Here is a 144179-nt window from a genome sequence, read left to right as displayed (position 1 = left end):
TTACAGCCTAGAGATTTTCCATTTACATAAATTGACATATTTTCGACATTATCCGCAATGACCATTAAAATTGAAATTCTTCTTTACTTCATTGCTACATCTGGCTCCTCCTAGACCCTGTAGTAGCAGGAGCCTCGTGCACTGGGATGCTCATTTTTTTTTTCTTTACTTCATTGCTACTTCTGCTTGGACTTGAGCTCCTTTACCCTCTCTTCAGTGGCTCTCAGCGCCTCTCCGTAGATGCTTATTAACTGAAAAGAACAGTTTCAATCCTTAAGTTAGTAATTGGCTAAGTATTACATGTGCAGAAGTGAGAATAAACTACGCTCCACCTTCCCCATATGACTACTATTAGAAAAGTACTTTGAGTTTAGCATTCCCATGCTGAATGTTTTGAAGTAAAAAAATCTTAGCCAACTAGTCTACAGGTGTTTCAAATTCTCAATTCTTGTAGTGTTCCTTGCACTCGTTCCCCTTTTTGGCAAATATGGTACAGACAGCAACTTCCCATAACCCACGGCAGTGTTGGTAGCTATCACTTTTCAATCAAGAACTAAAACAAAACCCTAATGTTTTATAGTTCTCATAGCATTCCAAAAAATCCTCTAAATTAGCTCTTTCTGGATAATAAATGACAGCATTTCTTGGTTTTGACAGTCAGGAATGAATTCAATCAGTTATCAGATGGTTAGGGACATCATGCAGAAAGGGATTCTTTATCGAGGCAAGGTTCATTTCGCTTTTTCTGACTACCCAAATGGAGTCAATTCACTATCACACACCCATACACATATAAGCCAACAAACCAATCAGAGTCATCCACCATTAAGATGATCTAATAGACGTCATACCTGATCAACTTCTTCAGGGGAGATTATAAACGGAGGGGCCATCAGTATGTTATCCCCAACAACTCTTACTAGCATTCCTCTCTTCTCGCACTCGGCTCCAAAATATGCACCTATGCCTGTCATGGCACATCAAAACACTCACTTTGTAAGAAGAGAAGATAACCATCACTGAGAAATTGGAAGGATGTTGAATATACAAAATAAATTGGCTTCTCAAATCAACGCACAGGTGTGTGAACACAGATTATGGAAAGGGCAAAAACCATGAGGTCCATATGCAGCCTTTATGACTGAGTAGTAGATGTATACCATACAAGTTCCATTAGGATTGTTTAAATTTTTTTGAAAGTGATTCAGACTATGTACTTGGGTGAAAGGTCGCATTCATGTAATTTTGAAATTTTATAGTGCTCCATTGTTTGGGGCTGGCAGAAGTTTGTAACCTTCTTACACTATTTATAGGGATGAGTTGTCATCACTGGGGGTGGGGATGGGAGCTTTTTATCTTGGGAATATGGACTTCTCATGTGTAAAGTATGAACAAATGGGATACAATGGGTTTTAACGTGCACTCTTTTCTTCTTCTTCTCACCCTTTCTTGTAACCCTCATTTTAATGACGACATGCTAGATAATTTCTATCTGTTTTCTCTAGCTAAGTAATGGGCCTGCCATGGGTTGGACTTTGGAGCTTCAATCCATGGCCAGAAAACAGGCAACATACCTCTACTCCTCACTGAACTTTTTCATCACAAATTAACTGGCAACGGTGGGCCACCTATCTCACAATTTCTTTCCACAAGAACCACTATCTCAGTCAGAGTTGTAGTTAGAAAGTCAATATGGAGCTTACCCCATTCAGGAGGGAATGGATCATTAGGTGATTTATTGTCAGCAAACTCAGTCCCAAGAACCAAGCCCGTTCCACGTATCTGCATAAGAATGTTCATTAAACAAAGGAAATATGAAGGAACCCAACTAATGTTTAGGTATTTAAATGAACCATAAACAACCCGATAGCATCAAGTACCTCCCCGATAATTGGACTATCAGAATAGGCTTTGACTCCATCTTGAAACCTTGGGGAAATGCTCTGGACTTTCCCAACAATATTTCTTTCTCTGAAAACAAGAAAGAGGAGTGTCTTGGCTCACCATTGTATTTATTGTTTGAAGTTCAAGAAAATTAAGCAGTGCAGACATACTTGTATATTTTGATTGCTTCCAGTGCTACAGCACAGGAAACCGGATGCCCAGAATAAGTAAATCCATGGGAAAAGTTACCTGAAAACAACACAATTAAGAACACCACTCTACAGAGTAAAAATAGAGTATCTCCTATCAGATTTAAGCACTAAAAGTATACCAAGTTTGTTGCTTTGCGAGTGTATGACTGCTGATATTTCAGGGCTCACAAGAACTGCACCAATGGGCACATATGCAGATGAAAGAGCCTGACAAACACATTTTGAGATGGGGGTGAATAACAATAAGAAATTGCTTCTGTTGATATGGGCAGGTAAGTTACTTTCTCAGATCTTATTACCTTTGCTATGGAGACAAGGTCTGGTTTAATATTGTATTTGTCACAACCAAACATTGTTCCTAGCCTTCCAAAGGCACATATCACCTATGCAGGAGAAATAGATATTAGGAGAAAATACAGCCATAAGGAAGAAACAAGTAAAGTTCCTCAGAAAGTAATACAAACAGGATAAAAAGAGTTAAATACCTCATCTGCAATGAAGAGAATGTCATATTTTTTCAAGACAGCTTGAACCTGCAATGAGTAAGAGTAAAATGATTAGCATATAGGTATTCATTCACTATACAGTTCATCATAGTTGTGTAATCAGTAAAACGTTACTCTAGAAATTAATGAAGAGGGTGACAGAAAACCTGTATATGCAATTAAGTAGCCCTTAAAGATGGACGGACTGTTCAAAGCAATGGGTATTAATGACAAACATATATGAGCCCACCTAAGTCGATGTATTCTAATTGAAGGGTCAGAGTTACACACGGATTCAGGAATATAAAGGTCACTATATTTATTTATTTATTTATGAATGATGATTTGGGGGACACCATTTGTCTGTCAAATGAATGAGTTTGTCTATATGTCTGCATTCGCATGTAATCAGATGCAAAATGATGAATATATAATGACATCAAGCACATGCATGGATGTATTTACTGTTTATACATGTCAATGTAATCATCCCTAATGCATCCTCTTCTACTACATGTCAATGTATTCATCTCTAATGCATCCTCTGTAACGAGATATTTGACTTAGGCATGTGTGACCAGTGTTTCACCAAGATTTTCAAATCATTTTACACTATTTATGATAAATATGCCATCTATCATACAAAAATAAATGGGAATAAAAATCAAAATGGGTTGGTTCTCAATTGGTGAACTCCAATCACTGATTGAGTCACCAACAGACCAAGCATTCACAAACAGAGGTCTCCCCCGGGGAGTGGGGGACAACTTCCACTATATTGAGGAATCACCTTCTCGAAATATGTTGCAGGTGGTAGGATTACACCTCCAGCACCCATTACAGGCTCGGCAATGAATGCAGCAATCTGGCATTTACAAACATGAATGATCAGCAACAGAACATCCCTTGCAAATAGAATAATTCCTATAGACGTTGGGTATTATTTGAAGCAACTACCGTCTCTGGTCCCTCTTTAAGTATAAGATTCTCCAAATTATTAGCTAATCTGGTAGAAAACTCCTCCTCCGTCTCTCCTGGCACACATATGAACATGTCTCTTAGTAACAAAAGGAACAAGTTGAGGAATCAATGCTAACATGAGTAAGATAAAAACCTGGCAAATGAAACCTCCAATAATGTGGGCAGTCAGTATGCAACACAAATGGTGCAGGCAGATCAAATTTTTGATGAAGAGCTGGAAGGCTGTAAGAGAATTTTATCAGAAGTGCACTTAACAGATTCCGACAATAACTCCAAAAAAACACAAAATAACTTAAGGTTTAAAATATCATAGGCCACTATTGCCAGCAAAAGAGTTCCAATATTATGATGTACTACTAAAATTATGCTTGTAATAGTGCTTTCAGACATACATACCCAGAAAGGCTAGCTGTTATCAAAGTTGACCCATGGTATCTGTCAAAAAATGCAGAAGACAACAAAATTATACCCTAAGAAATAGACTAGGACTTCCAGTTAACCGATCAAGAACATACGATTTTTGCCGTGCAATAAATTTCTTCTTATTTGGCCTTCCCAGTGCATTGTTATAGTACCAAACCAACTTCACCTACAAGAATAGAAAGATAACCAAAAGAAATCATAAATTAGAAGTTGAATCAAAGATAATGACTTTCAAAGCATTCCCACCTCATTTCATTATCTTTGATGAAATTGGTAATTATTTTTAATCATGTTCCAATTAACTTGTTTGTCATGTATTGTCTGTATAAAAATTTCTATACTATGAGAATTAGTAAAAAAAGAAAATGACATGCACAGCTAGATGGACCATGCTTTCTCCACAACATATTGATGTGAAGCCTAATGAAGCTTAAGCTTCTTCAGCCCTTATTCATCCTCCCGCATTCAGTTTCTCCTCCTGATGATTCAATTCTATAAAAAAATTGTCATGTGATACAGTTTTACTCACTTGTATGAAATGATCATAAAATTCAACACAAGAAAAACAAGAGGGAAAAATGATGCCTATTTATGAAGAGCAACCTGAGAATCATTAGCTTCTGATCCACTATTTGTAAAAAAGGCCTTCCCCATTTTGCTTGCCGTAAAGAGCTCAAGAAGCTCTTTTGCGAGTTCCTGACCAAGATAAGGAAGGGAAACCAAAAAAAAAGGTCAAGAAATAATTCACATTCACTGGGAAACTTCCTCAACTATCTATCTGATAACAAATAATACATTTGGAAGAATGTAGTATCAGTTAAAGAGAAGAGAAAAGTACATAATATTTGATGGAAAGAAACATCAACGAAGCAGTAAACAGTGCAGCTGTAAAAATTGTCAAACTATTAAGCGAAACAGAAGTTAGTGGAAATAAGAGAAAGGAAGATTAGAAAAGATGGTAGCAGTTGGAGAATTTGTTTGTTCAGGAACAAATGTATAGCAGAAACGCATTACTGATTCAACAAGTATTAAGATGCAAACCTGAGATTCATAAGAGGAATAGCATTCTAGTGCTTTCATAGATAACGCTCACGAGTTTTTTTTCAGAAAAATAATGGAATTGTTTGTTTAAGGACACATGTATGGCAGATAAGCATCAATGAATCAAAAAATACAGAGATGCCAACATAGCATTTAAAAGAAAGCGATATAAGCCAAAGGTAACTCGAGTACCAAGGAGGGTTTTGTGGTACGATTCCAGAAGGAGTGATAAAATGGCAAGGTGTTCAATTGTGCAGTTGCAGCTGCAACAAGTCGGGGTTCATTTCCACCTGCAAAATTCAAAAGCAGTACATAGATGAATTGGTTTTAAGCAATCATTCAGACATGACGTACATCTTATATGTATCCCACAAATTAGTATAGCAGTTTTTTTTTAACCCACTCTATGAGAAAAAGTACTTAAAAAATGGGAGCAAAAGTTACATGGGCCACAATTGACATAGTTACAGACTTATTGTTTCTTCTACTGTCCAATTGATAATGAGAAAAATGCAAATGCAACATAGCTAATTCAGTGTCCTGTCTCACTAATTGGGATGAAATGCTAAGCTATGCCCAAGATGAGGGTGGAACCCAGTTGTTTGCCATTGAATCCTGTAGGGTTGTATATATATATGGGCTGATGTTCTCTGTGGGGGAGCGTGGCTTCTGCATGCACGGGGGGCCAATGTAAGCACATGCATTGGCATCACTGGTGACGGGATTTCCACCTTTCATGGGGGCAGGGTGGTCATTTCCCTTATATATATATATAAGGGCGTACCTAGTCCACGAGGCTACTGCCACTGCGGGATCTGGGGAGGGTAATAATGTATGCAGCCTACCCCTGCTTTCGCAGAGAGGCTGTTTCCAGACTCGAACCCGTGACCACTTAGTCACAATAGAGCAATATACATATATATATTTATCCAAGTGTGAAAATCTGGACTGCAGCATGGTACATTGCACAAACTTCTTCTTTTTTCACCATTTATAGAGGATGTTCGAACATCATGATTTTCATCACAGAGCAACTGTTCTGAAACTGGAAGGGCTAAATCATTTTTCATAGTGGAAGGGGAGCATCCAATATAAGTAGAATGTTAAGATGGAATTTAATTTATAAAATACTTTACGTTGACAAAAAATAAAAGTGAGAGAAATACATGCATACACAGATAGGTGTTTGCAATTTTATTGAAATTTACGAATACCTAAAGCTGTGCACCATAGACCAGCCAGGGAATCAAGATACTTCTTCCCGTTGACATCATACACATAAGAACCCTGCAGCCATTGATCAAAAAGTGGGCCAATATGGTCAAGGAACAAAACAGCTATCTAATAGAAGAAAATGATGCTGTTACAAAATGAAATAAGATTATCAACCTCAATCCAGTTCTATTGTAGTTATAGGGTCAACAAGAGAAAGCAACACATAGAACGTATCTGAAAAAGGGGGAAAGCCATATAGACATGACTACATGTTCATCAAAGACAGGTATTTGATTCTTTTTTTAACCTTATATGTGACAAGGATAAGGCTAATTTGAAGAACATGTCAGAGAGAGTATTAGTACCTCGGACTTTTCAATAACCAGAGGATTTAAATCACTCTGCCACCCAGCAGTGAATGGTGCCAACATATCATGTCCTTTAAAGCTGAGACAGTGAAGGCATTTTAGCAAACAAGAAACAAAATAAATTACTCTACATGTGTCTAAACTATTTATGTGAGTGCTTACACTTGGATAGAAGACAAAAAAAAAATCTAGTGTCATGCATGTCTATGTACGTGGATGTGCAAATAAATAAAAATGCTAACAGAAATTATGACAAAATTAGTAAGAGCATCAATGACTAGGGATAGCAATCATGCAGGAAGAAGCACAGCATACTCTTTTCGGTCCTTGAACTCAACTGCTGAATCTTCTTTCTGCAGAGATGCTTCTGCACTGTAAAATCGGGCAAGTACAGGGATCCGGTGCTGATTCCCCTGCAACCTTCCAGAAGCTGCAACATGTCTTACAAATTCACCAGCCTGTCAAAGGAGGAGGGGGGGATGAAACAAAAGCCAACAGGGATGCATGATATCAGAAAATAACTTACATGAGGGTAGTATTCCAGTACTCAAGAAAAGACAAATCTTAATTGTGTCAGTTTTCTTTTCTTTTTTTCCAAAGTCATGGCATACCAATCCTATAGTTCTAGGATATATACATATTGATCTCTGGACATACTTTGAAATAATTGTCTCAACGATTTCTGTGCCGGTGACTACTGAGACCGTGTGCCAAGGTAACAAAAACATATCAAAGGCACAGGGTATTTTCTGTGTGACTGATAATTAATAAACTACCAGAATCAGACAAAATTGCCCAGGATTAAATTATACTACAAATTAGTGTCCAAAAATAACATCAAGAATCAAGTAGGGAAGAAAGAAAATAAATTAAAATATATGGTTATAGGAGCAATCCATGGAACATATGATATAAACTACAATCACGACTCGTGCTCTTACGATCACACGAGAATAACCAATAGTCACCTAAAAAGACCCAACAGATGGTCTCCTTCACCAATTTAAGGAAACAAAAACGGAAGCTAAGAGATATTAAAGGCAAAAATAATAGAACTTCATGCAATCAATGGCTTAGTATGATCTATAAAGTTGTACTGCCAAACTGGATTAATTTCCATCAAGGGTCCATCCTCAGCTAAACAGTGTCAATCACACTGAGCCGATAGAGCGACCTTACTGAACAGCACATGTGAATTGACCGCTAATACTTCTCGGAAATACCAAAATTCGGAATATCAAGAATAATACTTGATCAGAATTTTAATCTGACCACAGTTGCCAAAATACCTAGATTAAGATCAAATGAATTTTAAGAAGAAAAAAGTATGATCTAAGCGTGATAGATTGAACAAAAATTCACTATATTTCAACCAATCGTGATGAAAGCACACACAATTCTAAACAACCACAAATCAAAACTATCGAAAAGATAACACTAAAAATAAAGCAGCGTGATCGATGAGAAATTAAAACAGAAATGAAGCAGAGAACAGAGTTACAAACTTGATAACAATGGAACAAAATAAAAAGAAAGGTGAAGAATCTGCATGAAGGCTCTCTGAGTTTTCAAGGATTGAAACCTGGGAAGTGAGATTAGATCGAAGGAGATGTTTCAGGACCATCTTGGACTATCTCTCGCTCTCTCTCCCGGAATGCAAAGCTTAGCAGAGAAAATTAAATAACTTTTCTTGCTTAATATAGTGATTTGCTAGTGATACGTGCGGTTCTTATCTGTCAGAATCAGTGAGAGCATCTGGACGAAAATACCCTTATCTTGTCACAAACGGCTCTGCATGGTAGAGTGAACCAGCACGAGCCATAGTGCGGAGGTTTAGCTTGAACCGCGAGCTAAGAACAAAACGTCTGACAAAGAGCTCTAGCTTTTGAGTCTGATCTTACGTGGAGTGATAAATTCTAGCCTGAATAAAGGGCTGAAAAAGTGGGGTACTATAATCCAAATAATTAACTTTGGAGTTTGGATTCCATAAAAATTTTTATAAAAAAAAAAGAAAAAAAAACCTTGGACATTGAGGTATATAGATCAAAGTAGTTGAAAGCATGGTTCTTAATATCGGATCAAATCGGCCGATATCATTTAGATCGGATTGGATTGGATCGATTTGGTATTGGTCATGACCGATTCCAAGAGTAGACTGATCTGGCAGTGTATTCCTAGATTGTTCCTTGGATTGATCTTGACTGGCTCAGTCGATCCGATTCGATACTTATCATTATTTTGGTGTTTTTTAACCGATATTTCGGGGTTTTGATTGATTTTTCAATTCTTGACCGATCCATATCCATTTTTAATATTTTATTATATTTTTTATCTATCCTAGCCAATTTTAACTTGTTCAAATCAATAACGGTCTTGACTAATCCTGAGTCCCATACCTAGATACTAAACATTAGACATTATTTACAATTCTTATTCTTCTAATGGGAAAGCGCGTGGATTGCACATGCAAATCATGTTTTACTCTTAATCTATTGGTTAAGGGTAAAAGTTTAGGAAGTATAATAACTAAGTTCAAAAGTGAAAAGAGTAGATTTTGGCTGTGTTTGGTATGTATTCTCAAAATAAATTTTAGGTCTCAAACGTATTATGAAACCTAAATCTATTAATGAATAATATATACCAAACACAACTTTAAAGTGTCGATACCTTAATTGGACGAAGTACTATCACCACTTGCCAAATTGGCTAAATCTTAGACCGATTTAAATCAGCCACTAATTTCGATCTTAACCAAAACCAGTCTAATCTAACCATCCCAAATATCAATACCTAAAACCTTGAGCAAGGTTGTCTCTTGGTGGATTAGGTGTTTCCTCAGGGCCTTTAAGCTAACCTTAATTATACGGGCACTCTCGGCCACATGATAGTTTAGTTGGACGCTTAAAATTTGTGTGATTTTCAACAATACATTTACTTGTATATGAAAATTTAGATCAAAATAATTTCATTGTGTAAAATTACTTTGAAAAATAATTTTAATGTACTTAATAAAATTAGGAAGGAAATAGTTCAATAGAAGTACACGTTTGGCCAAATGAATATCTGATGGATGTGTCTGTAGCATAGTTCTAAAACTCGTCTCGACTCGGTGAGATCTCGGCGAATTTCTCAATTTTTTGAGAAATCGAGACGAGATGACAAACGATACATAAAAGTGCAATATCTCGTCGAGATCTCGGATTGACCCATGGAAATGACCCTTCTACTATGTATTTATTTACCTAACTCGACATATCTCGACGAGATCTCGGATCTCGGGTCGAGATCTTGAGTTAACCCATGGAAATGACACGTTTACTATGTATTTACTTACCTAACTCGACAGAACTCTTATATGCTTGTTGTGGAGCACTAAATGCAACATTACAGCAATACTATGTCATGACAAGACTATGTGACACTAGCGGGGACTAAATACTTGATTCAAATTCATTTTATGTGATGATAGTTGTAACACTGTGAAACAGTCTGATGTATCACTTTAACATTTCTAATTCTTATTTAAGTTGTTTAGCTATTAATTGAATGTTTTGCTTGTTTTCTATTACTAAATTATGTATAGAGTAGGGTATTTTAGTACATTATCGCCTATCAACCTATGGTCCGAATTGAAACTCATATTTGAACTTTGTTTCTGCAAAATCTGATAATGTCATTGTGTTTAAATGGCTTAAAATAGGATGAATGCCAAGTTTCAGACCCAAACTAAGTCTAAAATCCACCGAGTTGAGGCTTCGAGTCGAAAAAAAAAATGCACCAACTTGGCAAGATCTCGACGAAATCTCGACTCGATTTGATTTTTTCAAGCACCGAGTTGGCACCGAGACCCAAGTTTTAGTACCTTAGCTTGTAGATATTTGAAGCTGAGCATTGAGTGTCTTTTTTATATGTTTTTAAAGGGTTTTTTTTTGGGGGGGGGGTCTGAATATGTTCATCACATGATGGTTTTTTATCATGTGACAAAGTCTATTGATGCCCAAACTTCATAGATATCTTAACTATTTCTTCAAAATTATGAATTGATTTTCAATCTAATATCATCATATAATTTAGCAGATGATGAAACCATAGAGAGTCATAGTCTTCTTCTCAATTGGGATATAAATAAATTCTATTGCACATTTTGGGTATGTTTGGATGCCAAAAAAAAGAGAAGAAAAAATTATGATGATACAATAATTGATTTATGTTTCTAACTCTCTTCAGATTTAATTTTTTTTATAGAAAAAAAATCCTTTTCTTAGCATCCAAAGTCCAAACATAGCCTTAACGAGCAGGACGCAAAGGGCAAAATCAATTTTTTCATAAATATCTTTGGGTCACCTGATTCCATTATTAGAGTCTACCTAATACAATTAATAATTGAGAAAATTACACTACCACCCCCTGAGATTTGTATAAAATATAGCACGACCCCCTGTGTTTCAAAATTATACAGCTAAGCCCCCTTAGTTTTGGTTATTTGTTACAGTCAACCCCATTCCGTTATATCAGTCCCGTTATGTTGAACGGAGATGGTAATTCATGACCTAAAATGACTAATTTACCCCTAATAGTCATTTGAGCTTCCCACACCATTCCCCTGCCCTGTTTACTCGAACTAAGGAGCTTCCCACCCCTTTCTGGTTCTATGCAACTTCAGAAGATGGCGATCTTCTGAGGAAGTGTTCATCGCCATCCCATCCCTGCTACACGAACCGAGAACTGCGACCACCGTAGTGACGATATCTACTGAATCCATCTCTGAGAACTGCGACGTTGGAAAGCCATCATCGAGATCTGCAGGCAGCGACGACAACCTGCGACGATAAGGAGGTAACTTCACATTTCCCTAGACATACATGGATTATGTCCTGATCGTCTCTGAGAAACATCCCTACTGGAATCGAAGCAAGGGAGCTAACCATTTCATGCTTTCTTGCCACGATTGGGTAAAGAAAAACTGAAAAATAAAATCCAACTCATCTTCTTCAACTTCAACTGCAAACAACAAAATGGAACCTTTGATTTTGGTTCTTTTGATTTTTGTTTTCATGCATGTGACGGGTCACAAAAAACATGGTATGTTTGTTGGCTTTACTTCAATTTGATTAAGGCTCTCTATAATGCAAACACCTCGGAATGATTCAACCCTAGAAAGGATGCATTGTTTCCTGAAATCAATCTGAAGACTGGGGAGATTGAAAGTCTTACTGGAAGCAACCATCATATATGCCCTTCCAGTTTGGGCATATTCCTTGCAGGCCATCTCCATGGGTGTATAAGGCTGGCACTGCTACAGCAATGGAAATAAAAAGATAAAGATGTGAGAGTCTTTAGGGTTAATAGCAAATGACTGAGAGAAAGGAAAAAAAATCCGAGAAAACAAGCATAGAGGGAGAATAGATGAGGCGAGAAATAGATGTATACCTGTACGATGGAGTTGCAGTTCAGCGATGGAGGCAACTTCACATTTGGGGAAGAAAATGGTAAAAATGGTTTGGTTTATAATCTTACATGAGGGCAAAGTTGAAATTTCAACTAAGTTTGAACAGGATATTAGAGGAGGGCAAAGTTGGTATTTAAAATGTATAAGTTAACACCATCCACTTACCGTCAACTGAGGGGGTGTAGCTATATAATTTTAAAATACAAAGGATCATGCTGTATTTTATACAAACCTCAGGGGGTGACAGTGTAATTTACCCTTAATAATTTTTGGCAGGCAACTTGGGACAATGAGATCCAACTTTCCCAAATGTGAGGGACGCCTGGCATGGATTCGAAAAAGACATCCCATGTTTTTTGTTTTTTGGGAAAAGGGCATTCCATGTTTTACCACTTAAACTTTATCCTTTTTTTCTCCTTTTAACTTTTTTTTGGTTTAAGGAGCCCATTAGCAATTTGGATCCTCTAATGTCGAGTTGCTCGACAGGATTGTGCTGTCAAAACACGGTGAGGCATGCAATATCCGCCTTACTTCCACTTAGGCAAGTCAACAAGGTGCTCAAGCAGGGGTAAGGCAGACATTGTGCACCTCATCGTGTCTTGGCAACACTGTCCTGCCGAGCAGCTCGACAGTAGAGGATCTGAATCTACCCATTAGGGTATTCAAAGGGATCCAGAAAAGGGGTCTAATGGGGGTCAAGAGGGCCACACACTTCTTAGGAGACTATTTTTCTAGGTCCTACTCTACCCTATTCTATGGGGGGGAGGGGAGATGTGAGCTAGAAGACTGGAACCCTAGACCTCTTAGTAACAATGGGCTTCCACATACCACTTGCTATCAAGTGCGCTAGGCACTGCCATTCCATGGTCTTAAAAGTTGGTTAACATTTTGGGATTGGTGTGTGGTTTGTGTGATTATACTTTCATAAAAAAAAAAAGTGCGCTAGGCACTTGTTCCCATGTTAAGGAGACCTGAACAGCCGATCAATCCGATGCAAACCACCAGGGCAAACTTTGGATCAACTCATTTTATCTTTTCTGGTAGAAGCTTCTTTTCACTAAAATGGAATAGAGATGGATGAATATAATGTCATAGTATCCTTGGACTGGAACAAAATATATGTCTTGGACGAGTACATTTGTGTTGTGTTTGGTATGTATTCTAAAAATAGATTTGAGGTATAAAATGCATTTTGAAACCTAATTAATCTTTATTTTCTATGTTATGAATATATTTTAGACCCATTATCTATTTTAAGAATTCATATAAAATACATTCTTACAATATTAACTAAATAACAGTTTTTCCATTGCCTCAGTGGTGGTGATTACATCCTTTATCATGAGGTCAAAGGTTCAAGTCTTGGTATTGGATCTTTCAAAGAATGTTTACTAAATGAGCGTATCTAGTTTTTAAATATTGGTATCGTTATCGACCGATACCAATATTTAAAACCATGTCCCACACCATAAGGGCCAAAAAAAGTTTGGGTTAACCAATGCATCGGAGAATTTTAGAAGCTCGTTACCAAAATTTTAGGATCATGTGGCAAAAATAGAAATGGAATCAATATGAACAACGGGAATTTACTGTTCCTCCTGGACATCCGCTACGCATACTAGTTTCCTTTTCACTGTAACAGATTGGCCCGGGAACCATAAATATGTGGAACTGTCAACGGAACCAGTCAACCACATGACTTAAAATGGGTGATGAAACTTTTTTATTTTAATGAAATGATATGGGAATCGCCCCGGGTTACAAACCAGGACATCAACTCGCCTTGTGTTGGGATTGAACGAGTCATGGGTAGTTTAGGAATAAAGAAGTGGATTCGATACTTCGAATTAGAAGCTTGACAGCCATTGTTTCGATAGATATTCCATATAAATATTGTTGTGGTGGATCCTTAGTCATCTTATCAACCATAAAGTCCAAATTTTATTAAAGAAATGAAGTGGGTTTGTATAACAAATAATGGTTTGCCTATAATTATTCTTTATATTTTATTGATGTTCATTTCTTTTTCGATATGTTTTTTTATTTTTGATAGAAATTTTTGATAAGTTAAGGGTGCGATTTATATATTATTTTTAAGAAAAAGATTCTTTGAGCCGCCAAAAGATCATGTGGCATCACATCATATGACATTACTGCTAAAGAATGTACAAAAATCATTTCAGTGCATATCAAGTTGCTTCATGACGCTTGGTTGGAGAACCCTTTCAATCTTAATAATGGATTGATAGGTATTGTTTCATTACAAAAAGAAAGTTCATTGTTGTGGTGATGGATCCTTAGTCCTTATTCAATAATAAAATTTGGAATTCATTAAATAAATGAATGTCTTTTTGTTTTTGTTTTTTTTGAACTTATCTAAGATGCCTCTTGTGTAGTAGGTAGTGATAATTGAGTTCAAAAACCAAACCAATCCAACAAAGGTGCACTGGTTTCGTTTCGGATTCGTATTGGTACGATTTTGGTCGGCCATGTAAATATACCTATAAGTATAGATAAAAATCATGTTGTTTTATGGATTTTGGGCTGATATCGGTTTCTTAACAGATTATATCTGTTGGGATAAGAATATCAGCTCGGTCAGAACGAGCTACAGAGATCGTGAAATCCAGGCCCAGCTCGAGAGGGTGATCGAGGGACAAAGGTGTCATTGCACATACCCAACGAAAGAGATATCCTATGAAGCTTACGTAGGACACTCCAAGTCTATCATGGATCGACATGGTCCTAGACTTCCGCCCACGTCACGCCTAATCAGGCGCGTGAGAATCGACGGATAAACATTATCTCCAAATTACACTCTCCAACGGTCTCACTCCACTCCGGGATTTCAGCTTTCTAATTCCGGCACAACTCGGACTCTCCACCACCTTAAATAAGGGAGGTAACACACTTCTAATCCATTTGAATTCTAATTTTTTTGACTATTGCTCAGGGATCTAACTTAAGCATCGGAGTGAGATCACCGGCCTGGCCCGGTACTCTCTACTAATCCTTACCTTGCAGGAAGGATCCGCTCCGAGAGGATTTCTGACTCAACAGTTTGGCGCCGTCTGTGGGAATGATACAATTCTCAAAGCCTTAGACTCTCCGTTTAACTGAACTTGAGATCATGGCCGAAGAACCCAATATCGTTCCATCCAATGCTCAAGCCCCACCAGCCATGGACAACCCGGTGACTCGTCAGACGACGAAGAACACCCGGGGCGGTGGGAATGCGGGAAAGAAGACCCAGCAACGACGGACGACAACTACTTCCGTCTACCCTTAGTTACCCACGGCAGGGGAAGGGGCAAGAACTCAACCTTCGACTACATTAGAGGCTGACCCAACGACGACTCAGAATCAGGGCAAGACCAGCCGCGACGTTCAGGCTTTACCACCTCTGCCACCGGTGCCCCAGGGATTTGTCCCTGAAAAAGATCCCAGAGCGCCTGCCAATATCGGCCAGATCCAGGACCTATAACTGCAAGTTCTGAACCAGAGTGGGATTCTGAGGGAGATAGCTCGTGAGGTGCAGGCATTAAGGATAGCCACCGTGGCTGCAGGTCTGCCACCAGCACCGATACCACCACCGGCACCATTGCAACCTCTGGAACTCCCAAGAACTGCCCGAGAGAATCCGAGGATAGCAAGAGACAACGTACGAGCATAAGGAAGTAGAGCAGGGTCATCGTACCCATCCAGGCGAGAGCTACCTCCTCTGGGAACAGTGCGTACAGGGAACCTGCGTACCCAGAGCAGGCCCCCCCGCATGGAAGATAAATCAATTTCCACCGACCGGAGAACTCATAGCCGGTCTGAAAGGACTCATTCCAGGGCCTCAGACATATGCACTGCTCGAATAGACCCACCAAGGCTACCCCATCCAAATCTCAAGGATGAGTTGAATGCACGTCTCACACGCACGAACGCCATCAACAACCAGGTCGAAGAAAGCGAGCTTGATCGTAAGCTCAGGGAGATGAACACAAAAATTGTGGCCCTGGAGAGGGGAACAGCCCCAGACGAAAGCTTCAGGCAGGGCCAACATCCCTTTACGAGGGAGCTCATGAGAGCAGAGCTTCCCAAGGGTTTTAAACCCCCAACGTTAGAGGCTTATGATGGGAAGGGCGACCCCAACGACCACATCAGCTACTTCAATGCCATGATGACAGTCTATGGTGGGTCCGATGTGGTGTCCTGCCGATCTTTCCCCACCTCTCTCAAGGGGCCTGCGGCGTTGTGGTTTACCAAATTGAAGCATAACTCGATCTGAAGCTTCACAGAGTTGGCCAAGGCCTTTGTCAGCCGCTTCTAGAGCAGTGAAAAATAAAAGAAGACTGCATCCAACTTGTTGGCTGTCAAATAGCGCTCTGATGAGTCCATCAGAGATTATATCGCCTGCTTTAACGCGGAGGGTCTGGAGATCAAGGACCTGGACGATGCGATGGCTTTCAATGCCCTGCACAACAGAGTCACCAACCACGATCTAGTAAAGTCTCTAGCGCTAGATCCGGTGATGACTATGCCATAGCTACTAGATCGTTGTTACCAATACGCCAACATGTTCGATATCATGAAGGCGAGAAGAGCAGTGGATGGAAGAGCTCCCGAGAAGAAAAGGACAAGTGAAAAAGAAGACAAGAAGGGGGACGACAAGAGAGCGAGGTCAGAGAGGGATTCAAGTCCCGAGTATACCCCGCTCAATGCCACCAGGACTAAAATCCTGATGGAAGTATCGGATCGAGGGCTACTGCAACGACCCTGACCAATGTTTTCAAAATCGGAGGATCGGAATCCAAACAAATTTTATGAGTTCAACCGAGAGATAGGCCATGACATGGAGGACTGCAGACAGCTGAAGAGGGAAATAGAAGACGTGATCCAGAAAGGCCACCTGAGGCGTTACGTCAAGGAGGCGAGAGATAACCCTCAAAGCCAAGAAACCCCAAGGAATAACTGGCGAAGAGATGATAAAGCCCGAAGAGGGGGAGATAGGGATCGCCAAAACAATCAGAGAAACAATCATCGGGAAGTCAGGAGAAATCAAGACGAGACCAACACATCCACGGCCCCACCTATCGACACCATCCTGGGAGGACCAGGGCAAGAGTCAACTCGCAAAGCTAAGGCGAAAGCGAGATTTGTGGCAGTAGCGGAGATCTCCGAAAAGAAAGCGCGTATGGAGCCTGAGATCACTTTCTCAGACAGAGACATGGAGGGGCTGAACTGGCCGCACGATGATGCTATCGTGGTCCAGGCAATTATAGCCAATCGACTCGTCCACAGGGTCTTAGTAGATATAGGGGCATCCAAAGATATGCTATCTTATGATGCATATTTGCAATTCGGGTTCGAGGACGGTACCAGGGCCAATTGAAGGGTCAGTAGAGCTCCTGATGACAGTGGGAACCACCCCGTGCCAAAAAACCGTGAAGGTCAACTTCATGGTCATTCGGGAAGCCACAGCCTACAACGCCATATTAGGTAGACCTAGTCTAAACAAGTTGGGAGCGGTAGTTTCTACCAAGCACCTGAAGGTTAAGTTTTCCACCCCTAATGGCATAGGGGAGTGCCAGACAGAGCAGAAAAAAGCCAGGGAGTGCCACGCAGCTTTCCTAAAGGGCATCAAGGGCAACTGTAGAGGAATAGCCTATCAGGTAGAGGTCGTTAACAACCGCTTAGGAGATAAACGCTATCAGAGGGGTGAACCAGTTGAGGAGCTCGTGGAAGTCCCAGTAGATGAGCAGAATCCAACCAGGATAGTTAAGATCGGATCCTCGCAAAGCCAGGAAGAAGCCAGGGAGCTCACCCTATTCCTACAAAGGAACAAGGACGTGTTCGCCTGGTCATCGACAGATATGCCGGGCATACCCCGACACATCGTGGAGCACGACCTGCACGTGGACCCCAATAGGAAACCGGTGCAGCAAAAGAGAAGGACGTTCATGCCAGAGAAGCAGGCCGCGATGAAAGAAGAAATAGAGAAGCTAAAGGCGTCCAGCTTTATTAGAGAAGAGCAATTTCCTACCTGGCTCGCAAACGTAGTAATGGTACCCTAGCCGAACGAGAAATGGAGAATGTGCGTTGACTACACCGACCTTATTAAAGCTTATCCCAAAGATTAATATCCATTACCCCGGATCGATCTGCTGATAGACGCAATAGCCGAGCACGAAAGGCTAAGTTTCATGGACGTGTACTCTGGATACAACCAGATCCTCATGAAGGAGGGAGATGAGCTGTACACAGCATTCTGGTCAGACCAGGAGAACTTTTGCTACCTGGTGATGCCCTTTGGTCTGAAGAATGTGGGCGCGAGTTACCAAAGAATGGTAAGCAAGATTTTCAAGGCTCAGATAGGCAGGAATACGGAGGTGTACGTAGACGACATGCTGGTAAAAAGCATTAAGGCCCAGGATCCCTTGGCCGACCTAGACGAGGCATTCCAGGTGTTATGGGCCCACCAAATGAGGCTGAACCCTGCCAAGTGTACCTTTGGGGTTAGCTAAGGCAAGTTTATCGGCTATATGGTATCCTAGAGAGGAATTGAGGCCAACCTAGCAAAAATCAAAGCCATACAGGAGATGAGCTCGCTAAGACTGTTCGTGAGGTACAGAGGCTGAATGGGAGAATAGCAGCACTCGCACGCTTTATGTCTCATTCGAAAGATAAGTGCTTGCCATTCTTTAAAACTTTAAAGAACTTGAGAGAAGTGAAGAGTTTTCAGTGGATGGAGGAATGCCAAAAGGCCTTTGAAGACCTCAAAGCATACCTCGCTAATCTTCCACTATTGACGAGACCAGCGCCAGAAAGGGAGTTGCTCCTATACTTGGCAACGTCACTAGTGGCTGTGAGTGCCACCTTGATAAGAGAAGAAGACGGAGTCCAAAGGCCGATGTACTACGTCAGTCACATCCTGTTGGACGCAGAAACTCGATATCCCCAGATCGAGAAGCTTGCGTTTGCACTGGTGAAAGCAGCCCGGAAGCTTAGGCCGTACTTCCAAGCCTACCCGATTGTGGTCATGACAGACCAACCTCTAAAGAAGGTACTTCATAAGCCAGACATATCCAAAAGATTTACAGCCTGGGCGATTGAGCTGAGCGAGTATTAGATCGAGTACAGGCCTAGAACGGCCATAAAAGGCCAAGCTCTAGTCGATTTCATAGCTGAATGCACCCCGGGCGAGAACGAGCAAGAAGATGAGATCGTGTCAGAGGAAAAAATCAGCCCAGAGACATCCTGGACAATGTTCGTGGACGGATCGAGTAACGCGGAGGTCAGAGGAGCAGGCTTCGTCCTAACAAGCTCGGAAGGGTTCAAAATACAGTTCGCACTATGCCTGCACTTTATTGCCTCTAATAATGAGGCTGAGTACGAAGCACTAATTGGGGGGCTACGAACCGCAAAGGCTATACAGGTCAAGAATCTAGCCGTAAGGGCTGACTCGCAGCTGGTCGTAAACCAAGTCAATGGGGATTATGAGGCTAAAGATGATAGCATGGCAGCATATTTGAAAGAAGTGAAATAGTTGTTGAGCTCGTTCGAGAGCTTCGAGATAATCAGGATTCCACGTTGCGAGAACGAGAAGGCAGACACACTTTCACGTTTGTCTAAAGAAGAACTAGCACAGCTTGATAGCTCAGTATATATTGAACAACTTTATGGACCCGCTCATCTAGTTCTAGAGGTCGTGTTGGTCGAGGTCGAGCCTAGCTGGATGGATCCGATCGTCGTGTATCTGAAAGACGACGTCCTACCCCAAGATAAAATAGAGGCACGAAAGGTTCGAGGCCGCACCGCCCGATGTACTTTAATAGAGGGAGAGCTTTACAAAAGGTCGATCACAGGCCCGTTGCTGAGATGTCTAACTCCCACACATGCCCTGAACGCCTTGATAGAGGTCCATCAAGGCATATGTGGTAGTCATATGGGGGGAAACCACCTGGCCTATAAGATACTGAGAGCTAGACTCTATTGGCCCAACATGCAGAAGGACGCCATCCAATACGTGAGGAGGTGCGAGCCATGTCAAAAGTTCGCAGACATACCGCGGCAGCCCACTACGGAGTTGGCTTCTATACTTAGTCCAATCCCCTTCGCTATGTGGGGAATGGACAAAGTAGGTAACTTCACTCCAGCCTCAGGGAATAGAAAATATCTCGTGGTCGTAGTGGACTACTTCACCAAGTGGGTAGAAGCTGAGCCTTTAGCCAAAATCACGCCGCAACAAATGGAGAAAATTTTTAGGGATAAGATTATCTACAGCTTTGGCCTGCCAAAGATCTTGGTGACTGATAACGGGAAACAATTTGACAACCAGCAGTTTGATGCATTCTGCGCCCAATACGGCATTGAACATCGAACGACCTCCGTAGCATATCCATAAGCAAATGGTCAAGCGGAAATCATAAACCGCACCTTGCTCGTAGGAGTAAAGAAAAGGCTAACTGAAGCAAAGGGAAGGTGGGTCGATGAACTACCAAGTGTACTATGGTCGTACAGAACTACAGTTTGAAACACCCACGGGGGAGAGCCCGTTTAGGCTTGCCTATGGAACCGAAGCACTGGCTCCAGTAGAGGTCATGGCAGGGTCACTCCAAAGTTTAGACTTCAATGAAAGAACATACCAGGACGGGTTGAGGGCAAATCTGGATTTTCTAGACGAGGTCAGGGAGGACGAGCTGATGAGAAACATAGTGTACAAATAAAGAACGACCCATTATTATAATTCCAAAGTCAAGGAAAGGACATTCAGGGCACGAGACTTAGTGTTACAAAAAGTTAGCGCCTCCCAGCCACAGCACCAAGGCAAGCTGGACGCAAATTGGGAAGGACCATATGTGATCTCCAAGCAGATCAGGCCAGGGACCTATCGCTTGAAGACCCCGGGGGGCAACAAGATACCTCGACCATGGAATTCAGAGAATCTGAAAATTTTTTATCAGTAAGTGATTGATGTAAAGTTATCCCTGATCAATACAATATCACTTCGCGGTTCAAATATTGTGCAAGCATCTGAGAAAGTCTGACTCCCATAGTCAGCACGAAAGCCTAGCTCGCAAGGGCTAGCACAAAAGTCTGACTCATGTAGTCTGCACGAAAGCCTAGCTCGCAAGGGCTAGCACAAAAGTCTGACTCCCGTAGTCAGCACGAAAGCCTAGCTCACAAGGGCTAGCATGAAAGTTTGACTCTCGTAGTCAGCACGAAAGCCTAGGTCGCAAGGGCTAGCATGAAAGTTTGACTCTCGTAGTCAGCACGAAAGCCTAGCTCGCAAGGGCTAGCATGAAAGTCTGACTTCTGTAGGTAGCATGAAAGCCTAGCTCACCGGGGCTAGCACCCAACTCTGACTCCCGCGGTCGGCACGAAGGCTTGAATCGTAGAATTAGAAGAAAGACATGATCTCCTCAAGAATAGAGCTCAAACATCCAAAAAAGGAAATTCAAGACAAGCAAAAGTAAAAATAAAATAATAAAATAATAAAAAATAATAATAAAAGAATCTTTTATTAACCTCTTCAGAAATACAAGTACAGACAAAGATCGCGATATACAAGAAAGTCACGGAGATCGTTCTCAATGCAAATACAGTAACCTGTAAGGTGAAAACGTGGAAAACTAAAAGTTCCATAGCCTTGCAAGCCTAAGGATGAAGCGTTGGCATTGGGGGTCATCAAGGGTGAGACAAGAATAGCGTTGAGTGACCTAAAAACTGCAGAAGACCGCCATACTAAATGAGATTCACCATACAAATGCTCTGGGCCCCAAGAAGCTCAGTCATCCCCTCCACCTCCTCGGCCAGGAAGAAGAGTTGGGGAGGAGTAAACGTGAGGAGGCTTAGGGCCCTTCAGCAGCTTCGATAACTCCACATCCCAACCTTCTAAGCACATTAGCAGTGGAAAGCAGTAGCGCTGGTCTCCTCAAGATCTTCTACCCCTTTGTAGTAACCTTGCCACCTAAAAGAGATTGGTATGGAAGGAAACACAAAGGGGATGCTCCACGGCCAATCGTCCGAAGGACAGAACATGTCGATCAACGATTGAAGCCGTGAAGTTCAATGTCGATGGAAGATTGAAGCCAAAAATAGAACCAGGCCAAGTCTCCGAAATTTGCAACCCCTGTGTCTAAAGAAATAGCGGAGCCACGCGCAGCGGTAGGAGCACAAGTCCTTAGTGAGAATGAAGAATGGTGAACAAGCAAAGGGAGCCATGACCCTGTAAATGATGAAAGAATTGAAGCATGCAATCCCTATTTATAGAAGAAGATGGTTCGGTAACCTAAACTGCCCAGGAGGCGTATAAAGCCTCAAGCCACGCAGACTAATCCCACTGGCTCACGTTTTTCGTAGACATTGGAAAGGATACGGGTGCAGAAGGATGACGGTTCAAAACCCAGAGCAACATAAATGGCAAGACACATCGTGGGCCAAGTGGCCAGATCCTGGTAAAGTACACGCCTCTCCTAAATGCTAGAAGCGGCATGAATACAGGAATGACGATTCAGTTCCCATATTTCCAGCGGCACGTGGTCATCCCACATTGGCCCAAGGAATAATTTAAAGAGTGTCATTATCGAGAAAGCAATTCAAAGGTAAGTTCCCATAAGTGGCAAAAGAAATCAAAGGTTAATCGAAAAGAAAAGGCAATAAAGGCCTACTAGGAGGATTCACAAAAGATATTTGGGGAAATGCCCAATGTCATAATGACGCTCGTGTCTCGAAGAAGGAGAAACGTCAGAATTTCAAAGGGAAGAAAGAACGATGTAACCCAAGGGTCAGCTAGCCCGAGCGAAAGAATTCTCGATCAAAGGAAGGAAAGTGTTCCAATACTTGAGAAGGGTGTTTTATTAATGACAAATCCAAGTTTCTACATCTTCCAAAAAAAAAAAAAAAAAAGAAAAGAAAAAAAAAGAGAAGAAAAGAAAGAGAAAGAGAAAGCATCAAAGCGTTCAGTTGCAGACGGGGGGGATCGGAGATGGTGGCTGCCTCGGTGGGTGAAGGATTAGTTGGAGAAGGGACCGACGAGAGATCTGCGAAGACCAGGGTTGCATCTTCAGAAGGAGAAGCAGGCAGGACGGGCTCTTTCGAAGGAGCCACGACAACGCTAGGGGAAGACGTCGGAGCAGGGAGATCCTCCTTGTCCATAAGATCTTCTGCGCCCTCGGGCACATCAGGGGTCGCGGGAATGGGCGGAACATAGTAATCAAAGCCAGAGAAGTCATACCCCGGGGTCGCCTCAAGGACATATTTCACAGTGTCATCAACCCCAGTCGTGTAGCCCTTACGACTCACCTCTCCCATACAATCCCTCAGTTCATCTGAGGACTTGAAGGCCTCCAGCGCCGCCTTTACAGTCTCATCGATAACTTGGGGCTGCCTCTGCTGAAAGACAACAAAGTTTGCTGCGATGGAATTAGTCTTCCTTGCCGCTATAGTAGCGTCATTCCTGGCTCTTTCCAGCTCTGTCTCAAGCATCGTAATACTCTCAGTAAAGCACTTGTTCGCATCCTTATGACCCTGAGCTGCCTCACTCATCCTAGAGATTGTGGCCATGGCAAACTCCACTTGCTCCTCAGCGAGCTCCCTCATTTTCTTCTCCTCCTCATAGGAGGTAAACAAGGCCGCTACCCGCCACCCTAGCTCGCTCGGCCCCCGAGTAACCTGAGAAGCAAAGAACACATCAGAGAAGACTTCAAAAGAACTACGAGAAGGATAGCCTAATTCGAGATATACCTTGGCAAAGTGCATTGCGAACGAGTTCAGAAGCTCCTCGTCCAGTCGAGATAAAAAATCCTCGACATCCTCGGAAGGACCATGGTCCATCAACTAGCTAGCCACACGAGGAGAGTGAAGGGGGGACTCACCCTCGTAAACCTCCCACTGAAACTGAAGGTGCTTCTTCCCCTTGGGAGGAGGAAGAACGCCGGCTGAGCCCTTGCTGAATTTCCCCTTAGGAACGTCCTGGGGGACTGACTTGGGGGCCTTCGAAACTTAAATGGCCTCCCCCGAGGATGCAACACCCTGCGTAGCTCTTTTCAAGGTAGGATCAACACTCACTGCTTCATCACACGACCTCTTCTCAGGGATCTTGGGTGGCAGGACCTTGCTGGGCACTCTCTCTTTGCCCTTAGAGGAATCTTCCTACCTCCTGTGGCCGTCGCTTGCAGAAGAGGAATCCCTTATAGAGATGCCTGGGAGCGAAGAACGAGTAGAACGCCGAGACTGCCTCTCTAGCACCTTTCTCCTGGCGGACGCAGCCTGTTCGCGAAGATCGTGGGTGTCCGATTCGTAGTCCACTAGAAAAGATAGACATAAAGTCAGATACGGATCGTGATCATAAAAAAATAAATTCGAGACAAAAGGGACTCACCCCGTGCTGAGCTCAGTTCGTGCTCAATCAATAGACCCTCATTTTCCAGATCGGGCACATAAAAAACTGTGCCTGTCGCCGCCATCTCGAGAGATCGTTGATCATAAGAGCTCAGCATAGGGACCTGATTCCCAGTCTGCAGTCGAACGGGTCCCCAGTCCGCTCTAAAGGGGTTATCCTCAATGCCCGCAAAGAAAAAGAGATCTTTCTATTTCTTTGCCGAGTCAGGGATATGGGAGACGAAGGACTTGGGTCCATATGACCACGAGGGACTACGTCGAGCCACATAGAACCACGCATCACTGGAGGGCTTCAGGTGGTAAAAATATAAGAATAGCGCCCACGAGGCGTTACGACCGATTTGGGCAAAGAACAAGTAAAAGCCTAGAAGATGCTTCTAGCAGTTGGCAACCAGCCGACCAGGGGAAATCCTGAAATGATCCAGCACTTCTCGAACGAACTGGTGAATAGGGAAGCGCAGATCGCACTGAAAGGCAACTTCATATAGACACACAGTATTTGGCCTTGGGGTGTTCGCCCTCTCAGTCCGGGTAGGGACCCAAGTCTCTACCGATGTAGGAAATCCGTATCGGAGGCGGAGGGCGGATAAAGAGCCCTCGGTCATGGTACTTTCAAAGGCTACCACACCGGTGGACCTTGCTGGGGCACCCTCTTCCTCCTCAGCTCTGGAGGCACTGCCGCCATCGGCAATGCGCTGAACAGAAGTTTCAGATGTTGCCCTCTCACCGCTAGGCTAAGCGGTAGGATCTTGGGTCAATTGACGGACCCGGGCAGAGAATCTCTTTGACCCAAAAAGTATAGACCGTTCCTCCTGGGTCTCCTCAGAGCTCGCCTCAGGGTCGAAACCCCCACTCGTGTGGGTAGCATTATCGAAATCCCCGTGGGACTCCGCCTGGGAAGAAGAAGAAGAAGAAATGATCGAAGAGACTTACTGGTAAAAGTCAGGAGGGATCGAGAATGGGATGACACTGCACGATCGACGCAAAGCCACAGAAGAAGAACTTGGTCCTAGGACTCGCAAGTGCCACGGCACCGGAGTAAGATGCTATGACAAAAGACAAGAATCACGAGAGGTGCAAAGCTCAGAAAGGGAAAGAATCAGTAGAAGATTGTCGAAGAAGTGAAATTTCAATTTATGCATGCGAAGTGGAAGGGACGTTTCCAAATCCAACGGCCAAGGGACGTGACCCATCGAATGGCCAGGGGTAGTTAGCGTTTGGCGTCTCCCAGAGAAATTAATGTTCACGCCACCTGACAGAACCGCATTGGAAGACCTAACAAGACTAGGATCAATCAACTATAGGCTTAGCCTAGTGCTCATAATGCCTACGGACACGCGTCCGTACATTGGAGGAACGTCGAACGTCACCTCGAATCGAGATACCTTTAGGGTTTTTTTTTTCCCCAGGCCACGTGGCCTGTGACGGCTGAATCAGCAAATCACACTCAGTCGCCAACTTGTCATATCACACTTGCCGAGGAGATAATCATAGAGCAATCTTAGCTTAACCTCCCCCGGACGAGTGGGGGACTCGTGTTGGGATAAGAATATCGGCTCGGTCAGAACGAGCTACAGAGATCGTGAAATCTAGGCCCAGCTCGAGAGGGCGATCGAGGGACAAAGGCGTCATTGCACATACCCAACGAAAGAGATATCCTAGACTTTCGTCCACGTCACGCCTAATCAGGTGCATGGGAATCGACGGATAAACATTATCTCCAAATTACACTCTCCAACGGTCTCACTCCACTCCGGGATTTCAGCTTTCCAATTTCGGCACAACTCGGACTCTCCACCACCTTAAATAAGGGAGGTATCACACATCTAATCCATCTGAATTCTAATCTTTCTGACTATTGCTCAAGGATCTAACTTAAGCATCAGAGTGAGATCACCGGCCTGGCCCGGTACTCTCTGCTAATCCTTATCTTACAGGAAGGATCCGTTCCGAGAGGATTTCTGACGCAACAATATCGATTTTGGTTTGATATCGATTCAGTTTTTTTAAATCGGTTCAGAGCGGTACAATTCAATTTTGGGGTCATAAAACCCAATCCAATAGGGGTTTCATTATACGGTTCTGTTTCAAGCCGTTTTGTGCTAGGATTTGACACCCCTAATCAAGGAATTTTAACTAGAGCTACTAAAAGGGTGTCAAAATGGAACCGAAACCAATTGTCAGAATCTGAACTGATCGTTTATGATTGAACCGAACCACATCGTATAAAAACTATGTGATTCTGATTTCATAGGTTCTATTATTGGTTCGTTTTGATTCAAAATCGAAAAATCATCAGTGAACCGAATAGAAACCGGGTAGAAAACCGAGATTATGAATATTCTTATTTATTTAAGAATGGGGTTAAGCACTCTAAAATATTAGGAGTTCTTAATGAGATTTTTTTGAATTTCAGTTTGAGTGTTGAATTCACGAAGAGGCGGACAAAAGGTTTTAGTACAAGCATGTCCTAGTGGACTTTTTTAATGAATTGAGTGGGGTATGGATCAGTGATGTCCTCAGGTTGGTTTTCCTTGCGGTACTTTGCTGCCTTGAGTAATCACTTAAAATTATCATTGCAACTAGCATATCTAAATTTTTTTTGGGTAATACTAGTATGTCTAAATGAACTTTGCCTAGAGTTAGATGCGTGTGAAACAATTTCTCCCATATAACTATGATATGGAAAATACAATTAAAGGGCACAAAGGTGAAACCGAGATTACAAACCGCATGCACACTGAATAATGAAAACCGAATAAAAACCGCTAAAACCACACCGCATACAAAACAATTCTGATTTTGGATGATTTTTATCCGACAGTGGTTTTGATTTCTACCTTGCAAAATGTGCACTGAAGCAAAACCGCACCGTTTGACACCCTTAAGAGCTACTAAGGATGAGAAAGTGCCTTAAACACAAAGTGAAAACAAGAGAATCGAACTCTTGACCTCCTAGGAACCTACATTATACGGACAAGGCCACCAACCAATTGTCTTCAAATGTATACCTGTTGGTTTGCACGTGAATAGAGATTCAATAATAAAATGAAAAAATAGTGTAGGTAACCACTATTTATTTCTTGGGGCGCTGTTCTCTGTGCCACAGCCTGCGCCTAGGCACATGGGGTGGGGGGAATGACCACCCTGTCCCTCTGCACAGGCTGCCCATGTACTTGGGCGCAGGCTACGCTGCGGCACAGAGAACATTCTCTCTTATTTCTTTATATTTGATGGGTCCAACCAATTAATTAGATGGAACAATAATTGATCTAGGATATGGCAAAAGTGTCTCTGTGAAGCCATAGTCCTAAAGTTTTTGGATTCATAGAACTATAATTTGATAGGATAAGGATCAAATTGACCAGGGATCTCTTTCACCACCTATCAAATCTGGTGGCTTATTTCAATAACATGGTTCATCATGCACATGTATTAACTTTGGATTTTCTATGGATATTGTTGTTCATTTGAATTCTTTCTTAGATTTTCAAAAAATTTTTTTTGAAATTTGTGAGGATGCATAGTGATGTTAAATTGGTCTAAAACTTTGATAATAATTAGATGATTATATGAACAACGCATCTACACAATTTAGGCCCCAATTGAACTATCATGTGTCAATTATGTGAGAGTGATCCTAACCTTCTAGTGTCACATAACCTCATTTCTTATAATGACAAAAAGTTTTCTTCCACCCATAGAGGATGATCCACCCACTATCCTAGGGTTCACAAATCCCTCCTAGGGTTTTAATATTTTCCCAAATACCCTCCTGCTATCTATTCCCGAATCCCGCCCCTTGGTGACTGGGATCTCATTCACCATGGATGAAGGGAAACTCGATCGGTCCATTTTAGAATAGTGATAAATTAAAGATTTTTTGAGTATTATCATGCATATTTTTTCGAATTTGCATGTGCAATTGCACTATTATCATCATTGAAAAATAACATTTGTATCATATCAAAAGGATAAAAAAAAAAAAAAGTTATAAATTATTTTTTTGATAAGAAGATTACAAATTATTTGACTCCTTAAGAAATGTCAATAAGAAAATTCTTATAATTTTAAAATAATATTATTTTTTTGAAAATTTAAACTATATAACAAAGTTCCTCACGTTTTTCAAAATTGTTCACACCTTCAAGTGCTCGAAATGGTCCCAAAATTGTAAGTTAGAGAGCACCTTTCTTATTAATAGAACCCATATAGAATCAAGCAATTTTGGATCTTCTTCTCCTTTGTCTTCTGTCTTATTCCACTTGTCCTTTGAGCATATTTTCTTTCCCTAGATTCAGTGAATTTATCATTTGATTTCAGTCCACAACCAATTAATATAATAGTTATGATCGAGACCTCAGCTCATCTTATACATCAAGGGTAGTTGACAAAAAGCTACCAGTCATTTTTCCCCCGCCGCAGGAAGACAGTTTGTTGACTAGGAAAATAAAGTATCTTGTTGTAGCATTCCATGCATCCAAGCATTGAGCCTAGCTAGCATACGTTTCAATCAATATTCTCATTTCTCCTGTCTTTTCTTTCCAAATAATTGATTCTCCAAAGCATTCATTGTCAATGTCTAGTCATTGTTAGGAAAAGATGACAACAGAAAATGACATCTCACCAAAACCAGACCTTTTTGCTAATCTTGATATGTGATCCACTCATCCACATAAACCTAAACAGGGACTGGGATATAACTCATCCATAATAAATTTCATGCGATAATCCGGTTAGGGTTGAGTAATCGGTGATGAGTTTTCAAAAATAAAAAGGGAGAAACAAACATTACTTAATCGTGTGGTTCCTGCATCAGCATGGGGATCAATGGGAATGCACGCCCAAGCATCCAATATAGGGGGCAAGTTGCAGTCATTTTGCCACCCATTTTCCCAACAAATAAATTTTTTTAAATATAACGGGATCCCAATTCATGAATTCCGACTTAGGCACGTATGTCATGATTAATATGATTTAATGAGAAGAATAAGATCAAAATCATAATTGAGAGTTGAGACACTATAAATGTATCTTATGATCACATAATAATAAGGTTAGCAAACATATGGGTGCAAGCTTGGCCCTATCGACCCAAACCCGTCCTGAGCTCAAACAGGGCTTGGGCTGAGATATTTGGCCTTAAGGGTGGGCCTGGGTTGAAAATTTCTGGCCCTACATCATGGTCGGGTCGGGTTAGGGTTGAGGCCTTAGGCTGAGCCTGGCCCGACCTGGTCCGTCCTTGTTTTAAGTTATACTATAAAATATATATTGATATAATATATATATATTATAAACTTTAAACTTCATCCACATTTTGTTATAAAATATATTATATATGAACATAATAAGTGATATAATACATTTTATTATAGTGTTAGCTTAGATAAAATTGATAATTTTCTCCCCGGCCAATTTCAGCCCATGCATTTCCTTCCCCTTCCCCATGATTAGGGTCAATCAGGGTCAGCCAGGCCCGACCCTAAGGGCAAATTAGGATTGGATTTTTCAAACCCTGAGTCAGGGTCGGGTTGGGCCTGGGCTCAGTTAAGGGGATTGGGCTAGGTTTTTTTATAAAGCCGGGCCTAACCCGACCCTGTTGCAACCCTAAGCAAATATCACATAAAATTCTACTGCATCCACATGCAGTAAATGTTAAGTAAATAAAATTTATAGTTTCCCTCCAAATAAATAAGTATGCCCTCTACATTTATTACAATTTTTTATTGAGAAAGGGATCAAATGGTTATTCGTCATCGGAACAGGAATTGAAATATTAACAATTGGATCTAGAACCTATATGCCGATGCTCACAATCTTGATAATCATATTAGTAATCTGGAGGAGTTTCTTCTTGAAAAGTGTTTAGTGCCCACTTCGCTCATTACATGCTACTTATTTTTCCAGTTATGAAGCATGGCTAAGCGATGCTGCTCACGTTGGGCCCATATGCTCATGTGGTTTGACCAATAGTGTGTCAAAAATCGTTGAAAGGTGATGTGGCCTCCTATGGTTTTTTGTTTCTGCATCCGATTTGGCATGCTGCAAGCATTTAGAATGACTTGTGAATTGTGATTCTATGGAACAACAATTTATGCATTAGTTTTTGTAACATTAATGTTTTTTGTTGGTTGGTTCCATTATCAAAAAACTGCTTTAAAATTGATTTGGTTTCATGTTGTAGAATCTATGTTGAATCACCACTTAATGTGAATATTAGGAGTAGTCTCTCTTATTCGGGTGGGACAATAAGTTCATGTACTTTATTGATTAGTCGCCAATTCATAGACATTTAGAGTAGATTGTAAAGAAATGTCATGGCCTCATAATTTTTCTTTGGGAGAGAGAATGTTGTTTGCTCATGCGGCCCTGCAGAATGAGAACACGCCTAAAGATCAAACATAGGGTGGGGTAGTCATTTTACAATCTCCTTGTATGGAGCATAGGGGTGCACAACTAAGCAAAGTGTTTTTTCCCTTTTTCTTTAATTAGAATCTTTCGGTTCAACTTTATCCTATTGTCTAGGAGGGAGCAACCCCATCTATTCATTATAAATTGGTCCAAATATATATATATATATATTTTTACTTTTTCTTTAATTAGAATCTTTTTGCTCAATTTTATCCCAATATTTTTAAGGGAGTAACCTACATATAGAATTTATTACTTTTTATAGCTTTATGACGGACGGATGCTGCACATCATCATCGATATCATCATTTTACTACTTCATGATATCTAGTCACATTTATAGGACCAACTATAGCATTGGTCATGGTTTGAAAGATATTTCGAGGATAACAAAAGGCCGATTTATAGGCCAAGGTCATAAAAATGCCTCTATGAATTGTCTCCTAATCTAACTATTTAATTTTAGCATTATATTTTCATAAAAATAAAAAAGATCCCTACAATATCAATTTTCTATGCCCTCTCAGAGTCTCTTCCCTCTCTAACCATGTAGGTCCTTTGTTGATAAAAGTGTTCCTTGTGCCCCCAATGATGTTGTGTGGGAAATGCTCCCCTACATTGCAGCATGAAAATTCTTTTCTTTATCCTTACATTGAATAACTTTTGGAAATAAAACAAGAAACAATCAAAAGAATGTTACAACTTCTCAGTTCACCATTTTGGTGATAAGAAGATGCACCCTTTATTTATATACTTAATCATAGGGTTCTAATTGATTGTAACTACCAAAAATAAAAACTTATGCTATATTTATATAAGAACTCAACTTAAGGTACTATTTGAAGTTTATGTATTAGTTATATTATTTTTTAGGAAAAAAAAGCTGATTGGCCATGTGGTTCCTATACTCAGGCACAGGAGCACGCAAAATGACTGTCCAACTCCAGTGAAATAAAAAAATTCCATCCAAGCAGATGCACCTGTGTGTGCTCTCATTGACCCCCATGCTGGTATAAGATCTACACAACCATACATCAATTTCTTGCCCTAATTTTTATATATCGGTATCCGATAATGAACAGATAACTGAAATCAATAAGGAACCGAAAATTGACTGACCAGTAATTAATTAATCCCAATTTTGATTTTAAGGACTGGATAGATCATTGGTTAGTTTTGGTCTAGCTCATTATGTGCTAAGGACTTAGGACAATTGGAGAGAAAATTGACCGAATCAACAGATATGACATCTCCACAAGTATCTATTTAGGATTGGTCTTAATCAATTCTCAAAGACAACCCTAATCATTTTTGAAAACTTTTTTCAAATTATTCATAGGTTGTATTCCCATTATTATTTGAAAACAATGGAGATTCTTAAGGATGTGTTTGGTTGCGTAATTGTGTAGACTCATAATTCATCTATGGATATGATTTCATTGATTGAGTTTGTTATACCCGTACCCCGGGATATAATTAAATATTATTTCTTCTCGTGACGTGTAGATACCGCTGCCATGTATGCTGGTGACCTGTTCTCCATGATGGTCAAACCTAACTACAAAATCGTTGACCACAGTACGGGTTTGTCTGTGGAGGAAAGATTCCTCAACCGTCAGTGGGGAAAGTTCGTTGACGGCGACTTCGTTGACTATCCTCCAAGTACCAGCCCAGGAAGCGAGGAGTTTAGGAGAGAGCATCCTGGACCGTCACCTCAGTTGGATAATTCGTTCAGTGATGATCTTGGCATTGCCGTGGCGAAGCTATTCGGGGTCATGGGTGATAAACCATGGCAGGGGAAAAGTAAGTTCTAGCCCTCAAGATTTGTTATTTATTCTTTTCTTGGTGACCTCGAAGTGCGGGTCCAGGCCTGAACCGCTCGAGCTAATTCATGAGAGAAGGGAATATTTTAAGTTCGGGTCCCACTTACCTTTGGGAAGTACATTGGGGACTTATACCCATCTCATATGAACCCATCTTAAAGTGGGCTTTTCCCTAATTTAAGTTGTGGACAGACCCATTTAACTTAAGAAGCCATTTAACTAGTATGTCCCATTTCACTAAGGGCCCATTTAACCTATTGACACAATGATGGGTTATTCCATTCACTTACCCATATAGAACTAATGGGTCGACCCATTAAGCCTCATGACCCATTTGACTAAAGGTACCCAAATACCCATTTATTATAAATAAGTCCAAGAGGGAGAGAGAGAACATTTACTTCTCCTTCATCATTCTCATCTACCCTAAACCGTGGAGGAGAGAAAGAGGAGAGAAAGAGGAGGAGGAAGGTGGAGAAGCTTGGTGGAAGGTGGAGACCCCATCTCTTGGAGCCATAAATCGTGGAGCTCTCTCATCTTGGGGGTAGGTAAGCTATTGAAGCTTCTTCCTTCTTCTATTTCGGATTTGAAAAGAGGTTGGGTAATGGGAGAGATTGACCTAGAGCTCTCTTGGAACCTAAGAAGTCGATGGAGCCTTAAAGCCTAAGCTATGGTGGAGTTATTTCACTCCATTATGAGCTCTAATGTAAGGGTTCGCATTTCCAATTGAGAGATTTAAGGTTGGACCCTATTATGCTTTAGGTTAGGTTCTTCTCGGTTCCTTCTCTTGAACCTATTGTGATTGAATGGACCTAGAGAGGTCTTAGGACCCTAATGAGCTTAGGATGGAGTTTCCTAGATGTTCTTATGCTTTAAAACCACTTGAAAATGGAGCCCTTGGAGGGGGATCCTTCGGATTTTGGACCTGCAGATGTGAGGATTTACATATGGTTTCAGACCTGCAAGAAACCACCCTGAAATTACCTCCCTGAGAAGGCCCCTGGGAAGCTCGGATTTATGGGCGGTTTCATTTTTCTGAGAAACCACATCTGCAACCGACCTTGACTGAAACTGTCCTTAACCCCTGGTTTCCTAGGATTTACATGTGGTTGCAGAATTTGGGCATGAAACCACTCCTGCAACCACTCTGTTTCTGAAACCTTATACTTAAGTGATTATGGGAGACCTTTTGGGGATCCTTTCCCTTCGCTCGTTTAACCTTATTTTACTCTTTGTTTAGGTTAATATATCAATCTTGTGGCTTATTGCTTGATCGAGGCGACAACTTATAATCTTGGTGCTTGGCATATACATTGTGAGTGGATTTGGTTGTTTGGGCTTGATATTATTATTGCATTATATATTATGTAATCATTATAATTATTAAGCATGTTTGCGCATATTGCATACTTTTATATATGATTGTTATAATGTGATTGGAGATGTTGTACTTGGATGGGTCTCGGTGCCGGTGGGTACCGGTGCCGGAACCCCGAATACTATATACATTTATGAAAAAATTATGTTGAATGCCATGTTGAACTGTATGCGCCGTGCCGTGCTGGTAATCGGGCACTAAACCAGATGAAAAGTTGATGCGCCCGGATTACCTCTCGGGACGATAGGACTTGCATGTAGTATATTTGTGGCTAGGATTTCACACCCTTATGCTACGACCCTTACCAACAGGGGTTTAGGTGTTGGGTAATCAGACAACGAATTCGTGGAGGTGGGAGAGGCCACATGGTAGTATTGGTTATCGGGGTCCGCCACTGAGTGGTCTTGGAGGCTTCGATCGGCGTAGGTCCCACGTGACAATTGATGTTTCATTGTGGCGATAAGTTAAGTGACCCACAGTGTCTCCCGAGTTGTCACAGTAGCATATGCCATTGACTTAGTTGTTGTTAGGTGGAAAAATGGACTTAACATGTGCATGCATCATTGGACTATGTGAATTGCGTGTTTGTGCATCCCCATCCCCTCACTGGCTCAGTGGAGCTAACCCCCTCGTGCGCACACTTTTTAGATTATGATGCAGGTGACGGATATCTCGCGGGACTTGGAGTTCAGCCCTCGGGATACGATGAGATTGGTGAGGAGGAGCCGGAGGCCGTGTTTGAGGAACATGGCAACGGGTGTCCTTGCGATGATTGTGCCTACGGGCCGTGAGGATATTCGGGACTTGATCCCTTTTTGATTTACTTTTGGGGCTAAGGCCTATGTTGAAATATTTACTGTTATACAATTTTGATAGTTATTAGATGGTCATTGGAAATGTAACTAATTACTGTATTTATCATCTAGCCTTTGAACGTCTTGTAACTATTCGATTTATACGCTTCCGCAATACTACTGATCCTTGGAATGTAATATTCCTTTTTTTTTTCGCATTCTAATATTATATTGTGTGAATATTGGTTATGACTGTGCGTTGGGACACTGTGTCAGTGATCCGGACGATTTAGTAGGATGACACGTGTCGTCCTAGTCACCCTTATATGATATTATATTCCTTGTCTGGAATAGGGGCGTAATAGAGTTCCTTTTGAATTGTATCAATAAATAAATTAATTATTTGGTTACCATGATTCGGTGAACTTAATCATTCAGAATAACTATTTGGTTATCCTTATTTTGTCAAGGGGTTTGAGAGTGAAGATTCTCGGAGTCCCATAATCTTTAGTTCTTTACTCTCACACAGAGTAGTTTTCCATCTTAAATGTTCTCTTTCATGGTTTTTTTTTTGTTTTTGGGATTAGGAGCTTGTATAATAGCGGGGGGAGGGGAGGGGATGGGGGGGGGGGGGGGGAATTAGGGGATGGGGATAGGCCCCAAGGTGGTTTGAACTAATGACCTCTTATTTGAAGAGTTGGTCTTTTGCCAACTAAGCTGACCCCTTGGGGTCTCTTCATGGTTTGTTGTCTCTACTTATGCATATCAGCCATATATCTCAGACTTGTTGCTTTCTTGTAGTTGTTTTCAGATGATAAAAAAATATTAAAAGAAATAAAGAGCTTAATATTCCTCATTGCAAGTATCTTCATTTGGTCCAAAACCATGACCACTAAGCAATACTAAAGCCAAAAACAACCCCACCCTTTCATCTTGCATGCCAAATTAGAGTTTCATAGCCCACCTCCAGCACATTTTAACGAACCCACTCTTGTTTTTTTGGGGGAGGGGGGTAAGAAAATATCTAATTATTGATGCGTGATCATGGCATAATATTTGACTTACAAAGACCAGACAAGTATGGAATGGATAGGGGCCATGAAGTCCTACATATTAACAACGCCCTCGTAGCCAGAGAGTCAATCATGCTATTAATCTCTCCGGAAATGTGGCGGAATGTATAAGATCTGAAAAAACATACTTGGTTCCTACCCAAAAAAAAAAAAAAAAAAAAAAACAACTTGTTGCTTAATTAACCCACTCTACCATGGCTTCCCCATTTCTAAACACCGACATTGATTTTGATTGAAAATTTATATTCCAACCAAATTGGTGTTGCTTTTGCGTCATCTACCTAATTGAAACCTTATGAATAATAGTAGTGGTAATTTGTGGTCGGGGTTCTCAAGTATATATTTGAAATTGGGACCCAATCTGCCTTAGTCGATTTCGATTCAATTAAGCAAGAAATAGTTGGGATTGACGATCATCCCCTTTTCCTATCGATCCACGTTTTTTAGATTGGCTGAGGATCAAATTGAGATAGTATTTAAAAAAAATTAGTAAAGAAAAACAATAATCTTTTTTCTATTTCTCTACCCAACTCCTGCAAACCTGATGGAGACCCCTTGCAACCTCGCCTTCTCTACTTGAATCTCCCTCTGCCTCTCCCTCTCTCACCGGTCATCTTCTAGTGTGACCACCACCACCACCGAAAACCACCGCAATATTCTTGCAACAACTCCACCCATGATCCCAGCTGCTTCATTGCCATCCCTTCCCTTCAAGTCTCCCCCCGCCATCAATACAATTATGGGTTTATAACATTAGTAGAGCTATCTTTCTCTCACTATGTGGATTGTGTGAAGAAAGCAGGGTTTTAAAATGTAGAATCGGTGATGGAATCGATTAGTGATGATTCCGATCTAGATCGGATTGGAATCGGTCCTCAAGAACCCTAGAATCGGTCTTCAGATCCAAAAACAAAAAAATTCTAGAGTTTTTGAGTGTGAATGAGCTGTCTCAAATTGATAGAAATCAGGATCGATCATAGCCGATTCTGAATTTCACCGATTCAATTCCCAATTCTTAAAACCCTGGAAGAAGGATAAACAAGAGTGGTAACAAATTAACAATAGCTCGGATTGGAATTGGTCCTTAAGAACCCTAGAATCGGTCTTCAGATCCAAAAATAAGAAAATTCTAGGGTTTTTGAGTGTGAATGAGCTGTCTCAAATCGATCGAAATCAGGATCGATCATGGCCGATTCTGAATTTCACCGATTTGATTCCCAATTCTTAAAACCCTCGAAGAAGGATAAACAAGAGTGGTAACAAATTAACAATAGCCCCTTCTACCTTGACAACTCTTGTGGATGAGATCTAAGATACTTCAGCCAAGCTTCGCGAATTGTGCTAATCTATACCACTTGTTCAGAGAATCCTCTCCCAAGTTTTAATTAGTCTTCATGGTAAACAATAGTATCATTTCATTTAAAGCTAGAAGTCTGAGTTTACAAAGAAAGGGAAAAAATAGATTAATTAATGGATTAAAATATTAATGCCAGTAAAGGTATAGTAGAACTGGCAAACAGAACCTAAGTAAATGCATGAATGTATGACCAGGATTCAACATATTGGGGTGGGCCGTATTCTCGTTCGTCAGTTGCTACGTGGGCTGTGGCTTGTGGGCCTCCGGCCCTTGGAGTTGTGCTATATCCGGAACGTCACTACGTCTAGTGACGTGTAACCGACTCTTAACCCCTAACCCCTAACGGATAAAAGTGAAAAATTGGAACTCCTCGCCAATTACTCAGAGAAACAGCTGCAGAAGCTTCAGCAGCTGAGAAGAAATCCTTGATAGGTTTCAGATTTCATTCCTTCCCTCTAATCTTCACAGTTGTACTCGAATGGGACTGAAACTCCATTGCAGACCTAATCCTCTAATCTTTCCTGCCACTTTTATCAACCAAAATCCTTCAAATTTCTTGATTTTGAAGCCACTGCCACTACATTCGAGACACCGAACGAGGCATTGCCGCCTAAAACCGCTTTTTCGAGTTTCAGCTTCCAGCAATGGAAATGGGTCGGAGGATTTCTCATGGTTCAGCGTTTCACACGCCATTCGCCGCGGCTCTGAGCGGTTTTTGACAAATTTTGGAGAATTTGTGAAGAAAGAGACAGGGTTTGATTTCGAAGAAACCAATGTTGAGGTGGTTCGCTTTTTGGGTAAGGTTCGGGACACGTCCAAGAAGGGTGAGGCTGTATTTGATCGGTTCAGGTCCGAATGGATCCCCGAGTTCGTTGACTGGAATAAGTGGGAGCGTTGGAAGGTACTCTCTCAATCCTTCATTTCAAGACTTTTTCGGTGTTTCAGTTATTGATCATGGGTGAATATGTGAGAGCAGTTTGTAAGAACGGGTCAGTAAGAGTTCAGTGGGGATTATTATTGTTTGACTGCTGGACTCTCCTGTTACTGATTGTGTTGGATTAGATAATAATAACTTGTGAGATGATCATTTGGCCAGCTTTAACAGACGATACTTTTTAATAAATTTTACTTCTTTTGACGAAAAACATTTTCATTTAATTTTCTCTATGTTTTTGCACAGTGTTTTGTCGAATGTCTTACTCCTTTTCTATCAAAGTGGAGAATTTAATTCAGTTAAGAATCCCAAGGATTAAGGAACATTCCACATTTCTTATTTATAGATGATATCATAAGAGGACTGCAGACAATCCCCTTTTCGACTGCTTCCTTTGGACTTTTGCTGTAGTGATACTCTCAGACGGGTTTATCCTATTGACCTACCACGAAAGAGAGGAAAACTTAGTTTGTCTGGAAGACCAGAATTTCAATTCTTCATGAATTTCACATCCTTGTGCTAGGGCAGGACTTCTGCATTGTTTTCATGAACATTATATTGCTAAAAGTATTCAATTTGCATTGATAACTTATTGACCCAGCTACATTTAAAATGATAAACACATGATGTTGCAACATTAAAAGCTTGAAATGTACAAACTGAAACTACCTATTTGGGACCATGCAAAGAATGCATCAATTTTCAGGTAAATATGATGCGAGAGTGGTGGAAAGATGGTGATGCCGCGCTAATTGACACCAACAATCATGTTTTTGTTGAAGTCATTCAAAGTAAAGGATTACAACATTTTGGTTTAAGAGCAGAAGTGCTCTCTCTTGTGTTGAGGTATCTGTGGTTTCAAAAATCAGATTGGAATAGGCGGAATGCCCGATTCAGGTCAGATTCCATGGAGAATGATTCCAATTTCTGCCAATTCTGTACAACAAAAAATGGATCGGTTTAAAAGGTAAGAAAATATAAATCTCTGGTTGTTATATTCTTTCTTCGAATATCTAAGATCTAAAGAGGTCTACCCTCCTCTGCTATTCCATTTTCCTCCAGTCTGGCCGATTCTGGCTGATTCCAATCTGAATTGAATCGAAATCGATGGAGACCGATCTAATGCCTGCGTCCAAGTTTTAAAACCTTGCGTTGAGCTGATTGTTTCAAGTGTGTACTGGTTATTGGGTTAAATTCTGTGATGTTGGGGCCATGATTGCCTTTCACGCCATTGTTCTGAGGAGAAACCATAGAAGACGTATCATCATCTATATTGGAGTCAAGCATGCTTGTGAATGATAAAAGATTAATGTATGTGGACTGGTCTTTCTAAGATTTCTGAGGTGACAAAATGATGTAAAGAGTTATTGAGCAGTGGGCCCTGGGCAGGGGACAGACAGGCACATCTAACAACCATAATGTACATTGCATCTAGGCAAGATATTGCAGATAAGTAAGAACTGCATGTAATTTACTGATTCTTGGTGTTGTAACAGCTTGTTCTATTTTTTAGGTAGCTTGGCATTATGTTCCATTTGTTCCTGAATGGTTGCTTTCTTAAATGATTATGCCGTGATCAGACTGACAGTATGACTGGTCCGCAACTGGATGAGAAGTTATTTGTAATGACATTTGGCTACTCTAGTGAAAGAGTAAATGATTTATGTTGGTTTATCTCAAACAGAAGTATTAAGTTGCTTTTGGCAGTTTTTATCACACATTTACATTAGCTGGTTATGGCCATGCCACCATAAAATAAACAATAACAATGTTCTGGATTATGTAAGGATTTTGAGGTAAACTTACTGGAATCAATGGGAGGTTTTTAACTTCTTGAACCAAGCCGACAGAACGTATTTGGGACCATAATGATGGAGCTGAAGGAAAAGAGGACAGTTAAGTTTGCAGCTATTTTTTGCATCCCCATCCCCAATCCTTGCACTTGTCAAAGGCTAAGTGAAGTCGAGTGGTGAACAAAGTTCATCGGTGAACTCAGCCTCCTTGGGGATTGCTGGAGTGGTTAGAGCAGAGGATGGACATTCTTTGCTTACAAAGTACAATTAAACTATGTGATCAAGGAAGGATTCTATCACATTCAAGAAGGAGGAGACTCAGCGTCTTTCATTGCTTGACTTGGAATTGAGTGGAAGGAGATTTCCTCACATAATAGGCACATAGACATTTGCTCCCTTGGGGCTCCTCATTCCAATCATCCAATGGTTGCCAATATCAGCAAACAAGTTCGCAGATGATTTAGCAAAACAAGAGGCATGTTTTGGAAGTTTATCCTGGACTCCACAATCCTCGGGGAGAATTAGCTTGGATTACAGTCCTGACCAAGTTGGTATGTTTGGTAGCAATATTAGATACGGATCCTAGGATCTAGGATCCGTATCTGTAAAAAGGCCTTATCTAGATGAGATCCTGGAGAGCTTTGGCTGTGAATTAATCTTACTCAATTTGCGCTGAACTGTTAAACTGTATTTTGCACTATTAGTCATTCAGGAGGGATACTTTGTACTAAGCATTCAGGAGGGATATTTTGGTAGTCTTGCCTCTGAAGTAGAATACTGCGGATAAGATAGATTAACAAGAGAAGAGTACATGGTCACTAAGAAACAAATCCGCATAAACATTACGGGTCGGTTGGGCAATTGATGAATTTTGAATAGGATGCCTGGCCTGATTTAGATCAAATTTAGGCCTGTATATCTCGCTGTCCACTGTCCATCCTGAGTTGCACTTCTTAAAATCCCAACCCAATTACATTTCTTAGTCCTAAGGAATGGGATTCATATCCGCTTCCACCTATATACAGGCCAACTTACTCCAAAGAATGGTCAGGCTGAGGATTTGTTATAATTCTATTATTGCAGTGTGCTATTGTAGCTGAAGTTGTTTCCTTTTCTTGTTTTAGCGAATGTTGCCTTGGGTTGCTGTATGCATTGACTCCGTTACTGGGTTATACACTTATACTATTGCTTCAGTTCTTTATCAATAAATTGGTCATTCAATGAACCGAAAGAAAAGGAGATTTAAAGATGAATTTGCAAACAATCAGATTGTGCAAACTCTGTATTTTAAAGAAAATAAATGCTCTATGAAGTTGCACCAGCTGATTTTCTTAGATTCACTTAGCTTTCTCGAGAACTGCATATTTTTTGTATTTAGTACTTTTTTCAGTTTCATGCTTGCAATTTATGAAGCACCTTAGTTATTCTGAAGGCTTGATATTGACTCATGCATGTAATTCTTATGGTTTTTTTTGTTGGTCTTACATAATTCTTATCTACGGACAATTATATGGCCTTTTGTCATTGTCAGGAATTCAGGGATTGGGAGCCTAAACGAATTGGTGTGTTGATTATCTATGCTTTTATTATGATAATTTCATGTCAAAGGATATATGTTGCTTTAAAAACCAATCGTCTTCTTCGTGAAAGCAAGGTGTTGACTGAGGCATATATGGAAGCTTTGATTCCCGAGCCATCTCCTGGTAACATTAAGAAGTAAGTACACTTTCTCATATGCAAGGAAGACATGATTCAATTCTTTTTCATTCTAAATAGGGAAACCAGGGGTATATTGCTCGGAAAAAAAAGTCTTGGCCTGTGACCTATATCCTGCTTCTGAAGACTACATGTACGCATTATTCAATGCCACCAAATGTCACAAAATGGAATTTCCTTGTTTAAAGCTATGCAACATTAGCTTTTTATTCCTATTACACACACAAAAAGCTTGCTTTTCTATTCTCTTAATAAGCATATGTTGACTATATCAGTATCCATGTTGAGCTTCTGCTGTTTTCGTCAGTTCATAGATTAATGTCAACTTTAGATAGAATGCAAGTTGATAGCAAAAGTTCATAGGGTCTGCCAAGTGTTATTTTCTAATGGGATAACCTTCTGCTTGTTGTAGTCTTGTTACATTGGGATGATATGGTCTAAAATTTTGACTCTTAGCTTTGTTATGTGGCAGGTTTAAGAAGGGTATATGGAGGAAGACAATGCCCAAAGGCCTGAAGATGAAGAAGTTCATTGAAGGACCAGATGGGGTGCTTATTCATGACAGTTCTTATGTTGGGGAAGATGCATGGGATGATGATCCAGAACCTCCTGAAAAAAACGTAAAGCAAATCATTGATGATGACATGAGATTTAATGAAGAGGAAAAGAAGAAGCTGAAAGAAGGCTTAGGTGTTTCAGGTTAGTATGGATCTTGGTTAGTTTATGTCAAAGAAAATGTACAAATGAGGGGGAACAACAAGAACTTGTTTTCCCTAAACAAGATTCTGTCACTTGTCCCCAAGACTAGAAACTGGAATACTAAAAAACTCCTTACAGGAGGGTGCCCACTCCATCAAGGATGTCCCAATCTGCATACATAAAAAATTGGAATTGTGATATTTACTCTCAAATATCCTTAGGTTTTCTTTCCAGGCTTCCAGCCAAATTGCACAAGTAACTGCATGAGGCACCATTTTCCAAAGGATCCTTCCCTTTTCCCAGATCTAATTCCACGTTCAGTGGAAGATAGCAGTCCCATCTCTTGGAGTCACCAAATCAACTCAAAATGAACAGAAGAAATAAGTCCGGATCCTAGCTGCTATAGATAAACTAATACCCCACCCAATTCATCCGGAAATCTTTGTGCAAGCCCTTCACATCTGGGTATAAGATGCCTCCTCCTTTGCATTTATTGCGATTCTTTCTCTACGAGTATCGTAATTATTATACAAAGAGGTGCTTTGAAGATTCCTCCTTACAAAGAACACCTTACAAAGAACACATCTTTTAGCCAGCTTAAACTACTTGACTGAAGATGTTCCAAACAGAAATCACCACTTTCATAGGAGCAGGTAAGCCCCAAAAATGAAAAATAATAATGCACCATTCCAAATTAGCCACAATAATATCAGAATATGAATGGATGGATACAAATCATCATAATCTCAGAATATGAATGGACAGATAAAGGATATTACGAGGAAAATGTCCAAACCTTATAATCAGCATTCAACGGAGACACTTTCATTTTATAAAGCATTTCAAGCAATTGATTCCCTTCATCCAATTCCCTAGAAAGCAGATTCTAGGCAATAATGCCATCTGGAGCTGAAAACCCATCGTGATTTTTGATATCCTTGTCAATAGCCATATTATATAATGTGGGACATGAATCCTTCTTACGTTCTTCCTCCAACTGCTTATCCTCCCAAACATGGATTCTTCTCTCATCCTCTCACCCTGAACCTGACCTGTTTTGGAAAATCAGCCAAGTGGTTCATAATAGCTCTCCGAACCTCCACCGCATAAGGAGACCTTCTTTACCTCTCAGTTCCATCATGAATGTACTCTTTCAGGCCTGTAATTTTGCTTGATTCTTGAGTTCTTGGGTATCTGAATGATGGAACTTGCAATGTCTAATGACCTATAAAAGCAGTTGATGTTGCTGTTTTCATTGGAGAGTACAGTAATCTGCTAATTTTTTGTTGCTCTCAAAATTTAATCCTGGCCAGCAGCAAAAGCAGCTCTGCCATATGATTCTTGCTTTGACTATTGGATGGGTGCATCGATGCCTTCATAGGTGTGTTACTCGTAGCATGGTAGTTGATTGTACTGTTCTCATTTGCATCTTCTGGATGGTGCTCCTTTCTCAAGTTGACAAATTTTCTTAAAACTTCCTGGAATTGTGTGACATGTGAAGATTTGTTTATATGATTCATGACAAATTTCTTGAATTTATGATGTTTGATTTTGTTTACATTATTGTAGTTCTCCACCTAGACAGATTACTGTCATCTAGCTGAACTCAATTTCATTGCTCAAGGAATCATGCTAACTTTAAAATTCTGCTGTCTAATTACTGCCTGTTCTGTTCTGCTTCTTGACAGAGGAAGATCAAGAAAGTAGAGATACATGGCGTGAAAGGCTTAAAAAATGGAAGGAAGTTCTTGGAAAGGAGAAGTTAACTGAGCAATTAGATACTATGAATTCTAAGTATGTAGTTGATTTTGACATGCAAGAGGTTGAGAAGAGCCTTCGGAAAGATGTGGTGGAAAAGATAGCTGATGCTCAAGGTGGTAGGGCACTCTGGATTTCTAAGAGATGGTGGCGCTACCGTCCAAAGCTTCCGTACACTTACTTTCTTCATAAACTTGATTGTTCTGAGGTAAAACCATTTTACAACTCTCTGACCATTGTCAGTTCTTTTGTCTGAACTAGTGTCTATCTATTTGCTCGGCTCCACATAACTTACTTGCCTCTCTCACAACCAGAATGAAACAAAATATGTGGAAATGTTTGGATTAATTTCATTATAATTTATTTGGTCAAGCAATATTTAGTTTAGCCTTTTGTTTATATATTCAAATGCATGAAAGCATCTGTTTTACATGTAGACACAAGTCTATGAATATGATTGCATTCTTTGATATTTTATTCTTACCTGTCCATCGGTGGATCAAAGTAAGAAATTTACATGTACCAGTTATTTCTGAGCAGGTCGCTGCAGTTGTCTTTTCAGAGGACTTGAAGAAACTATATATAACTATGAAAGAAGGATTCCCTTTAGAATATGTTGTAAGCATAACAACTCATTCATCTCAAGTTTAAGCCAAGGTATCTCCTCAATTTCCCTTCTAAACCATGGATAATTGACGCTGAATGTATTTTGCAGGTCGATATTCCTCTTGATCCTTACTTGTTTGAGATCATAACAAGTTCTGGAGTTGAAGTGGATCTCCTTCAGAAGCGGCAAATTCATTACTTCCTCCGTGTTGTGGTGGCATTGGTTCCTGGACTATTGATTCTGTGGTTCATAAGAGAATCTGTGATGCTTCTACACATCACATCAAACCGCTATCTATACAAGAAATATAACCAACTTTTTGATATGGCTTATGCCGAAAACTTTATCTTGGTAAGACCTTGGTTCCCTGTTGGAATAGCTTCGCTTATTGTAAATCTGCTTAAGAAAAAGAAATAGTAGATCTAGTTAGTTTATCTCATTTTGTTATACATGTCCAGCCAGTGGGAGATGCTGTAGAAACAAAATCCATGTATAAAGAAGTAGTGCTAGGAGGTGACGTTTGGGACCTTCTGGATGAGTTGATGATTTACATGCGAAACCCCATGCAGTACTATGAGAAACAAGTGCAGTTTGTTCGGGTAAGTCCTATAGTCTATAGTTGTTGAGGCTTGCTTTGGGCGCCTAGGCGGGTTCCTTGGACGCCTTGGTCGCCTTGATTTTGGACCCTCTCCAATGCCTTGAGTCGCCTAGCCGCCGTGACAACTATGATAGTCTCAAGCTATATAGAATTGGATTCTTGGAGCTGAGGTATAATTTGATCCATGAAATCTAATTAAAACTGTTTTATATTTACATGCTTGACAGGGTGTGCTTCTGTCTGGACCTCCTGGAACAGGGAAGACACTTTTTGCACGGACACTTGCAAAGGAAAGTGGTATGCCTTTTGTTTTTGCTTCTGGTGCAGAATTCACAGATAGTGAAAAAAGTGGTGCAGCGAGGATTAATGAGATCTTCTCTATTGCAAGGAGAAATGTAAGCATTCTCTTATGCTTTGTTTGCAAAAGCAGTCTGTCATCCGAGTAACATGTCCATCACATAGTTCGAAAACTCATGTTTCGTACTTGTTTTGGCCTGAACAAAATGACCGAAATTTTGCTGAAACGTCGTATTTTTTTCTGTGAGTTTCGGTTGGCCATTTCAGGGGGCAAATGGCCAAAATGACTAAATTTTTTGCTGAAACAGTGCATTTTTGCCTACAATGTAGACATGACCAAAATGATTGAAATTTACTGAAATGACCAACATTTTGACTGAAACAGTGCCAATTCATTAATTCACCTGTTATTTCTTCTTGGCCTCGTCAAAATAACCGAAATTTTCGACATTTCAGCGAGTTTTTGAACTATGGTCAGTCATCTGCAAAGGTTCTCCTTATGGTGTTTGTTTCTTGTTTAAGTTTAACAACAAATAATTTTGGAAAGAAAGAGAGGGTTGAGTAAACTGCCTTCGTAATTTTAAAGTATCTCTCTTGAACTTCGTTTTCTTGAGCTAGAGTACCTAGAAGGTTTGATAACTAATTCGTCTTAATTCTTTCCTTAATGAAACATCTATCCAATCATATGATGTTTGGTTAATTTATAAAAGTTAACAAAATGGTTTTTTTTTTTGGTGAAACAAAATGGCCTTAGTGGTAAAAGTTTATGTTCAATCTCTCTCTCTCTCACTCTCTTTTGAATAACTGAAATTTAATTAGAAAGAATGGTGGAGTATGAACCCTAGGGGGACAAGGTGAACAACTACCTACGACAAGAATATGCTATATATTAAAACAATTTGTCACAATGGAAAAGAAGACCTAAGCACAACTTTGTTTGTGTTGAGATGTTGGGAGTTGTAGAGGTATAGTCCCACATCGGTTAAGTTCGGTCCTTGGTGCCTTCATAAACTTGAGGAGCTATCTCCACCTAATTCCTTAAGGTTTTGGGTTGGACCCTCTAGCATGGTATTAGAGCCCAAGTCCATTGTTGTCCTCCCTAAGTTATTTGTCCACGTGTAGAGAGCCATGTATGTCGTAGCTATACGTGAGTCATAGAAAAACATCTCGGTTTCTTGCGAAACCGAGACAAGATGGACTGGTATTTTGTAAATTCACCTGTTTTGATAGGTTTTGACAGGTTTCCACTTGTTTCAACTGAGATGTCTCGGTTTCGGTCGAAACCCGGTTGAACCATTTGAATCGGGCTTTATAAATCACAGGTTTTGATCGAAACTTGGCATTTCTTGTGGGTTTCGGTGCAAGTTTCAACAGTTTCCTTCCGTTTTCGCAAGTTTCAACACAGGGTGTCCCATTTTGGCTCAAATCTTTGGATTTCTTCGCGCTGCTTCGCTGTTTTGTGCATCTACAAGCTGCATCATCCCTGATAAGGCATCTGGGATGGATATATCGAGCTTGTTTGGCACTATGGAAGCCATGAGTTTGGGGAGACTAGAGGATTTGCACATTGGCGCGCGCCATCCTTCATAGCAGAGACCCCTAGTCAAGCACAATATCATGATAGTGGCTTTGAGAGTGTCAGATCAGCATCATATGTTGGGTATGGACCGTATAGTGGTTATGCTGGTGGACCATCCTTTGAGAGAACCGATTCATTTGGATATGGAAGTGGCCATGATACATCTTCTGCTACATATGGATATGGGGATGGGTTAGGTGTTGGGTCATCCTTTGTCGACAGTATCTTTGGGTATCCATCCCAGCCATATGTGTCGGCTACATCTTCTTAAAATCTTGGTGAGCCCTTCCCTAGATTGGGATATCTCAGACAAGGTGATGATGGGGCTTATAGATGGACAGTTATGGACAAGGTTCTAAAACTCAGGTTTCGACCAGTCAGAAACCGAGATATGGTCGAAACCTGTGATTTTTTCCTAGCCAACTCGAGCTGGTGGTTTCGAGGCCCAGAAATGTTTTTTTTAATCTGATTTTTTGTATACAACATATTTTTAACATTCTAAACACAATACATGAACTATTTTCACAAAAGACCACTCAAAATGGTATTTGTGGTTTTTGACCCAGGTTTACTAGTGTACGCACAATGTATTGAAAATCACAGTAGGCAAGACAGACACTTATTTAAGTAAATGTTTTGTATTTCATTAACTTAAGATATTGTTCATAAATAAGCAATTTTCCCTATTTGAATCCAATAAAAATAGTTAAAAAATCAAATTCCAAAAGGATAAAAAGTCAACCCCCCAGTTCAAGAAAAACTGGATTTTCGATGATAGGTGAAATTTTCAACTTTCTAATGCTAGGTATTTTCTCAAATCTATAAATTCTATAAATCTTAATATGCTAAAACATTGCCAAAAACCAAAAGTGTAGTAAAATATTCATTTGTTTTGATGTTTAAAATATTATTTTCAATCAGAGCCATTTTGACAGCATTCACGCACACCAAATCAGATTTAGCTTTCCAACAAATCCAAGATTGCTTAAATTCTGACTTATATTGAATGAGTCAACCATTTATGCCTCCAACTGTGCATCTGATCGCATTGTTTTGTGGACTGACCTCCGTCTTATAGCAAATCAAGTGGATCAAACTCCTTGGGGCATTGGGGGAGACTTCAACGTAGTCCGTTCTAGTCTTGAAAAACAGGGAGGAGATGAGATTGATTCTACCGCTGTTGGTGCCTTCAATGAGTGCTTGGAAGATATCAGCATGGCTGATCTTCGTTGGACTGGGCTGACTTATAATTGGCACAATAGGAGATGTGGTCCCTCTAGGATCACCTGTAAACTGGACAGATTTTTAGTAAATGAAGCTTGGCTATCTGCATTCCCTTCTTCTAATGCCACCTTTCCAACCCAAGGTATCTTTGATCATAGCTCCATCTCTCTGCTCATCCAACCTCATATATCCTTTGGCCCTAAACCTTTTAAATTTTCGACATGTGGACCTCTCACAACTCCTTCCCCCCCCTTGTCCAATCAGCTTGGGACAAGCCAGTTTATTCAGCTTCCTCTCCTCTCCTAGCCTTTGCTAAAAAGCTCAGGAATGTCAGAGGCTCTCAAAGTTTGGAATAGAGATTGTTTTGGCAATGTTTCCTCTCTGGTTTCTAACTGCAGGACAAACCTCTCGGGCATTCAAATCAGGCTCCAATCGGACCCCCTCAATAGGGCCCTTGCTGAAGAAGAAAAGCAAACAGCTCCTCTTCTCTCTTCTCTCATTGCCCAAGAAGAGAGTTTCTTAAGGCAGAAAGCCCGTGAGAAATGGTTAAACTTTGGAGATTCCAACACTGCATACTTCCATAGATCTTTAAAAGCTCGGCACAATGCAAATGCTATTTTGCAGCTCATCTCCCAAGATGGAAGCTCCATTACTTCAGTTCAAGGAATCAAATCTGAGGCAGTTAGTTTTTTTAAGCAGTAGTATCGGCCTAACTCCATAACTCCAGCTGATCCCATCCCTAATGGTCTCCTCAACAAATTTACTGATTCCTCCTACTGTCCTACATTGAGGCTCTTCGAAGGATTCCATTAGAAGATGAAATTTTGGCAGCTGTCCGCTTTCATAAGGATAACAAAGCTCTGGGCCCGGATGGATTTAGTATGGGCTTCTTCACATCCTGCTGGGACATTATCAAAGGGGATCTTGTCAAAGCTGTTCAGAGCTTCTTCTTCAACCCATCTCAAATCAAAGGAATCAATCAGACATTCCGTTGTCTCATCCCCAAAAAAGATGGGGCCTCTAAAATGTCTGATTTCAGACCCATTGCCTTATGCAACCTGCTCTACAAGTTTATCGCCAAGATCCTGGCTAATAGGATAAAGGTGGTAATTGACTCTTTGGTAAGCTCCAACCAATCAGCTTTTGTTGCAGGAAGGAGCACCTCAGATAATATCCTTCTTTGCAATGAACTTGTTCGTGGATTTGACAGAAAGAACCATCCTTCTATTCTTCTTCTGAAGATTGACCTGCACAAAGCCTTGGACTCTATAAAATGGGATTTCATTATCAAGGTCATGAATATGATGGGGTTCCCTCCAATATTTGTTAACTGGGTCTACCACCGCATTTCCACTCCTCAATTCTTGGTTCTGATCAACGGTAGCCCAGCTGGGTTCTTCTCTTCCTCGATTGGAATTAGACAAGGCTGTCCCTTTTCCCCTTTAATGTTTACCCTTGCTTTGGAAGTTCTTTCTAGAGAGATCCAATGCAAAACTGACCAGCGCCTGATTACCCCTATGACTAAATGCAAGCATCTTAGTATCACTCACCTTGCATTTGCCGATGATTTGATGATTTTCTCCAAAGCTGACTTGGGATCGATTGAGACTACTATGGGCTGCTTAGCACTCTTTGAAAAGTTGTTGGGCCTCAAGATCAATCCGCAAAAATCCCTTTTGTTTGTGGCTGGTATCGATGAGCACCTTAAGCTCCTCCTTCCAACAGAAAATTGGGTTCTCTTGAGGGCAGCTTCCTGTGAAGTACTTAGGTCTCCCTCTTATCCCTGCAAGGCTTTCGGCTCATCATTGCATCCCAATCGTTGAGCTCCTCCGCAAGAAGTTACAGCTTTGGAAAGAAAAACTTCTTTCCTATGCTGGCCGCCTTGAGCTGATCCATTCAGTTATGCAATCCTCCTACATCTATTGGTCCGGCACCTTCGCTCTTCCTCATTCCATCATCAAGGCTATCGAAGTTCTCATGGCTGGATTCCTCTGGAAAGGTACAGAAACTTCTCATTTCCTCCATCCTATCAGTTGGTCCTCAGTTTGTTTGCCTAAGAAAGAAGGGGACCTTGGGTTAAAAAGAATCAAAGAAGTCAATTTGGCTAGGATTTTAAAGCTAATTTGGAAAATTGCAGTCAAGAGGAAAAGTATATGGGTTGATTGGATTTATTCAAGGTTCCTTCATAGAGATTCTATTTGGACTGTCTCCAGCAATCCGGATGCTTCTTGGGTCTAGAAGAACATCCTCAAATATAGGAGTTTAGCCATAGAGGCTGTTACTTCTAAGATTGTTGACGGATCCTCCACCAGTCTGTGGCTTGACCATTGGCATCCCCTAGGCATCGTGCTCCCTCTTGTGTCCTCAAGAGACATTTATAGGTCTGGTCTTCATAGATTATCATCAGTTGCAGACATTATCTATTCGGGAACTTGGTCTCCTCCTCCTTCTCAGTAGCTAGCTTTCATATGGAATTCTCTCCCTCCTCTGATCAGAAGGACTTCAAGTACTGGAGACTTGGTTACCTGGAATCCTTCGTCCTCAGGTACCTTCAGCTCCAAATCAGCTTGGAATCTCATAAGAATCAGAGCCCCTAATATTGCTTGGTTTAAGGCTGTTTGGTTCAAAGGTCACATCCCTAGACATAGTTTTTGCGTTTGGCGCACCTTTACAAATAGCCTTCCAACTCAGTCTCTTTCCTCATTTATCAACACCTCAACGTCTCTCCAGCTTGCTGCCTTTGTTGGAATGGAATGGAATCTATTGATCATTTGTGGATGCGCTTTCTCCTCAACTATTTGGTCTAGAATTCTTATCAAATGCTGGCCTAGAAGAAGAAGGGCTCTTCCCTTTCAAAGAGAGTGGAATTGGGTTACTGAATGAATTGGGCTGCTGGCTTTTGAAGCAACTGTTTCACATATTTGGATGGAGCACAACATTAGAAGATGGTCGACCAAATCTAGGTCTTTCAATCAGATTTGGGATTCCATCCATTTGGATGTCATTTCTAAATCCCGTCTCCCTTCCCCCTCCCCCCCCCCCCCCCCATTTGTAAACACCCTAAGGAATAGACACATTGCTGCTTCCTGGGGTCTTCCCTCTTCTCCTCTCCCCTCTTCCCCCTTGGAGGAAGGTTAGCCCTATGTACTGTAGGATGGCCTTTTCTTCTTCTTCCCCCTGAATTTGGGGGGTTCTTATTGTTTTGTTTTCTCTCTTTGGTAAGCCAGAGGATTCACTCGAAAAAGGAAAACAGAGAACATTTGTACAGCAAAAAAGCAAGGGCGTACCCAGTGCACGAGGCTCTTGCCACTGCGAGGTCTGGGGAGGGTCATAATTTACGCAGCCTTACCCCTGCTTTCGCAGAGAGGCTGTTTCCAGATTGTACAGCAAAAAAAGCAAAGAGTATAAATTTACTAAGGGGGCAAGGAAAATAGTAATGCTCCCAAGTATGATTAATTAGGATAATTCTCATCAAAGCTGGAAGCTGGAACACTGAAAAATTCCTTCATAGAAGCTGCCCATTCCTTCCAAAATCCTATGGTCTCCACCATAGTTGTCACGGCGTCATGGCGATCCAAGTTGGTGGAGGGGTGTCTGATCGATATATCGACACGTCACCCGCCATGGCGATCATGTCGACCATGGCAGAATTGTAATTAAATCTAAAGTTGAATGGCAAAGTTGAATGGCAAACTAGTAGATAAATCAAGATTTATTAGAGCAATGGCAGAATTGTAATTAATCTGAAGTTGTAAAGGAGTGGCAGAACTGTAATTTAGTGGAGTTAAAAAGAAAACTGAATGGGTTAAATAGAATAGCAATAGAGAATATAAGGGGTTTTATATAAATAATATAAGTTGTCCTTACTTGCAATTTTAAAGACTTAATGTCTTCTTCAACCTTGCAAAAACACGATAGAAAGGAGGGAGAGAGGCGGTGAACTGGAGTAGTTCCAGCAGAGGAAACTCCTTCTTATGAAGATGATTCTCCCTGCAATTTCTGGAACAAAATCGCAGCACCAAGGTTTGCCGATCCCAATGAGAAATAGCCCCAAAATTCTACTGGCAACCGGATGGTGAGATCTGAAATCAGATCTGGCGGATGTCTTAGTTGCGGGTTACTAAACCAAGGCTAAAATAGGAGATTTTGGGAAGCAGGGAGTGGGTCTAAGGTTGGGGAAGAAACAAAAAATTAAAGAAGAAGAAATCGAAGAGGGAAAGAGAGGTAGGAAGAAGAAATCGAAGAGGGAAAGAGAGACAGGACGCCATGGCGTAGGTCGATATGCATAGACCTCCAGCGCCAGGACGCCATGGCTGCTCCATGGCGACGATATGGCGACGCCATGACAACTATGGTCTCTACACATAGGGAATTGGACACTTTTCTCTTTGCCCTCATCTATTGTTTCCCTGTTGTAACTTCTGAATTTTCAGTAACTTATATTTTTAAAGTGATGTTAAAAATTATTGTTGAAGTGCATAGTAAGGACTTAATGTAGTCCTAGATTGGTATGAGACCAACTAGGAGCCAGTACACCAGGATCTGATATGAACTAGTAATTCGGATAGGTCAAAATAGGGTTTTAGGTCAAATTAGGGTTAGGGTTTGATGTGTTGGTTATGCTAGGCAGGTGTAAGAAGTCTATTAGTGAAGGTCTTGAGATGGTTTGATGAGCGGAAGTGTATAAACTTGAATAGGCAGCACGTTAGGGTTAGTGATGTAGATCGAAGCCTCCTTGAATTGAAGAAGCCACCCTAAGCCTAGGGTTATAGTAGGAGTCTTAGTATAGTTTATACTTTAGCCTATTTCAGTTCTATACTTTGTTTTATTTTTAAGTTGTTAATTGAACAGGTTCAAAATTGGTTGCATCCAATTGGTTCAATTGGTCTAGTTTAAATGATTAATTTTGATTGGCTAGTAGGATCTTTTTTTTTTGGTGAATGGCTTGTATGATCTTATATCCTATTGGTTGATGAAGAATCTTAGTTGTTTTAAGTGTTTTAAAGTGTCTTTAAGTGGGAGGGACAATTAGGTCTTTCCACAATTAGGTTTTTCTATTTTAAGTTGTTTAATTTCATATTATAACCTCCACGGTTCTGAAGGAGGAAGTAGACTTGTATTATGATTTGGCCTAAGCCATATTATTTATAGAATATCGTGGGAGAGGCTCCCCCACCAATTAACTTTAAAAAAAACTCGATCTTTTGCTGCTGGCCATTGCTGCTGCTGTTGCTCTCTTCAGAGACCGTCTTGTGAGTCATATCAAGACTCCCCCTTGTGAGTCATATCAAGGTTGAAGGGCTGGTGGACTCCAGTGACTTCGTGCATCTTGTAGATCGGGAGGTTCTTCTTCAGATTATCTTCAAGCTGCTGCTGTCTTTGAAGGAGTTCTAATCAGTGAGTTAATTTTAATTCTCTACAGAATTCCTTCATCTTCTTCTTCTTCTTCCAACCTCCCATAATCGATTCCCATAAAACCCTAACTCCTTTAAACCCTAAAATCCCTTCACAGCCTTATTCTTCCATTAGATTCAGCCCATATTACAGCCACAACCCCATTAAACACCTCCCTCCACTTGATCTCAGTTACAGCCCATTCCAACAGTTAAAACCCTAATCCCCTTCATTCCCCATTAAGCCCTAAAACTCCAAATATCAGATCACCTACTTCCCACCATCAAAACTGAACCAAACCAAGGTCGAGTCACCCCCTAACTGTCCCCTACATTCGATCCAAAGCCCTGCCCCAAAACCTCACTTTCAACCCTAAATTCCATAGTTCCCCAAAACCCAAAACCCTAACCCTAGAAATTCCAGAATTTCAAAACACATCAGAATTCAACCTAACCTATACCATTAGCCTTCTAATTACCTGCCCTCTTTTATCATCTATCACAACCTCTCATCCCCTTCACCCAAACCCTAATTTTGACTCTAATTAGTCAAATCTGCCCAATTAGCAGACTGCTTCAGAACTCTATTGTTTACCTGGCCTCTAGTAGAGCTTCACCCTATCTAGAGCTACATTAGTTAGGGTTTCGGGTTTTTAGAAAGAGTAAAATAAGGGAATCTAGGGTTTAGAGTGGGAGGATGGGGCTAGGGTTTGGATCGAGTACTATAAGGGCAGGGGTGGAGAGTTTGATCTAAAAAAGGAGGGATTTTGCTGGCTGGTTAGGTCTGGGCAGAATTTAGATTATGGGAATGTTGTCCAGTGATGGAGGGGATGATAGGGTTTGGTGGTTTAGAGGATTAGAAGACGAAGGATGGGGATGGAGATGCTTCCAACTTACTTGTAATGGCAGAAAATTATTGGCAGCAGCTTGTTGATGGAGGAACTTGAATAAAAACTGAATCTTTGAACTTGAACTTGAATAAAAATCAGATCTTGAACTTGAACTTGAATGTAGAGCTTCAAAAGAACCATCCGGGCTTCACACTGCAAGGTGTTTACTGGATCAAACACCTATCCCACCAGTGAACCACCCAGGCTTCCCACCGCAAGGTGTCGATTGGATCAAACACCAATCCCACTAGCCTTGATCAAACACAAGACAAATCTTCAATGGAAGAGAGCAGCAAAAAGCTTTTTCATTCTCAAAATTCGTGTTCCATACTTGCCCCCCTTACAACCTTATATAAAAGACTCAAAAATAGACTCCTACACTAAAAAGGAAAGGCCTAACCCAATCCTTAACCTTTAGGTAACTTAAACAGACTAGGAAACTGAAATAGACTCAAAACAGAGTCCTAATCCAGCCCCACTAAACACTAAAAAGAAAACTATTAAAATCACTTAAATTGAACCATTGGTTGATCAATTTATGAATAAAAACACCAAAATAAAACTAAGTATGGAACTAAAATAACTAATCCCGTAAGCAACCTAATTACCCTTAGTTTAGGCCCATAAAAGTGACCTATTACATTGAAAGCCCATGAGACCAAAGGCCCAACATGTCCATAACTCAACCCTAGACTTATTTCTAAGGAAAGAAGCCCAATTTGATGATAAACCTGCATCAGGACTAGGTTTAAATTGGATGATGTGTATTAGACTTTCCATTCTAAAGTTTAAAGGTCACAACATTTGTCTTTTTTGAAAATCATGTGGCTATACTATTTCCAGGCTCCTTCCTTTATATTTATAGATGAAATCGATGCTATTGCTGGAAGGCATGCAAGAAAGGATCCCCGGAGGCGAGCAACATTTGAGGCTTTGATTTCGCAGCTTGATGGAGAGTACGTTCTTTCTCATTTCCCTAGTTCTTGTTCAAATTTCTGTAGTTTTCAGTTGGTAAATGACTAGTCTTCCCTAGGATTGGATCATTCAGATCCAGTGCTTATAAGTTCTGATATGATTGACCATGGTCAAAGGTGTGGACAGACTTGAAAATATAAACACAGCTAGTCAGTTGTAAAGCAATGTTCAATACAAGTCTAATCGGCAGTGCTACACATTTTGAGGGTGGGGGAATCTGAGACTTATTGCTCACATCATAAGAGGGGGGGGGGTTATAAGTTGCATGAATGCATGGCCATAGTATGCTAATGATTTTTTTTTGTTTCACCTGCTTATGGCTGAGGTTGGTGCACCTAGTCCCCCCATATCCAGCCTGCGTATGATAAACCAGGCCAAGAGGCTTGCATTTGTAGCACAGTTGCTGGCAGCACTGTATTGCATCATTTGATGTGGCTTTGATATTGATTTTGTAGTTACTAGACTTGATGCTAAACTCATAAGTTTTGTAAGATATTAGTGTAATAGTGAGCTTTTATGAAAATTATTCATTGTGTTATTTATATTTTATGAGGTTAATAATGTTAGTTTTGAAGGCTTAAACTTTTTTGATGAATAAGAAAGTTTATTATAGTAGATTATAGATTTATAGTAATAGCTAGGATGCAGACCTGCCAATATACAAATTAGCACCACAATGAAGGGAACAAACTGAGGCGCAATAAAAGAAATTATAAAGATACTATCTCATAGTGGAATGCTTGTCCCCAAAAGAAAAGAAAAGCTCTCTTTGAAGGCTTAATTACTGAATGCTTTTAGTCCTACATCAAATGGACATCAAACTGGTGTCTATTGGTTGAGCTAAGTGAGGTTTCTTTTTATGAGCTAGCCTTCTGTGGTGATTGGTGATGGCTATGGAACTGTGCTGGATCCTCTACTGGTTTTGGCTAGCCTGGCCCCAACTGATCCAGCCTGCAATGGACTCGGGGCAAGAGCTAGAGCAAGACTGGGTTGTTTCAATGAGGATGTAATATATCAGAAAAGGTAGATGGAGGGATATAAAGCACCCATGGTGAAGCTGAATCTGAACTTCCCATGGGCTCACCACATGTAAGGCTTGGACCCATGTTTATTTTTGTCTGATCCAACTACCATCTTTAACTATTATATACATACAATATCTTGTGTCATATAGCTGAAGCTAGTGTCCTCTAAAAAGGTATCTTCGGATTCTCAAATCAGTCCCATCCATTCATTAGATCCTGCCAGATTGTTTTACTAGATGGATGGAATATAAAGCACCCATGTTGAAGCTGCCACCGCTTTGTTGGAGGATCCCACTGCAATGACTGGACCACTGCCTCTCTACCTTTATGTTAAAAAAAAGGAAAGTACTGTAAATGGGTTAATGGGTTAGTTTAAAACAATGATACCCAAACCAAATGGGGAGTACACTCTACACAAAAAATTCTTCTCAATACGCAGAAAAAAATTCCAGAAAGTAGGAGACCATAAAAAACTTGAAGAAAACCAACTCACATACATCCTTCACGATTTAACTTCATTCCATAACAACATATAAGTCTTAAATGATGTAACTCACCAACCAATAGAAACCAAACTCACCATACAAAGTATTTCGAGCAAAATGTAGGGCAAAAAGACAAATCTGGTGGTACCTGGCAGCTTGGAGGAGGATGAGTTGTGCTCCACCAACTCACCTCTTTAGTAACCAAGGTCTTGGGGGGGGGGTGAAAGCCACCCCTTGGGCGATTCTAGCAAGCCCAGTCCCATGCTCAAACATTGCTCGATGGAGGAGAAACCAGAAGAATTCTCCAGGACCGGCGGTACTGTAGCAGCAGCACAAAAGAGAGTTGCAGTCCTTGGGCTTTCCTTCTTTGCAACTAAGCTTTTGGGGGATTGAATAGGAAGCCTAAGGCGACTTCAATGGACCAAGACCCTACTCCAACAAATGGCAGATGAGGACGAGAGAGACTGAGCTCAAGAGCTGGCGGTAACAAGCTTGAACCCTATTCCTTGTTGATTTGAGATTCAAACAGCCAAATCTTCACATGAAGACCTATCTTGTTGCTTCCATAGTCTTCATTAAGACATATGGCATGATCTCTTCAACTCTTTTACATAGCAGCCCCTTCCTTGGAACCCTTTTGTAACCTAGGGTTCCAAAGATAGGGAGAGAAGGTGGAGAGATTGTAGAATGTGAATGACTCTCCAACCAAACTCAGAGAGTGCTCTGATACCAAGTTGGAAATGGTGCAAGGATCGATCCAAGAGAGAAGAGGAAAAGGTAGGAAGTAGAGAAGAAGAGAAGAGAAGAAGAGAGAAAGAGATGGCAACCGAATGATGGAGAGAGATGTTTCCTCTCCCCTATTTGATTTACTAATATGAAGTGAGAATTACAACTACCTCCCTAGGGTGGTAAAAGGTAAAACAGGAAAAATACAACATAAGAAAACAAGATATATAACTAGTGCCCAAACTACCCTTATTACATAAACTCTAACACACCCATAGTTGTCATGGCGCCGCCATGGCGTCCTGGCGCTGGAGAAATGGCCATATCGACCTACGCCATGGCGTCTGTTTACCTAAATCTCCATCAATCTCTTTGTTGCAAGTTCTTTCAATTAGATTCTTGGTGCCCTTGTGAGAACAGGTTGTGGCGACTCTTGCCTGAAGCTTCTTATCGATTGGGTTCTTACGAGGAAGGCCCACCTTTGAAATAACTTCCATTCTGCCACTGAGTTATGGTTCCTTCTTTGGCTGAGGAGTCATGAGGTTGAAGAAGACTGAATTCCTTTGTTTTTTGTTTCTTGATTTCTTATCTATTAAACCCATTTTCCTTAGTTCCCAACATTACCCTTTTCTTTTACTTTTATTCCCACCATCTATTATTTTCCATTTTGTTCCAAGTATACCCTTTACCCATCAAACGTGCTATCCCACTTCCTGGTTTATTTTCTTTATGAAATTGATTTCCATTAATTACAGTTCTGCCACTCCTTTAAAACTTCGGATTAATTACAATTCTGCCATTACTCCTTTAAAACTTCGGATTAATTACAATTCTGCCATTACTCCTTTAAAACTTCGGATTAATTACAATTCTGCCATTGCTCTTATAAATCTTGATTTATCTACTAGTTTGCCATTCAACTTTGCCATTCAACTTTAGATTTAATTACAATTCTGCCATGGTCGACATGATCGCCATGGCAACTCCATGGCGGACAACGTGTCGATATATCGATTAGACACCCCTCCACCGATTTGGATCGCCGTGACGCCGTGACAACTATGAACACACCTCTCATCAGTAGCTATGAATTGGGGGGGGGGATGGAAAAGAAAAGGACCTTGGTTAGAATATGATTTTCATGCAAGTTGGAGCAGGGTACTCACTTAACTTGCATCATCCCTGTTCAATTCAGCTATCTGGCTTGTAATCTGGAACACTTCCTTTGACTCCCATTTCCTAAGTTTGGCCTTCGATACAATGAGAGAAATGAAAGGTTTGGGCCATTGTTTATTTTTGTCTCATAATATATCCATGGTGGGGCCTCTGTATTGTGGCTCCCACCCCCTGCGGATTCATCTATCTACCTTAGATATGTGATTGGCTCAACTGACTAATGAAGAGATGGGCCTTCGTTTTCTTCTGTTGTATTGACAAGTATGATCTTGCTAATTATTTAGGGCTCCATAGATCTGTTGCTTCTGAATAAAATCTTCGCTTCCTTAAATGAATCTTGTTGAAAACGAAACCGATAACGATGCAGATGGAAATCGCAAAAAACAATCACACAAACGAACACAAGGATTTACGTGGTTCGGCAAGATTGCCTACGTCCACGGTGAGATGAGATCTGTTTCACTATCAATGGAGAATAGGGTTACAGCCGCTTGTCCTCACACCTCTCTTAGATTGCGTTACAGAGAAAGAACCCTCACTACATATTTATAGTGAAACCCTATATACATGAATTTTACTGGAATACGCATATAGTGAAACCCTCTTAATGGCCCTTCGGAATCAACCCACAAACCAAGTGACAGAATACACGACATCATATCCCCAACAAATCTTTGGCCTAGTTCAGGTTATAAGTTGACCAATTCAGGAATTACAGTATTGGGAACCAAAATGAAATGCTCAACTATTTTTTAGATAAATTTAATATTTTATTTGAACCGAAATTTCATTTAAAATATTCCAAAAGTTGTCTATTTCCTCCCCTGATTTTATGCATTTTAATTTATTTTATACGGGTTTAGCCATTTGAACTTTATCGATTTTATTTTTTCTTGAATGCCTTTGAATGTAATTGTTTTTTTATTGAAAAATTATCATAATTTTACATAGATACTATCATAAAAATTTCTTTTTTCAGTTTGGGGGGGGGGGGGATAGAGTCTACGGTACATAACACTGAGTAATTTGCTTTATATGGTCAATTTGAAAATTAGATATGTCAAAGCTAAGAAACTAAAGTAAAACATTAATTCAAAAACTAAAAAGAGGGAAAAGTTAATATGATTCCAAAATCTGAAACATTTCTGAAATATGTGAAAGATTCAAGTTTCAATCAGTGGTATCCATGTTATTTTGATTGGTCTCCCCTTATAAACAAAATTTTTTTGGTGAAATTTAAAGTCACGTTGCTAGTTTTTTTATCCAATAATGATTATTGGAAATCTTTCAAATAGTGTGGGAAAATTATCTTCTACTTTGCCTTTTTATTTAATTTTTAAAATAGTGAGGGAAAAGAGAATCTTATTTTTTGGCATGGCTGTGCTCCGTTTGATAGAGGAATGTAAGACAGTTCAGTTCTCATTTATTTATGCTATTTCCATAGAGTTTGGGATTTTGTGTGAAGAGGGAATAAACTCATGTAAAATTTAATGAAAATCACAGTTAAAGTTGTATGCTAAATCGTTGTACCTTTTGTCCTTTCCTGTGTTAAGTCTTTTTGTGTTTATAATACCTTGGCAGATGATACAATTGGAAGCAATTAAAAAGAAAGGAAAGCAATTTCTTGTTAAACTGTTCATTCTTTCATTTATATTTCTGCAAATTTTATTGTTTGAAATACTCTGCTTGATAGGTTAATATTTTTGTATAATGTCTTTTTGTTATAGTTAGTCATTGTTCTCTTAATCTGTTATTCTCAATGGTTCATTGAGTGCAGTAAAGAGAAAACTGGCACTGATCGATTTTCACTAAGACAAGCTGTCATATTCATCTGCGCAACAAATAGGCCAGATGAATTGGACCTAGATTTTGTACGCCCTGGACGTATTGATCGTCGTCTGTACATTGGTTTACCTGATGCAAAACAGCGTGTACAAATCTTTTCTGTTCACAGTGAGGGAAAACAGGTTGACGAAGATGTAGACTTCGGAAAGGTACTTCACTGGTCTTAGATAGGTTTGTTCAATTGTTCCTAGAATGTGGAATGTAACTTGTAGTATCACTTGTTAATATAAAAGAGTATCATTTTGATTTGTGAATCAGTATATTGTTGATCATATCTGATTCAAAGCAGGCCTTTTTGACCCATTAGATTGTAACATACTGTCCACTGCCAATGTCTTTGGTGGCAGTTGACCCTTTTCGAATGGCTGTGCTTCGTCTCCAGGTTTTCTGCTGAGCAGATTGTTGAGCTATCTACCCCATTGGATATGGCTTTCCTTAAAAAAGCTTCAAGATGTACAGCCTGTGTGGCATGGATGTGGCAGGGATAGTTTGGGTTACAACACTTAATTCCATGTGGATATCAGGTCTAGTAAGAGAGAAGTATATCAGTTTTCCCATTCAGTCTCTGATATTTGTCCACATTGACCAATTCACTCTTATATAACCAAGTCCATGCTTTGACTTGATAGGGATATCTGCTGGTTTGTAAACTGTCCCAAGTTTCTGACTTTGGTGGACCTAGTCTACAAATGCAAATACCCAAGATAATTCAACCTAAATCTTAACAGGAAACATTTTGCCAAGATTTACTCAAAACTTTTTATTTCTTCTGACCTACTTCTTTTGGGCAATATATCATCCACATAAATAACGAGCACAATTGCATGACTTTTATCATGCTTAAGAAAAAATATATAATCAACCTGGAACGCCCAACCTTTGTGGCTGTAGTTTGAAGCCTTTCAAATCATTCTCTACTCTCTAGGAGGCTGCTGTCCGCTTGCCTTAGTTAGAATGCGAAAACAAAGTGGTATTGCATATGCTTCTTATTTCAAGCTACTCTGTGAAGGAAAAGCATTCTTCACTTCCATATGACAAATTTTCTATGATTTACTGGAAAATGAGGAGAGATCCATTGTAATTAGATTGAGGATCATCCAGAGCAAATCAGCAAAGGTGTACTAATAAGTAGTAATCAATCCTGTGATTGCTGCCAGACTAGGATTGCATCTTTCAACTAGAGTATACCAGCCATCGAGGAACGGTTGATCCAGACCAAGGATTTGAAGATTGGTATTGGATGACGGATCTTCCGCACTGGTGCTGATAGAGATCATCCACTAGATTGTTCTCATCTAATACCAACAAGGATCAGGTGATCTGTACTATCTAATACAGAGTTTTAGAACCATGATGAGTACCAGTTTAAATCATGGGGATCAATCATATGACCAGATCTTTTCATCAAAGGTGGGTAACGGAGCCTTCAAAAACTAATATTCTTTGTTTTTGTAAGCTAAGCTTTTAAACTTAAATAGCAAATTTCGAGCCTAAATCTCAACTAAAGATCAAGCTTTTGTGAATAAGAAAATTGTAAATAAGTTGTGGAGGTCGGTTATAACTTATAATATGTGAAAACCTGGTTTCTTCGCTACAGAGATTCAAGATGAGATTCTCTTCTTTGATCCAATTTTATGTAGTTTTTTGTATTAAATTGATAGAATAGCATGAATAGATGTTATATTTAAAGGGCTTTGTATTTTCTTTTTTAATTCATAGTTTTAATAGAAAAGAATATTAAAGAAATTTGTATTTTTATTACTTTTTAACTTTTTATACGGTGATTTACTGCTAGGGATTGGATTATAGTTTATTTGATAGATCTTTGGACATCAGACTTCCATGCAAATATTTAGTATTTCTTGATTGTGAGCTAGCTACTGTTATTTGAACCTTTTTTAATAGGTTTTTCATTATCAGGGGATCTACAGATGATCCTCTCACTTTGGCCAAGTGTTCCTTTCAAATGTTAAGGCTTGTGTTCTTTGGAGTATGACCAAGGTGTCAAGTTTCGGTATTGGGCAGCATGTAAGAAAGCTGATTATTAGAAAGGTCTCGGAGATGTATTGGAGAGACATGAGATACGCTTGGATATTCTTATGATACAGGCAAAACAAGTGTTAAATAAATAATGATATCCAACCAATGTCAGGTTACCTCTGTCTTCACAGTACCTATATGACTCAAATTTTCATTTGCAAGTACAATATCAAACTTAGTAATAAGTTATAAGATACAATTAAGCAAGGTCTATTTGTGTATTATGATACTGGCTTCAAACAAGCAATATGTAAGTTTAAACATACTGCTAAGTATCAAGTATCAGACTTTAAGTATATGCACATTAACCATACTACTCTACTAGTAACATATTAAACACCCTAAAGCAGTATGTAACTATTAATAATAAGTACTTAGCAACAAGCGTAATTATACTATAGATCACACATCATTCAAGATGATCCAATCCTATGCCAATTTTCCCTCATGGTTTGAAATTTCGGTGGAGTCGGTCAAAATATATCGAAAATTCTCAGTTTTGACCTGGCTCAAAATGAAACACTATGCGACTCACTAGTTATACCCAAGGTTCTAAAACTCGGTCTCGAGATCTCGGCGAGACGGTGTATTTTTTTTTTAATGTTTCAGAAATATGTTTCCGAGTTGTCGATCAAAACATTGAGGTAGATTGCTTGAAGATTCACAGTTTGAGGTAATACCCTTTTTCTCTAAAGTAATTTTTCGCAAAAAAATAGGGTAAATATGTAGTGGTTAGGATTCAATTTTTTATATATTAGATAACATTAGCCGATCTACGACTTCGCACAGTCAGATTTAGTTTTCTGTTTGTAATTATTTTAAAATTTTTTGGTTTAAAAATGGAATTTTTTTTTTTGAAAATTAAAAAAATACTTAAAAAAATTAAAAAGAGAAATATGGAAAAATATTCTGTTTTGATTTGAAAATTAGTGAAAAATTTAAAAGTAATGTGGTTGTCTTTTCAACTCAAAATGATGTTTTTTGTGTTGTTTATACTTACATAATGGTTAATTAGGTTGTTATTTTTTTAAAAATAATTATAAAAATTGGTTTTAAGCAGGGGAAAACATAAGAGTTAGGTAGAAATTAGGAAATAGGTTTCATCGGCGGCAGCAATCTTCCTCATCTTTCGAGCCCACTCAGAACTCTGTGGTATTGACATAGAGTAGGAGACTAGGAGGAAGGGCAGGAGACTTTGCTTACTTGCAACTTTGATGTGAAGTCAGTGACTGAACACTATGATGTAAAATTTTAAAATTCTATAATATTAGATAATTTTCCTCCATTCGTCATTTGCAATTGTATATTTTAATTGGTATCATTATATTTTTTATGTTATAATACTAAATCAGGTGTAACATAGGTTATCCTTGAAAAATATATAGGCAAGGTACACGAGTACGACGTACACTGCCAACCTAGGGTATGAAACCAAACTAACATTTTGAGTATTTTTTTTCAACAACTATGGGTTCCATTGTGGTTAGGGATGCTTAATTAGGGTCTCTTCCAAGTTTCAGCCCAAAATATGGCCGTTGGACCATCGAAATGGTCAAACAAAACCATGCACCAAGACTTACAAGATTCGGTTGGAGTCTGAATTGTTTTGGTTTCGACGATGGTTGAAATCTTGGTTGAAACCGACTTCTTGAACCTTGTTTTCCATTTTTAGATGTGATACTTAGCAAAGACATGCAAGACAAACCAAAATTCAAGAAAAAAAGTTTTATTTTATTTTTATTACTTTTTAACTTCAACCCATGGCTTTGATGTTCAATCTCCACTTTGATGAGCTTTATGCAATTTTTTGCTTATTTTAGTTACTGTCATTTTTTAGTGTAGATGGGATCAACTTAGGTTTTGACAAAACAATAAGAATAAGAAGATTTTTCTTTCAAAAACTGGTATTGATCTATCTCGGTATTGTATCAGTCTGCATTGATTTTGTACATAAATATTTTTGTTTTTGATGCATCGGGTTCTGTATCATATTGACATGGCCATCTCAATGCATATCGTGTATCAAGGGTATTGTTCTGTGTTGGTACCATATCGGTCTGCATCGGATCTGTGAATAAATTTTTTTATGCATCGGTTCTTCTTATCTTATTGACATGACCAATCTTGATGCGTATTGGACGTATTGGTCCGTTTCATATCAATACTTGATACCATGAATATGACCCTACATGCTAATGTCTTGGCATTTGGGGAGAGAGATATTGTAGTGTTTATGAGAACAAAGTGAAAGAAATGCCCCAAGATATGCCAATTTACAGCCTCCTTACAGAGTGAGCTGCTACTACTATTAATGAATTTTTGGAGTTAGCATATGTGGCAGAAGAAAGGATAGGAAAAGCTGATATGGAAGAACTGATCTTTTTATTCGGTATAATTGTTATTCTTCTTTCTTTCTTTTTTTTTTTTTTTTTGTGCTTTTGTTAATCTCTGTTGGTAGTGGTTGTGTTCACTATCTTTGTACATAATTGTTAAATAACTTTTTTTTTAGTAAAATGCTGTGGGGGTGGAGGGGAGGAAAAGAGGAAAGTTGTTGCAATTCTCAGCAGATTTAGATATGAGCATTGTCCGAAATCTTGACCGACATGTCAATTTTGGCGAAATACTTTGATTTCGACATGAGGATAAACGAAATACTATGCGAAACACAAGGAAGTTCAGATTTCAACAAAATTTTGACTAATTTTAGCGAAATTTCGAACATGCGCTCATATGTAAAAGCAAGATTTTCGATGAAATTTTAATCATTTCATTGAAATATTGAGCTTTCGCATAAGAGCTTCAAAACTGCTAGAAAACCTCAAATTTTTGGCAAAATCCTTCATTTTGCCGCTGAATCAAGGCTTGGTCATTAACTTTGAAGCATCCATATCCAAATTTTTGGATGAATCTGATCCATCATTTGGCCAAATTCTCCCAAATTTTAAATTTCCCACCATAGTTGTCATGGCGTCTTGGCAACCAAGGCGTTGGAGGAGTCCTGGACATAAAGCGAGACCACTAAGGTGCCTAGGCGACCAAAGTGCCTAGGTGTTGCGTAACGATGCCTTAACAACTATGTTTCCTACCTATAGGGCTGCTGTGATGGACTTGGAGAGATTTTTTTAGGCATAATGACATGGCTATCATATGTCATGGGGTCCGAAGCTAACTAACCACTTTATTCTTTTTTATTAAAAAAAAATCTAATGGTTCAAATGTCTAATCATGCTTAAATAGGAAATTCCTGAAATTTGAGGGCAAAATTTCAGGTTTTGCCTGCTGAAATGGCTATTTCAAAATTTACACTGAAATGGACCAAATTTCGGTGGGATTTCGACCATTTCACTGAAACATTTTGGTTTCAGTGGGGGGGGGGGGGGTTTGAAATCCCCACCATAATTCTGAAATTTAGAACCTTGGGTACAAGCTTGGTAATGTAGTCTATATTTACTTAGGTGCCATTTCATTTCATTTCATTTACTTCAATTTGCTGTGTAAATTCTGTCTCACCTACTTACTAAAGCTCGCCGTATCTGTATAATATAGAATTTGGCACAATTTAGTCTTTTCAAGCTTTCACTCTTTATTGTTGATGCGGTTATAGAAAAGGTTACATCTGTTTCTTTTTTATTTGACTTCTACAATGTAAAACTCATTGGTTGCTCTCAGCTCAAAACTTTGAACGATGTTGCTTGATATTGTCTTTTTTCTCCCTTGTGCAGCTTGTTTTCCGTACTGTTGGTTATTCCGGGGCAGATATTCGAAATCTTGTTAATGAAGCAGGAATAATGTCTGTAAGTTACTCCTTTATTCTTTTGTATATCCTTTGTCTTAGAATGTTAGAGAGTTGACTGGTCTGTAGTTTTTCTTTTAATAACCCGGACAGCCCCCTAGAATAAACCAAAGAAATATAAACAATACAAGGGAGTAATGCTGCCATACCCCTAACCTAAAATAAAGAAGCACTTGTCGTTCATGATAAAATGATAAATTAGAAAACCCCATCCCAATATTGCATTTATTTGATTGTGACAAAACAAAGAGCAAGCTTGTCCTAGAAAGCTACTGAAACATCATGAGAAAGAGCCAAAATAGGAGTGGATAGCCGTATAGCACCTGTTTTTTTTTAATATATATATATACATATATATATATATATATATATATATATATATATTATTTTTTAAATCTCGTGGGATCATATAATTTTCTCTGGAAGAAACTCGCCAGTCTAACATTTGTGAGATTTTTATCTTAGTTGCTGAATCAATTACTGTAACATGCACTACCGGGCTGGCAAATATCTTTCAATCTTGATGTGGTTGAAAGAATTCATTTCAAATGCAAATTCGTGTCATTTACTAAATTCTCTTATTCACATGTTATCTGGATCATATCCTTTTTCTTATATGGTTATGCTTACTTTATTCCATCCAGTATCTCCTGAAGCATGCACACCTAATAAACTGGAGTACACTATTTAAAGGAACCAACTTCATTGGATCCTAAAAAGGGGGAAAAAAAAGGGTGTACCCAGTGCATGAGGGTCCTGCCACTGCAGGGTCATAATCTACGCAGCCTTACCCCTGCTCTGCGGAGAGGCTGTTTCCCGACTTGAACCTGCACCACTAGGTTGCAATGGAACAACCTTACGGTTGCACCAAGGTCCGCCTAAATGAACATGAATTATTCTAAATTCTTGACCAAGGGAGGATTAAATTATAATATAAGATTGAGTTTGTGGTATGTCGGTATCCTTTGTCTTAATTGCTCGAAAGGGAAATGAAGTTCAAAATTTTAAGAAACTACTTCGCAGATAAGTGATAAATAAGGTGTATCATTTATCATGTCTCAGTATTATGGTTTGGGCTGCCTCTGAAGGGGCCCTCAGCCTTTCCTGGTACCAGTGTAGCACATTTAGACCCTATCATAAAGCTTTGCTTTTGATTAATCTCATCCTAAATAAAGTAGAAGGTTTTTGTGAGAAAGTGTTTATATTCATAGGAGCTTGGACGACTTCCAGTTTTGCAATTTCAACTTTCTGCTGTGGCAAATTATGCTGCTGTTTGGAAACAGCATCTACAGTTATGGTGGGTATCACACAGATATTAGCAATAGTTGGGTACGGAACCAACTGACATGGTCAACAATCTCTACTAGAACTATGAATTCCCGTGCAGTAGTTTTTCAGTTTGGTTCTTGCGCGCGCTTGGCTCTCCTAGGGGCAAAAGTACTTGCTTGTTTTGTCATGCTAGCCAATCAAACAACCGTTACACACTTTTTTTTTGATAGGTAGGCCCCAAAGAGATTTGAACTCATGACCTCTTAATTGGAGGTGTTGGACTTTGCCAAGTGAGCTTCCCCCTTAGATCCATGACACTGCATCTTCGCCATACGGAATGAGATTCAACTAATTCGTATTCCCGATGAAACCTCCAAAGGTCCCTAGCACAATTGAATAAACTATGCCGTTCTTGTTCCAACGCCAAGTGTCTTCCAAAAGACCACATGTAGGTCAGAAGTAACCAAGAAATGAATCATTATAAGATTGAGCAACAAGAACCAATAGGAACCCAAAACTATGACTTGCATGGGAATGATAAATATCAAGCTTAAAATTGATGTAGCTCATCCAATGGTATGTTGTAATCAACAAAAGTATGAAACTCATTTCTGCTCCATAAAGCAGAAACTGATTCAATTGGAGGAAATTTTATTCCATTCAACAACTACCAGATTTAAGAATACTTTAAAATATTATATAATCCTTGGTACCTTTGCTGGAGAGAGCAACCTGATCTTATGGCTGCTGATATCATCAATATGGCCAGGTGCTGCTGCCCAAGCCTTGTAGTGTCTCCCTACACATGCAATACTGCTCATGGTAAGTGTAGCAATACCGAAGAATAGAAATAAGTATATATAAAGGCAAAGAAGAGAAGAAGAGAGAAGAAGAGAGAAGAAGAGAGAAGAAGATGAGAAACTGAGGGAGGGAAAAGAGTTACTGCTTGTGTGTACAGCTAAGTCGAGACCCCCAATTGTATTTATCAAGTCTGAAATAGTGAAAGTACAATTAAGGACAATAACTAACATAAACATTGCATAAACACCCATAAATAATAACAGAATACTCAAAACACCCCTAAGTGGCGGTAACTTTTAACACTCCCCCTCGGGCTGGAGCATATAAATAATCCATGCCCAGCTTGGAACAGCCTTTCCAGAAAGTGGGACCGAACAGAGGTTTAATAAACATTATCTCCCAACTGATCTGTAGAAGAGAGAAACGAAGTGTGAAACTGTCAATCAATTTGTTCATTACTGCATTCCTCACAAAGTGATAATCAACTTCAACGTGTTTGGTTATTTCATGAAACATTGGATTACTGGCAATATAGATAGTAACTTGATTATCACAGAATATCTTAACTCGGCTGCTGTATAGGCCATGGTTTTATACTCAGCCTCAACACTCAATCTAGCCCCAGTCGTTTGTTTCTTGCTTCTCCATGTGACAAGATCGCCACCAATAAAAGAACAATAACCTGTGGCAGACCTTCTATCACCATCAACACTAGGCTAGTCTGCATCATAATATCCAGCTACCAAGGTTCGAAAACTAGGGTCTCGGAGGCATCTCGGCCCAGCCAAAAACCGAGACGAGTCGAGATCTCGGCAAGTTACTGCATTTTTTTTTTTTTTTGACTTGGACCCCCAACTCGGTGGGTTTTACACATATTTTGGGTCTGAAACTTGGTATTCAGCCTATTTCAGGCCATTTAAACACAATGGCATGCCCAGATTTTCCAAAAAACAAGTCCAAATATGAGTTTCACTCTGGACCATAGGTTGGTAGGCGACGAGTCGTACTAAAACAACCTACTCTACACATAATTTAGTAATACATAGCAAATTAGCAATCAAAACATTCAATTTAGTACATATCAATCAAAACATTCAAATAAAAAGTACATTACATCCTTAGGACAGAACTCACCGAGATTTGCGAGTTCTGTCCATGTTAGGTTCTTTTAAATGGGGTAGATGGGTCTAAAATGGGTTAAAAATATGGGTCAAAACCATATCCAGAACCGACACCGAGATCTCGCCGACGACAAGAAATTGTAAAAATATAATGTTAAAAATATGGGTCAAAACCATGGTTCGAACCGATACCGAGATCTCGCTGAGAAATTGTAAAAATATAATGCGTTGGTGGTTTCGACTCGGTTTTTTGAAATACCGCGAAACTCGGCGAGATCTTGGCGAGATCTCGTGAGTTCTTGAACCATGCCAGATTGCCAGCTACATCAATATGCTGAGTAGGTTGGTAAATGAGCCCCTTTCCTAGAGCCCCTTTAAGATACTTTGACATTTGACATGCTGCCTCCCAATGAACCTTCTTAGGTGAATTCATAAACTTACTAATAGCTCCAAAATCAAATGGTATATCTGGTCTAGTAACAGTAAGGTTAATGAATTTCCATACTAATATCCTATAAAGGCGCTTATCATCAAACTCTTCACCATCATTTGTCCCAAACTTCTGGTATGGATCCATAGGTATATCTACTAGTTTGGAAGCAAGCATACTAGTCTCAGACAAAAAATCCAGAACATATTTTTTCTGTGAGAGTCTAATCCCTTTCTCACTCTGAAGCACTACCTTAATACCAAGAAAATACTTGAGTGCACCCAAGTCTTTCATTTGAAAATGTTGTTGTAAATAAGATTTTACCTCTTTAATCCCAAATGCATCATTCCTATATATGATAATATCATTGACATACATGACCAAAAAATCACCCATCCTGGTGACAAACAAAAACCGAATGGTCAAAATAACACTGAGAAAACCCACATCAAATAACAATCAAACTGAACTTATCAAACCAAGCTCTAGGTGATTGTTTGAGCCCATAAATTGCTTATGTAATTTACAAGCTATGTGAGTGTTCTCCTCCTGAGCAACATACCCTGGAGGTCGCTTCATATATACCTCCTCATGTAAATCACCATATAAGAAGGCATTCTTGACATTCAGCTCATATAATGTCCAATCATTATTCACCACTAAAGAGATTAGCACACAAATAGAATTAAGTCGAGCAACAGGTGAGAAGTTCTCAAAGTAATCAACACCATAGGTGGTTTGAGTATTGCCCTTCGCAACTAACTGGTCTTTGAGCTGCTCAACAGTATCATCTGGATGGTAGTAATGGTGTATATCAAGCAACACCACACAAGGTCCTTACCTAGAGGTAAATCCATTAGAGTCCCAAGTTTGGCGAGAAATCAAGGCATCTATTTCCGTGTCCGTAGCCACTTTCTACCTAGGATGAGACAATGCCTCACAATGGGTTTTAGGAGTAGGGTGAGTAGATAATGACAAGGCAAAGCTATGCAGGGAAGATGGTAGATGAGATAGAGAAGCAAAATTTCAATAGGTTAAGCAACCATAGATTTTTGAATACAGGAGCGGGTGCCTTTACGAAGGAAGTGGGAACCTTAGCTGGAGGAGCAGATTGTGTAGGGGACTGTGAAGTAGGAAGAACCGAACTAGACTGCATTTTTTTTCTTACGCCGCTGATACACTTGTAGTGGTTCCGGTGAAGCATCGGTGGGAATAGCATCCTAGGGCACAAGAGGCAAAATGGGGGGGGGGGGGAGTACCATCATCTGTGTCAAGGGAATTACTAGAAGCAGAAAAATATGGGGTAGTCTCAAAAAATGTAACATCGGCCTCGACAAACAGCCTCTGAGTAATAGGATCGTAACATTTATACCCTTTGTAAGTTCTAGAATAATCGAAAAAAACACATTTGACAGCCCGAGGAGATAACTTATCAACTTGAGGGTGAAAATTATGAACAAAGCATGTGCGCCAAAAAACCCGAGGCGGCAAAGAAAACAAAGGAGAGTTGGGAAACATAATAAAGAGAGGAGATCGAGTATTAAGAACAGAAGAAGGCATCTGGTTAATCAAATAACATGTGGTTAAAATGACATCACTTCAAAAACGTTTGGGAACATGCATATGAAACATTAGGGACTGAGCAATTTCCAATAAATGTCAATTTTTCCTTTCAGTAACCCCGTTTTGTTGAGGGATATAAGAACAACTTGTTTGATAAATCATGTTATTAGCTGAACAAAAAGCAGATATCTCACGCTGAATGTATTCAATAGCATTATCAAACCAAAAAACTTTAATAGAAACATTAAACTACGTCTTTATTTCATTGTACAAATCTTTAAAAACAGAAGAAATTAGGTACGATCTTTCAACAAATACAACCATATTAGACGGGAATGATCATCCTTAAAAGTAACAAAATAAGAAAAACCTAACCTATGTTTGACACGATATAGATCTCAGATATCTGAATAAACTAAGAAAATAAAGATGAATTTCTAGACAGACTACGAGAAGGAAAAGAGGACCGATGATGCTTCCCAAGCTCACATGCTTCACATTTGAGGCAAGACATAGACTTGCAGTTTGGAACTATATGTTGGAGTTTTGATAAGTATGGGTGTCCCAACCAAAAAATGCCACTGAAAAGGAGAAACACCACCGAAAGCTGTAGTAGCAGCAGTAACGGGTGCAGCGCAATCAAGATAATACAACTTATCCTGCTCAAGCCCTCCATCGATCGTCCTTCTTGTTTGAAGATCCTGAAAAACACAATAAGATGAATAGCAGAACAATTAGTGATTTGTAAGTTGACTAACGGTTAAAAGACTTAAGGTAATTGTGACACATGAAGAACGAAAGAAAGTAGGAGAAACGGAACCATGACCAGTCACTTGGGTCGAAGAGCCATAAGCAAGAATTACCGGGAAAGGATTATGAATTTTAAACAATGAAGCAAACAAGTCTGACTTACTAGTCATATGAGTGGATGCACCAAAAATCAATTATCCAAGGGTTAGAAGATATGGTAGTAAGAGTAGCTTTGGATGAGGCAGTGGATGACTCGCGATTCTGGAGATGTTTAAGTAGCTGATTATAGTCATCCCAAGATACAGACCCTGATGGAGAAACCCCAAATGAAGATTGGTGTCGCCAAAAGAGACCTTTCAGTATTACCATCTGACACTACTGTATTAGCTAATTGTTGAGCCCATTATGGTTTACCATGTTTAGCCCAACAGGTATCAATTGTATGATTAGGCTTGCCACAGAAGGCAAACTGTTTGAAAGACCTATCGGTCTACTGTCTACCATGACCATGACCTCCCCTAAGCCACAACCTCTTCCATGAAAATTAGAACCAAAGCTATGTCCAGCAACAAAAGCAGATCCTTCCTTAGAAGAGGATGAGATGTCAGATTTAGAGGGAGAAATACAGCGATGAAGATGAGAGAAGGTCTCATTCAGGGAAGGCACCTTCTCCCCCACCAAATATCTGGCTCTTCACTGACTGAAAATCAGAATTTAATCCGGCCATAAACTTTGCAACTTTGAAACTCAGCCCATTGAATCTTCAACTGTTCCAGATCGATAGTAAGAGGCTGATAAACATTGAGCTCCTCCCACATTCCTTTAAATACCCTGTATTACTCATTTAAATATTTGTCCCCTTGCTTGAAGTAACATTTTGTCATAAAGATCATAAATGAGAGAACAAGTTCTTTTTCTGGGAGAAGCTTTCCTTCAAGTAATTCCAAACTCCCTTAGCAGTGGTGTGGAACCTAACATCTGCAATTGCTGGTTCCATACTGTTCCACAACCATATTAGAAGTGTCGTTTGCACGCATCCAAGCCTCATAATCCTTGGAATCAGTAGAAGGTGGGTCTGATTGAACAAACTTCATCTTGCTCTTAGCATTGATATAAACCTTAACAGCTTGGGCCCATAACAAGTAATTAGGTACTCTATTTAGTTTGATTTTAGTAATCTGGACATTAACATTGTTCGAAGTAGGTTTAGGGTCTGTCATCATGCACAACAGCAGCAGAAGAGGCACTCAATGGAGAAATCGATAAAGCCAGGAAATGGCAACCCTGGCCACAACTTGCGTTCACCGAAAAACAATATAATTAACAGTGGATTGATTTCCAAGCCCAGAGATAGATAGTAGGGTGAGGAAAGATATAAACCCCACAATTTCACACTGATCAGAAGAAGGAACCGCAATCAGCAATAAAAAAAAGACAATTCTGTACTTGAAACACCCAGATTTTGGGGGATTTGTAATAGCAGTAGAACCAGGAGTCAGATGGACCCCATCTCCAGGTCAAAAACCTTACTAATAAGGGAAACAGTGCCCTAGAATACCAAGGGTATCTGATGGATAGATCTCCTATACAGGTACACATTGATGCTCCAAGAAAATCACAAAAACAGAGTAGCACCAGAAGTAATATAATATAGTTTGTCGATTGATTGAAGCCTCTGATCGGTACCCAAAGGGGATAAAGGATGCTTATCTGAGGGACTAATAAAGTCGTAAAACTTCAGAAGAACCTGTCGGCTGGATGGAGAATATGTGAGACATCAATCTTACCAACAAAAAATTCCAGAAACAGGGTACCACCAAGGTTCGAAAACTCGCGTCTTGGTGCCAACTCGGACCCTTGAAAAACCGAGTTGAGCCAGTGCACTTTTTTTTTTCTCGACTCGAAGCCTCATCTCGGTGGGTTTTAGACCTAGTTTGGGTCTGAAACTTGGGATTTAGCCTATTTTAGGCCATTTAAACACAATGGCACTATCAGATTTTGCAAAAACAAAGTCCAAATAGGAATTTCAGTTAGTGGGAAAGTAGGACAGACACTTATGCTAGAAACCAGGACAGACACAGGACAAACACACTTATTTATGCTTAATATCATTTAAGTAAATGCTTTACTTAAGATATTATTCATAAATAAGCAAATACCCCTCTATTTGAATCCAATAAAAATAGGTAAAAAATAAAATTCCAAAAGGAAAAAAAGTCAACCCCCCAGTTCAAGAACAAAAACTGGATTTTCGGCTGTAGGTGTAATTTTCAACTTTCTAATGCTGGGGTTTTTCTCAAATCTAAAAATTCCAGAAATCTTAATATGGTAAAACATTGCTAAAAACCAAAAGTGCGGTAAAATATTCATTTGTTTTGATGTCCAAAAATATATTTTCATTCAGAGCGATTTTGACAGCATTCGCGCACACTGAATTAAGTTTGACCGGTTTATAACTCCTTCAATATAAATCGGATTTAAGCAATCTTGGACTTGTTGGAAAGCTTTCAGTTTTTGTTCTTGAACTGGGGGGTTGACTTTTTTTCCTTTTGGAATTTGATTTTTTAACTATTTTTATTGGATTCAAATAGGGGGGTATTTGCTTATTTATGAATAATATCTTAAGTAAATGAAATACAAATACAAAACCATTTACTTAAATGATATTAGGCATAAACAAGTGTCTGTCTTATCTGTCTTGGTTCCTGGCATAGATAGGTGTCTGTATACCAAGAATTTCTAGCAAGATCTCGAGATCTGGCATTCATATAAAGGACCTATATGGGCATTTTCCTATGTCAAACCGAGATCTCGACCGAGATCCGAGATCTCGGCGAGATATTGACATTTTGAGACTCGTAGGCAATCTCGTCTCGGTATTTCGAAAAACCGAGAAACTCGGCGAGATCGAGTTCTTGAACTATGGGTACCACCAGATTATCTTGTTATGATTTGATTCTTGCACATCCAGTAACCCATGAAATTTATTGGAGGTAGTATGCTCGAAGGGGAACCTAGTTTATCTCGATAAAATCAAACTAGGGTTTCATCAATTAGGTATAACAGCAACCTAGAGGAGGATCCTTGGTAGACAATCAAAACAGTAATTGGGGAATGGTGACTGATCAATCTTGCTCTGATACCATGTAGCAATATCAAAGAAGAGAAATCAGTACATATAAAGGCAATGCAAAAAAGATGAAGATAGAAGAAGAAGAAGTGAAAGATGAGAAACCGAGAGAGAGTTACAGCTTGTGTGTACAGCCAAGCCAAGACCCCCAATTGTATTTATAAAGTGTGAAATAGTGAAATTACAATTAAGGACAATATAAAATAAACATTACATAAACACCCATAAATAATAATAAAATATCCGAAACACCCCTAAGTGGCGGTAAACACTTAACAGTAAGTAAAAGAATCCCCTTATAATCCCAAAGACCAAAGTACCCATATAGTCTAATTACATATATTTTTTCCTGCCACATGCTGTTCTGTGTGGATTAGAATTGTCTGACTTAGGTTAGGGATTAAGAAGTCTGGCTAACGTTTGCCCATCTTGAGAATATTTTTTCTCATTTGTTATTTAATGTATTATTAATTAGAAGGGTGAAATTTCATATTTTAAAGTTTCCTGCATTAGCTCCCTTGCATTTATATAACAGTTCCCAGATATTGATTTATCTTCCTTCTTCAATAGATAAAAGTTTCTTTATTCCATGCAGGTGAGGAAAGGACATTCCAAGATCTCACAACAAGACATCATTGATGTCTTAGATAAACAGTTGCTTGAGGGAATGGGAGTATTGCTTACAGAGGAAGAGCAACAAAGATGTGAAGAGAGTGTATGTGTTTATGTTCAGTATTCTCATTAGATTACTTCTCGGAGATTGTTATTCTACATATTCTTCTAATCTTGGATTTTCTGTGTTTATATAACAGGTGCCTTTTGAAAAGAAAAAATTGCTTGCTGTACATGAGGCTGGTCACATATTGTTAGCTCACTTGTTTCCTCGATTTGATTGGCACGCATTTTCTCAGCTCCTACCTGGTGGAAAGGTTCGACTTCCAAATATTGATCGATTTATTATTTTTTTCTATTGCATTCTATTATGGGATTTGTCTTTTAACAGTATCCCTTCCAAAAAGTGCAGGAAACTGCGGTATCTGTTTTTTATCCCAGAGAAAATATGGTAGATCAAGGATATACCACATTTGGGTACATGAAGATGCAAATGATCGTAACGCATGGTGGGCGTTGTGCTGAACGTGTTGTGTTTGGTGATGATATTACTGATGGGGGAAGGGATGATTTAGAAAAGATTACCAAAGTAAGTGGTAATCTCTTTACAGTAAACAAGTTTTTAAATAATTACTCCATTCTGATGTTAATTTTTTCTGCTAAAAGAATAACTTCTATAACTTCTCAAAGAAAGAAATGATTACAAGAAAGGGGATAGAACAAGAGAAAAAACAGTATGGAAGCCCTTACTTAGGCCCTCAGGCCAAACCCGTAAAAGTTTTCTCCTTGGAATCTTTTGTATTTTAAGTCAAATCCTTCGTTGCTCCTTGTAGAGAACCCTATAAGTCCATAAATAGTAAATCCTAGTTAGTACATTGCAAGGTTTTGCAAATTTTGCCCAAATGGGTGATTTCAGCTCCTAGCGAATTGAAATGCAGTCAAAATCTGGTAAAATTTACTGCAATCTGGGGAAGTCTGACTATATTTACATCATAGTTATCAAGGTGGGAAGGCGACCATGGCGTTTTGGAGGGTAAAAAACTCAAGGCAACACTGCCATGGCGGCAAGGCGCCCGCCATGGCGGCCCAGGTGACCAAGGAGACTGGATGCCATGGCATCGCCTTGATAACTATGATCTAAATCTTTCTCCATGAAACTTTAGCAAATGCTTTTTTTAAGCTTAAATTAAAATCTATAAGTAATTAGAGAGAAGACCATCCAAAGTGGTTTTATGACTTTGAAACCTAAGTAAAAAGTTGGTCTTGCAGGTCTTGACCAGTTAGAATTAGATATCTCAACACATTAAGTGTTAAAAACACATTAGAAACCAGGATACATGACTGCATTGTTGTCATCTATTTGGAATTTGATTTGCTTTTTTTTTTTATGGAACTATTTTTTACTAATTATGTAATCTTATAAAGTAAAATATTATCAAGTATTCAATAAAATCTGTAAATTACTCATTTTATGAGTAAAAACATAATGACTTATAACCCAATATATTTTTTAATCATGTATAAGCATGTTTTTTTAATATTTTTTCTCAATAGATAAAATGCTGTAATGCTTAAAAAAAAGGCAAAACAACGCATTCGATGCATAAATGATACTCAATATTTTCTTCATAGGTATTTGCATGTTTCTTTTGTGAAGAGAGACATATTTTGTTTCACAATTTTTGTTATTTTTAATGAATTTTAAAGGTAAAAATAAAAATAATTTCCAAGTAGAAAATCCAAAGTACAGATTAGGTTCTAGATTGGCCTATTATAGCTAACCAAGTAATTATATCAAAGTATTTGGAAACTGATATGATGTAAGAAAACCACAGCACCACCTTTTTTTGTGTGGCCTGGGGGGATTTGGCTTGTAATAAGGTCAGGTAGGTATTTATTAATCTCTTGGGTTTCGGTCTCGTTTTGGTGTGACCGAAATTTCGTCAAAGCAGTGCATTTTATGTTGGTGAGTTTCAGTTGGTCATTCGGGGGTGGCAAATGACCATATTAAGCTTTGATATTGCAGGGAAACTTCATTTTAGTCTATTTTGTTATGGTTATGGTGCTGTCGTGGGGTCCACATAGGATCTCGTGATTAGCGCCAGGCGCTAATCATGAGATTCCTTAAAGCCCCAAGGTCTTTTTCGTCTTTTTCCCTAACCCTATACACATGTATATGTATTCTTTTGGCTGTCTCTATTGAATGGATCGATAGTTACGGCTGCAACCATAGTTGTCATGGCGTCGCCATGGCGTCCTGGTGCTGGAGAAGCCTGCATGGCGACCTACGCCATGGCGTCCCTCTTCGATTTCTTCTTTCCCTCTTCGATCTCTTCTTTATTTCTTCTTTCCCTCTTCGATTTCTTCTTCCTGTCTCTCTTTCCCTCTTCGATTTCTTCTTCCTGTCTCTCTGTCTCTGTTTTGCAACTAAGAAGTCGCCAGATCTGATTCCAGGAATTAAATACTCCTTGCTTAGTTGATTTCTGTGATGAGTTCTTGCTGGAATCGATAAAACATGATGTGGCGGTGCTTTGCCTGAAGGTTTAGACTAGACCGAGAAGAGTTGAAGGAGTTATCTCCTTCGTACTTTGCCTTTTTCCGTCCCAGGCTGAAGTCGTAAGGTTGAAGATAACCATAAATCCAATCGTGGGTTATTACAAACCCTTATTTTTGCCTTTTTCCTAAAGTACCCTTCTCTTCTTTTATTCCCCTTTGTCCATACTTTACACATCCCTCCAAGTTTACCCTTAGTCATTAATCAAAACTCTTTTATGCCCTTTCTTAAATTCTGCTTAATTACAAGATTGCCATCCTTAAAACTTGAGAAACAATAGAGAAAAAATAAAACATGGCTTGAGTATTCATCTATTAAACCATTAAAAATAGAGAAAATAAAAAATAAAACATGGTCGACATGCTCGCCATGGCAACGCCATGGTGGGCGACATATCGATATATCGACGTGACACCCCTCCACCGACTTGGATCGCCGTGACAACTATGGCTGCAACACTTTCTTCTCTTCTCTTCTTCTTCTTCCTCTTCTCTTTTCTGATTTTCTCAACTATCATGGTATCAAAGCAGAGATTCTAGGCCTGGTACAAATCTGCGCAAGCCCTCTCTTCCCCTTTTCTTCCATTTTCTTTCTTTTCCTTCTCTGCAATATCTGGTAACACTACCAGAGGCTCTCGGTTTTAGCAAGGGGGGGTGATTTTCACCCCTGTGATTATTTTTGGGTATTGGTTGATTGGTGTTTGGAAGTGTATGATGTAAATCTGCTATTTTATAATTAAAAGCAGATTCTGGTGTGTTTGCGATAGTGTTTGTGGTTGTTTGAGTGCTGTATTGGTGGACTGATGAGTTTGGGAGACTCGATTTATGGTTGAGTAGCAGTTTTTTGAAGCCGTGAGTGATGTATTTGGATGTGATTGATGGCAGTACCTATTAGAGCAGCAGTTGGTGAAATCGTGGGTGATTTTTGGTGATTCGATTGGTGGTATCATCTATTGGATGTGTGTTTGGGATTTCTTGATCTCTAAAATTTGTTGTGAAGTCAACATGGGTGATGAAGATAAAAGTAGTGCAGTGGTTACAGAGGTAGTTTCCTCATCTTCCAATCGGATCACAGAGAAGAAGCTTGAAGGCATTGCAAATTTTCAGCAATGGAGGAAAATTGTGAAGCTTGTTTTGACTGGGCGAAATCAGCAACTACACTTGACAGTACCCAAACCAGCAAATGATGCAACTTGGGAGACGGTCGATGCCCGAATTCTTGGACAGATGTTAAACTCGATGGAGAATCATGTTGTGGATTTGGTCACTCATATTGACACTTTGAAAGATTTATGGGACTACTTGGAAGTTCTTTATTCGGGCCAAAATAATTTATCAAGGATTTATGAGTTGTCACAGGAGTTTTACAGGACTGAGAGAAAGGGGTGTTCTATCACCCAATATTTCGCTGATTTTAAGCGATTGTATGAAGAATTAAATGCTCTTCGTCGTATCTCTTCGGATGTGAAATAGATGCAAATCCAAAGAGAACAGTTGGCTGTTATGGGCTTTTTGGGAGGACTCGGGCAGGAGTATGAATCTGTCCAGTCACAATTCTTGGAAGTGAACACATAGCTTCTCTCACGGATACATTTGCTCGTGTTCTTCGAGTATCTCGTGAGAACTCTCGTGACTCCACACCAGCAGTTGATAATTCAGCATTGGTTTCCCAAAATACAGCTGGTGGGGGTGGTCGTGGAGATGGTAGTTACCGTGGGGGAAGCAGTGGACGTGGGGTTGGTCGTGGAGGTGGTCGTAGTGGAGGCCGTGGTACATTTCAGCCCGCTAACAGCCAAGGTTATGAGCAGTCTAATGCCTCTTCTGATGGATCAGCTGCTGTCCGGACATGTCATCATTGTGGCCAGCCTGGCCATATTCAGAGGTTCTGTTGGAAGCTTCATGGAAAGCCTGGACAGCAACAGTTCGCTAATTCTGCTGCAAGTAGTGATCCATCCCCTCAGTCTCAACCTTCTGAGGGAAAGGTGATTGTTATGTCTAATGAAGAGTATGCACGGTACAACCAATTTCAGATTTCTCAGCCGACTTCTTCCACTGCTACTTTGGTTAAGACAGGTAATGCCATTGCATGCCTTTCCGTTGCTTCTCGTCCCTGGATCATTGATTCAGGGGCATCGGATCACATGTCTGGAATGTCAGGTATCTTTTCTTCTTTGTCTCCATCATCATCCAGTGTTACCTTAGCTGATGGGTCTCTAGCCAAGGTTAAGGGCACTGGGACTGTTCATCCTAACTCCTCATTATCCCTGTCTTCCGTTCTCTACCTTCCAAATTTTCCATTTAATCTTATGTCAGTAAGTAAGTTAACTAATACTTTTAATTGTTCAATGACATTTTATCCCGATTCTTGTATTTTTCAGGATCTTGTTACAAAGAAGACGATTGGTAGAGGCCGTGAGTCAGGGGGGCTACATCTACTTAATGGATCTCAGTCGGTTGCTTATTCCAGTGTTGCTTCACATCATCAAATTCACTGTCGTCTTGGTCATCCGTCCTTGGAAAGTCTTAAGAAGTTAGATTCTAGTTTCCATTCCCTTTCTAGTCTTGAATGTGAGTCCTGTCAGTTTGGGAAACTCCACCGTGTGAGTTATCCCCCTAGAGTCAATAAGAGGTCTGTTTCTCCTTTTTCTTTGGTCCATTCTGATGTGTGGGGGCCATGTCCTGTCGTGTCAAATTTGGGTTTTAAATATTTTGTTACCTTTGTTGATGACTATTCAAGAATGACTTGGTTATATTTAATGAAAAATAGATCTGAGTTATTTTCTATTTTCTGTGCATTTGTCTCTGAAATTCAGACTCAGTTTGGTGTGCCTGTGAAAATTCTTTGTAGTGATAATGCCAAAGAGTACTTCTCTGCTCCCTTTTCTACATTCATGGTACAGCATGGTATGATCCACCAGTCTTCCTGTTCTGACACACCACAACAAAACGGTGTGGCAGAGAGGAAAAATTGTCGTTTAATGGAGGTAACCCGTTCCTTGTTATTTGAGATGGAAGTTCCCAAACATTTTTGGGCTGATGCTGTTTTAACTGCATGCTACCTCATTAACCGTATGCCTTCCTCGGTCTTGCGGGGCGAAATTCCTCATTCCTTACTGTTTCCCACTGAGCCGTTGTTTGTTTTGCCGCCTCGTATATTTGGTTGCACATGCTTTGTTCGAAATCATACACCAGGGCTGTCTAAGTTGGATCCTAAAGCAATTAAGTGTATGTTTCTTGGCTACTCCCGTACCCAAAAGGGGTACCGCTGTTTTTCTCCATCCTTACGAAAGTATTTTATCACAGCTGATGTCTCCTTTTTTGAGTTAACGCCGTACCATGCTGCTCCAGTGAATGTTTCTGAGTTGGATGATGATCTTCTGGTGTATGTAATTCAGACTTCTGCTCCTGCTCCTATACAACCAGCCCCTGCACAGGGATTGCCGCCAACCAAAGTCTATGTTCGTCGTCCACAAGTAGCTGCTGCCCCTCCTGTTCTTGGCGACTCTGTCACATCTTCTTTGGCTGCAGATCCTACCACAACTACCTCTTCAGTGGAACCTGTTGTTTCTGACCTTGACATTCCAATTGCTAAACGGAAAGGTACCTGTAGTTGTACTCAACATCCAATTTCCAGATTTGTTTCTTATTCTTCTTTGTCTTCTCCATTTCGTTCCTTTTTATCTACTGTTGAGGCCCATCCTCTTCCTAAGTCTGTGACAGAGGCATTATCTGATCCTGGCTGGAGGACAGCTATGGAGGAAGAATTATTGGCATTAAAGGTGAATGATACTTGGGATATTGTACCGCTGCCTCTAGGGAAAACAGACATCGGTTGTCGCTGGGTATATGCAGTGAAGGTTAATCCGGATGGTTCCCTTGCTCGCTTAAAAGCGAGGCTTGTAGCTAAAGGGTATGCGCAGGTGTATGGTAAGGACTACTTGGATACATTCTCTCCGGTGGCCAAACTTGCGTCTGTTCGTATTTTGATATCTCTTGCAGCTACATATCATTGGCCCTTGTTTCAGCTTGATGTTAAGAATGCATTCCTACATGGGACTCTACAGGAGGAGGTTTATATAGAGCAACCACCCGGGTTTGTTGCTCAGGGGGAGTCTGGGATGGTGTGCAAATTAAAAAAATCTTTATATGGGCCGAAACAGTCTCCTCGTGCGTGGTTTGGCAGATTTACTGAAGTTGTCTTGGCCTTTGGCATGTCCAGGTGTGGGAGTGATCATTCATTCTTGTATAGACAATTAGATGTAGGGAGGATTTTTCTGATTGTGTACGTTGATGATATTATCATTACAGATGATGATTCAGTTGGTATAACAGAGTTGAAGTCATATCTTCAACAGAAATTTCAGACCAAGGACTTGGGGAAATTAAAATATTTTTTGGGAATTGAAGTGGCACAGTCTCGGAAAGGAGTTTTCTTATCACAACGGAAGTATGTATTGGATCTGCTTACTGAGACAGGTATGCTTGGATAAGCCGATTGACACACCCATGGACCAAAATGTGAGACTTGTAGCTGAAGGGGGAGATGTCCTTGATGATCCTGAGAAATATAGAAGATTGGTGGGTAAGCTGAATTATTTGACAGTTACTCGACCTGACATTGCTTTTCTAGTGAGTGTGGTCAGTCAGTTTCTTTCCTCTCCTCGGACATCTCATTGGGATGCAGTTGTACGCTTCCTAAGGTATCTCAAAAAGGCCCCGGGTAGAGGAATTGTGTATCAAGATCATGGACATAGTAGAGTTGAGGGGTTTTTAGATGCTGATTGGGCAGGGTCCCCAACTGACAGGAGGTCAACTACTGGGTACTGCACTTTTGTTGGAGGAAATCTGGTTTCATGGAAGAGCAAAAAGCAGAGTGTGGTGGCTCGTTCCAGTGCTGAGTCGGAATACAAAGCTATGGCACAAGTAACATGCGAATTAATGTGGATACAACAGCTATTGTCTGAGTTGGGGTTCAAGGTTCCACCTCCCATGCAATTATGGTGTGATAATCAGGCATCAATCCATATTGCTTCCAATCCTATGTTCCATGAGAGGACGAAGCACATTGAGATTGATTGCCATTTTGTTCGAGTAAAGATGCAGAGTGGAGTGATTCTTCCTAGTCATATCAGAACTGGAGAGCAGCTTGCAGATGTATTTACCAAGTCATTGGATAATGGGAGGATAGAGTATATTTGTAACAAGCTGGGCATGATTGATATATATGCTCCAGCTTGAGGGGGAGTGTTATGGTTATGGTGCTGTCGTGGGGTCCACATAGGATCTCAGGCGCTAATCACGAGATTCCTCAAAGCCCCAAGGTCTTTTTCATCTTTTTCCCTAACCCTATACACATGTATATGTATTCTTTTGGCTGTCTCTATTGAATGGATTGATAGTTACGGCTGCAACACTTTCTTCTCTTCTCTTCTTCTTCTTCCTCTTCTCTTTTCTGATTTTCTCAACTATCTATTTAAACATATGTAAACCATTATATTGCAAGAAAAGTCACACAAAGTGGTGTTTTGCACCCTTGGTTGGCAGTATACGCCGAACCGTATTGTATACCTTGTGCAATCATTTTTGGGAAGAAGTTCATACCTTAACTGCTGAATGTGACCTAATCTTCAGCAATATGCACCAAACGATGTCGTTGGAGTGACGTGGCCACCCCAACACCGTATTCCAACAATGTGTAGAGGTGAGGCTGCAAAAATAGCAATAAAAGTGGCTTTTCTTCTTCCCACAGGCAAAACAGGTGAAATAGATGAGTTCTGGTCGAAATTTCGACCAGACTGGCTCGGACAAGGTAGTTATAATACCCCCTAAACCGTATCACCAAAACGATACATGAGGTCAAAATTTTGGCAGAACGCTGAAATTTCGACCGAAATAAGGTTGATCCCTTAATTTGCCAGGCATTTCGTCTCAGCCATATCGAAATCACTGAAATTTCAGTTTTTAAACCATGCGTGCGACTGAGTCGAATGGCTCTGAATATGTTTACTTAAGGATCGTAACATTATGATGAAAAATGTCAAACAACATGATTTTGCCATTTTGGCCAAAACATTTTGGTTATTGTGATTGAAATTTGGTAGTAGTTTGACTTCCCATAGCTTTTGATTTTGATCTACAGTGAAATTCAAATATTTTTGACAATTTTGATAAAAATTTAGAATATTGGCTTTATTTTAATTGTACAAAATGTTTTTATTTTTATAATTGATTCATCTTGTTGTAGCCATTGTATCATTTTCAAGAGCTGTCATTATCTTGCACGCTTTTCGAGTATACATGTAAAATGACGTTCTTTTATCCTCATTGAAAAAGAAATGTGTTATACTAAAAGGACATAAAAGTAAGGTTACAATTTTTTCACCAACTTTGGTTATAACATGATTTTCCCTTTTATAATTAACATCCAAGCAATAATATGTACAGTCCAAGCATCATTCCCAGAGGTCTATAAATGTGGTTTAACTCAACCAAGGAAGCAATTCATGATTATTGGGTTGGTTCAGGTTAAATTTGAATGTTCCATTTTATTTATTTATTTTTTGTTTTTGGACCTTCTCAAGCCTAAGATAATTCAGCAACATGTAGGTTCTTTTAATCTTAATCATTTTTGTTCAATTTATTATAATCTTCATCATCTTTATCTAGCAATTTAGTTTCTTACTTGCGTTCCTTTCCTTTCCCATTTATTTCCTTCTCAAGAAGTTTCGTTCTTTGCTTTTTTTTGGGGTGCAAGTATCATTCTTTGCTTTACTGTAGAGTTGAACCTCACCTGATTTGTCAGCTTTACCAAAGTCATTCCTGGGGTAGAAGAAAACAAATGCAGCACCGATATCTTCAATTATTTTTTTTTGATTGGTAACAACAAATGCTTTAATAATTGAGTTTGCTCTGAAGACTTAGAAGTAAAACCCCATAGTTTTCTTTATGATATTTGGAATAGACTTTCATGTGTTTCACAGACCTTGATCTGCTTGGTTGGTCTGTTTAGTATTTACAGAACCAAGAGAATAAAACCTTCAGCCTCAAACAAATCCCAGCTAATAAATGGGAATGGACCATAAATTGTAACTGGGTCAGTTCTATGGGTGCTTTTGCTCCGACTCTTTCACCATCACACTACAGTCTCATTTCTGATGATGGTGATCCTGTAGTAAATACAGCTTTTGTGTGTCTTGGCACTTGGCAAATCCCAAAAATGAATGATTCACACTTCGTAGCAGGAAAAGTTTACAGTTGTCTTCAAGGCGCTTTACATCTTATGAATTATGACATTGAATTCTTATTTCATGAATATCCATATGGATGTTTTACTTTTTTTTTTTTTTTTGATAAGGATATGGATGTTTTACTTTAATCTGTTATGTTGTGTTATGTGTGTAAATTTGGGAAAATGACAACTGAGTTTATCAAGAATCTTGTATATTTGCTAGTAGAAGTGTAGAACTATGGTAACTTATGCAACTGAATGAAGAATTATTTTTCAAATATTTATATGTTCTTTTGCTTGATTGTTCACTACAGATTGCAAGAGAGATGGTAATTAGCCCTAGAAATCCCAGGTTAGGGTTGACACGCTTGACAAAAAGATATGGGCTGATGGATAGTCCAGATAGTCCAGATGGGGAATTGATTAAGTATAAGGTAATATCCACGTTTTCTTCCTTGCTTAGGTTTCCAGCACATTTCCTATATAAATAACATTGATGCAGATGTCTTAATTAACCAATTCTGCTTCATAATGATAGTGGGACGACCCTCGTGTGATTCCTGCTGATATGACGGTTGAAGTAGCTGAACTATTTACTCGTGAACTGACAAGGGTAATTATACTTTGGACTTTCTTATAAATTTCATTGTATGAGATAAAGAGACAGCATTATTTATTTTTGCCTGAAAGTTTGATTACATTTCTCCACCTGTAGTAGTAAATTGTTTAGATCAGTTGATTCTTATGATGACATTCTCAGTTATTCTGTCAAGATTTCATATTTGATGAACTGGTTTATCTATATACTAGATATATCCAACTATGGTTTAATTGTCAGAACTGATGATGTCATTAATGAGGATATTATGCATTTTCTATTATATTTTTCTGAACGACTATCTAATCTATTTATGTTCAGTTTGTGCTATTGTGTTTGTCTGAGACTCTGGCTATTTTATTGACTGAATATGATTTTGCTTTAATGGTATATTTATATTGTGCTGATTAAGTTAAACAGGCTTGAAGATTTTAACTGCGTTTTCAAGATCTTTACGCTGCAGTGGTGTCCAAGTCGCTGGCCACCCCCTCTGTCGCGATCGAGGTGAAGAAGCCTTTTACGTTTTTTGGAGCTCCGGCTGTTTTCTTCTCCAAGGAAGAGGTTGCGCTGTCGGAGAAGGCTTTCTCGGCGGCGTTGATTGCTAAATGCAACCACGATAGGCCATCTTTGTTCGCGATCAAGGAATACTTGCAGAAGGTCTTGTTTCTGCAGGGGGATGTTGTCGTCTCCTCCCTGGACCCGCGACATGTCCTCCTGCGATTCTCGACCACGGCAGACTATGTCAAAGTTTGGTTGAAAGCACAAGCTCACGTCCAGGGCTACCTCCTGAACTTTATGAAGTGGACTTCCGAGTTCGTTTCCGGTTGGGAATCCCCTTTTGCTCCGATCTGGGTCTCCTTGCCTTGACTGCCGGTCAACTTCTATCAGGGCAATTATCTGGTGTCTATTGTTGGGGCTATAGGATGTTTCTTAAAAGTCGATGGCGCCACGGCCAACTGCACACGCACAGTCGAGGCAAGGTTCTGCGTTGAAGTCAAAGGTATGGATTGGATGTGGCTCACAGGGGTTTCATCAGAAGGTGGTCTACGATAGACCCCCCACCTACTGTGTGTCTTGCTCGAAGGTAGGCCACTTGGTAGCGGCCTGTAGAAAAGCGAAACAGGGGAAAGGTGTTGAGGGGTCTCTGGCAACCGGAGGCAATGCTACACAGATTAACGTAGCTGCCACAGTGGTAGGGGTCGAGGTTGGTGTCAGAAACAACGAGGGTGTCTTCATTCCCAGGGGAGAGGGACCCTCCAACGGTGGACAGAGGGAGGATGCCAGTGCGTTTGGGCAGAGTGTTCCTGCCATTCCACGGAGGTTGGCGAGACGGGTGGGTCGATGGAGGACTGTAGAGCATCAGATTGTGGGCCCTCATAATATTCAGGTGAATGTGCAGGGCCTTTGTGATGTCAACGGTGGTGGCGCTCTGGTTGCTAATGGTCGGAGGGAGGTCGATACTTGAGCTGAGATTGTTACTTCGCCTGTGGGGACTGGTACCGAGGGGACCCCTCAGCTGTTGGAAGAGGGCGAAATTCCTCCAGCGGGTGTTGAGTGCGGTAGTGGGTGAGGCTGCTGATGGCAGGGGTCTGGAGTTGGTGTCGCAGGGTTTGTTGGTGACTGATTCACGTGGGGAAGATGGCGCTGTAGGCGCTGTTGGCTTCATTGTGGAGAATGACTGTGCGCAGTTAGTAGGAGACACTTCGGTGCCTTTTTTTGAAGACATCGAGGGGCCCACAAGGGCGAGGGACAATGGCCATGTGTCAGACCAGGCTGCCCCTGCTGCACCAAGCTGAGAGGCCATGATGGAGAGCCTTAGGCGTTTTCACGCAACTATTGCAGGTCGGATTCGCAGGTCCTTTGACAGGGGTAGTGAGGACAACATGGGGTCAGTGGCAACAGGTGTTCGCACTGGGAGACGGCTGCCCCCTCGGGCTGTATGTCTCAGCGCTGCCCAGGTGTACAAGAGGAAGAAAATCAAGAAGTCCAGGCGGGGACGGCCATCCAATGAGACCTCTCCCCGATGTGTTACGAGATCGATGAGATCGCTGAATTCCTCTCTTCAGGGTGCCAGATGAGTTGCCTGTTTTGGAATGCTCGTGGCATAGGGAATAAGCCTACTTCTAGGTGTCTGAAAACTTTACTAAGTCTGCATAGAGTTGATATTGTTGCCATTGCGGAACCTAAAGCACAGGCCTCTAAGGTGCGACTTGTAATGGGCCGGATTGGGCTGGAGTCGATGCACACTTCCGATAGAATTTGGGTTTTCTAGAAGGCCTCGGTTCAAGTTCGTGTGGTTGAGGAGCACCCCTAGTTTGTTACACTGGAATGCGTGGATGCTAGTGCGGTAACTTTCATTCTCACCTTTGTCCATGGGCGATGCACAGTGATGGAATGGAGGGAGATGTGGGAGAGGCTTGAACTTTTCTCAAGGTCTAATTCCTTCTCATGGTCTGTAGGAGGGGATTTTAATGCTGTTGTATCCCCCTTCGAGAAAGTAGGTGGCAGGCCTGCTTGTTCGACATCGTTAGAGGAGTTTGGGAGATTTGTGAGCAGCTCAGGTCTTATCGATGCAGGTTATGCTGGAAATGTCTTCACTTGGTCGAATAACCAGGCAGGTGCTGGAAGGGTGCTAGCCAGGCTGGATCGTTTCTTGGTAAATGCTGAATGGGTTGGGGCTTTTCCTAGGTGTGAGGTCACCCACCTTAACCGGACCTGCTCTGATCACGCTCCCATTTGGTTATCTTTCTCAGCTGCCGGCAACCGGGTGTTCTCTGCTTTTAAATTTCAATAGATGTGGTTGTTGCATCCGGATTTTCTAGATTTTGTGAAAGGGGAATCGGATAAACTGGTGGTAGGCTCGCCCCTATTTGTTTTGGACATAAAACTCAAAGGGCTTCGCGGTGCTCTCTGCAATTGGAACAAGGAGGTGTTTGGCAATGTACACCAGAAGGTTAGGGATGCTGAAGACTTGGTGAGCCGAGCGGAGGCAGTTGTCGATATGGGTGCCGATGATGAGGCCAGGGCAGCCCTTGGGGAGGCAAGGGAAGCTTTGCAGGGTGTGTTACTTTAGGAGGAAATTTTCTGGAAACAGAAGTCCAGGGTAACCTGGTTGAAGGAAGGGGAACACAACACGAAGTTTTTTCACTCCATGGTCAGTGTCAGGCGGAAGCAGGCCAGTGTGAATAAAATTAAAGGGGGAATGGTGTGTGGATTACTGATTTTGAGGGGATGCAGGCGGAGGCAGTGCGACACTTTTCCGAGGTCTTTACTTCCCAAGGTTGCCATGTCGATGATGAGTTATTGGCTATGATTCCCAGGACTGTGTCGGAGGCGGAGAACACTACTCTTCTAGTACTCCCATCACAGGAGGAGGTCAAGGGGGCTGTTTTCTCCTTGTTGAGCGATAGTGCACCGGGCCTAGACAGTTTCTCAGGGTATTTCTTCACAGCATGCTAGGAGGTGGTGTGCCAGGATGTCTGGGCAGCGATTGTGGATTTTTTCATGGGGGGAGCTCTCCCTAGGAGCTTCACCTCTGCCAATCTGGTCCTTATTCCCAAGGAGGACAACCCCGAGGTAATGGCTGATTTTCTCCCTATTAGTCTTTGTAACTTTTCCTACAACATTATTGCCAGAATATTTGTTTCCAGGTTGGCAGGGCTTCTCCCGTCCTTAGTGGTGGAGGAGCAGGGTGCTTTTGTGCAGGGCAGGTGTATCCACGACAACATCTCCATTGTCCAAGAAATGGCTCATGACCAAGGTTCTAAAACTCGGGTTTTGACTAGGTTTCGACCTGTCAGAAAACGAGTTCGTCTCAGTTTCGACCGTATCTCGGTCGAAACTTGGGACTTTCTCCAGGCTAACTTGAACCTTGGTTTCGAGGCCCAGAAGTTGGTTTTTTGCCCTGATTCTTGTTGTGCTACCTATTTTTGACATTTTAAACTCAATCCATGCATTAGTTTCACATAGAGAACACTAAAAATATTACTTGTGGTTTTGATCCAAGTTTGATACTGTATATTGTTCTTGGACATGGTATCAAATAAGGTTTGATCGGAACATAACTCCTTCAATATAAATGAGATTTAAGCAATCTTGGATTTGTTAGAAAGCTTTGTTTTGATAGCTTTCCAATAAGTCCAAGATTGCTTAAATCTGATTTATATTGAAGGAGTTATGTACCGGTCAAACTTAATTTGGTGCGCGCGAATGTTGTCAAAATCACTCTGAATGAAAATATTTTTTTGGACATTAAAACAAATGAATATTTTACCGCACTTTTGGTTTTAGCAATGTTTTGTCATATTGACATTTATGGAATTTTTACATTTAAGAAAAACCCCAACATTAGAAAGTTGAAAATTGCACTTACCGTCGAAAATCCAGTTTTTGTTCTTGAACTGGGGGGTTGACTTTGTTACCTTTTGGAATTTGATTTTTTAACTATTTTTATTGGATTCAAATAGGGGGTATTTGCTTATTTATGAATAATATCTAACATTTACTTTAATGATATTAGACATAACTAAGTGTCTGTCCTGGTTTCTGGCAGTTTCTAGCATAAATACCTGTCTATCCAAGTTTCGAGCGAAGTTTTCCCTAGTTTCAATGGGCATAAGTGTCGAAACCACCGAAATATGGTCTAAACTGGTCGAAACCATCGAAACCCAGTCGAATCCAGGGATTTTATAAAATCCCCCTTCAACTCGTCTCGGAAACCTGAGAAACCGAGTTAACTCGATGGTTTCGACAAGTTTCGGTCGAGTTTTGTTCCATGCTCATGACTTGAACAGAAAGACTCGAGGGGGCAATGTAATCCTCAAGCTTGATATGGCAAAGGCCTATGACCGTCTGGAATGGGAGTTCCTCTGGCTTGTTCTCTCCAGATTTGGCTTTAGTGAGGCCTGGATCGCCTTAATCAGAAAGACCGTGGAGAATTGTTGGTTGTCAATTGTTCTGGGTGGCAGCCGGTCGTGGTTTTTCAAGTCTTCCAGGGGGGTCAGGCAAGGGGATCCCTTATCCCCAACTCTGTTTATATTGGCGGAGGAGGTGCTGAACAGGGGCATCAAAAACTTATTTGAGGAGGGACATGCGTCCTACTACAGGCTCCCGAGAAGGTTCCCTGGGATCTCACACTGTCTGTTTGCTGATGACACCATAATAATATGGGTAAAGTACACGTACCCCCCTAAAATGCACCCAATATTCCTCGTACTCCCCTAAGCTTCTGATAAGTCCACGTACCACCCTTGCTTTATCCCCCTAATGCCATTTAAGTCCACACCAGGTATTAAATGTTAAAAAATAACCAAACTACCCTTTCTTCTATCTTTCCTAAAGTTTGAAAAGACCTAATTGCCCTAACCTATTTACTAAATTTTGAAAAGACCAAAATGCCCTCATCTTCCCGAAATCATCATCATCTTTTACATACCAAATACCACCACCACTGTCACCTACCATTAACACCATCACCACCTCCAGCACCACCTCCAACAGTCCAACGTAAGAGCCTTAATCCTGGGAAACCTCACAATTAATCTCTCTGGACTAATGGTGTAACAATTCCCTACAAAAACCCTCTGTCGATCTGCTCCACCTCTCCAACTTATACCAAGACTTGCAGACAAGAGAAACCGCATTCTGGTCACGGTGTGATGTGAGGAAGTCAAACACATGCTCTACAACCTCTTGGGGGAAATAAGTCATCCTTTAACACCTAAAGATGAAGAAAGAAAAACTTTTCGGAGCATAGACTACTGAGCTTCGTAAACCTAAAAACCTAACAGATAAATAAGAAAAAGAGAGGAAGGCTAAAGGTTCAATTGCTGGAGATTGGAACCTCCTAAGCCTTCAACAAGCATATATACAACAGAAAAAATTAGATCTTGAAGAGAACTGGAACCTCTTAAGCCTCGATTCAACAAACTTTTAAAGAACAGAAATTAGATCTTGAAAAGAAAATCATGCAATCTAGCGACAGCTTCGCCCAGATCTCACGAAAGGACCAAGAAGAAAACAAGATTTACAGACCAAAAATCTACCTACACTTCACATATGCCTACTTGTATGAAATTTCTTCTAATCTTCTCCGTAGATTAGATTAGATCTACACAGTAGACACAGAAAAGGGAAATGAAAGCAAAATCTCACTGGAAAAAAAATTGGTGGGGATAGAATAGGGGAAATGAAATCTTCCTTTTTCAAGTGATCACCCATGAATCAAAAAGTGATGATTGTGGTGATGACAAACCCTCTTGCAAGAGGTGGATTTAAGCTAAATCCCAAGCAAGCCTACTCCCTCCAAGTCCCTGCAAGTTGGTCAGGCCGCATTTAGGTCGCCATGAATGTTCCTTCGACGCCTCCAGCAGAGGTAGCTGTGCCACCGGTGACTGTGGTGGTTCTCTCTACTGCAATGGGCTTCATGGTGGGATGGTAATGGTGTTAATGGTGGGTGGTGGTGGTGTTGGTGGTGGTGGTGGTGGTGGTGATGGTGGTGGGTATGTAAAAGAAGATGATGATTTGGGGAAGATGAGGGCATTTTGGTCTTTTCAAATTTTAGCAAATAGGTCTGGGCAATTAGGTCTTTTCAAATTTTAGAAAAGATAGAAGAAAGGATAGTTTGGTCATCTTTTAGCATTTAATACCTGGTGTGGACTTAAATGGCATTAGGGGGTAAAGCAGGGGTGGTACGTGGAATATTGAGGGGTGGTACGTGGACTTATCAGAAGCTTAGGGGGGTACGAGGAATATTGGGTGCATTGCAGGGGGGTACGTGTACTTTACCCTAATAATATTCACCAGGGGTTTGAAGAGCTCGCTCAAACAGATCATGGGATTTCTTAGCAGATACGAAGGTTTTTCAAGGCAGCTGGTCAACAAGCAGAAAAGCTATTTCGTTTTGGGTGACAAGGTCTCTATGGCTAGGGCCCACATGGTTCGGGCGGTGACAAGGTTCCCCAGGAAGTCACTTCCAATCACCTACTTGGGGGCCCCTCTCCACTCTGAAAGGATCAAAATCTGTCTCTTTGACAACCTAGTTGAAAAGATAAGGAACAGAGTGGCAGGTTGGATGGGAAGGCTCTTGTCCTCCGGGGGACGTGTTACGCTCCTAAAGCATGTCCTTGCTTCTATCCCCATCCATGTTCTCGCTACATTGGACCCGCCCAAGGCAGTTCTTCGGAGGTTGTATGGCATCTTTGCAGATTTTTTGTGGGGAAGCTTGGAGTGGGGAAAGCGTAGGCATTGGGTATGTTGGAAAAAGGTCTGTAGGCCGCTTGATGCAGGGGGGCTTGGAATCAGACTTCTGGAGGATGTTGGTATCTCGCTCATGCTCAAGGGTCTTTGGAGGGTGCTTGCAGATCACTCTTTGTGGAGTGAGTTCTTTAGGAACCTTCATGTTTCTCTGGCTGGTTCGTAAGGGGCGGGCTCAAAGTCTTGGCGTAGTGCGTTGACCTATAAGGGGTTCCTGTTGGATAGAGCACGGTGGCTGCTTGGCACTGGCAGAGTTTCTTTCTGGCTCGATAACTGGACGGGAGTTGGGCCTCTTATTGATTTTGTGGACAATGGCCTGCTGGTGGACGCAGATTTGTGTGTGAGGGATGCCATGGGGGCGGACGGTAGCTGGAAACAGGAAATCATTGATCTCATTGACTCCCCCGCCATCAGGGAAAGCATTACTACTGGAGGCTTTGCTCTCACTGATAGGGATGATGTCCTAGTATGGTCTCCTTCGAGTGATGGACGCTTCACAACCAAGTCAGCTTGGAATGAGGTGTGGAGTGTCTCGCCTGTGGTTCCTTATGCGAAGTGGGTGTGGAACCCTTCTGTTCCGGTGAAAATAGCTTTCTTCTCGTGGCAGCTTCTCAACGGCAGGGTCCCCATGGATGAGGCACTTATGTCGATTGGCATACCCTTGGCCTCAAAATGTAATTGTTGTGGGAGACCATGGAGTGAGACGACTGACCACTGTCTGCTACAAGGGGGTACGGCTGCCAAGGCGTGGAGATACTTTGAACGTATCTTCGACATCCCTTCTTTCCCTTCTCAGGATGTCAGAGGTTGCATAGGACTGTGGCAGAATTCGACACATTGTAGTACCCTTAGTGCCTACATCACAGGTGTTCTGTCGTCCTTGGTGGTTTGGGAGCTATGGAAAGAGAGAAATAATAGAAGGCACAGAGAAAGTAGGCGCACTACTGGCTCCATTATTGAAGGCATTAAAGCCTGGGTGAAAGACATTCGCCTTCCCCCCAAAATTGGCCGGTCGGGGTCCCTGAGAGATGGTCTTATCCTGCAGTATTTTGGTCTCTTGCCTGAGGCCCCCAAGCTGAAACGCCCCTTGCCAGTTTATTGGTGCCCCCCCTTTGCTTCGGTAAAACTCAATGTGGATGGTGCTTGCAGGGGTAACCCGGGATTAGGAGGAGGTGGAGGGGTCATAAGGGATCTGGGTGGTTTGGTTCTGGCGCCCTTCTCTAATTACTTTGGGGCTTGCATCAACTCAATTGCCGAGCTGCGAGCCTTGAGGGATGGGCTAATGCTGTGCCTTGAGCTTGTTCCTGGACTTGATGGTTAACGTGGACTCGGCATCCATGGCCAGGATGGTTAGTTAGAAGAGGTGTAACTTATGGAAAGGCTGGTACTGGTTCCATGAGATTTTGGAGTTGATCTCGTCAACCCGAGCTTGTGTCTCGTTTGCCTTTCGGGAAAGTAATAGAGCGGCTGATTGGTTAGCTAACCTAGCCTGCGACTCTGGGACTTCTGTCACATTTCAGCAGGGGGGACTTGCCTACAGGTGACTTTCAGGTTATTCTTCGTGAGGACAAGGCAGGTCTTCCGGTTCTCAGGAAATAGGGTTGCTTTGCTCTCGCTTTTCGGTTAGGGTTCTGTTGAGAGGCCCAGTGTGGGCAGCTCCTTGGTTGGGGTAAGGTGGAATGCCCCCCCCCCCCCCCGGTGTATGCTCCTATTCTTTTATTGGTTTTAATAAAATGCTAGGGGCCGGCCCGGGTCCTAGGTAAAGTTCGGGTTAAAAAAAAAAAAAAAATCTAAGAAAAAGGAATTTTGGAGAATCAATAGAAGTTCAATTTTTTGGTTCAGACGTTCTCTCCTTTTGGAAATTTCTTCTTCTTGCTGTTTGGGGGCTGCAGTTTAAAATACTAGTCTTTAGTGTTGGTCAAGCCTCTTCCTTTGGGTCCATATTTTGCCCCTTTGTTAGACATGTCTGCAGATAGAGTTAAGTTGTAAAATAGGATTTGTGTAGCTGATGTCAATTAAGTGGGATGACTTCTCATATGTGTTAAGCGAACCACACTCAGAAGCACCAGTCCTATTATCCACACACCCTGCTCCAATCCATTGGGATATCCATCTTCTATCTTTTCCTTCTTATTTATGATAGAGCCAAAATGGTGAAAATGGTCACTGCATACAAGGTTTTAAGTATTCTAATGTATCCGCCGATACTAACTGATACGTATCTATCTTTAAGGTACCAATACGATACAGCACTGAAACGATACCTAAAAAAGTATCGACTGTATCAGGTCAATACGTGACCCGATATAGTTGATACTTATCAATATGCTCGATACATCTCGTATAAACTACATAACACGATCAATGACTGCAAAACACTTATCGAGAGCTCCTGTAAGGCATTCTAATCAATTTGTTTTGGCAAAATCAACTTACTGGCAAAAGCGACTCTAGTAGTGTTGATTTCATCCTCATTTTGTGATTAAACAACCTGCAATCAAGGATCAAAACCAGATTTCCACAAGAACAGTTTTATAGCAAAACTTCTAATTTTTTGTTCAGTATTGATTTATAGTGTAGGTGGATCACTAGTCTAGTGAAAAACAACATGAATAGTTGCATCAAACTAAGTTTTTTTGCAAGGATGTGTGCATCTAAAGTCTAAATCTTCCCCAAATTAAAAATGACTTTTTTTTTTTTTTTTTTGTGTTAGTACATGTAAGAAACCTCATCCTTTATACATAATCAATTTGAATGCACTTGTCTCGTAATACTTTGTTTTCCTCTTCATACATGATATATTTTACATATTACTTATTTATAGTGTTTTATGCTTCAAAATTGTATTTCACATGTATTTTAAGCATTCCATGCCTATCTTTAGTGTATCCTGCATCTCTCTGATACGGTACGATACGTCTCTTGATCTTGCCCTGAATTTAGTTTCAACACTTGATCTTGCAATCTAAAAAAGATGATATTGACTCAAAAAAGCAAGAACTTTGATTCATCATCTAGTTCTAGGTTCATAGAGAAACTACTTTCCCTATTGAAAAACCACTACAAGCCACTCATTTTTGGCTCGGAGTGGCAAATTGCATTGAGTTCTACACACTAAAAAGATCTACTTTTGGTTGATTGGAAGCGAGAAAGATTTGCCACATGCCTCGATCATATCACATGTGTAATATAGGGGTGGGTTGTGGTGGCACGACCGAACCTCCGGAACCGATACCTTCCAACTGAATCTGGGTATGGGTAGCACTTCAATTCGGCTTGCTCGAATCCTACTGTCTGTTTCTTGCTCCGCCATGTAACAAGATTGCCACCAACAAAGGTACAGTACCCTGATATGGAGCTCCTATCATCTGGTGATCCAGTCCAGTCAGCATCAGTGAATGCCTCCACATGCATGTGATTATGAGGCGAAAATAGGATAACCTTTCCTGGGGTTGATTTCAAGTATCGTAAAATACGGTATACTGCCTCCATATGAGAGGAATAGGGATCGGGTGACGCCTTGACAACTATGGATCATACTAAGGAGTGATCCAAAGTTAATGTCTATGTGAAAGAACAAGTCCTGACAACAACTTTAGTCCTTTTCACAATTTTTGTTTTTCACTGTGTTGCCTTGTTCTTGAAACCTCCATTTGAACAAAAATCAAATTCCTGGATCTACATCCACTACAAGTGCTTGTTCATTTCCATCTTTAGCTACGCTGAAATTCATATTACATTAATTGCTCCAATCTCAAGTCTAATGAAAATCATTCTTGAGAAATTTTGTTCCTTACGAGTTTGTACCAGCCTTTGGTATACTGTTTTGTCTGGTATTTAATGCTTGAAGCCACTGTTTTAACTTTGAAGATCAAATTGCTGGGCATGCATTACATCATCCTAGCAGCACTGATATGTTATTGATGCTAACAGATTGGTTAGTGCTTGTTTGTACTATATGAAGCTATTGCTGTTAAGGGATGTTGGATTTGTATTATGTTGTATCCATCGTCTGTTGAAGTTTTCTTTATAAACAATGCTTAAAGAATTGGCTTTTGTGACAGTACATTGAAGAGGCTGAAGAATTTGCAATGAATGGCCTGAAGCAAAACAGGCATATTCTGGATATGATTGCAAAGGAACTACTGGAAAAATCTAGGATAACAGGACTGGTAAAAAACAGAACTACTTTTTCTTATTTGTCATTATTTAATTGGAGTCTGTAGCAAATTGTAGAGTTAGATAAGCGTTGGCTGGAGAAATATTCTTTGATTAATTTATCACAAAATAGACTATGAACACTAATCTCTTGCTTTTGTTTGATTATGTTCCTTCAATCTTGACAACAGTTGTCTAGCTAACATAATTTCATGGTTTTTTTTTTTTTTGTCTTTTTCTGGTGGTTAAGTCAAAAGAATTTGTTAAGTGGAACAAAACCCACTGAATTCAAGTTGTACATGAGATACAAGAGTTAGCTTCCAGGCACAAACACTAAACAAGAAGGCTTCACCTCTTGTTGTGGATATGCTGTGCTCTCAATTTTAAATTCTTTACAAACAGTTGACCAAAAATGGTTGAGTTCTTAGCCCTGTTAAAGATCCTGTGAGCTGGGTACGTCATGTCTTTGAACTCCCCTTTGTTCCTCTCAATCCAAATAGCCTGAATGATTTCTGCTTTCTCTCAGTCCAATAATCTGAGTGATTGCCACTGGGTTTAGAAGCCTAGTCCTAGCGTTGAGCTTTCCTACCTTGTCAATCCCACACCCATATCATGCAGAGAACTAGGATTTAGAGGGATCCCCTTTACCTAAATGGCCTTGGAAGGAAAGTAGGTGTAGTTTGTCCTGCTATAATATTGAGACTCGACTGAAAAAGTGCTAGGATACTGACCCAAATCTGCTGCTTCAGGGTCATTCGTGCTTAATCGCACTTATAGCCCCTCCATCCAACATATAGCAACTATTTGTTTCTCTTTTCCTTCTTGACTATAGTATCGAGTAACACATAATGGGGATGGGATCCATTCGTATTTCTTTGTTTCCACTCCAAAGTCCAAACCTGCTTCCTTCTTCAATGTTTGGTTCTGCAAACATGGACAGACAGATAAATGTTGCAATTCCCTTCTTTGACCTATGCATTTTGCATCTCAAAGATATTGATCGATTCTTAGTTCTCACCCCCTATTTCCAAAGTTGTAAAGCTCATTCCAGCTCCTGTTTCATCCCAAAACTCTTACAGCACGTCTCTCTCTCTCTCTCTCTCATATGAGAAAAACAAGCTGATATAGAAACAAACACGTTATCTCCTAAAATCAACAGTGTGACGGTGATCATGCCATAAAGTTTCTATCCATGACGGTATAGAATATCATTGATGTTGCTCACTGATGGCAGTAGAAATTGGGCAAGAGAGAGGATCCACAAGTAGCAAGGAGCGACTTGGATATGCATGGGGATAGTGTAGGTGAGATGGAATGAGATTTTTGCAAATTTTGAGTCGCAGAGGGGGGAGAAGGTGGGCTGGGAAAGGAAATGAAATGAAAGTTTTTTGGGATGTGGCCCACTTCATTTTGTTTCATTTAAAAATTTTGCTTTAAAAAAGTTGAAACGAAAAACATAAAAATAAAAAAGCCCTGTTACCATTTTGAAAGGACCACTTGTCGATGGAGAGGTGGCCATAAGTGTGAATGAGCTCCGAAGCAGCAATTCTAAGTTGCTAGGCTTCAGGATCCACACGCTCTTATCTTCATTGCTGAAGGCTTATGAGTTATAACATCCCTGGTCCCACAACCTATTGGAAGTATAATTTTCTTAGCACTTTGAAGAGAGATAGGATCAAGGTAATCTCCCAGAAAGACTTTCGGGATTAGCAACAATTAATGTAAATATCTTGAAATCTATCATCCGGCAAGTCTTCCAAGCACCAGTTGTCATCTTTATTTCCCTTACCAAGTACAACATTATAACATATATTTTCCTAGTAGGCAGGAATAGAAGCTTAATTCTTTTACTCCTAGACCATGGTTTTCAATCTTGAGCCACTGTCCCATTGATTGTGCATCCCATTTATTACCCCAATAACCATCATTGAAATGCTATTGGAGATAGTATTGAACAGCCATAACCATTTGATTAGCAGGGAGTTACTCATTATTCATCTGTATTGTGCTATACAGACCTAAGCCACCAAATTATTTGGCTTACACAACTCATTGCCGTTCGCCAAGTGAACCTAAGCTTTATCTTCATGGCCACACCACAAGAAATGATGTTGAAATTCCACCCTGCAAGCCACCAAGACAGGAATTGCATAGTAGCATGGGACTTTTTTTTTTTTTTTTTCCTGATTACCTCATGAAATCCCTAAATATTGATCACTTCTCTACCCTCAAAAGGTTCCCCTTCATTCTCTACAAAGCCAGCTCCCACAAGATGGTTTCACCAAGGGCAGAGGTTAGCAATTTGATGGCAAATGGCCCCTCCCAGCAGCAAAATCAGGCCAGCTATTTCACCCATAATGTGAATGCAACCCATGTCTATGCCTCTATTCTTCACTCTGAAGACCTGAAATAGCTTCAAAGCAGAGCCTAAAATGCACCTTAGGAGTCATAATTTGTTGTTTTCTTTATTTTCTGTTGATAAGAAGCAGAAGCTAGTACAAGGTCAAAAATAATGATGGACCTGAAATCTCAATACTAAGAGATACCATCTGATTACAAATACCAGTAAAAACCCTAACAAGCAGCACTACCCTGTAAGGGAAGAGTATCCCCTGAAGTCTACCCAACTTGCCTACCCCCTCCTTGGCCAGCTCATCTACCACAGAATTAGCAGATCTCAGCCTCTAAAAAAACGAGCACTTCACCTGAGAAGCCAAGAACTGAGTGCATCTAATAATATTGTTGAATACCCATGGCCTTCTGTTTATTTTCTAGCTCAAGCTATCATGCATGCTGAATCATCCTCAACTATGATGTCATTGAAACCTTCTCTTATACAAACTTTAGCCCCCATATATGGTTGAGCATTTTAGCTCTGAGAATATGCTTCAACACTTTCCCTGTTAATGTCTTAATGATCTAACCACTCCTACTCCACATGGACTCGGGTTCCCCAAAGAAGAGCCATCAAAATTCATTCAGGATGAGGTGGATCCCAAACAGCATGTCTCCTTGCTTTAGGAACTTTGGATTTAACCACATTTTCCCAATCCCAGAACAGAAACATTATGGGAAATTCTCTAAAAATAGGGTGCACGGCCACCATTGCCCAATGAGCCACCCTAACTTTTACCTTTTTCAAAAACACATGATGAGAATTCATCCCAAAACAATCTAGCATTCCTCTCCTCTCAAATGCACCAGCAGACTACAGTAAGGTAGCTCTCCATAGGAATCTTCCCCTGGCCCCCAAAAGGAACAAAATGCCAAAACCATGTGAGCCCCACCACATTGCAAGTAAAGGGCCAGACAAGATGGAAAACAGACAAAGCCTTAAGTTGTTGAGGCGAAGCCTGACAGAAAACCAGTTTTTCCTCTACGGAAACAAAATTTTGGACATCCAGATCTCCATTTGCATAGCAGACCTTCAATCCTTCCTGATATGACATTGCAAGAGATTGTGCGGATCCTAAGTACTACTTGAATGATGATACTTGATGTGGTTTTGTCAGTATCTGAAGTAATATCACATGGAAGACTTTCGAAGATCATGGATGTCCTAATCTCATCACTAAGAGATTGGACAATGAAGCTTGTGTTTTTAATCCCGATAATTTGCTGTGCATTTTCATGAATGTTTCTCATGTTCAAAATTGATGTCTGTAACTGATTAAATTTCAATTTAATGGAAATTGCAGTATCATGTTCATACTCTTTTGCTTTCTTCAAATTGTCTTAAAACTTTTCTCTATTCCAGGAAGTGGAGGAAAAGATGAAAGGAATGTCTCCTATAATGTTTGAAGATTTCATAGAGCCATTCCAGATAAATTGGGAAGAGGTGCTTCTTTTTATCCTTAAATTTCGAGTTTATTTTTCTATTTTATTTATTTATCTTTGGAGACATGTACAGGTTTCATTAGTAAAAAGCCAAAAGCCAACTTGCGGTATTTACATGCCTTGACCCTCCAAAGTAATCCACTGCTGTCCAATGCCCTTCATCAATTGTGCTGAAATATGATGCTTTTATCTTTATTAGCCCTTTCAAGTAGAGCCCCTTGTTTTGTCTTGTTTGAAAACTTGACTTATATGGGTCTCAGAAGTTTAAGATTCATTAAACTTCTCGTTTCTCGATGCCTTCTCTAGACCAGCCAGTGTGGGATTAACAACTTTGCATCCCATCAAGATTTTGACGTGTGCAGTGGCAAGTATTTCTGTTAAAGGCTGTCTTGGGTTTAGCACTATTGTATGATATAACTAAACCTGGATGTGTGTGTGTCAAGCTGGTTGACCTGTCACGCAGTCCTTGAAACAGGTGGCTCAGTCCTTAGTCCCATTCTTCCATAAGCCTTTTAATTTGGTCAAAGATGTCTGACCCAGACGCTTCAACCATTGATCTGGGATGGTTGAACTGCTATTAAGGTTTGTTAAGTGCCGAATATTTTGTCAATGCTTCGACAAGGGTTTGAACCCCCAATCTCCAAATAAGATCACTGCATCACAACCTTGTACTAATCTGATAGACATCTAAAGTGTGTAAGTTACTGCATTTTTTATTTTTAAACCAAAACAATTTGACGTGGCAGTTGTCAAACCAGCTACCTGTGGCCCACCACTGATGTGCTGGGGGGTTTCAGAAAATTGTTATTTAGTTGTGATGTACAAAAAATTATTTGAATAGTATCTCAGGAAAGAAGAAGATCTTTTGGAGCTGGTGTTTATATGTAATTTAGTTCATTGATTCTGTTCAAAGATCAGCCCTTTGTGTTTTCACATCAAGAATTCTTTGCAGATGAGATATCAAAGGGGGTTCTTACTTCCCAAACAAATCCTCCTACATCTATATATAAATGCTGGTTCATAAAAAATATGGAAAAAATAGATGAGCATGTGTAGGCTAACCCCTTTTTTTTTTGGGTAAAAGTAGGCTAACACCTAAGGCTATAATTTTGAGAAATAGTAGGAATAGATTCACTTTTAGCATACATAATAACTTAGCTTTTCATATGTACTTGTCATCGTCGTTAAAAAGATTACTAACCAAGTATATCCATAAACAAAATTTTGTCCAAGTGGAAACCTGAAGAAAAAACCCCTAGTCTTTGAATAATTGATTTTTTCATAAATTGTCTTTTGGGAACATGTAAAATCGGCAATATTGAAACGTCATTTTATATTGATACCTTATTTGATTTGATTTTTATATCCGAACAGAATTGTTATAGTCTTTTAAATTAGGGAACTAGTCCCACTAGTCTCAGATCACTCAATTCCAACCCTGGGTTTTGACAGTAATTGAAAAGGCTTAAAAGTCATTTTATCAAAATATATTAATTCTCCAAGCATGTTGAATGGTGATCGGCAAGACAGTTTCTTGCTAATAAGTAGTTTACTTTTTTGGGATAATAATTTCTACCACTTACTGCTCTGTCACAAAGGTTATTCCTGCTTTGTTTTTGGTCATATATCATTTTGTGTTAAAGATATTGACAATTCTCTGAATTCTTCAGGAGGGACCACTGCCTCATAATGATCGACTGCGTTACCAACCATTGGATATATATCCTGCACCGCTCCACAGATGTTAAACATCCAAGAAATTTTCATTGTTTCTTAACTAATGGTATGTACAGTATAATGGTGGCATGTACAGAAAGCTAACTGCAGAGATAGCTATTGTATTCTACTGATGAGCCTGAGTTTTCAGTTGGTCAGGCCAAGTACTAGCTTCCCAACTAGGTCTTGTTTTCGATTCTTTTTCTCAAATAGCCCTTATATCATTCTGCAGCACCAATGAAGCAACTAGTCCCCTAATAGGGCATATTTAGGGTTTCATGTTTTTTTATGAAACAGGAAACAAGGATTTCCCCTCCCCCCCCCCCCCCCCCAATTTTTCCATGGTTCCTGTTTCACAAGGGGGTTTCAGTTTCAGATTTCATCCTCATGGTTTCTTGTTTTCAGGGTTTTGGATTCATGGTTAAGTATTAAGATTTAGGGTTTCATGTTTTCAAGTTGAGATTTAAGTTTTCATAGTTTAAGGTTGCATGCTAATGGTGTTTTAAGTTCTAGTTGCAGGTTGCAGATTTAGGGGTTTAAATAGGATTGCATGGAATTGTTTGGCAAATTTATGGGTCTTCTGGCTTGCTAGTAGACCAGCATAAGATGCTGATAATTAGCAACAAACTAATGATCCTGCGAGTTAAATAAGTTGCAGTGATTACATCACCCGTAATGAGCTAGCTAGCTCACCTGGTCGAATCACATGGTGGAAAGTCCAGGAGTTGTGCATGTTTGTACATCTTCATAACTCTAATCAGGTGAATCACCTGAGGTGATCAATTTCCTCGATGTTCTCTTCAAACCAATGCATCATCAAGAAAATTTATGCTTATATCCAGATGTTTAAACGAACAGGTGGGTTTAATAGTTTAGTAGGCTAACCGAAGGACAATATGGAGAAATGAAGAACCAATTCAAAATTTCCTCTCAACCAACCTCCACCTCTTCATGTGCCATGTTTGTTTTGATGATGAGTTTGGCGAAGGAGATTATTAGATATGAAGTTTTTGATCTGTCTGTGGTGTGGAAAATGGGAATGTTAACTACTTGACAATGGATTGCCAGGGTTTCTATAATGCTCAAAATCCCCTGGCTAATACATGATAGGGAACAAAAGTTTTAAGAGAAGCCGACCTCATTTAGTTGGGATAAGGCTGAGTTGAGTTGAAGAAAAGGCTTAAGAGAATTCTGCTTAGAGCAAAGTCAGCAAACAATGAATTATGCGTACTGTGCTCCATTATGATCATGGATTTAGGTATCGGTATCGTCGAGGTCAATACCAATTACTGTAACTGAAATTATAGTCGATGCATTACGAGAATCATGTAGGAAGTGAAGTAGTCAGGGAGATGTGGAAGAACCGAGACAACAATTCTTGTTCAGCGAGATTACTTCATCATAGGAGATTCTAGACTTGATTGACGTGCAACTAACGGCCTTTCCTCCAACTTTATTTCAAATCGAATGCTTTATTCTTATTGGTTTATACCTTAAAACAGTACAAATATTTAACAGTTCAATTCTTTATCTAGCTGCTTCAGTGTAACAAATCCTTCATAATGATTTACAAGGGGCATCTCTAAGCAATATCCCCAGTACCCAAACCATATAATCGCTGTCTATATCACACGTTTGTACTTTTAATATTCCTCCGTGGCAACAGGCCATCAAGGCAAAACATGCAATCAGGGAAACATTATGTACACAGATGGACCATTTGATCTTCTTATCTTTCCTCTCCTGAGATAATTCATTTGGAAATTGCATCACTGCTGGGAGCTGGTTGGCAACTCTATCAGTGGATGAAAATCTTCAGTATTCATCAAAGTGTTGTGGGTCGACGGTTTACATATATGAACAATGCTGCAGAAGTCATTGTCATCTAGAAATTTCCCAATATTTGCCATAATCAGAGGACCATACTCCATAACCATTCTCTTGCACTGCAAATAGAACAATGGCCCAAATTTGTCACATGTCAAGGTAGAAGAGAATGATATTGGTCTCTGTAACATCTTAATGATGAAGATGTTTCAGATTTCCAAACAAAACAAATGCAGATTGACTTACTTCTTTGACGTGATTCTCAACATTGTTGCAAGCCTTTAGAAGAATCTTTATTACCTTAATCTGCAATCAGGAGCAAAATCTCAGATAGGACAGGGAGCAAGAACAAAGGGTTAACCTACATTCTTTAGTTCCATCCAAAGATTTTACCTTCATCTCAGGATCCTCCAAGTCATCACGTATATCTTCCATGGCAGCATGGCATGCAGCACAGCTTTTGTCGTCTGATACCTGAAGTACACGGAGGCAAATTTAGATATCTAGGGCAGAAATTAAGCTAGAATTGTTTGGGAAACAAAAATCAAGAGAATAGTGGATCAGGGAAGGAGTCCAGAATAGTAGACACTTGCATGCAGCCACCCGAATAAACAAACATAGGAACCAGATAATGAGCATAAAAATATGCCAAATGTACCCTGACTGGGAAACAAACCCCAAAGAGATTGAGAAGATTTTTTCAGGCCACTTTAGGGAGCTTTTTTCATCCACATTAGCTGTGGATCCTGAACCACTACATGAACCCTTCACCAGTACCCTCACTCACAAGGATAATGAGACTCTACTTCAGATCACATCCGTGCATGAGATCAGAAATGTAGTGCCCAGTGTAGGCCCGGACCAAGCCCCTGGCCCAGACAGTTATCTTGCATGGTTGAATGCTGTCATATCTTGGGATCAGATGTGGTTACCCTAGTTCATATTTTGGAATCAGATGTGGCTACCCTAGCTCAAAAAAATTTTCAGGTCAGGCTATTTCTAAGAATCAATAAGCGAATCACTTATTGCCTTGATACCAAAAGTAGAGAACCCGACTACTCTAATATCAGTATAAGACCAATCAGCCAATACAATGTACCTTACAAATTTATCTCAAAGATTCTAGCAGATCAGTTAAGAGCACTTTTACTGAAAGTTATTTCACCTCGGCAAATTTGCTGTCCACTGAGAACAACCCTGATACAGGCGGTTATGGCTGCACTACCAGCATTTTGGATGTCTTTATGCTGGCTTTCAAATTCAATTCATTCCATTTTATATCTCGGTTGGAGGCAAAATTCGGGTGGACTAAAAAGGACAACAAAAGAGGAATATATCTTACGGCATGGGAAAGTCTGTATAAACTGAAACACCTAGGTGGTCTGGGGTTCAGGAGAAGCTCAGATCAAAATCTGACACAACTATTTTAATTGGTATGGAGAATCTTTACAAACCCAAACTCCATGGATAGAGTACTAAAGGCCAAATACTTTGCTCATACATAGGTCCTTGAATCAAACCTAGAAAGGAATGCTTCTAGAGTGTGGAAGAGTATAGAAATGATAAAACCATGGTTGAGAAAGTGGATATGTTGAGGAGTTGGTGATGGGGAATCCATAAATATAGAGTGACCCTTGGATACCTCAGTTAACTGACTACAAGGAAGCTGAAAAAATCACCAGGGTAACTGGTACCGCTTACTCCAAAGTTAGTGAACTGATGAACTCTGATAGAACGTGGAACTTGCCAGTGCTGTGTTACTTATTCTCCTTTAATGTTGTCAATGCTATAAATAGCATCAAATTGTCAAGCAACCCTGTGGAGGACAGACTGATCTGCCTCACAAGCTGTACAGGTCATCTGACTTCCAAAGGAGCATATAAACAAATCATACAAGAGAAAGTGAGACAAAATCAAAGGGATCACTTTCCATGGGTGTCAACTTGGAAAATAATAACAAAACCAAAATCTAAGTTTTTCCTTTAATAATGTATCCAGAGATGCTTCCCACAAGACCAAAAATCCAAAAATTTATCAAACCCAAGTTACGGGTTACTTGGTGGCATGTTGCTGTCTTGTCCAACCTCTAAAACAGTGTGGGCTATACTTCATCATTAGGGATGCAGACTGAATTCTTACATGCAACTTCAGTGAGTGAACTCATCATGAAGGTGTGGCATTCTACTTATTTATAAAAGAAAGAATAGAGTTGGGTGAATATTAGAGGATCACTTCTAGCTTATGCCATATGGCAAGCTGGAAACAAACTGATCATGTAGAACATAAACTGGAACCAACAACATTTTAATCACTTTTCAACCAATGCTGTAAAGAACAATCATATTTTGAGAGCCATGAACAACAACCCTAAACAGAAACAGATTTAGAAACTGTACACAAGACGGTCCAATCAGTCCCAATACAGGATCTTGTAATATCACTCAGGAATGCTAGCTCTCCTTGTACTACTGAAACTAGTGTCATCCTCACAGATGGAAGTCATGATAATGTAATTGGACAGTCTGGATGGTCTGCTTTGTAATTGAATCCAGGTTTGGGGAAACAACATGCACAGCTCGGATCAGGACAAAACTTCATCAGCTCTAGAAACCGAATTCAAGAGGGATTGTGGCAGCCAATCTAGTTGGCCAGGAGCCAAGGTGATTTCCAGAAAGAAGAGAAGTAAAAGGGGCATCAAGGGCTGACTGCTGAAGAAACCAGGGGTAGCACCTAACCCCCAAAAGAGAAGTACAAAAGTTTGATCTAAAAGACATCCCACAGATACATACATCTCCCCCATACTTCCATATCCAATAAATCAACACTAGGCTTGTTAAGTACAGTCCATTTGAACAGCCTCATCACCTGGGCGACACCTTGACAACACTTAATTAATTTATCTTCTAATTTATAATTTCCATTTTAGGGAAGAAAAATAAATCAACAGGAAGAAAATAAATATAATTCTTACTTGAAAACAACAGAGACTTCCAGGAATTAAATACAATCGATTTGTGATATATCAGACACCCCTACCCAACCCCCACTCACAATCCAGAAACACATTGTTTAATTTGCACATGCATCAAACCCATTGAAGGGGATAACTATTTCTAACTTCCCTGTGGCTTTCACACTCATTGACGTTCCAAATGACAAAAATTCCCCCAACTAATTGTATTTTGATGTCGATTTAAAAGCCCTCAAGAAACTTATATTTTATTCAGTTCTCATTGACTTCTATCATGGAAACACATAAATGACTGATATCTTTAAAAATCTCTCTCAAGCTTGTTTTTAAGGTTAAACATTTTATTTTTGCATGATTTGGTGAGCAAACAGCAATACGAAGAGGATAAGAAATATTCCTTCTCCCTCACCTGACCCAAAAAAAAAATATCAAAAAGAGAAAATAAGGATACAAACAACAGAAACACCTATTTCAGTCTCAGTGTCTTTCAATTCCTGATGCTGTCTATGATAATTCTGTTAAGAATAAGCTTTGAGTTCAGATCCTACAAATAGAGAATGGAGTGCTTATGCCCTTCATAGGCCAACAGATCCATCCCTGGTTTCCTTCTGTGAAATATGGATTATTCAAATGGGACCGGTTCTTTCTATAATAAGGTGTTGGATATCATGAATAATGTGGACAATCCTCCACAGAATAGAGGTCTCATTGTTGATGCAGTCCACCATGGACAGAATATTTAATATGATTGGTCTTGAAGATATTCCCATCTAATATTTTACCAAGAACCAGGATTAAATCCTTAGTATGTACTATTATTATTAAAGGTTTTTCAAAACTATTTTAAACAAGGCCCAAGACTAAGTTAATAACAAAGCGCTGTGCCATTAAACTCATAAAAAAATTAAGGCAAACAAAGCAGGAAGGCTGAGTATATGATCAGGCTTCAAGTTACCTTATTAGTGAACTTTTGTAACATAGAAGAGGAAATTTGCACTTTAGGCAGAGGCCTGGGGTGCACTGCAGGCTTACTCAAGAAATCATGGGATAGTGATAAATGTAGATCCTTGTCCAAGTTTAACATTGGAAAGCTATTGGCATTTGAAAGGCACAACCCTGTACTGTTGCAAAGATTTTCTTCACTAAAATAGTCTTGAAGAAACACAATAGCCTGATCGATGTGCATCCCTAACATCTCAACACACTGCAGTGTACGCCAAAAAAACAAAAAAAACCTAAGAAACAGAATTACAAAGAAAATGTTTTCCAACATCAAGAATCTCGTAGAAATTTGATACCTTTACTCGCATATCTGAAGGGAGAATGTGACAAGCATCATTCACGAATGTGCTAACTTTCTCCGGTAATAATGGATCGCTTAATGCTTGCACAGTATTTCTTGACACTTCCAAGCATGAAAGACAGATGAACTCTGGAGATATGCCTTTAGAAGACCGGACTGCGGGTTGGATTTTGACAGAGGTCACGCCATTCTCAGAAAATTTTCCTGTAGGACAAAAATGATGGCCACAAATCCTCCCTCAGTATTATCAAATGTGAGTTACAAAATTAATGGTCAATAGTAGATCAATGTCTTCCACCAAAGAAAGACTCATTAGACTTATTGTGAGCATATAAAAAAAGAAACATTTGGAACCTTCTGAATTCCTCTCAACCAAAATTCAGTTGAAACCTTTAGATACCGAGAGCAGATTTATTTATTGTTTGAGCATACATGATACATATGAGATGTTTGTGGAAAGACATCATGAAATAACAGACCACCAAGAAAACAAAATGGCATTCGTATCTACCTGTCTCACCAGAATCCTGAGTTGAGAAGACGTGTCTCGCATCCACGTAAATCAAAGAAACAAACAAGGCAAAGAACAAAGCTATGATCCTCATATTCATTTCTCAGCAACTTTACGGATATAAGGATTTAAAGAAACACAGTTTTCCGTTTCACCTGCATTTAGACAATAAGACTACATCCGAAATCAAATTCAACTATATAAAATATCCACAGCAGAAACAATGAACAAAACTAAACTAAACGCAGAAATATGATTGGAACAGCGCAATTATCTTAGGAACTAGATCGCACTGAATCAATTCATGACTCTAATCAAACTTAACCTCACTCCCCCCCCCCCCCTCCTGCACTATAAATTCTAATGTTCGTGTAAACTAATTTAAGATGAATTGTGGCATCGTGTCTGAACAACCAAACTAATAATCTGATGGAATCTCTACGAGATTTTTACAATTATAATCCTAAGAACAAAGAACTCAATTACTAGAAAAGGCTGATTCTCCCATAAGTGAGTTCGAGACCCGATATAAAGTATAAAAGTATAAAAAAATCCTATCAAAAACCAAAAAAAAAACTAATCTTCTTCAATTAAAATCGAAACAAACGAGATTCCAAGAAGTGAAAGATCTGGACCTTCGTCCAGCTCTCTGAGGTAAGCAAAGCTAGTGTCTTTATGAAACAAAATACGAGATTCTTTTATTTCAAGATCAAATTCAGTTCGAAATTAAGAGAAGACCTAACTTACCGAAGCAGGAAGAAAGAACAGAGAAACGGAGATGTTCCTGAGGCTGGATTCTCTGCTCTTGACTTCTGAGTTAAAAAGAAAATGCCGGGAGAAGTGAGAAGACCGGTTTTTCCCTTCATTTTAAACGAACTGTCCTTTTAAAATTCTGTAGTGAAACGATATGCACCGTTGAATAGGTGGAAGATTCTGATTTTGACTCTAAATCTTAAATGTACTACCGTCTGATGTACTGACTTTTCCTCTTGACACCCATTTCAGCTCTATTTTATGAAATTTTCTAGTGTATTCTCGCAGTCATCAACACGTGGCATACGTTTAATACTGGCTGAGGTGGAAGAAAGTGCCACGTGTTCAATCTGTCTGGACGAGATAAGAGAGGAAGATAGTGTGGTGGCTTGTGCCTCGTGGTACGTGTTAGAACTCGAAGGTCGGAACCCATTGCACGAAGAATGCCTGCAGAGACATGGAATAGGCGCGATGGGGGAGGTCTGCTTCCTGCGTAATTTGCAAGGTGATGTGGAGAGGTATCTCTAGGGATGTAAACGGAGTGGATTCGGCTCGGATAGTGCTATATCTACATTTGATATTAGCTTTCGGATTGATTCTAATAATGTTAAACGGATACGGATCAGATATTTTATCCGTTTACATGTAAATATAGCTTTTCGGATAACTATAGCCTATCCATATCCGCATCCGTTTAGCTTTCGGACGGATTCGGATAGTACTAAATGGATACGAACACGGATGCATAAATGGAATTCGGCTATTCCTTTACACCCTAGGTATCTGGATTCTGAACCTCACAGCGTAGGGTAGCGCTTGGGAGCCACGCAAGCCTGCATGTTGAATAAGGAAGGGGTTTGCATCCAAGCTGTGGGTGGACCTATATCAGCACAGGAACCAATGGGAGCATACATGGACATCAAGGGGATTGCGCAGGGGAATGCTGTCGGGACAGCAATCGTTTTTCCCTTTGACAAATTTAAGGGTTTCAATGTTAAGCAATTGAAATCATTGTTTGGTGGGGATGAGCTTCCAGCTCAGTCCTCCTCGTTGTTGGACTGTTCATATTTCATGCATGTACATCATTGTTTAAAGAATTGGCTTGAAATCAATGGAATCAACGGAACCCAATAAATGTTAGAATTTCACTACTAAATTGGAATCGGTCATAAATGACTCTTTGATCTTCATTTTTGGTTTTTTTTTTTTTGGGCCGGGGGGGGGCAAGAGATGTCTGTGGTTGCATAGTCCTACACCAATGCGGGTCAATGAGAATTCTTCATTTTTGGTTTTTTTTTTTTTTGGGCCGGGGGGGGGGGGGGGCAAGAGATGTCTGTGGTTGCATAGTCCTACACCAATGCGGGTCAATGAGAATGCACACATGGACATCTGTATGGATGGAATTTTTTATTTCACGAGGGGTGGGGTAAAAATTCCGCACGCTCTTGTCTGGGCGCAGGGGTCACACAACCAAACAGTATTCTTTTCCTTTTTTTAATGGAATTAAGTTCCCTATCCAGCTGCATAATGTATGCTAGCGCCTGCTTACGTTTATCTCTCTCTCTTCCCACAATAAGGGGCTGATAGCCATCTCTTACAAGTGTTATTTTCTCTCCTTTTCTAAACCCTGCAGCCACCTTCCTTTTTTCTTATGGAAAGAAGAAAACATTATCTCAAACACTAAAAAGCTCACAAATGCCTCCTATGTCTAAGGTCATGGAATTAATGCTTGTTTGATCTAGCAGTTGCTGCCAGGAGATGTTCAGTTTGTATAGATTGTCTACTTTTCTAAGAGTTTACAAACTCAAAGGGATTTAAACATAGAAGTAGTAGCACATAGTGAAGAGTAGATATCCCATGGCCATGTTCAATTTTCCACCTGTTCTAACCACTCCTTGACTTCCTGGCAATCTGTCGGCCAGATCTCTATTCTTCTTGCTCCCGTCGACAAGGCTCTGAACATTACCTGGTAAATGCTCGTCGTCTGCCTCTTGCAAGCTCTCTGTGTAACCATGATCAATTTGAACTAGTGAAATGCTGCCATTCTCTATAAAAATTGTAGCTGAGCCTTTTTCTTTTAAGTTGTGATTGAAGCTCCCATCTGTGAGTACAAGCAAATGGTTTAGAGATGGCACTCTCAGTAATATGTTTGGTCAATCTCCACTTTCTATTTCAAGATTGTGGGTGGTTTGAGTTTCTTTCCTCATAGATGTTTTTAGTTTTCAACCCATCTATATATCTGATGCTGTAGTATTCTCAATGGGTTTGGTTGTTCATTAGCAAACGAGTTCTATTTTTAAGTAGATTTGTGATTGCACCGACTGCCATTGAAAGATTATGAAGGATAACACCTATTTTTAGGTGTTCTTTTTTTAGTGATTTCTGAGACCAATGATGCTGTTATATTAATGTGCAACAAACTCAAGTTTAACTGTTTATATAGTATGGGAATTTCTTATTGACATTCCTTAAGGTGTCAAATGATTTGTAACTTTACTTTTTTACCCTCTTAGTATAACACAATTTTTCTTCCAACGAGGATAAAATCATGTCCTATGACACCTACTCCAAAAATATGCGAGACGGTGGCAGATCTTGAGAATGATTTTGAAAGAAGGTTATATGTTCCAAATACATTATAAAGGTGTCAGGTGTCAGGTGTCATTCAGGTACCTTGTCTATTCTAAGGAGATCACTTTTTTTAGATGAATTTTATTTTAGGGAAAAAGAACTATCCCGAGTGTGGCTTATGCCAACACTCCCATGAGTCTATCTGTCTCCTCCCCATATGAAAAGACACCTATGCCCCTTATTTTGAGGAGGAGAGAGATAGACACATGGGACTTTTGGCATAGGCCACACTTCCCGACAGAAAACTACTTCCCTTTTTTTTATTAACTCGTCAATATTAAATCTATTGTTATCACTCGTATGAAAGATCTACTTAGAGAGAGTGGAACTTGAGTTTGTTGCACAACTTATCAGTATTGCTTGGCCTACTGCTGTTGTGTTGCTTCATCCAAGCCTTCTATTTGTGGTTGTTGTGAGTCTTCAACAGCTATCGAATGATTTGATCATTAAGAAGAAAAATGAGAAGCATTGACGAAAATGATGTTCCAAGAGAAATGAGTAAATATTTCCACTTGGAAAATTAATTTTCCATGTACCACAAAGAGTTGTATCCAACCACGCAGGCATGGATGTCAGTTGGAGTGAGCAAACGTACAAGAGAAAGAGATTTACAATGCACAACCAAAATTATTTTTTAATGAATTTTCGGAAGGCTTATAAACATCTTAAGGGATCAGATTGTAAATGGGAGTTTTTCTGTAATTCTGTTCATCGGAAACACTAGGTTTGTTTTCATGTTTTGGGGTTTTTCTGTTGCATATTGGGACTAGAAATTGTGGAATGGAACCTCTTTTTCTTCTTTCTTTTGTAGCAATAAAATGATACACCTGAGTTCCAATATATATCACAGATACTCAGAAAAAGGGGGGAGACAGTTACTGGATGAAACCAATTCAGCGGAATGTTCAAAATTGCAACAATCTTCATATGGCCCCCACCATTTCCCAGGTTTACAAACCAGGCTGCCTGTCAAAACATAAATGATCCATCCTTGAAGAGGCTCCAAAGTCATCCCATGCAGACTGCTTTCTATCCGAGAGCTGCAGTTCCCGATTAAAAGTTTCTGATACTAAAGAATGTCAGCAGTAAGAAGCTTCTGAAGCTGGTAATGGTATTGCCACCTTCCCCATCATCTCCAAAATTGGAAGGATAAAGCAACCAACATTAGAGGACACAACCATCCTACTCTTAACGAATGATACCATAAGCTTTACAACCCAAACAACCCTGACTCAGATGATGGATTCCTTTCTAAACCGGCTGGAGTGAACACAGGTAACAGGTTTATAGCTACACCTCTTCCACCTCTAGCTTCTTGGGGCCAGTTGGATACCACCCTCGCTTGTTCTGGTCTCAAACTAGAGCTGGCTTCACCTCTTGGAACATCCTTAACTGGGACACTCAAAAGAGGACCACCAAAGAAAATAGACTCTCCTGTGTACATCAGTTTCTCCGACCGCTGCACAGGAGCCTTGGCTGTACCAGATGATTCTGTGGGTAGAACAATAGGTCTTCTATTGTAATTACTTCTTTCTGCATGACTATTTGCTACTCCAATTTGCACTGAAGATCTAATTCGGGCATCCAGGGCAGATTCAGCGGTCCTCGCTGATACAGGAACTGACACATATCTACCAGCCTCTTGGTCCCACACAACAGATGTTCTTTTACCATCTCTAAGAAGAGATGAAGGTGGGGCCTGTAACAGCAAGGGATCAGTACTGCTACTCTTTTGCATAATCTTGTCGTCAAATCCTGAAGAATAAGGATTGAACACTGAGTTGTCAAGATTGGCATTGGGAAAAGATGCTCTAGTAGTAGCAAAAGGCCGCTCTGGAGCAAAGTGGGATACTGAAGTTATAGGATTAAAAGGACCTGAAGGGTGCTCTTGTGGGAGAGGACTAAGAGTTACTGACTCATGGACATGACTTGGACTGCTGAAGCTGCTCACACTTTGAGTCCCGGTTTCATATTCATCCTTGCTACAGTGACTTGGTGCATATGAATTCCTCAAAGGAGATAGTTTTATGTCACTCTTGGTGTCTTTGTTTAGCCCCATGTCAGTGCTCATACTACTTCTGCCACTCAGATTTCCACTAGAGCTGATATCACTGTCAGGCAAATGGCGATTTTCAACTGGCCGGAGAACAGAAGAAGATGCCCTAGCTTTAGCTGCCACTCGCATTGCTTCATTTGAATCCAATTTTGCAAGCTTCCAAGCACTAATCCGCACAGGCCTCTTGGACTTGTTCCCTCTTTCTGCAAATCCAGCAGCATCTGGATCAACAGTAGATGGTACCATTCCAGGCTCTAAGTGAGGAATAACTTCATCCTAATGTAACCAATTAGAACAAAAAAAGTTATTCGTGAACCAAAAAAGTAAAAATGTTGCCCACAGACTATACATTAGTTATCAGTATAAACAAAATTAATTGTGGAAATAGACCAGAAGGGTATACAACTCCATTAGGAACAAGCAGGTCTGTGGCCAACCAGTCAGTCAATTATTCCACCTACGGCAGCTACATCAAAATCCTGGAGACATTAAATTTCTCTTTTCTTTTATTGCTATCTTCATTATTAGATCTTTACACCTCAATCCTAATCATCAAATATATGTACATATTTTCTGAAGATAGCATTGATCTAGTATGGTGGATTTACCATGCAAGCACGTACTTCAAACCCACCAAATGAAGGACAGCAACTCCATCAGATATGTCATGGATAGAAGTATCACATTGGCATTTTATTCTCTATGTTTTCATTCCCAGGATGTGCAGTTCATTGCCAAAATAAAAGGTAATTCTGAATGATTTTACCTGATAATCGACAAATACCCTTGGAGGTGTACACCATGCACCCTTGTATTGCAGGCCCAGAGAACTTCCACCACTTACGCCAGTTGTAGCAGATCCCGTTGGAGAATAGATCACATTTGGCATTTCCTCATCTACAGATGCCCCTGCAGGTGCCTCACTCATGGCCCTCATTGCCACAACATACTCATAAGTTGTAATACCCTGATAAGAACAAAGGAAGAAAACAAGAGAACTTTAAAAATATGGACGACTGTGAGAATTGGCATATTTTATTGAATGCAACTGAGACCAAAATTTTCTTGACCTCTGACCTTCCTGATAAGAATCATATGGAAAAAGAAAAGTTCACCCAAAGGGAGACAAGCCAGCAAAGAAACTGCAGAACATACAGCCTGCACACATCAGGCATTTTATATTAGTACAGGAGATCTCCTGGACATGACCCACCCAAAAGATGTGGCCGGCCAGTGCCCCCCACATACCATGGTACTGATATGGTTTAGCAGACAGATAACAGGTACTCTGAGTCAACAAAACAGACGTACCACAACAGCTGCAAATGGGGCACGAGAGAAACCATTGCCAAGCCTCTCAATAATTTGGTCCTCCATGTGCCTTTTATCCACAAAGCAACGGACAAAGACAGCAATACCAACTCCAGCTTCAATTACAAGCTAAGCAAGAGAGGAAGGGAGGCAACTGTTAACCATAATATCAGGTGAGACCTAAGTCAGTGTTACTGAACAACAATGCAGTTTTGATGCATTACCCAAATAAGACTTGTAGCCATAAGACATATAAAAGTTACATAATTCTTTCTTCCCACACAATTGTTAAGCCACTGCATAAAAAGAACATGCATTCTTAGTTTCTGAACACAGATATCAATCCTCAACTTCGTTGAGAAATGATAAGACATTAAATTGTCAAAGTAAAGTCAAATACCCGACAGTGGTGATCAAATCCATCGACACATTTATCACAACTTCTACAGTGTTTACTGAACTTGCGAACCTGCAAGACGAAGAGGAAAATATGAATGATACATGAACAAAAAATATTTTATTTCATTGGTATCTCTCCACCAGAAACTTTGACGTGCAGGCAATACAATATGAAAACTAGACTTGGAAAAAGCACAAATGGAGAAGGTAATTCAATCAGGATAGAGAAAACAATTATAACATGAGATATAAATGCACTAACTCTATTGCAGAATTTAGAGCTTGAGAGATGGTCTTCAGCTTTGCGCAGAGATGGGGTTTCAAGAGTTCCATGTGAGTTCTGATTCGGCATTTACGGTCAATTGTGTTACCACAAGGAGATGCAACGTTTGGAAGTTGTGGTACTGGTTCAATGATATTGTGGGTTTGATTGATGCTCTCCAGCCGGGAATTGCATTTACTTTTAGAGAGGGCAATGGGCGGCGGATTGGCTGGCTAATTATGCTTGCACATCGGCAGCTAGCACTCTGTTTAGACTGGAAAATAATCTTCCTTCAGGTCTCCTTTGCATCATCCGGGAGGACTCGATTGGATTCCCGGTCCTGATGAAGTAATTCTTTTTTTCTTTTGTTGGGGATCTTTTGTATGGGAGCGAGTATGGTCAGTGAGCGCTTGTGTGCCGTTGTATTTTCGGGTTGGGGTAAGGCGGGTATGTCCCCAGTTGTACTCTCTTTATTTATTCTTTTTTATCTTTAATAAAATTCTAGGGGCCAGCCCGGGTCCCAGAAAATATTCCGGTTAAAGAAAAAACAAAATAACAAAAAAAATAAAAAAATAAAAAATTATAACATGAGAAATAAATCAGAAGAATGTTTGAATTATGTCTATAACTCAACATCAGTTTCAAACTTCCATTTAAAGTACATGAGATAGTAAAAGAATGCACAATCTCCAACACATCAAACTACTACAACCAGTAAGAAACCCTACTTATCATGAAAACCCCAATAAATCATTTGAGCATTTTAGTTACTTAAGATTGCTAAGAGGATTCTCCAAGAAGGGCTTCATCTTAACATACTTAGTCTTCCCACATTTTCCCAGTGGAACCACTAATTGATCAAATCAATGACCTATATAGGGAAGCATGGTGCACTCAAGAATGACTGAAAAGATGAACAGGTGTGTATCTTTGTCACAATTATCAAAAATCAATTATGACAAGAAAACAATAATCCTGGGGCCTTACCTCAGCATTGCACAACGTGCAGAATAAAGCATCTTCCACAGTGGCTTGTTGCTCACCAGATCCTCCACGTTTTGAGCAATCTTCATGTACAAATAATCCACAGCAGAGCCCTCCAATGTTGACGCAATTTGATGATCTTCTACCTGCAAAGCCCCCTGGAATGTCCATAATCTCAGATTCTCCAACTGAACCTTTCTTACTGTAGTCAGCTGTTATGGAGCTTCTAGAAGCTGATGACGGAGAAGAATGCAACCCAGTTCCAACTTCACCAAAATTACCAGGAACCTTCCCACCTGATAACCCCAGATTTATATTAGGTTTTTTCGTTACCTCCCCAGTAAATTTTGACATAATTCCAGGGTCGGCAGGGTTAATGGCTGTACAGCGGACATAAAGAATGAAAACAAGGAGTGCCTGCTCACAAAATCAAGAAAAAATGGAACATTAAACAATAAACAGATAATGAAAGTTAGCATTCTCATATAACAGAAACAATGGAATCCCAGAAAAATCCATTGATGATCAGTCACATACCGCAGGAGTATAAGTGGCGATTGCAGCATATTCCCAGACATGGCCACCAAGGAAAGGTGCAAAAAAGGCATAGAATGCAACAACTAACAAGAAAAATACAGTAATTGCTACAACCTGTCCAAGGAAGAACATAGGCAAAGCATGCATGAGTCCCCATGCAACCAGAAAAAAAAAAGGGGGGGGGGGGGGGAACTGAAGTGTTGATCAACAATATCCAATCTTAAATAATATAAAGAAATCTAAGTTCAAGGCAATAAATGACTAAAGCTCACAAATAAAATAAAAAAAAAAAAGGGCACAGTGAGAAATTCGAATATGTGAGTTACCAAATTGCTGAATACAGAATCTTAAAAACAATAATTACTCAATGCAAAATGGGAGGAAGACACACGATCTACTCAGGAAAGAGGAACATCCTATTCTAACAAACAATTTTAGACCAATCCAAATCTTTCTCAAAGAAAATGAGATTACTGAACAGACTAATTCTAGAGCTTGAGATACCATGACTATCCAATCGAAACCTCAAATTAATTATGTATATTCTCATGGCAATTGATGGGATGCCAATAGTATTCATTCAATAGAAAACATGCTAGATATTACTATGAACATACATATTCATAGTGAGACATCTGTAACTGAATATAAAACATGACATATCATCCTTCTTTCCAGATGATCAAGAATACAAATAACGCCAAGGGAGAACACACCAGAGGTTGTTTTGCAGGAACATTCTAGAGGTAAAGATTAATAGAGACAAATCAGCATTAAGTAGAGCCCCAAGAAAGCTTTTCCAACCAATCAGCTATGACTTGGTAAAAGATGAAAATTTGAGGTTAAAACTATAAGAAGATGTGTCTTATGTTCAAAGTGGATGACAACATGGAGGAGACAATAGAAATTAGATGAGTCTATATGACCTTTGCCAATCAAAGTGGAGAAGATTTGATGCAGGAAAATCAAGTAGGTGCACTTATTTTATTGGAAATAAGCCTTGGATTGGGTCCCATACATGTTGGATATTTGGTCATGATTTAGCTTAGCCTAATATTTCAAAATCTAGGGCTGAACTACAATAAAAAAGTAGTGGGAAAATGGTAGGATGGATTAGGATTTCAATAAAAAGACAAGAAATAGGGAAAGTTCCTGTCTTGGGACTGAACAGTAACCAAGAGTATATAACATAGAAGAAAAAGAGAAGAGACTGATCTTTTTTTTCTTTCTTTTTTTTTTTTTTTTTTTTTTTGGGGGGTGTGAGTGGGGGTGGGGGGAGAGAGAAAGAAGAAAGGGAAGAGAGGGGTCTTCACTTGACCGTGTTGGAAAATCAAGTAGGTGCGTTTTTTATTTCATATATAGATGTATTGGCCTATGGCCTAACCCACAAAATTCTGAGTAACATTATTGAAGTTTTTCATCAAGATTTAACTGTGTTGGATTCAAGGTGTGCTTGGATAGATTTAAAGCAATGCTACGGCGAATTCCATTGTGAAAGAGTGCATTCTCTTCACAGGTTAGGTGTATTCCTGCCCTATTCTATATTTTCTATCTTCTAGTTCTTATTAGCTTACCCTTGAGGTCAATTTGCATCACTTACTTGAAGTCTCTGCCTCTGTGGGCCCCCTCTTTCTGTTCAGTTTTCAGCTTGCTTTATTCTCTTATTTCTCTCTCATGCCTCTTATCAGATTCAAATCAAATTTTATATAATAATTTCTGTCTACATATCTTGAATACTTGTTCTGAACATCTACACCAGACCTTTGAGTATTCGAGCTGCTACTCTGTTTTCCTAGTTACACTTGGAGTTCTCTGCACTGCCTTATATATAATTCAGATTGCTGAGATATTTTTTTTTTTTGGGGGAGAGGAGGAGAGATCTATTACTAGAGTTCTATACTCCACCAGAATATCTGGTCAATCTGAACTGTCTATCTTAAGATATAAATTTTCACCTCAGTCTGTTCTATACTTCTATTTCTTTGTTTTGGTAATCCTGATTCTGCTAATCAGTTCTGGTTTCTCAAGCTGGGACTGGTTATTGCAAAAAGATTTAAGGCCGGTTTTGAGTTAGGACACTTCCTTATGACAGAAAGTAAAGCTGAAGGTGAAAGTAAAATTCCACGAAACAGGAGGCACAAAGTAATCATCTCCCAAAAGTAATAATGCTCATAAGCAGAGCGGCAGAAGTGCTTCTTTTTTGCATCAATAAAGTTACTTGGGTAACTGGAAGAGAAACAGCACCATACTAGACTATTAATCACAAGCCTGACCTCTGCATCTCGCAGAGTCAAAGCAATATCTCCCATTGTCAAAAACTCAGATTTCCAACTTGTGGGAACAAGACTGCAAGATCTAAAACTTTTGCAGAAAAGCAAAAAATCTCATATTCATACAAAAATGAAAGGTCAAAGTTAAAAATAATAATAATAATAAACTATTTCATATAGATATCAACCATAGAAATGGCTGTCAGGGTATTGACGTTCAATTCACAACTACAGGATGAACATTAAACTGATTATATAAAATGTCATCTCAAATATGAAATTACAGAGCAAAATAGAAAATGAGAAATACTGATTGTAATGAAAGAAATTAAGACAAATAAACAACAAACTACCAAAACCACACCCAAAGAAAAATTCTGAAGGTGACTACAGAAAATAGGTTATGCAACACGTAGAAAGACAAAAACACACAACGACATGACTCTGTATTCTAACAAAAGAAAGTGACTGGTGAGACATTTCTAGGCTTCTACCTATAAAAGTTCTAGAAATGAAAATAGAAATGACGGTCAGTCGAATTTATACAGCACTCGCAAAACCGATAAGACCCAATACATAAACCATCTACTAAACCTTAATGAAAATGTGTTAATGGTTTTCACCCAGTGAAATAGAGATATCAATTCAAGTTGGAAACCGCAAAATGGAGAAGAAAACCTGATAACTCAACTAAATTCTACCCTTCTCCAAGAATCAAGAAAAAACCCAGGGTGAAATTAATAGACTAAACCCTATTTGAGCATTTTAACTGATACCCATTTCATCAAATCGCAGATTGGACAGAAAACTTAAACCAGCATTTCAAACAAACAGTTACTTAACTGAGACGAAATAATGAACTCACTGAAGAAGTACAAACCTGGAAAGTGTGAGCAGGAAGTTGCCAGCCATGGCGCCTCACCATAACTGCTGTAAATGGTTCCGCAGCAAAAACCCAAGCACTGATCGATCCTACTCCCAAGTCAGATCACAACGCCAAGCAGAAAAAACAGACCCTAAAAGTTTAAAGAGAAACAGACAACAAACCTCCCTCCCTCTCTTTCTGGGTAAACTTGGAAGTCTGAACTCCAGAGTCAGTAGAGAAATAGAAACAGAAATTTAAAGTAAAAATAAAAAATAAAAAAAACCCAGCGGCAATAACAAGAAGAAGGAGACCTAGTTAGGTTTGATGCCTCCCAGAGAGAGAGAGAGAAAGAATGGGAAGTTCAAGAAGACACAGAACACAAAACCATTGACGTTTTCTGTAACTGGAAAGGAAGATTGAAGCTTTAATTCCAGGGCCTTTTCACCAGGAAAAAACAAAAAATGAGGGTGGTTTGGTGGGAACCTACTGAAATATGGGTTCCCACCCTTTTATTTGAAGAAGATTATTTTTCAGGGCAGACATGGATAGTCTCGGCTTTGCTTGGTAACAACTTGATGTTAACCAGAAACAAAGGTAACCATTTGACAATGCAATCTGTCGAATCCAAGGGACCACTGAAAAGGTGTATGGTAGCCTGAAAATCAGTCTAAAAAAAAACAGTTGAGTGGAGTTGAAGGCTAAGAAGAATCCTAAGATCACAGTGGTATGGACAAAGGGGTTAAACAGTCAAATATGTTTTTTTAAAAAGAAAATTAGGGGTAATTTTGTCTGATAAGATAGATCCATGCCGATACTGTATCGGTATCATATCAGTTTTGTAAGTAACCCATGCCCGATCCAATGTTGTGCACTAAACCCATGCCTAAGATCATTTGTCTAGTGAGAAAACCCTATTTATTGAATGTCAAAGTGAAATTGATACTTGCATTATGGTTCAAAGAATTGGTATCGGATCCCCATAATCGGGCGATTTGTATCAAAATCAATAGATCCTTGTGGAGATTGATCTCTTGATGGGTAAAAGTTTAGATGAGAGAAGTAGAGAACCATTAAGAGATCTGGAAGTATAGATTATACCAACTTCTCCTCAAGCTTTTTAGTTTCTGTTCACGACTATATAGTATTAGAATCCATCTTTTGTTGTCCTGAGACTCAAGCAATAGGAAGCCATGATTGCAACTAACTCTCTATCATTATGCACCTAATTAATCAATAAGATTGATTGAATCGTAGAATTTTGGGATTGCAAACACTTGAGCCCATCTGCCAGTCCAATCCAGAGCCAACTTGTTAAATCAGGCTTTGGGTTGGGATTTCTCAACTTGATGGTAATTACTGGGCTTGAGTAAACTTTAAGCATCTTTAACTTGATACTCTAACCAATAATTTAAAGGGCATGGATTTGTTGCCCGTCGTGTCACCTGCACCAATGCGGGGACTAATGAAGAGGTGCACAGAGGCATCCAACAATAGGGTGGGGTGGTCATTTCACCCCTTGCATGTGGGCATAGGGGAACATGAGTAGGCAGCATTCTTTTTCCCTCATTTGAAGTAGGCTCTATTTTTTGTCACATTTATTTGAATTATTCTAGTCTCCAAGCATTTTATAGTGTGTTTAACTGTAATATATTTTTGCAAAAAAGGTAACATTCTAGGGAAGTGATTATTTTTTGATAAATAAGCACCCACCCACCAGATTATTATCCTCTCCAATTCCTAAAGCTCGGTAATGCGGTAGTCTAGGTGGAGATGTCAACACGTAGCAGCTCAGACATCCAACAGTCCGAGTTCAACATAATCAATGAACTCAGATCATTGGATGTCCGAACTGCCACATATCGACATATCCACCTAGCACTATCGCACTGCCGAGTTTTAGGGAATTGGAAAGGATAATCTCCCCACACACACCCCTTTCTATGCTTTGGCTGGAAGTACCTTCTCTAAAATTAAGGCCTTTAGTTCTTGTAATTGATATTTTCTTCACATGTGGTGATTTGACATTATAATGGGAGAAGAATGAACATCATCATTATCTCCGGCCTTTTATTGTTGAAGGTCTGAAATACCCTTTTCCAAATCTAATCACAAGTCAGATCATGTGGAAGAAGTGATTCTATCCTCACCATGGGTTGAGAAACTGGGTCAATCTTCCAAATGACAAAAACACTAATCTTTTATATTGATTCAATTTCTCTTAACTCATGGTGAAGAGAAAATCTCTTCATCCACGGGATCTGACCCTCTAGTTGGATTAGAAAAAGGTATTTTGAACATTCAATAATGAAAGAAGGAGTTAAAGATGACATTCTATAATGACGAGGACTTAAGTGGAGTGAGAAAGTATTGATGTGGCATTTCAAAATCCCATTCTAACAACGCAAGGACCAGGATCCTCTACAATCCCGGCGGGGTGGCAGTGCACATCCGACGGCACAGCAGAGGTCAGGTGGCACACATGGCACACATGGCCTCTGCAGTACCGTCGGATGTGTACTGCCGCCCCACCGGTATTGTAGAGGATTTTTATCCAACAACGAAAGCATCCAATTCAATTTCCTCAAAAAAACTCTCAACAGGAAAACTTTGGCAATTCCAATATATTTAAGTGGGTTTTTTTTAACCCAAGGAGTGTTGGCTCAGTGGTTGGTAATTAGTTTGGACAAACCGTAGACTTAGACGTCCAGACGTCCTAAGTTCAAGCGTCACTGCTCTCACCTTGGGCCAGCCATCACACTAACTCAAGTCAGTTGGTCATTGTGATAGTAGGTTAATTGCGACAGTAGGCAAGATGGCCGTCTTGTTGCCAGGGGGATTAGTCAGGCCAATGTGAACGGATATCCCTCGTAATAAAAAAAAACAAAAAAGTGATTTCTTCCAAGTATCACTATGCTTATAGAAGTGTTTCATTTCATTGTGATTGTTATAGTGGATGGATAATTATTATAATGGAGGGGTTGCCTAATTATTATAAGGGAGAGGGGGTTGGGCACGCTGCTAGCTTTCTTAGAACTAATGATATAGATTCCATCATCTATACTAAATGGATTTTCTATTGTGAGAAGGACCCAATAGTTGAATTAACAAAATCTGACGGATAGAATGTGGGTTAGAGCCAGCAAACAAAAACCAATAGAAATGGCGAGTTCGACTTCTCAGGTCAACTCGGGCGCTTCATGATCGCTCACCCTAAGGTGGACCTAGCAACAGGCAAACTCTTCACATGCCTTAGGCGGAACCTCCCACGCAGTCTACTCAGTTGTACACATCATGGATGAAGGATTCAATGTCATGTGCCAGGTCACATGGATACATGTGTTCAGTGGATCCCAAGGTCGCAGTTATTGGGACTTGATCTTCAGGCAATCGATGTTTAACCCTCGAGAAATTATATTGAAGGCCACTGCTCACTTCGATGATTCAATTGAAGAGTTTCAAGCCTAGGATCAGCAGAGGGATTTGATGGTTCGCCTGGACTGCCCCTTGTTTGCCATTTGGCAAATTTAGTGTTGATGGTGCATGTCAATCATGGCAACCCCGGTCCCGCAGGTATTGGGGGAGTTTGCAGACCCCCTTCTGCCTCCTTATGTGGATTCTCCCAAGGTATCGGCAACAATTCCGCTTTAGTTGCGGAGGCGCTGGCTATTCGTCGTGCTTTGTTGATCACAATGCAGCTGGGCCATCTGTGTATCATCATTGAAAGTGATAATCTCTAGATCACCAAAATTCTCTCTGGCTCCTCTCTCTGTGTGCCGTGGCGAATTAGATCCATTGTATCGGATTGTCAGCACCTGGCTCAATCCTTTGTTTCTATAGCTTTTGTTCACTCTCTTAGAGAAGCAAATGCAGTCGCTGATTGCTTAGCTTCCCTAGGAGCCTAGTCCCAACAGGACTTTTTTTTGGCAAGGATCTCCCCCTTGTATTTTGCTTTCTTTGTACTCTGATTCGATTGGAATTTTGTTCCCGGGCTAATAAAATTATTTACCAAAAAAATATCAAGGAGTAAGGGAGAAAGATGGGGTGTATGTCTCAAATGCATAATAATGGCATGCATTGCCATGCATCAAAGTTAACAATTGAGACATTCAGACTTTAAAGTTGCAGAACTAGGAGAGAGGAGAATGGATCATCTACACATGTGCAGGTAAACATACATGTGAGAGGTAACCACTTGTCCTTTTATTTTCATTTACACCTCCTCCCTTTTAAATGGCAAAAATGGGACAGGTGGTTACCTCTCACATGTATGCAATGAAAACCCCTCCTCTTCTTGTAAATGGTAAAAATAAGACAGATGATTACCTCACACGTAGGTGCAGGTGTACGTACATAGTATGTACAGAGGAACTGGATTCAAAGGGAGCCGAAGCCAGAGATCGATCATTTAAAAGTGATTTTATAAAATTATCCTTTCACTTCATCTTAGTAAAAACATGTGTGGGTATAAAAGTCATAATAAAGTGAATTTCTTCACTTTGCATAGTGACACAAAAGACAACCCTAATTAAATAGAGCATACCTCCACGAAAACTATAAAAAGCCTCCTATTTAAGGCTGCGTTTGGTATGTATTCTTAGACATTCCAAGTCGATTTCACATTCTCAGACAATAAAAATAACTATTTTTATCACCCAAGAATGTGAAATTGACCTGAAATGCATACCAAACACAACTTAAGTTTTTTTTTTATATCTGAAATAATATCAAGTATCAGAGAAGTAAGAGATGATGATTGAAGGTGAGACTGACAAGAGAATGGATTCTAGTTTGAAAACGGGTTAGGAGGATTTGAGTAAATTATAGGTATCAATAAAGTTCACAACTGATAGGAAAATAGCTGGTGGTTGAAGCCACAACAACCCTAGAGAAATTGAAATTGGAAACCCTTAATGCAAGAAGGTTGGTGTTTTCAAATTGAAGAATGAGAGTTGAAGGTATTTTTTTCATTTATGGTTTAGCGATTGCTCCTAGGTTCAAGCTGAACTTGAAGTAAGTGTTTGAAATGGTGTTTTAGTAATTTGATAATAAAGACAAATGCTAGTGTATTTGGTTGGTACTTTGCTAGTAGAGTGCAGCCTTCCAGGAGGTCACGAAGACATCCCTTCTTCCCTCCTTTACCCCGTCACTCTCTAATAACTACTCTCTTGTCTTGACCTTTTCAAGGCACCCCTTTCCCCCCTCCTCCCCCTTAAAAAAACTATATGTCAAGTTTCAATCCAATCAAATTATTAAGAAAATCGGGAATATGAAGAAAGTTCACAAGAAGAGGAGGGGGTGCATGGACATACATTCCGTAGATGCCTAACGGCTGGATTCCCACGTTTTACTTGTCAAATTACTCAAAGTTGTCAATTTTGGAGGAGGTATTGCTAGTTAAGATTGTTTAACCAAAAAGAAAAACTGTTAGGTAAGATTAAAGAAAGTGAGGGCTCCCCATTTATCAAAAAAAAAAAAAACCCAAATTCTTAGCAAATTTGTTAGATTTGTAAGTGGAGTTAGGTTAACATGAATTGTATTAACATAACAGTTCATAATAAAGACAAAAACCACTTAAAATGGAGTTTTTAAAGAAAAATGAGGACAAAACCGGCCGATACGATCGGTATATACACCGATTTTTAAGATTATGCTATCATATATTGCCATAATGTTTCTTTTTTTAAAATTAATGAAGAATAATTAGGTAGCCTTGATGTAAACACTAGTGTTGCTTGTAATCTTTCCAAGCTTGTTAATGAATCATTCTGTCATCTTTGTGGTTTAGTAATATCTCTCTCTCTCTCTCTAGATTTGAGGTTTTTGAAGCCACACATCAGTTTGTGCATATCCTCTGGTCGGGTTTCAAAAAGTTGATCCCTTGATATGTTTCAGGTGAATTAATAAACCCTCAGAAATTATGGTTGTCATGCACCATGATAGGACCACAAGCTATCCAAACATTATTATTGTACCTACCTACCTAAAAGGAAGAGGAGGTTGAGCTGGTTGGGTCAGCAAGCTTGGTTTACCAATTGGCAATTGTCCAACCCTAACCAAACCCCAAAACCACATAAGAATTATGGGAGAATGTTTTCTGTGCCGGAGGCACAGTCTGCGCGCAGACATATGGGGTGGGCGCAATGATCACCTTGCCCTGGGCACAGCCTGCCCTGCGGCACAGAAAACATGAGCCCTAAGAATTAATCAATTCAAACCCCTAAAACCTCAAGCAGGTTGATGGGTACTTTTTAAAAATATTTAGATACATAAATAAATAAATAAAAATGCAGGTCCTTGCAATGTGGCAAATTATTGGGCCAAATTTAAACCAATAAATGGAAAAAGGTCACCATCTTAATTTTTATATATATGTGAAATCTGGAGCCCAATATCAGTCATATAGCCCATCTGCAATTCAAACAATTATCACTATATTTTCAGCATTTTTCAATCAAAATCACCCAAAGTCATGTATTCTAGCTAATATTTTCCTTTATTTTAACTAGTGTAAAGTTAAATTGGGAACAAAAATCAAAATTGTTAAATATGTTGGGGAAAGTAAGTTCTATTATTTAAATTTAGGCACTTTCTAGGAATGCCAAATAAAATTTTTATAACAATGAATCTTACCTTATGCAATATGCGGGATTTCACTCCATTACAGAAGGGACTTAAGGTTACATGTTGAACTTGTAGCACAAGGTCAATACCTCTTAAGAAAATCAACATTTTATGAAGTTAGTGAGCACAAGTTAACCAACAATCCCTTAATGCATGAGATATATAACGAAATAATACACTCTACACTTGATAGGATTCAAAATCATAACTTACAAAAGAGTGAGAGGCCTCTAATCTCATCGGAAACCTTATTCTCCCTTCCAAAATGGTTTATTTTTAGATTTAGGAACCCTAATAATTTATACTACTGAACTTGCAAAGTGATAGGATCCTAGCTATTGGATGACCCTACTCAACTACTCTTATCTTTATCTCTTAAATAGAAATAATTACATTAAGGAATAATTAACATTAAGTCCACGTAGAAATAGTTTCCTTCGAATTTAATCATTCAACTTAATAATATCACATAATGGACCTACGGGTATAAATCTTGATCATAAATTGAACATAAAATCATTTAAAAAAACTTATAAAATACGATTATTAGTAAACAATAAATTTTAATTTTTTTTTGTAAACCATTTACAAACATGCCAATGAGTTTGGAATTTTTGTCTAATCACAATTAGATATATGTTTCAAGATATTCGTCTTAATCGAGAAGTGGATTCCTTATTTAACATCTCTTTCCATTAACAGAGACAAATAATATTCACCCAAAAAAAAAATCCAGTGTGCATTGATATATAATAAGGAAACTTTAACTGTTATTACACTAAATTAAATGCATAATATTCAACTGCGACGATAAGGACCTCTCATAATCAGGTCTTAAGATCAACCAAAAACCATTAATGGGAATCATGATCTTAATACATATGATAGTAATTGTATTCAAGAATCTCATGCGATCTAGTTTGATACACATATAATTATGAGCACTCGTATTTGTGTTTGAAATCTCCATTGTCATGAACACACAATATGACTCCTATTTGAACAAAAATGTTTAGCTGTGTCTTTAGTTAAATAAATTCTTATTAAATTGTTTAATTAAAGTTTAATAGACAAATAAATCTTAAATCAATTTATTATTAAACTATTTAACTTAAGTCTGATGAACACATAAATCCAACACGCACCACCTGCCACATGATGTGTCACCCTTAAAATAAAAATAATCCTATGACATCTCACGATGATTTAATCTTGGTTAGGAGACTTAAGAGTAGAAAAAATGCTCAACCCTGATTGACCTTAAAGAACTCTTTTAAAGAACAAAATAAAACAAAAAGAAAAAAACTAAACAAAAAGAAACACCAAATATAGTTGGTGTGTTTAACGGGCCAACCAATACCTTGTCTATCGAAGCTTTGGGAATGTTGCAGTCTTCTATTTCTATTTGTAGCATTCCAAGCATTTGACCAAAACCTCATCCCTAGGCGTATCGGACAAAGAGTATTTTTTATATTTGAACATTGGAAAAAAACATGAAAGGAATCTGAAATCTGAATCCTAATCCATCTTTATTTTTCAAGCTAGTTTTCCTTGTTCCTTGGTTTCCTTCAATTCATTGTTTTCTAAAAAATAAGTTTATGCATTGAAGGCTGGCACCACCAACCAAAGTCTCAAGTACACCTACTTCATTAGAAAATGCACTCTATATCTATATTGCTAGTTTTTTTGTTTTTTTAAAAAAGGAAAAGAATCTTATATAATATAAAAAGGGGGGATTTACATCCGATGGTAAAATTGGCCTGCCGCATTTCTGGTAACAAGATGTTGCAAGGGGTGAGGAAGATCGTCTATACAGAACTGCACTTCACTGGGAAACTGCATAAAATTCGCCAGCCAGTCTGCACAGTGGTTGGCCTCCCTATAACAAAAACTGAAGGAGGACGCTATGAAAGATTGAGCTATACATTTAATGGAAAACACCAAATCCCAGCCCCACCAGTGCGGAGCGGCATGCCCATTAATGGAGTTAATTGCCGATTTAGAGTCGGATTGGACGTGCACTTTGCTGAACCCCATGTCTCTGGCCATTTGGATACCGCATAAAATAGCATGAAGCTCAGCCTGGAAAACAGTAATGGAAAGGAGAGCACCTACTTTTGCAAAAATGGCGTCTCCATACTGAAATCTGCCAATACAACCGTATCCGCCCATCCCATCTCTAAAGGAGCCGACGCAGTTAATTGCGAGCACACCTCTGTGAGGCCGAATCCACTTGGACATCCTGAGCTTCCTCGGTGAGAATTCAATTTTGATGCCCCAGGTATGAAAGAACTTTCTGTTGTAGGGGTTATCTTTGGCTTTCACAGCCCGCTTGCCGACTCTGAGCCTGGTATCTTGGATAATTTTGGATGTGATAGCTGCAGCGGTTTCACTCGGGTTCCTGTGCATTCTAGAGTTTCTTTCTCCCCACAGCCTATAAACGGTGGCGCAAAGGCTGAATTTCTTAATGGTCTGGGCATGCTGGTATCCTTTGAAGTGCTTTAATAACCACTCAAGCTCTTCTTGCCAAATGTGAGAAGGGGTTCTATTATAGCTATTAGATGCTAAGATATTGGACCAGATAGAAGAATCGAAAGGGCAGGAGCATAGCAGATGTTCGAAGGTTTCAGGAGCTGAACCACAGAAAGTGCAAAGGGGGTCATCAACAAGTCCCCAGGAGAAGAGTTTAACTTTGGTTGTAAGGCTTCCTCGTATAGCCAACCAGGTAATAAAATTGAATCTTGGCATCCAATTTTTGAACCACACCAAATCATGCCATCGAACATGGTGCACATTTTGTTTGATAGCCTTGAGGCAACTTGCACGAGTGAACTTCCCTTTTGGGTTGTCGGTCCATATTGGAGTGTCTTGCATCAGGCCCTGGTGGATTTTAATCTGCTTGATCTCTTCCCAACAACTTCTGAGGAGACCATCCATAGGCTGGGAAAGTTCCATGAGTGGTCAGACATGAGAAGAGAAACTTTGTCATGCTTGGATCTACCAAGGGCCATTGAAATAAGGATGCCTGGTTGAGCCAAAGGTCGGTGGTCAATCCAGGGGTCATACCATAAAGAAATCCTCTACCCATTTTGGATCAAATATCAAATACTCAGGGAAGCCTAGGCCTAGTCTGAAGAACATACTTCAGTGTTGGAGAGGCCGCAGGGGGAATATCTTTTTACCAGACAGAATCAGAGGAGAACCACTTCAATTTAATCCAAGTGACCCAAAGATAGGGCTTATCAACAATTAGCGCCCACAAGTGCTTCATTAAGGCAACGGAGTTCATGCTTTCAATTCTGGGAATGTTGAGCCCGCCCTCTTCGTAGGTAGTGCAGACATCCTTCCAAGCGACTTTGTAAATTCCGATGGACTGATGGCCGAAACCACACAAACTTGGCCAGCAGCCTCTCGATCTCCGTGGTAATGGATTGCGGGAACTTGAGGACCTGGGCCTAGTAAGAAATAGTCCCTAGCTAGCAACACCGACCTGATACGCTGTAAGCGCCCTGCGAAAAAGAGTAGTTTACCTTTCCAAGAAGCCAGACGATACGAGAGCTTGGATAGAAGGGGGCATAATCCTCATGACAAAGCCTCTTGGAGCACAGGGGAACACCCAAATAGCGAATGGGAAAGGAGCCTTTAGGGATGTGGAGAAGGTTGGAGATGTAGGAACGGGTGGAAGAGTCACAGTTTGAGAAGAAGATAGCCGACTTTTGGCAATTGATAGAGAGGCCTGAAACTATGGCAAAGGAATCTAAAGTGGATAAGATTGTAGTGGCTGAATGGGTGGTGGCTCGAGTAAAGAGGAAGAGATCATCCGCGAAGCAGAGGATAACAAGCTTCGTATGGTTGCAGTCTTGATGCAACTCCAAGGAATTGGAGTCCACTGCTTCTCGAAAAAGGTCCGTCAGGTGGTGCATAGCAATAATGAAGAGGAGGGGAAATAGGGGGCATCCTTGGCGCAAGCCACGGTTGCCCCAAAACTGATGGGACTGGGAGCCATTAATGGTAACTACGAAGCTCGGGTTAGTCACACACTCAACCAACCAAGCAATGAAAGAGGGGGGGAAATTAAGGCTATGGAGGAGAGTGAAAGGAAGCTCCATTGTATGGAGTCGAATGCCTTACGAATGTCGAGCTTGGTCGCGAGTCTAGGCATACCCTTGGGGAGGTGGTATTGGTGAAGGAGTTGTTGACACAATAAGATGTTGTCGATAATATCCCGGCCCTAGATGAAAGCAGCTTGGTTGGGCTCGATATGCTTGTCAAGGACTTCCTGGATTCTATTACCGAGGAGGTTGGCTATGTACCGATAGATCATGTTGCTGATGGAAATTGGTCTAAAATCCCCAACCTCCCCCTTGGGGATAAGGATCATCCGAGAAAGCTTTAGCTCTTGGAGCATCTTTCGGCTATGGAAGAAATCGAGGATGGTTGTATATAGGTCCTCGCCGATGATATCTGATGCAGCTTTGAAGAACTTCGGACCAATCCATCGGTGTCGAACGCAAAGTCATTATCGTATTTGAAGACAATAGCCTTAATCTCAATGGCGAAGAAAGGTCTGGCCATATTGTTGGATTCCGCATTAGTGAGTAAACACTCTAGGGGAGGGTACAAAGGAGTTGAGGTGATCTGGGGGTTGCTGCCGAAGATCTGGCTAAAATAGTCGATCGCTGCAGTTCTGATCTCACCTTCATCTTCCAGGTACTCACCATTATCTTTTCGGATTGTACTGATCCTGTTAAAACTGCAGCGATTCATTAAGGAGCGGTGGATTGTAATAATCTTATTGTATGCTAGTCTTTTTGTTACAAATAATTTGAACTACTAATATAAAGAGATCTTCCCTTGTGATATCTAATAGATATGATAAAAAATAAAAAACTCAGGCTTCGTGTCTTTTGCATGTGAGAGGGGATAAAAAAACACTAAAAAGTATATTGCTAAGGCTCCATTAGGTCAAAAGTAAAATAAAATTTTTATTTTTAAAGAGTATATTAGACTTGGTGTCTTTTAGAATGTGGGTATTTGAGCCATCCATATCTTTTGGGGCATGGAGATCCATAGTGCCCAACTTGGATGATACAATAGTGAAAATGATCTCAATCAAAAGGGTTGGTAAAAATGTCAGCCAGTTGTTCCTTAGTAGTTACATAACATTTCTCAAGTGTGCCTAATTGAATCTGATCACATATAAAGTGACAATTGAGTTCATTCTGCTCAATACTCTCATGAAATATAGATTAAAGGCTACGTGAAGAGAAGCTCGACTATCACAAAAAAGTTAAATTGGTTGTGAATGAGAAACACCAAGGTCTAGTGGTACTTGGTTGTTATATATAACATCTTAGAAAGTAAAAGTATTATCAATTTTGTTGCCTGTAGATGTTAATTATTTTTGTTTTCTCGAATACCAAAAAGATAAAAGAATAGGGATAGAGAACACTGCTTTGTCGTATGCACATGGGCCAATGAGAGCACGTGCCCAAGCATGCAACATGGGGGCAGGGTGATCATTTTGCCACCCCTATTCTGGGCATAGGGGGCATGTGACCAAGCAACATTCTTTTTTCCCAAAAGATTTTTTGTTTTTGAGTAGTCCTTACTAAAGATATTTCTATATATAGATTTGTTTGTCTATTAAAGCTGCAACCTATTTTAATTAGATCAATTTCAACGCAAGGAGACTTATCCAGAAAATAGTAATAGCAGGGGTTCACATGTAGTGTATTTGTTGTAGACTTGTAGGGAATGTATTTCAAGAATGAATTCCATAAAAAAATTATACAAGGATATGAAACAAGTATAACAACATGAAGATACATATGCAAACATATGTCAACATTTTCAAACAAATTTTATTGGGTTTTTTTTTTTTTTTGTCATGTTCAAAAGTTAAAATATTGTTTATTTCTTGGATTCAAACTTGTTTCTTTGAAAAATATTTTATTATTAGAGGCTATTTCTTTAGTACTCAGTTGTTAGATTACTATGTTAGAAACCCCACTCACTACAAACTTTGCAAATCGAGTGGATAGAGATATAGAAAAATAAGTTAACAAGTCGACCAAAAAATTTCTTCACTTAAGCAACTGTTCTTTATGGGGAAAATTGATCCATTAGTTCTAAGGTTGACTAGATAGGATATTGAAAAATAAGTTAACAAGTAGAACAAAAAATTTCTTCACTAACTCTGTTTGTTTCAGTGTAAAATTTTATTTGGATTCATTTAAAAAAATTTCAGTCAAAAAAATTTCAGTCGTAAAATTTTAAATGTTGAAAAGTATCCTAATATTTATTTTTAGATGGAAACAAACATTAGAAAATTTTTCAACATATAAAATTTTACATTTATGAAGTAAAATTTACCGTGAAAAAATTTTCAGGTAAAATTTTACGCCGAAACAAACGGAGCCTTAAGCAACTGTTTTATGGGGAAATTGATCCGTTAATTCTATGGTTGACTGGATAGGATTGATAGTGATATAGGCAAATGAGTTACCAGGTTAAATTTTATTTTTTATTTTTTATATTTTTTTATAATATTTTGAGAAGAGAAATGCTTAAGATTTTGTTTAGTTTTAGGTAAGAACTATGTAAATGGAAAATTTCAAGTAATAAATAATAGAGAAAAAAGATTTTGTCCAAAAGTGCTTGTGCTTCCACATGCGTTCTCATGGGCCCTCATGCTGGTGCAGGAGGAGTGCTCCTGGACAAAAAATTGGATCCAGATCTTTTACAGCACGGGTTGCCCGTCTTGTTGTGTTGCGCAGACATAAGGCGATGCGCATTGACCGCCTTACCCCCGCCCAAGTGCCTTGCCCAAGTGGGGGTAAGGCGGTTATTGTGCGTGGCCCTGTGTCTGCGCAGCACAGGCAGGATAGGGTAACGCGCCGTCAAAGATCTGTGTTGCAAAAAACTCTCCCCATAACTAATATCCTAAATCATTTGCATAGACTTTGCTTCCAAAAAAGACAAAAATTATGTACCTTTTACCTAGAGCCAAACAAAACCAAACCTAAAACACACAACAAAAATATTTACAATGGTGAAACATAGTCCATAGCCCAAAGGAGGAACATGACCAATAAAAATCACTAGATGACCCAAAAGCAAGAAAAACAACAATAGCATAGATAAGGACACAACTAGGGATGTAAACGGATCGGATTCGGATCGGATACGGATCGGATGTGATCGAGCCGGATATTCCTGGCCGATTCGGATACCTCTAAACGGATTCGATGCGATCGAATTCGGATTTTCGACCATCCGCTTACATCTCGCCTTGTGTAACCCGACCTTCCTCCCCTAGTGGATACAATTCACTCTCAATCCATATCTCTTAGATCATGATTCTCTTTTCATCATATTCTAGAACCTGTTGAATCTTAAAAAACCCTCAAAATCATTATTTACTTAATTTTTTATTATTAAGTATTCGGATTTTTTTTCGGACGGATTTTAATCGGAGTATTCGGATTATTTCCCGGATATCTCTAAACGAATACGGATGCCCCTAAACGGACACGGATGCAGATTCGGATTCGGATTTCGGTTATCCATTTACATCCCTAGACACAACCCTCCTATACACAAAAACAAACAAAAAATGAAGGAAAATAATCTTACAAGAACCTAAAATTTAAATACAGTCTCTAATCTCCACAGAGTTTAGAGTTGTCCCAAAAATTAGATATCACAATCAATGCATCCGGGTTCTGTTTCCATTTTGCACTTGGTTGGCTATCGGTGGTTGGGTTATAGAGTTTTAGCAAATATGAGAGTTCATGGGCTAGCTCATAAAAAATTATGGGCTGATAGAAACTAATTGGGCTACAAGGGCTTGAAAACCTGCATTGGGCTATTCTTTACGCTGAAACTAGTTATTGATATTTTAACAAAAGGAGATGGTTCTTTTTCCGAGAGCGCAGCCTACACCAGTGCTTCCTGTTTCTGTCTCTCCCCTCCAAAAACCAAAGGGTAAGGATACTTTTTCATAGGGGAGGAGAGAGATAGACACATGGAAGCGCTGGCGTATGCCAAGCTGCCGGACCGAGTTCTTTAATTTTGAGGTATCATTTGTCACGCCTTAGTTGGATCACACTTACATTACCTATGTATTTGTGGGTTCCCTTCTTTTATGATTCTCACAACCATATGATAATGATAAACAAGCATAAAGAAATCTTACAACGATATTTTACATTATATATTTATTGTCTACAAAAAAAATATTAGAAAAATTTTTCAACAAGTAATAATTTACATAAGGGAGAAAAGGTTGGACACGCTGTTGACTTTCTTGGAGTTAGTGACTGTGCCCAATGAAGAGAGCGTGATATAGAAAGTGCAAGGGAATCATTTCCATGAAAGGTGAGAAAGACAGAGACTCACGCTAAGCACAACACTGACGTGCCCAACCTTTATTTATTACATAAACATAAAAGAAACCTGAATTAAATATGTTCCTAATGACACCTTTGCTGTTCTCTTTTTATGTCCTATTCACCTAGATGGATGATTGAAGCTTGAGAGGAACTAAAAAGTTTGTATCAATTAATTAATGATTTGTTCAGACAAATGGGTTCGTTAAAGTGCAATTGAAAAGACGTGGCTTATGATGCACACAGATCTTTTCTTTTACGATGCGTTGCCCTGTTCTACCTGTGCCGCTGTGCAGACATGGGGTCACGTGTAATGACCACTTCATTCTAGTAGAGCAAGGCACTTTGATAGGAGTAAGGTGATCAATGCACGTCACAAAAATACGAATTATTAATCAACTTATATGGATGCACGAAGGTGAACAGTTAAACAATACAAATTCTAACTCTTAACCAGCAAAGAAGAAACACAAGAAGTCCCATAATCTTATCCCATCAGTGGGATGTGGCCCGATGCATACATCATAACTGGATTAAGTAGAAATAACCTCAACTTTCTTTCTAGGAAGTTTGAAAATAAAAGTTTATTTAAAAAAAAAACAAAAACAAAAAAACTAATTAATGATAACTTAGGATAGAGAATAAGGTTTGCAAGAAGGTAAGAAGTAGCAGCACGATTCCAGCAAAGACGGAAATTATTGTCCATGGATTGTTGAAGTAGTCACGCTTCAGTGTCGCACGCCACTTATGCCAACTAGTTCCATAATAAGTATTAACTTTATGGCAAAGTCCCACATAATAGAATTTATGGAGAGTACCACCATTCCATACCCTGCTAAAGAAAAGGGAAGCATCTTCTTCAGTGCTCAACCAGTTCTCTAATATTCCTTCCACTCCTAGTAAATGCACATCCTTTGATGAGTTTATGAGTCGATCCAAAAATACAACATAAGATGTGATTCTGCTAGGCAATAAATAACAACACTGCTCATAAGCAATCAGGTTCCGAAACAGACGTTCTGTACTTCCCTGAATTAACAATGGTGGTATTTCCATCACCCCATCTTTGAATCTTATATTCAATATTTCTTTAGGGTTACCTTTCTTGAATTTGATTCCAACCTCTACAAGATCTGTAACAGAAGGAATTACTTCCCAGTATTCATTCTTCTCCAATATTGTCAACTCTACATCTGTAGAAGAAACTGAAATTATGCTGTTCCACAGCAAGTGAAGTAAATGTTTGGTTTCATCAACTCTAAAGCTCGATTTAGCAGGAACTGTCATTGGCATCATAGTATCAAAGAAACCAAGTGCAAGTTCCACAAGGGAAGGGCTTCTTTGTAGAGGAGACACAGTTAGGTCGAATAAACATTCAAGAACAAACCATGGAATTTGGTTTTCAAGTAACATCAAATCAACTCGCAAGTAACTGTCCATCCAATTAGGTGTACTGGATATGAGATCTTCGTCGTCGTCGTCGTATCTTAATTGTCCTTTCTTGCGGAAAAGTTCAATGATGAAACAACCATCAAGTAACAGCATTTCAACGAACTCATATTTGTCAAGGCCGATCAATTGTTCTGCATAACACTCACGTGCACGTTCTTCCAACTGCCAAATGGCTCGTGTTAATATCCTTAAATTTGTCTGTGAAGTTGGTGCCCGATGAAGGAGGCCATGCAAATACCATAGTTTGAATTCTTCCATGTTCTTCAAGTTTTCATAACCATGGTGAAAGGGACCAATTGAGACTAAATTAGGAGCAAAAGCACCTTCATTTTGTCGACAGAATACATGAGGAACTCTGAAGATAGAAGCTCGAGTTGACAATGGAGGCTCAGGACTAAGCTTTGCTTCGATTGAAGATGCTAATACTACTTCATCCACATCCATAATTCTCTGTAAAAAGTTCTTCCTAACTTTTGGTAGCTAGAAAGTTATGGCCTTTTAAGAGTTCTGAAAATGGAAGCATGAAACAGACAGATGAACAAAATAATTTAAAATCGCTTAGAACAACATTTAGCCGATCCCGGGGAATATAGAGTCAAATGAGAAACCAAAAATGGCTTCTCATTGGTATATATAGTTTATATTTATATTCATGACCTATTTATGAATAATCAATTATGATAATAGGTTATGGGTTATAAACAATTATCATTTGATTACCACGTGATTATATAATCAAAAATAGGTTTGGTATGCTTAAGAGAAAGATATATCATGTATATTATGGTAGGGTCTAGGTGGGGTTGGAGAAAGAGGGGGACAAAAGAGAGGCTTTATTCTAATTTTCGTTAATTTTACCAATTTACCTCATTTAAATAGCAATTCTGCATATGTTCATTAAGGGTACCCACATAAACAAACATTAACAGCCCTTATGATGATAAATCATAAGCAATTCTTGAGCTGTTTATGAATTTATGGTTATATTGATTTATTTAATGAAAAATAGGAAGCATAAATCAAACCAAACACACTGATTTATGTTTTTGTGTCAGATAAACATAAATTTAAACTATACCAAAGAGAGCCCTAGGTCTCTTTCCCATCCGCTTACAAGTAGGCCACATTTGTCTAGCAGAGAGTTGGTGGTAAGGGTGTCAATTTAAAATCGAAACCCAAACTGACCGGTTAAATCCAAATGGATATAAATTAGTTTGATTTTGGTTTAAAAAATCTAAAATGTTTTCTTGGTTTGAATCGAATTACCCATATTCAAACCGAATAAATCCCTACTCTTTTTTAATGTTTAATCAATATAGATGCTAAATTCTATTCCTTTCTAAAATTTGGAAAAATATTGGTGGTTTATGGTCCAAACAAATTAGAGATGGTTTTTTTGTTGGTGAAAGTGTAAAAAGTTGGCCCATACATTGAAAAGATGATCGAAATTGAATACAAATCATGGCAGATCAAACAGTAAACTAAATATAAAACCAAACCAAATCAGTTTGATTATGATCTTTGAAAATATGTTCTTATTCGATTTTGATTCGATTTCAATTTTCACATGTTGTATCTTGAACCGAACCAAAATTAAAAAACCAAAACCGAACCTATTGACACCCTTACTTAGTGGGATGCGAATTAATAGTGTAAAAAAGTTACAACTTTCCCAGAGTATGGTAAAATTAAGATGTTTGGACTTTGGATGTCCGAGAAGGAGAAAAACAAAAAGTTCCAATTTACAAGGTTACTCCAATTAAGGGGTTGTTGGGTCCATGTTTCTCCCATCCCACTCCTCTCAAAATACCGCCAATTTTGACAAGAATCTTATGGGGAAGCAGAAGAAAATGAGTTATAAAAGCTAACACGTATGAAACCCAATCGCCCAACATTCACACGGATCCAAGTCTTCTATGGCGTTGGTTGCCTGTCCTGTCGTGTTGCGTAGACACAAGGCAGTGGTATTGACTGCCTTATCTATGCTCGAGTGCCTTGGTTGGGTGGGGGTAAGGCGATCATTGCACGAGGTCCTATGTCTGCCTAACATAGGCAGGACAGGACAGTGCACCGTAGAAGATCTGTGTTGACATTCACACACCCAAAGTTTCTCAACAAACAAATAGGATGTCAGATAACATAGGACATGCACAATATTATTCTAAGAATTTTTGTATAGTTAAACTCTACGCCAGCACTTCCATGACTCTATGTCTTTTCTTCCCATATGAAAAGACATCTCTACCCCCTTGTTTTGAGGAAGAGAGTCATAGACACATGGGAGTACTGACGTAGGACACACTCCTGGACAGAAAACTACTTCCCAAAAAAGTATTATTAATTTGGAAAGTAGTTTTCTATCGGGGACTATGGCCTACGCTCGTACTCCCATGTGTTTATCTAGAGGTGTTTTTTCATATGGGGAAGAAAGAGATAGACTCATGAGAGTATTGGTACAGGCAACATTCCCAGATACAGAATTTTCTCCCTATTAATTTAAAGGGAAAAATATAATCATTCGCGTGAATACTCGACTTAGATACAAAAATGAGTACAAAGACTGACAACCCTAATAAAAAGGAAAATCTCAACCAAATCAATGCCTCTCTCTATATCTCTCAACAATATTCATGACATCTAGGATTGTGATATAAAAGAATTTGGAATTGAAACTGGATACCTGGTTCAAGCTTGTGTTCATGCACTTGAACAGATCGAGACTCCGATGCTTTAAGCTAATCCGAAAGAAAATAATCCAGCAATCTGCTTTGGTGATCTGCTAAAATCACTCATAATAAGGAATTCAATCGAAAGATCTGCGGATGATATATACCAATATTGCAGTGTCTGGTGAAAATGACAGATAGGAACCCTTCTTATGTAATGATGGCCGAGTGCTTAGGATACCTCTCCAACGATGGTAATTTATTGTTTAATTAGGAACTTAGCAGACCGCACCAGGAGTCAATATATTCCCGTTTCAAATGGGTAATATTTATTGTGTATGTTATGTATTTCTTAATAATAATATGTTGAAGACTGTGCCAGTGACAGAGGCAAGCTTTATTTATTATATGTTGGACTACGATGCACATGGCTTTTCACGAAGTCGTCTTACTTTTTGTATCTTTATGGCTTTAATCATCAGTGTCATATCAAAGAAATTGGGTGGAGAGTTTCTGTGACCTTTCCACGCAGGTATACATCAGCACCGTTTAGTGTACTCTCACAATATAAAATTACTTAACAGTCTCTTCTCCCTATACGAAAACAAGACACCTTTATCCCCTCGTTTTATTTTTTTTTTTTGTTTTTATGAGAAACAAAACAAGCCGAAAAACTACACAAAATGCGGGAAGTACAAGCATTCCTGGCCAAATTCCGAACAATGGACCACCCCTAATAAACGTAAACTGTACACGTTGAGCTTTGTCAGAAATATACAAAAAGTAATTAAACAAGATCCACGACCATTGGCATTTGGTAAGAGATGAAAGAGCCTGTGTTACGGGTTCCTCATCACACCAAACCTTTTTAATCTCCAACCCAATACAGGTCGTATGATCTATCCCTTTGTTTTAAGAAAAAAGGAGATAGATACAAGAGAGTGTTGACGTAGGTTACACTCCCGTATAGAAAACTATTTCCCATAATAATATAAAGAAAAATATCAATTTTTTCTACACTGTTTTTAATAATTAAAATACGATATGCCAATTTGGCACACTGAACCACTAGGGGATGGAACTAGGGAAAATAAAAATGTAAGGTTTTGAAATTTGAACTATATTTTTAACTGCACATTGAGGTTTACGGATTGAATTTAAGTAGAACTACAAAAGGTTGTTATATAGTTACAAACTATGGGGATAATCCTTAGCCCTATAACAATTGCTTAGAGAGTTTTAAGGAGATTGAGTTTGACACAGTCAGTTCTTAAATTGGAATTTTTTTTTTGGCTAAAAGATCGTGTATTAAGAGGAATTCGAAAAGAAAATTACATGAAGATCAAAACCCTCAAAGAAAGAAACCCTAAACATTCCCCACTTACGGCATTGCCATCGTTAGGGAGGGAGAAGCAAAGGGCCAATCAGTCGAAAATAAACAGAAATCTCAGGAATAGATAAGTTTGAACCTAGATCTATCCTGAGCATCCAAAGCCAGATCATCCTAAACCCAAGCCAGAAAAGGCACCATAACATCACAAGTGTGAAGCGTAAGCTTCACGGAAACAATGGGAAATCTTTCACTCAATTGAATCCAAATAGGATAGGAGACCATTCCACCGCTGCCAAAAAACCAAGGAACAACCCTTTTCGAGGCAAGTTAAAAAACAGCCACTGAATCACACTCAATCCAAAGATTGGAAATGCCCATAGATTTTGTATTCCAAACCCAGGATTAAAGCATGAAATTCCGCCTCAAAGTTCATCGTCACACCCAAATATTCCTTGAAGGAGTAAATGACTTGAGCATCAGAGTTGTAAAACACACCGTCAGCTCCTGATTTACCTGGATTTTTCAGAGAGCAATCAGCAACATTAAGTTTAAAACAATGTGGAGGTAGACGAGACCAAAAAATCTCTGACAACCGAGTAGAAACACAAGGTCTCGATGGGATATTCAGATTTCTACCAAGCACAAATCCTAAAACAAGAAAGAATGGCACGGATTAACCGAGAAATGAACTCCAATCTCCTTACGAAGAAGACCCCAGACTTGGGATTGGCTAGAAGACCGCCCATCAAACCCTCTATGATTTCTCTCAAGCCAGATAAAAAAAAAGAATAAGAATTAATCCACAACTTGATCGTGGTTGGGGACAAAACAAATAGAGCCTATTTTTAGCTATTTGCTTGCGCACAAAATGGTAATTTAATTCAATATGCTTGATACGATCATGGAGGAATCTCTCTCTCTCTCTTACCGGATATGGGCGATTATCGACACCCCATTCAAAATCGGATGAACCCCGCAGAAAGTCAGAACATAAGAAAAATTTCCCAAAACCGTGAAAATATGACTAGAGCGCCTCAAAAACCGCATGCGATCAGAGTTGGAGAAGGTAATCAAATACTGAATTCAGAACACTCCCCTGCCTCATATCGATGCTAGTACTCTCCCTACCCCGTTAACCAATGTTGACGTTTCAACTCTTGTAATTAGTGATCCAAGT

At 39.7% G+C, this 144179-nt stretch overlaps 6 protein-coding genes and 1 long non-coding RNA gene across 13 annotated transcripts in view; 3 read left to right on the top strand and 4 right to left on the bottom strand.

Moving 5' to 3' along the window:
• Positions 1-8305, bottom strand: part of LOC122640135 (vanillin aminotransferase) — an 8431-nt gene extending 126 nt beyond the window's left edge. Inside the window, exons 1-20 of one of the 2 annotated variants that reach the window (XM_043833277.1) lie at positions 8192-8305; positions 6925-7067; positions 6607-6688; positions 6241-6313; positions 5219-5316; positions 4589-4681; positions 4078-4151; positions 3959-3997; positions 3696-3784; positions 3539-3615; positions 3372-3446; positions 2582-2629; positions 2396-2479; positions 2216-2303; positions 2055-2133; positions 1881-1971; positions 1704-1782; positions 852-967; positions 170-251; positions 1-86 (exon numbers count right to left, since the gene is read on the bottom strand). The exon at positions 1-86 is cut by the window's left edge and continues 126 nt beyond it. In XM_043833277.1, the coding sequence (XP_043689212.1) occupies positions 177-251; positions 852-967; positions 1704-1782; positions 1881-1971; positions 2055-2133; positions 2216-2303; positions 2396-2479; positions 2582-2629; positions 3372-3446; positions 3539-3615; positions 3696-3784; positions 3959-3997; positions 4078-4151; positions 4589-4681; positions 5219-5316; positions 6241-6313; positions 6607-6688; positions 6925-7067; positions 8192-8233 (1545 nt within the window). In that variant the 5' untranslated portion in view covers positions 8234-8305 and the 3' untranslated portion in view covers positions 1-86; positions 170-176. Of the gene's footprint in view, positions 99-169; positions 252-851; positions 968-1703; positions 1783-1880; positions 1972-2054; positions 2134-2215; positions 2304-2395; positions 2480-2581; positions 2630-3371; positions 3447-3538; positions 3616-3695; positions 3785-3958; positions 3998-4077; positions 4152-4588; positions 4682-5218; positions 5317-6240; positions 6314-6606; positions 6689-6924; positions 7068-8191 lie in introns of both variants that reach the window. The other variant, XM_043833278.1, reaches the window with a different exon arrangement.
• Positions 8306-16829: 8524 nt separating this feature from the next.
• On the top strand, positions 16830-17438 carry LOC122639237. Its single transcript, XM_043832058.1, has one exon. The coding sequence runs from the start codon at positions 16830-16832 to the stop codon at positions 17436-17438; it is 609 nt and encodes a 202-aa protein (XP_043687993.1).
• A 20201-nt stretch (positions 17439-37639) lies between these two features.
• On the top strand, positions 37640-104050 carry LOC122639928 (ATP-dependent zinc metalloprotease FTSH 12, chloroplastic). 3 transcript variants are annotated; one of them, XM_043832977.1, is made up of 19 exons: positions 37641-38185; positions 41543-41727; positions 42200-42426; positions 44121-44392; positions 44725-44802; positions 44900-45142; positions 45250-45390; positions 45617-45784; positions 55616-55728; positions 60937-61153; positions 66767-66838; positions 76497-76616; positions 76714-76830; positions 76926-77102; positions 86609-86728; positions 86833-86907; positions 98211-98318; positions 102062-102142; positions 103812-104050. In XM_043832977.1, the coding sequence occupies exons 1-19, from the start codon at positions 37763-37765 to the stop codon at positions 103887-103889; spliced, it is 3015 nt and encodes a 1004-aa protein (XP_043688912.1). In that variant the 5' UTR covers positions 37641-37762; the 3' UTR covers positions 103890-104050. The 3 variants fall into 3 exon arrangements, with proteins under 3 accessions (XP_043688913.1, XP_043688912.1, XP_043688911.1); XM_043832976.1 differs by having other exon boundaries at positions 44115-44392; XM_043832978.1 differs by lacking the exon at positions 98211-98318 and having other exon boundaries at positions 37640-38185; positions 44115-44392.
• LOC122639929 lies at positions 89399-93309 on the top strand. Its single transcript, XR_006329604.1, has 3 exons — positions 89399-89408; positions 91359-91361; positions 93230-93309. It is a non-coding gene; the product is annotated as an uncharacterized LOC122639929 (long non-coding RNA).
• A 1317-nt stretch (positions 104051-105367) lies between the features above and the next one.
• Positions 105368-110648, bottom strand: LOC122640893. Of its 3 annotated transcripts, none has more exons than XM_043834173.1 (6): positions 110470-110645; positions 109954-110162; positions 109611-109859; positions 106078-106158; positions 105931-105990; positions 105368-105803 (listed from the first exon to the last, which is right to left on the bottom strand). In XM_043834173.1, the coding sequence occupies exons 1-6, from the start codon at positions 110567-110569 to the stop codon at positions 105627-105629; spliced, it is 876 nt and encodes a 291-aa protein (XP_043690108.1). In that variant the 5' UTR covers positions 110570-110645; the 3' UTR covers positions 105368-105626. The 3 variants fall into 3 exon arrangements, with proteins under 3 accessions (XP_043690108.1, XP_043690109.1, XP_043690110.1); XM_043834174.1 differs by having other exon boundaries at positions 110479-110645; XM_043834175.1 differs by lacking the exon at positions 109611-109859 and having other exon boundaries at positions 110470-110648.
• Positions 110649-114822: 4174 nt separating this feature from the next.
• LOC122640343 (probable protein S-acyltransferase 19) lies at positions 114823-122864 on the bottom strand. 2 transcript variants are annotated; one of them, XM_043833502.1, is made up of 9 exons: positions 122553-122864; positions 119403-119516; positions 118869-119282; positions 117621-117689; positions 117445-117516; positions 117221-117349; positions 116987-117067; positions 116676-116876; positions 114823-116185 (listed from the first exon to the last, which is right to left on the bottom strand). In XM_043833502.1, exons 1-9 carry the CDS (start codon positions 122595-122597, stop codon positions 115064-115066), a joined length of 2247 nt encoding a protein of 748 aa, XP_043689437.1. In that variant the 5' UTR covers positions 122598-122864; the 3' UTR covers positions 114823-115063. The 2 variants fall into 2 exon arrangements, with proteins under 2 accessions (XP_043689437.1, XP_043689438.1); XM_043833503.1 differs by lacking the exon at positions 119403-119516 and having other exon boundaries at positions 118869-119245; positions 122553-122863.
• A 15294-nt stretch (positions 122865-138158) lies between these two features.
• Positions 138159-139512, bottom strand: LOC122640344 (UPF0481 protein At3g47200-like). The gene has a single exon (XM_043833504.1). It carries the CDS (start codon positions 139445-139447, stop codon positions 138170-138172), a length of 1278 nt encoding a protein of 425 aa, XP_043689439.1. The 5' UTR covers positions 139448-139512; the 3' UTR covers positions 138159-138169.
• Between the last annotated feature and the right edge of the window lie 4667 nt (positions 139513-144179).

The sequence above is a fragment of the Telopea speciosissima genome, chromosome 9 (genome assembly GCF_018873765.1).
Source record: "Telopea speciosissima isolate NSW1024214 ecotype Mountain lineage chromosome 9, Tspe_v1, whole genome shotgun sequence".
NCBI classification, from domain to species: domain Eukaryota; kingdom Viridiplantae; phylum Streptophyta; class Magnoliopsida; order Proteales; family Proteaceae; genus Telopea; species Telopea speciosissima.
The sequence above is the reverse complement of the archived record's forward strand: the minus strand, read 5'-3'. Positions and strand labels throughout refer to the sequence as shown.

Bases quoted from the DNA above. Each gene is read 5' to 3' on its own strand.
- LOC122640344 (XM_043833504.1), bottom strand. From the start codon at position 139,447: ATGGATGTGGATGAAGTAGTATTAGCATCTTCAATCGAAGCAAAGCTT.
- LOC122639928 (XM_043832976.1), top strand. From the start codon at position 37,763: ATGGGACTGAAACTCCATTGCAGACCTAATCCTCTAATCTTTCCTGCC. The intron at 44,803-44,899 runs GTAAGCATAACA...TGTATTTTGCAG, and splicing joins GATTCCCTTTAGAATATGTT to GTCGATATTCCTCTTGATCC. The intron at 61,154-66,766 runs GTACTTCACTGG...TCCCTTGTGCAG, and splicing joins AAGATGTAGACTTCGGAAAG to CTTGTTTTCCGTACTGTTGG.
- LOC122640893 (XM_043834173.1), bottom strand. From the start codon at position 110,569: ATGAATATGAGGATCATAGCTTTGTTCTTTGCCTTGTTTGTTTCTTTG. The intron at 106,159-109,610 runs GTAACTTGAAGC...CGTGTACTTCAG, and splicing joins TACAAAAGTTCACTAATAAG to GTATCAGACGACAAAAGCTG. The intron at 105,991-106,077 runs GTAAAATCTTTG...TCCTGATTGCAG, and splicing joins TGGAGGATCCTGAGATGAAG to ATTAAGGTAATAAAGATTCT.
- LOC122639237 (XM_043832058.1), top strand. From the start codon at position 16,830: ATGTTTTCAAAATCGGAGGATCGGAATCCAAACAAATTTTATGAGTTC.
- LOC122640343 (XM_043833502.1), bottom strand. From the start codon at position 122,597: ATGGTGAGGCGCCATGGCTGGCAACTTCCTGCTCACACTTTCCAG. The intron at 117,690-118,868 runs GTAAGGCCCCAG...TTCGTCTTGCAG, and splicing joins GCACGTTGTGCAATGCTGAG to GTTCGCAAGTTCAGTAAACA. The intron at 117,517-117,620 runs GTATTTGACTTT...CTTTTTATGCAG, and splicing joins GATTTGATCACCACTGTCGG to TGGCTTAACAATTGTGTGGG.